At 39.1% G+C, this 132,836-nt stretch overlaps 11 protein-coding genes across 18 annotated transcripts in view; 10 read left to right on the top strand and 1 right to left on the bottom strand.

Annotated features, from left to right (window-relative positions):
* The window catches only part of tbc1d10ab (TBC1 domain family, member 10Ab), an 8,240-nt gene extending 3,758 nt beyond the window's left edge, over positions 1 to 4,482 (top strand). Inside the window, exons 6-9 of the mRNA XM_056404176.1 lie at positions 238 to 303; positions 772 to 961; positions 1,421 to 1,575; positions 1,795 to 4,482. Of these exons, the coding sequence (XP_056260151.1) occupies positions 238 to 303; positions 772 to 961; positions 1,421 to 1,575; positions 1,795 to 2,196 (813 nt within the window). The 3' untranslated portion in view covers positions 2,197 to 4,482. The remainder of the gene's footprint in view (positions 1 to 237; positions 304 to 771; positions 962 to 1,420; positions 1,576 to 1,794) is intronic.
* Positions 4,483 to 15,225: 10,743 nt separating this feature from the next.
* Positions 15,226 to 17,210, top strand: LOC130186489 (apelin receptor B-like). The gene has a single exon (XM_056403656.1). It carries the CDS (start codon positions 15,298 to 15,300, stop codon positions 16,366 to 16,368), a length of 1,071 nt encoding a protein of 356 aa, XP_056259631.1. The 5' UTR covers positions 15,226 to 15,297; the 3' UTR covers positions 16,369 to 17,210.
* A 6,508-nt stretch (positions 17,211 to 23,718) lies between these two features.
* nfkbil1 (nuclear factor of kappa light polypeptide gene enhancer in B-cells inhibitor-like 1) lies at positions 23,719 to 26,826 on the top strand. The gene is made up of 4 exons (XM_056403688.1): positions 23,719 to 24,128; positions 24,220 to 24,332; positions 25,654 to 25,765; positions 25,853 to 26,826. The coding sequence occupies exons 1-4, from the start codon at positions 23,765 to 23,767 to the stop codon at positions 26,440 to 26,442; spliced, it is 1,179 nt and encodes a 392-aa protein (XP_056259663.1). The 5' UTR covers positions 23,719 to 23,764; the 3' UTR covers positions 26,443 to 26,826.
* A 982-nt stretch (positions 26,827 to 27,808) lies between these two features.
* atp6v0a2a (ATPase H+ transporting V0 subunit a2a) lies at positions 27,809 to 39,071 on the top strand. Of its 2 annotated transcripts, none has more exons than XM_056404306.1 (20): positions 27,809 to 28,498; positions 29,099 to 29,177; positions 29,379 to 29,476; positions 31,032 to 31,169; positions 31,552 to 31,628; positions 31,720 to 31,846; positions 32,164 to 32,246; positions 32,339 to 32,432; positions 32,533 to 32,745; positions 33,061 to 33,211; positions 33,323 to 33,462; positions 33,550 to 33,707; positions 33,834 to 33,924; positions 34,016 to 34,134; positions 35,697 to 35,907; positions 36,003 to 36,122; positions 36,226 to 36,342; positions 37,069 to 37,186; positions 37,306 to 37,477; positions 38,028 to 39,071. In XM_056404306.1, the coding sequence occupies exons 1-20, from the start codon at positions 28,388 to 28,390 to the stop codon at positions 38,128 to 38,130; spliced, it is 2,520 nt and encodes an 839-aa protein (XP_056260281.1). In that variant the 5' UTR covers positions 27,809 to 28,387; the 3' UTR covers positions 38,131 to 39,071. The 2 variants fall into 2 exon arrangements, with proteins under 2 accessions (XP_056260281.1, XP_056260280.1); XM_056404305.1 differs by having other exon boundaries at positions 27,810 to 28,498; positions 31,531 to 31,628.
* A 1,793-nt stretch (positions 39,072 to 40,864) lies between these two features.
* LOC130186379 (oxysterol-binding protein 2-like) lies at positions 40,865 to 53,840 on the top strand. 3 transcript variants are annotated; one of them, XM_056403480.1, is made up of 15 exons: positions 40,865 to 41,390; positions 42,261 to 42,466; positions 46,309 to 46,559; positions 46,707 to 46,875; positions 47,770 to 47,890; positions 47,999 to 48,065; positions 48,223 to 48,360; positions 48,471 to 48,716; positions 48,869 to 48,989; positions 49,183 to 49,286; positions 49,632 to 49,727; positions 50,197 to 50,381; positions 50,543 to 50,763; positions 51,220 to 51,414; positions 51,899 to 53,840. In XM_056403480.1, exons 1-14 carry the CDS (start codon positions 41,230 to 41,232, stop codon positions 51,363 to 51,365), a joined length of 2,232 nt encoding a protein of 743 aa, XP_056259455.1. In that variant the 5' UTR covers positions 40,865 to 41,229; the 3' UTR covers positions 51,366 to 51,414; positions 51,899 to 53,840. The 3 variants fall into 3 exon arrangements, with proteins under 3 accessions (XP_056259455.1, XP_056259453.1, XP_056259456.1); XM_056403478.1 differs by having other exon boundaries at positions 51,220 to 53,840; XM_056403481.1 differs by having other exon boundaries at positions 40,866 to 41,390; positions 51,223 to 53,840.
* An 895-nt stretch (positions 53,841 to 54,735) lies between these two features.
* slc35e4 (solute carrier family 35 member E4) lies at positions 54,736 to 61,905 on the top strand. 2 transcript variants are annotated; one of them, XM_056403482.1, is made up of 3 exons: positions 54,736 to 54,869; positions 55,961 to 56,571; positions 58,728 to 61,905. In XM_056403482.1, the coding sequence occupies exons 1-3, from the start codon at positions 54,751 to 54,753 to the stop codon at positions 59,258 to 59,260; spliced, it is 1,263 nt and encodes a 420-aa protein (XP_056259457.1). In that variant the 5' UTR covers positions 54,736 to 54,750; the 3' UTR covers positions 59,261 to 61,905. The 2 variants fall into 2 exon arrangements, with proteins under 2 accessions (XP_056259457.1, XP_056259458.1); XM_056403483.1 differs by lacking the exon at positions 54,736 to 54,869 and adding an exon at positions 54,899 to 55,423.
* A 1,189-nt stretch (positions 61,906 to 63,094) lies between these two features.
* smtna (smoothelin a) lies at positions 63,095 to 67,105 on the top strand. The gene is made up of 8 exons (XM_056403729.1): positions 63,095 to 63,405; positions 63,995 to 64,123; positions 64,352 to 64,427; positions 64,530 to 64,655; positions 64,746 to 64,803; positions 65,345 to 65,459; positions 65,576 to 65,727; positions 65,895 to 67,105. The coding sequence occupies exons 2-8, from the start codon at positions 64,037 to 64,039 to the stop codon at positions 66,040 to 66,042; spliced, it is 762 nt and encodes a 253-aa protein (XP_056259704.1). The 5' UTR covers positions 63,095 to 63,405; positions 63,995 to 64,036; the 3' UTR covers positions 66,043 to 67,105.
* A 365-nt stretch (positions 67,106 to 67,470) lies between these two features.
* On the top strand, positions 67,471 to 76,445 carry LOC130187034 (inositol polyphosphate 5-phosphatase K). Of its 2 annotated transcripts, none has more exons than XM_056404456.1 (13): positions 67,471 to 67,956; positions 68,905 to 69,613; positions 71,111 to 71,218; positions 71,364 to 71,472; positions 71,579 to 71,695; positions 72,168 to 72,343; positions 72,601 to 72,712; positions 72,935 to 73,044; positions 73,176 to 73,386; positions 73,515 to 73,652; positions 73,796 to 73,861; positions 73,953 to 74,057; positions 75,122 to 76,445. In XM_056404456.1, exons 1-13 carry the CDS (start codon positions 67,950 to 67,952, stop codon positions 75,590 to 75,592), a joined length of 2,439 nt encoding a protein of 812 aa, XP_056260431.1. In that variant the 5' UTR covers positions 67,471 to 67,949; the 3' UTR covers positions 75,593 to 76,445. The 2 variants fall into 2 exon arrangements, with proteins under 2 accessions (XP_056260431.1, XP_056260434.1); XM_056404459.1 differs by having other exon boundaries at positions 67,472 to 67,956; positions 68,957 to 69,613.
* Positions 76,446 to 79,199: 2,754 nt separating this feature from the next.
* mat2aa (methionine adenosyltransferase II, alpha a) lies at positions 79,200 to 89,619 on the top strand. The gene is made up of 9 exons (XM_056403947.1): positions 79,200 to 79,526; positions 81,865 to 81,942; positions 83,157 to 83,279; positions 83,739 to 83,851; positions 83,989 to 84,132; positions 84,872 to 85,090; positions 85,372 to 85,554; positions 86,119 to 86,252; positions 86,367 to 89,619. Exons 1-9 carry the CDS (start codon positions 79,433 to 79,435, stop codon positions 86,467 to 86,469), a joined length of 1,191 nt encoding a protein of 396 aa, XP_056259922.1. The 5' UTR covers positions 79,200 to 79,432; the 3' UTR covers positions 86,470 to 89,619.
* On the bottom strand, positions 89,456 to 94,563 carry LOC130186687 (prosaposin). The gene is made up of 10 exons (XM_056403948.1): positions 94,406 to 94,563; positions 94,228 to 94,286; positions 93,506 to 93,580; positions 92,116 to 92,238; positions 91,887 to 92,000; positions 91,696 to 91,776; positions 90,739 to 90,922; positions 90,158 to 90,216; positions 90,003 to 90,068; positions 89,456 to 89,918 (listed from the first exon to the last, which is right to left on the bottom strand). The coding sequence occupies exons 1-9, from the start codon at positions 94,455 to 94,457 to the stop codon at positions 90,012 to 90,014; spliced, it is 804 nt and encodes a 267-aa protein (XP_056259923.1). The 5' UTR covers positions 94,458 to 94,563; the 3' UTR covers positions 89,456 to 89,918; positions 90,003 to 90,011.
* Positions 94,564 to 105,949: 11,386 nt separating this feature from the next.
* On the top strand, positions 105,950 to 114,083 carry mpx (myeloid-specific peroxidase). 3 transcript variants are annotated; one of them, XM_056403534.1, is made up of 16 exons: positions 105,950 to 106,043; positions 106,171 to 106,236; positions 106,319 to 106,406; positions 106,607 to 106,782; positions 106,996 to 107,128; positions 107,517 to 107,643; positions 107,735 to 107,941; positions 108,038 to 108,401; positions 109,068 to 109,228; positions 109,312 to 109,570; positions 109,655 to 109,825; positions 109,928 to 110,165; positions 110,564 to 110,781; positions 110,960 to 110,997; positions 111,619 to 111,678; positions 113,199 to 113,341. In XM_056403534.1, the coding sequence occupies exons 2-16, from the start codon at positions 106,173 to 106,175 to the stop codon at positions 113,205 to 113,207; spliced, it is 2,313 nt and encodes a 770-aa protein (XP_056259509.1). In that variant the 5' UTR covers positions 105,950 to 106,043; positions 106,171 to 106,172; the 3' UTR covers positions 113,208 to 113,341. The 3 variants fall into 3 exon arrangements, with proteins under 3 accessions (XP_056259509.1, XP_056259507.1, XP_056259508.1); XM_056403532.1 differs by lacking the exon at positions 110,960 to 110,997 and having other exon boundaries at positions 105,951 to 106,043; positions 113,199 to 114,083; XM_056403533.1 differs by lacking the exons at positions 110,960 to 110,997; positions 111,619 to 111,678 and having other exon boundaries at positions 105,951 to 106,043; positions 113,199 to 114,083.
* The last annotated feature ends 18,753 nt before the right edge of the window (positions 114,084 to 132,836 follow it).

Genomic DNA, 132,836 nt, shown 5'->3' with positions numbered 1-132,836 from the left:
TGTTTTTTTTTCTCTGGTATAGAATAAAATGAAGTTGATATTAGATACTAACTTCTCTAATGATAGGGTTAAGGGGAATAATAGGTAAGAAAAGTGATGTGATGATATAAGCTCACTGTGTAATGAGTAAATGTTGTTAACTAAATTATTGTTTTTCTCTATGTCATGATTTTTTTTTATCTTTAAGTACCATATTTTCTATAATAAATGCTGCTCTCATTCCTTTGTTTGTCCTAGGATGCATTCTGGGTTCTTGTCCAGATTTGTGAAAAATACCTTCCTGGATACTACAGTACAGGGCTGGTATGTCATGAGAACAGCTTGAGAACAACAGATTACAAGTTGACTTTAAAAAGATTACATATTCATAATGTGTTCAGCATGACTATTAGTATAGTATAAAATGTTGTCTATCGTTAGCGTAAATTTAAACTTCTGCCACATTATGAAATTCAATCTTTTTACTTTGTATATTTTCCAGAAATGACCCTTCCCAAGATTTATTACCAACATAGATTCTGCCTCAGTATTTAAACAGCAGTCTCATAAATAAAATTGCCAGCTAACCTCAGTTTATAGTCAGCACACATAATATGTTGCTAAATTCCTAAGGCCAATGTGTCTCTCACTTGACACTGATGCACTAACAACCAAATAACCGGAGGTGGTGACCAGGCTACAAGGACAAGATAATCACACAATCAGATTAAGCAAAGAGAGAGAGGAGTCTGTTCCCTCTTCCCTGACTGCTGTTCCACGTTGTCTCCACAGGAGGCGATCCAGCTGGACGGGGAGATCCTGTACGCTCTGCTGCGGCGGGTGTCCCCTGTGGCCCACCGACACCTGAAGAGGCACAAGCTGGAACCCATCCTATACATGACCGAGTGGTTCATGTGTGCCTTCTCTCGGACTCTGCCGTGGGCCTTGGTGCTGCGTGTCTGGGACATGTTCCTCTGTGATGGTGAGACGACATACCCCGACATTACTCACTGATCTATTAATATGTCAAATCAAGTGAGAAGTGATTATGTTGAAGCAATGTTTCAACAAGATAACCTCTAATAAATGAATACAGCCCCAGATGAAGCACATTTTACATGGTTAAATGCTCAATACACAATACCAGTATTTAATTTTCCTTCAGGCCCTGCTATGTGCAAGTTATCCTCCCTTTTAATTTTGCCTGTAAACACTAGAGCTTGATCACCTTTAAAGAAACAGGCAAGTGTTAAAGCCTCTCTCTTTTTGTTTGGAATAAGGAATAAAAGAATTGAGAAACACTATAGTTATCCATCTATATATCCACTTTTCACTGCTACGATATAGAAATGAATGGGTCTTCAGCAGTTATGTGCAGCTCCTAGGTGGTCCCTCTCTATTTAAATATAAGTGATACTGTCTGATGTGATGCTTTTCTCAGGAGTTAAGATCCTCTTCAGGGTGGGCCTGGTTCTCCTGAAATGCATGTTGGGATCCCAAGAGAAACTGAAGGCCTGCCAAGGTCTCTATGAGACGATGGAGCTGCTCCGAGCTATACAGCCACAGTACATGCAAGAAAGGTTCCTGGTGCACGAGGTACGGTTATACTGACTGTTGTAATCTGTGTTATCTGTTTTATTGTTCTGGCCCAGCACCTCCTGCACATTCAGCTGTCTCTCTTTGACTTTGCCCTCTTGTGGTTGTGGGAACAGCAATATAAAAAGACTTAAGCTGTAACGTGCTGGAATACTTTAACCAAAAAACCCAGACATTAACTCACACTTGATTCACACTCATTCTGTCCCCGTGTTTCAGATAATAGAGTTATCCGTGTCTGAGAGAGACATCGAGAAGGAACATCACACTCAGCTGCGGTCCTGGAAGGAGACTCGTGGAGATCTACACTGTAAGTCCCCTCCCAGGATGCATGGTGCCAAGGCCATCATGGCTGCCGAGCCACCAAGCCGGCAGGACCTGAGACAGAGGCCCACCATCATCGTAGAGTCTCCCCTGGCACCTAAGACAGATGGGGTGCAAGCAGAGGATGCAAAGGAAAGTAGAAATGCTAACATGGAAAAGCAGAAGAAAACAAACCTTCCACCACAGGAGAAAGTTAATCCTTATCCTCCCACTGACCCCTCACCGCTCCTCGAGCACATGACCCTACAAAAGTCTAAAGAGAGTCTGAGCAGTGCAGAGCATGACACTTACCTGTAGCAGGGTGAGTTTCACACCAGTTGACATACAAAAATCATTCCATAGAGCCTTTACTGACTTAGCAGTGACACTCTTCACAGTTTTCAGGCACAGTTGTCACATGTCACAGCTGTCAGTGACATGACAAACTTTTCCATTGCTTAGTGTGTCTGTAGCAGTCATGACTGAGACAGGTCTCAGTAAAATGACATTTTTTTACTGTCATGACACTCCAACAAAAGTTATGGAATTTGGAAGTCATTGTGAACAGTAAAAGTAATCGCATTTTCACATCTGGAAAAAATGCCATTGCTCAGACTATCAACGTATTTTCGGTGTTGTTTCATTTATACTGGTTGTTTTTAACTAAGTAGTACAGTCATGGAAATTTAGCATGACAGTATAGTACATTTTTAAACCCAGGGAGCAAAAGTAGATGGCTACTATGTGCACTTTGCACATGTCTGTGAGGTTCAAGTCTGTGGGAATATAGAGCAATCAGCATCATATAACCGAGCATGTCAGGACACACACTCACTGACTCACTGTTAAAAGCTACCGCTGCTATTTACCTCTTATAATAATGCTCTGATTCTCTCCTTTGCTATAAATGAAGTCTGAGTTATTTACTGGACTGGTCACATCTTTTCTAGCGCACTTTGCCTTTCTAGTCTTCCTCTTTGCCTACATTAGTCATTATGTTGCCAGTGCAGAGATTTGTATTTATCCTGCTTTGCTAGACCCAGTCATTCAAACTAATGTGCGGACACAGTATATCAGTGTCTGTTTGCATAGTCTGTTGACTGTTAATGCTGCATCTGTGCGTTGTCTCTGCTGTTGTTGAACACTTGAGGGCGCCCTGAGATTACCTCTCTGCCTCAGCAGTGACCAGCAGTCGTCTTATGAGTAGTAAAAGCTGACACAAGCTGTGTGACTCTGATATGAAGGAAAAAGTGTGCAGGGACATTTTATGACACTAAGCCAAAGATTTTTAATGAATATTTTTGAAATGTATGTTTTCCTAACAGTTAATTCAATCATATTGTCGTACAGTATTTAATTGTTGTCAGTTTGGGAGAGCAGAGGGTTTGTATTTATGTTATGAATGAGCAATGGTAAAATGCCATTTTGAAGGATGCTAATACAAAGCTGTTTTTGTACAATCATACTAAAAGGTTTGTGGATCCTTCGACTTAAAGATATCTTATGTTACTATAAAAGAAAAACATAGCATTGGGAGATTGTTTTTCTGCAACCTTATACTCTAAACTCCAGTTTAAATGCTCATTTTTAATCTATCTATCTATTATTTCCATCCTAAAACCAAGAAATCCAGACGTAGGTAGTGTTATCTTTGTTTCTCTGATTAAGCTCATTGAGTAAATATGAAGTTCAAATAATGTACAAACAATGCTGTTCTTTTCCAAAGGCTTTATTCAGCTAAAAGTCGTTTCACACCCTTGGTTACTCAGTTAAGTGAAACTCATGCCACATGGTTTTTCTTTACAATTTCATGCAAAGGACTTTTGTGTTTCACACTAAACTATTAAAAAAAACATTCTAAGTCTAGTTACTCAAGATATTAAAAGTCAAGGAAGCCATAAACCCCAGTCCCAGAAATTAACAATATCCTGTGAAACTATAAGTCGGATTATTTGCTGTCAAAGTTTTTATGAATAATGTAAAATGGTTGCGGGTATGTGTTGATTCTTAAACACTGTGGAGATATATATGCTACGGGTTTATTTTTTGTCTATTAGTAAGCACTGTTTACCTGCCACGTCCTCTGAAGCTTTTTATATCTAGATTTTAAACATCTTGTTCTGATCTGTAGCGAGAACACAGCACACATTTAACCAACCTGCCGTGCATCTGTTGAATGTTTACTCTGAGCTTTCTATATTGTCATGTATGTGGTGCCACTGAGCTTCATCCAGGGATTAGAAAAACTAGCTGTTCAATCATTCTAAAGGATGCAGGATATACAGGATGTGGTTTGCCATCCAAAAACTTTATGTTGATTTCTTTTGTAAGATTAATATTCATCAAAATAATATTTAAAAAAAAAAGATGTTAAATAGGTTAGTGGGATGTTATTTTTACTAATCATTGTAACAGTTCTATTAAAAGATAACACTGATTAAGCCTGGGGCTTGTAAATCTGCAACTGATCCTGCTGTTTCAATCAGTATATAGCTCTTGAATTTCTGATCTGTTTACTTACTTTATTTAAAATCAACATCTCACATGTACAAGCTGTTTTTGTACCGAATTACATTTAAATGAATAAAATTTGAAACTCCTGGATTTAGCACATATTTTCCCATTTATATACCGACAGCAAGTTTCCTCTGTTTTTGCCTGCATTTACTGTTAGACAAAATAAAATGAGAAATGAGACAGCCTGGACTGAACGAGCGGGATTTGAATACACCCTGTGTTATCGTTCAGCACCCTCACACCCACCCGCCCGCTTGCCCGCCCTCACCCACGCAGCACCACACTTCCTTGGACACCTGTTTCTCCGGCTCTTTCAGCTCTTTGAGGAATTTGCATCTGAAATAGGGTGAATTCCCACAGCGTCTCACCCAGCCATTTGCCTTTGGTCTCTGAATGGATTCTTCTGCGTGTATACAGGCCTTCTTCTTCTTCTTCTTCCTCGACAAGGTTCAGCTGCAGTCCAAGAACAAGACGGCCAAGAACGCTCTCCTCTACATTTTAATTTAACCGACCAGCGAAACCGCAACACATCACACACAGAGCAAGATGGATCCCTTCAGATATAATTGCATTAGTATTGTCAGTTGAATTCTTATGTCTCACGTCTCAATACTTCCACTCATTTTCCGTCTTTTGAGAGTCCCCTTGGTGACAAAGATGACAAAGATCAAAGATTGATTACACCCAACAATCAGATGACATGATCGACTTTTTTCACATCAATGTCACGCTCCTGAGATTCCCCTCGCCGCCACCACAGCTGCTTCTATTTCTGTGAAGCATTGTGTGTTTTGTCTGACGATGCCTGTCATTGGAACATTTTTGTATTTCTGGCTCCTCTCATCATTTCTTATGTGCCTTTCACTAGCCGTAAACAATGCTAGCTTGTCTGCCCATTTTCAACCCAACTCCACCCTTCGCCTCAATCCGACCCCCCCTCCCCACCACCACCACCACCAAACCTGTCTGTCACTCTCTGTGCTGGTGTTCGGGGGACATTCACTCAACCTGAGCCTAGACAAGGCAGGGTGTAATGGGAGACTGGCTTTATGGCTAATCTGCAGAGGAGGAGGAGACGTGACCCAGACGTGCCCCAATAACCACCCCTCAGAAGAGAGCTGAGCAGATTTTGTACAATAGCTTGTTGCTTCTTCAGTGTCCTATGCAAACACATGGTGGTACCCTCTCTCACAAGTCAGTTTCTGTGCCTACGGCCCAGGCTCCTGCTGAAGCCACGTTCAGACTGAAAATAGGACTGTTTAAAAAAAAAAAAAACACACAAGGGGTTATGTTGGTGTGGACGTGTCGCTACGAGCACTGGTGAGAAGATGAAATATGATCTGAGACGTCCAGTTTGAGAAATACAGTACATCCATGAGCTTTAAGACTCATCAGCCTCCGAAATACTACACAGCAGTTTATGGTACTGTGAGTCAGGAGGATTATACAACTCTGGAAAGTCATCACAGCGACCAATTTTATTCCCCGTCTTGACAATTGCAAGGTCCACATTACAAAGTAATCTCACGGGAAAGTGCTCTTGCAGACTTTTGATTGGCCACTGCAGACTGTTCCTGCATATCATTGCATTGTGTTGTAGCAAAAAAATGGGACCCTTTTCTTGACCTTGCACTATTATAAGGAAAAGATCCCTCACCAGCTTCCCACCAGTGACTACTACCAATAATGGCAGCAATCCAAATGATCACCCCTGGGTGCATCAGTTGAGGCTGTATTAGTACAAATTTGTACCTTTAAAGTCCAGAAGCTGTTGCTACCTTTGCTATAGCTCACGTCTGTGCATCGGCTCCTGTTACGCTTGTGATAAAATATCCTAAAGTCAAAAGTTCAAGTACTATCTTCGCACCTCTATTCTTGTTTATCCAAGCACATCTACAGTATGTGTAAAAAAAAATAAATATCCCACACGTGATATCTGTTTATACACTGTAGCTGTTTATGGGTGGTGGCTGAGTGCAGGGAAGTAGATGATCTCATGAGGCCATATGTGTGAAGCGTCTGGGAGATTATAGTCTGGTCTCATGAGCTGTAAAGCTCCTCTAAAGCTTTTTGGTAACAAGGACTGATGGTCTGCACCTTTATCCCTGGCCTGCCAGCAGCCCCCCATGCCCTCTGCCCAAAGGGGGGGATTAAAAGGGGCAGAGGTCAGGGGCACAAAACAAAAAACACAACTGCGACCTGTTTGAATAACAGTAGCTTGAACACTTAAATCGGTTTGCAGCTGTTTTCTGAACTCAAGACGTGATTCTCGTCTATCACTTTGGCTATAGACGATAAATTAAACTCTGTATAGCTTTATAATCTTCATTCTTTTATATTGAAGTATATTGCAAGGTGTTCCCGCTGCTATGTCCACACCCTGTTTATGTGAATGAATAATTGAATTAATGTCATTTATATTCGGGACTTTTCCGTGTTTTGCGAAAGGAGAGGCTTTGATGAAAAGTTTCAAGTAGCAGAGCTGCACGTGTGGGACAGGAAGCCGAGTCGGAGTGGAAGGTGTCAGGGGTCAGACAGATGCTTGTTCAATGGACAGTCGACAGGAAGAGTGTGTGTCCTTTTATGGTTCTCCTCAGGATAACGGTAGCTGGACATGCAGCCATAATGATCTCAGATCCATCAGCTTTTTCTGTCACTGGATAATGATTTGTTATAGGAAATGATAACACACACCTGATTGCAGCTGGGAAACCCCCTGATCTCCTTTATAGCAGCTGAACGTCTTTGTACATCACATCTTCAGGTCAGTGTCCAAGCTATTGTTCCCATCATAAGACGTTCATTAACAATTTAAGTGTTGACCAGTGCGTTAGTTAGGCAGTTTGCAGCTGAGCCACCATACAACGGATAAACTTCTGGCTGTAAAAGATCACACAGTCCTATTATTCTGGCTTCTTTCCACTAGATTTGAGTATGTTTGAAGTTGAGCAGGCTCCTGGTTACACATTATAAAACCTCCAAACCTATCAGGTTTTCTGTTTTGTGGACCTCGGTGCGACCTCTGAACTGTTGAACGGCCTTCCTCCTCTCCAACTGCACCCACTGTTGACTCTTTCCACCTCCTGATTACAACTTGATTTTATTTGGACGGTTTTTAGACCTCTTAGTTTGTCTTTGTGTTTCAGTATGCATGTTCCTCATATATGTTTTCTTTGTGCAGAGTCTTAATTTGCTTTGGCCTAAATTGAAATCACTTCAACAGATTAAACTTGCAGCCGGTTACAAATGCAGAAAAGTGGATCACTGCTGTACTAGCTGTACTAGATCATAAGGCTTGACATTTGTTGCTATATATTATCAATCTGCAGTCTTGAAATGCTGAGCAGCGTGTAACCGCTTTGGTTTTAACGTGATTACAGTGATGGAGAAGATAATAATTGTAATCCAGTGGTTTATTGGCCCTACAATGCATTTTTAATGTGTAACATGCAGTAATTCTTTTGTCAATCACAGAATATATGATAAGTCATGTGTGAGTACTTTGCAGCCGATATAATACTTGTAAATAATCTCAGACTGTATTCTCTCTGTGTAAGTGGTTTATTGTGAAAATGTTGTTGCTGTGTAACACGTGAGTAATGATGCTCACAGCATTTATTTGGCTGTTTGTGTTACGTGTTTATCTCTTCACCGGGGGTGTTTGTTAGCTGTGTTGGTGTGTTTTCCACTAATCTGTATTGATCTGAAGTCACTTCCTGCCATTGTTGTGTCACATCCCCACTGTCTCCTCTCTTCCCGTTCATCTAGTCCCCTCTTTCCCCAGCAAGGAAACCGGGGGCTCGGAGAGGATACGCAGGGAGGGAGGGAGGGGGTCTGTGCGGTGAGTGTGTATGTTAGTGTTTGTCCGTCCGTGTGTGTGTGTGTGTGTGTGTGTGTGTGTGTGTGTGTGTGTGAGGTCCAGAAAGAGACCTGCTCTGGCCCTGATAAACCTGGGCCAGACTTATGGGACAAGCAGATATTGATGGTGAGTGGGAGAAGCTTGAGCAGCCTGTGATAACACCAACAGAGACATCAGCCAGATCAAAAGTCCAACAAAGCAAAGAATTGGATGTTTTGCTTGTAAGACAGAAAATAAGTCGCCAGTTTAAGAAAACATTTAGCTCGGAATCAAATGGTTATCTTGTGCATTTCTTCAGGATGGTTACTTAGTTACTGAGCTTTAAAGCTGCCAGCATAAAAAATTAATTTAAGAGCAACTGGGCAATATGTTGAATGAATTCAATCATTCAACTTTTTGTTCATGCACGATCGGTGCCACACGCAACAACACTGGGTGTGGCAATATGAAGACAGAAGATCAGTCACTTACTGTGAGAGAAAATTAAGTCAAACATTAAAATTATGACTAAAACTTTCAGCTGTAAACACACACAAAATGACTTCCTGGTTGACCTTTGACCTACTATACTTGCTGTTGTGCATTTGTGAAATTAGGGATGATCAATAACATTTTGGTTTTACCTCCAAATCAAATGCTTTAGATAATCTGGCTAAACTGTTTGCTTACTTACAACCTGTCTGATCTTCAGACTTCATGTCTGTTGCTCTGTCTGACTCAATTGTAGCGATATCGCTGTGTTGCCAGATTTCATCAATTACTTTGCTGAGTACAGTGTTATCAATATCAATAGAAGTGATGGCCAAACTGTTTAACTAAGAACCAAAATGTAATAAACCAAAAATTCCTTTAAATTTAGCAGCTGCATTTTTGTTCTAGAAACGGATCAAAAAGAACAGATTAATATACATCAGAAAAAGTCACATAGAACCTTATTTTTGCATAAGTACATGCAGTCTGTGTGTCTGTATGTCTGTGTGTCTGTGTGTCTGTGTGTCTGTGTGTGTGTTAACACACATCAGCAAGTGACCTCATAGCCTGTTATAATTGAAACTAATGACAAAAGCATATGGGCGTCAAGACCTTCGGTTTGAGGTTACAATAGCTTATTGTATTGCTTCCAGTGTAGTCATGGGTGTTACATCGTGTGTGAACATGTAGGATTGTTAAGTGTTGTGTGTGTGTGTGTGCGTGTGTGTGCATCTCTCAACCTTGAAACCAAACTGGAGGCTTGTGTTTCAGAACTCTGTGAAGTTTGGACAGCCATAAAAATCTGTAAAATGGTTCATGTTACATGTGAGGGATAAAAGACTCAAACACTTTCTAAATCCTGCAGTGCATTTAGAGTCATTCACACAGTTTTTAGACTGCAGTGCGTCCTGTTCCTTGACCATCACTCTTTCACACGGTTTACAGAAGTGCAGCAGAAGAAGGTTTCTCGCCTGTTGGACTGGCAGGAAGAGGAAGACGTGGTAGCCGGCTTTATTGCAGCTTTCTTTGGTGTTTAGACAGCAGGGAGGCTGTAGACCTTATCTCTGTTCTTAAGCATATCTGGTAGTTCTGTTGAGTATGAGGCATTACTTTAAAATCATTACATACACAGTCCAGCAGTGCAATTGAAAATTTTGGGTAATTTGTATAAAATGTGTTTTGAGCTTTGTGGACTAGTGTTATTGAATTATGTTGATAACTAGTAATGTGTGGTATTTTGTCTTGTCCAAACAGTATATGGGGCAGAGGCATGAGCAGGTCCAACTGACCTCAACATTATCAATAAGTTTCATCAAGACTTCTTACAGCGTCACAGATGTAGGATTAAAGCCAGGTGTAACTTATGAAAAAAAAAGACACAACTAATTAACAATAGTTATATTGCACGGTCGCTCAATTCAGCACACTCAGGGGTTTTGCAGCTACAGCCCCTCTTGGTATGACCAGTAGCTTATGGTGGCTAATGCTGACACGGTCACAATGGAAATGCTATAGGATATTGATGTTTAGCAGGTTAATTGTTTTCCATGTTCTTAGTTTATTGTATGATCATAGTACCATTTACTGACTGCAGGAAAATCCACACCCTTTTTCTCGGGTGGTGCTGGCTTACAGGCAGATATCAGAAAAAGAGAATGGAAAGCCTCACGCTCATAATATAACACAGAATCCTGGTGCTGAAAAAGATAGCAAGACTTGACCGATTTTATAATTACAGCGAGCTCTATAAGACTAGAAGATGAGGGTGACACTCGTAATTTACAGTACTTCAGTATCTTTGTAAAGAAGGGCGCTGCTGGTTTCTGTACATCTGTCACTTTTATCTCTCTTCAAGCTTATGTCAAGCGTTTTATATGTAATCCTCGCTCACCTCGGTAGCTGCACCCCTCACCCGACAAATAAACCTCCTTACTTGTTATTATCCTGTGTCAGTCGGCACGTGAACACAGACATCAATACTAACTCTTTGTCAGTGTAATCAAACCACAGTTTTCATGACTTGCAGCTGCAGTGTTACCTCGCTGCTTCTTTAGATGATATATGAAGCTCTCCCTTTTGTTCTGTCTGATTCTAACTCTCCTCATCTGTCCATGTGTTAGAGACACGGAAGGCGCCCCCCGCCTCTCTCTAATGCTTATATTTTCACTGACGACCTTGAGTGCAAGTCTGAGCTATTTATACCTTTTCGTGAAAACTGTTTGGGATTTCCCTCTCCTGTCCTCACATTCGTATATGATAAATATTTCTGTCCAGCTACTCCTGGCTCAGAGGACAACAACATGTTGAAGGCCGGAAGATTTGTATCAACAGAGTCTCCCGGTCAACTGACCTACAAGCAGAAAACTGAAATTAGACATCCCTGACTCTGTAGTGGGGTATAGCTCCTCATTCAGAATAGCTGTTGCTACTCTGGTCTGAGGTCTGCAATCTCCCATACATGTGCTGAGAGGGATTAAGAAAGTGCACTGTTATCATGGAGGTACAAACTCAGCAAGAAGGCCGCACCATGGCTGCTTCCTGACTTATTAAAAAGTGGATGAGAGGGACGGTGGAGTAACACATAACTCTGCACAATGATAACATGTGAATCTATAATCAAAGAGGAGGAAAAGTAGCAGGTGATAGAATCTATGTTTCTAATTTCAGCACTCATAACTTGAATCGTGGTGTACCGGCTGTGCTGTCCCAGTGATTTTTGTGGTTTTAATGATTTAAAACGACAACGATTTCATACGACATTTGGCCGTATGATATATTTTTCTATTTGTCATCAGATGCAATGAAAAGACCAAAACCAACTTGTGTAGCCAGAACTATAAGAAGTAGATATACCTTGTTCCTCGATGCCGGTTTCTGGGCTGTGGACTGTGAATCAGTCGTGTTGGTCCAGTTTTATCACTCAGAATCAGATCAGTGTAGAAGTGCAACTTCCGTCCCATCATTCTTCACAAATCCGGTTTGAGTTCACCAACCCAGCATACCACATTTAACCTGCTGATGCTCCCAGTAAGTGAGGGCAGCTCAAGTTTGTCCACAGACACAATAATAAGTCATACTGTGTGTATTCTATACTCTCCTGCCTCTTTCTTGTCTGCTAGTGTCCTGTCTGGTCCTCTCCAACAGTTTCTTATCCTATTCCTTGCATCACCTTCAGGAGAAACATTTTTTTTCTCACAGTCTTACATGATAACTGGTCAACCGCAGATCATTCACATCTCTACCAAATGTGGAATAGAAACTGTTTTCAAGCATGCAGATAGCTGTGAAACTCGAGTTTACACATTAGTCTTTACCGGAACAGTGAGAAAAGGTGTAAACGTCTCCCATCCTTGTGGCCTTTGTGTCTAACAAGCTGGTGTCAATCACCTTGTCGTCCCTGCTGAAAAGAGTAAAGGGGGGATAATGGAGCGGAGCAGGCGGTAACAACAACCAAATGTTCAAGCTTTCCAGCTGTGCTCCGAGTGTTACTTTTGACAGCATTAAAAGTTCAGATCCGACTGTTGATGCGATTGGTAATATAACTGGCGCTGATGGCTGAGTGTTTGCCTGAGGGCACGTTCATCATCGTGGCTGTCGAGCTGCTATCAGGTGTTCGATTCAGACGTGTGAAATCATGAACTGTCAGCAGAAACTGGAAAAACTTTGACTCATAGTTGTTCCGATCGCAAATAAAGCCTTCAGGAACCAGCTGTCTCAGCCACAGAGGGGCCCGCGCATGTGGTCTTGCAACAGCTTAACACACACATCAAAACGACTGTCAAGACCCCCACCAACTCTCACACACACCTAAACAACAAAAACACACACCTCATGCTCTTTTGGCGCTGCGAGTATCACCAAAAACAGGCTCATAAACACACAAACACACAAGGTCATGATAAAAGATCAAAGGGGCGCTCTGCAGCCCTGCAGACACACTGTCACTGTAATGTGTGTTTTTGTGGGCTTCTACTTTTTGTGTATATTTGGAGAAGCAACTACTCATCCCCCAGATATGTTATCTGCTATCTGACACATGGCTGATGGATGACAGTCAAATGAAGGGCCTTGGTGTGGTTAGATAAGAGCGCAAAGCACGAGGAACCTCTTGGTGTCTATGTGGTGTGTGGTTTACAGCACAGGGCCACACATGAGAACAACAACAATTGATCCGAGACACAGGTGGGCAAAGAAGACGACAAACACGGGCTGACTGTTGTGGAAACAGGGTCTCTGGTATGCTGAGTGAAGAGATGGATGCTCTGCAAGGAGGTTCAAGCTCAGGCCAATTGGAACTTGTCACTCTGAAAGGCTTAAAATAGGATGAAATGTGAGAGATTGTGTGACATTATGATGAAAACTCTTGAGAAATGAAAGAAAGATGCCCAGTTTCCTGTATTTAAAAGGAAATTTCATGTTTCTCGCCACATCGCTCATGATGAGGGGATTTTGGGAAAAGTGAGTGGGAGGACTGATGTATTCATCAAGACCTGTTGTTTTATTTATCTGTATATTCACTTCCCTGTCAACGAACACAGCTAAAAACAGACCTCAGTCCCAGCAGAGTGCAGATAGGAAACTTGCTTTGATTCACTTCACTTGGCTTTTTTCCTGTTCTGCCCGACGTCCTGCAGCAGCGATCTTAGCCGGATGGACAAAGAGCTGGATGGACAATCAAGCGGAGCAGGAGAGGGCAGAGATTTCGGGTGGAGGCGCACAAACACAATCACAATCACATCAGTTTTGGTTATCAAGCTCCACAAGCTTGCATCACAGTATTTGGCAACAACAAACTGATCTCTGAGAGTAAATGACGTTGGTAAAAGGAGATGGGGATCAGTCCTCGTCTTCATAATCAGAGGAAGACGGAGATGAGTGGGGGGGCTGGAGAGGAGGAGGTTGGAGGAAGGGATCGGAGGAGGAAAAGATTGTTGAGTGATACAGAAGTTGTGTCTAAAGGTCGGTGCCCCGGCGCCACTGCTGCCACTCTGCTGAGAGACGGAGCAGGCTGGAGAGTGAGCCGTCCCACCTGGGCCAACAAATACACCCGAGAGACGGGAAAGAAGAGAAAGAAAGAGGAGCTGTGTGACTTATTAAACCATTTCACACAGACTTTCCCCCTTTTGTTTCTCCTTAAGTAGCTTTAAAGTTGGAAAAGTCATCATATGCCACACTGGCTGTCAGCAGCATTTATATTTTCTGTATCAGCTCATTAGGATGTTTATAATTACATATTCAAGCTCAAGACTCAATGTTATTTTATGTTTCCATCATTTAATCATTTAGAAATTAGCCGTTTGCTGCAAAGCATTCATCCTGATGTATTTGGTATCTTTAGAAACTTTGGCACCTCCACCACAATTTGAGACAAATGTTTGTGTTTTTGTGATTTGCCTTTGGTATGTGTGTGTTTGTATTGACTCTTGGACCTGTGAGTTAGTGAGGTCAGACAGGTCAATGCTTTATTCTTTTACACCACGCAAAACAGTTTATGATATTGATTTCCTATGGAAATCGACAACAAAAATAACATGCACAAACACAAATACAGATAATACTGATCTATCAATCCCTTAATCAACATCATTTTTTATATCAAATTTGCTGTATTTATTGTTGTTGCAATTTTGTTTGTTAGAAATGTTTAAACAGTTTTGAAAAGTAATATCTAAATTTATACTGATGATTATGATAATTGTATTTACATGATCACCTACATTTTTTAATATCAAATCTAGCAAGTTTTAACTCAAGTAGTTATGATAAATAAATAAATACTGAAATAGTTGAAATTGCATGGAAATAAAGTTCTGTATTTTAACTGATTTTGCAGATTTTCATTTAAAGGTCTGAGGTTAAAGTTTTGTTTGTCTACCCTCCAGAGCTAAAATCTAACTTTTATCTTTAATCTGTGGTTCTTCATGTTGGAGCATGTACAGACATGAAAACAACACACATACAAATGTAAATATTGTTGAAGCAGAGTGCTCCAGTCCCGTAACGATTCTCAATTGACATTGAAATTGACTACTACTGAAACTTGTCATGCCCAGACTTGACTCATGGTTTACTGTTCAAACATGTCTAATGAACTTTCATTCCCTGAAGTAAGAAATTCATTACAATTATATTTGTGGTAAGTTAGAAAAAAAAGATAAACAAAGATTCATGAGTTTCATTTAGCCTCTAGAGATGTATGAATTCTTGTAAGTGTAATATTTTGTGCAGGAAAAGTGAGGAAAAAGAAGACTTATCCTGAAAATAAAGTTCTAGCATTTCAACCCATATTACATGTATGAAAGGGACTCCACAATGCAGTAGATACTGAGGTACAAATAATATGAATGAAGAAGAAGGAGGGGTGGGCGTGTAGTCAGTGACAGGGCATGTTCCTCAGAGCCGAGAGGAGGAGGGCAGTGAGAGGGGAGGAGGGGACAAGTCTGGGGGGTGGGTATATAATGATCGGCAGATTTCACATGCAGCAACAGACCTCAGAGTCCTGTCAACCGCTGTGGATCTATCTGCAACAATCCTTTTCAAAAAGGACAGAGAGAAAGAGAGAGAGAGTGGAAATGGAGCCAACTGAAGCTACTTATGAGTATTATGACTACGAGGAGACGGAGAACTCCACCATGTGTGACTATTCTGAGTGGACGCCGTCATACTCTGTCATCCCTGTGCTGTACATGCTCATCTTCATCCTTGGTCTCTCTGGAAACGGGGTGGTCATCTTCACCGTGTGGAGAGCCCAGGGGAAGCGGCGAGCAGCTGACGTCTACATTGGCAACCTGGCCCTGGCTGACCTCACCTTTGTGGTCACTCTGCCTCTGTGGGCTGTTTACACAGCCATGGGCTACCACTGGCCCTTTGGAGTGGCTCTGTGTAAGATCAGCAGCTACGTGGTCCTGCTCAACATGTACGCCAGCGTCTTCTGCCTCACCTGCATGAGCTTCGACCGCTACCTGGCCATTGTCCACTCATTGTCCAGCACCCAGCTGCGCACTCGTGGCCACATGCGGGGCTCCCTGACAGCCATCTGGCTGCTGTCCGGTCTCCTGGCTGCCCCGACTCTGGTCTTCCGCACCACCAAGTACGATCTGACCAGCAACCGCACATCCTGCGCCATGGACTTCAGCCTGGTGGTGACAAGCAAGCAGCAAGAGAACCTGTGGATCGCTGGCCTCAGCATGTCCTCTTCAGCTCTGGGCTTTCTTCTGCCTTTTTTGGCAATGATGGTGTGCTACGGCTTCATCGGCTGCACTGTCACCCGCCACTTCAACACTCTGCGCAAAGAGGACCAGCGTAAGAGGAGGCTGCTGAAGATCATCACCACGCTGGTAGTCGTGTTCGCCGCCTGCTGGATGCCCTTCCACGTGGTGAAGAGTGCTGACGCCCTCTCATACCTGGACCTGTTTCCAGACACCTGTGCCTTCCTGCGCTTCCTGCTGCTGGCTCACCCGTACGCCACCTGCCTGGCCTACATCAACAGCTGCCTCAACCCCTTTCTTTACGCCTTCTTCGACCTGCGCTTCAGATCCCAGTGCCTGTGCCTACTCAACCTGAAGAAGTCCTTGCATGCAAGCCCTGCCAGCTCCCTGTCCTCTCAGAAGACAGAGGCACAGTCTCTGGCCACCAAGGTGTGACATCAGCTGAGGGCCCAGAGGCATGCTGGGGAAGAGGAGAGGTGAACAATGCACAGCAATGCAGGTAAATCAGAACTTTACAGTGCTGGGTGCTTCCTCACAGATCGTCTGTGGTCAGTTTCAGGGTGTCACCTTTGCTCCCCACTGACTCTGGACTACTGTAGGCATTTGTCTGCAGATGACGCTCAGGCTTGTGGATGTTGGGTCTGACCTCACTCCATTTCCAGCCTCACTGTCCGTAGCAGGGAAGCGACACTGAACTATAATACAAGGGGACCAAGCATAAAAAGTGGAATGTATTTTAAAAGGACAACACACTCATGTGTTTCTCTTGGTTCTCCTGTGGACTTAATGCAAAATATTGAGCTTTGTCTTCAAGTCCCGGTTAAGTGTGTTACTCATGCATTTGCCCCCACTGTTCTTGTTTTCATTCAAGCACTTGAGGTGTGATATCTACCAGACTACCCCGCTCTCCAGTTCAATCTGTAGTATCTGCACCACAGCCAGCAGTGTCAAACGTCTGTGTGTGTGTGTGCGTTTGTGTGAAGGAAGGGTGCGCCAGCTGATGAGAGGTGTTAAAGTCTGATAAGAGCGTTGTAAGGGAAGATGAAGAGATTGTGTGTGTTGGGAGGGGTGGGGGTGGGTGGGTGGGGGGTCTGGGAGGAAGTCCCAGACAGACAGACAGATGGCAGCTGACAAATGTTTTCAGGCTGGTGGAGGGCCCAATTAAAAGGTGACTGCTTTGACAGTCTGCTGGTGTGTGTGTGTGTGTGTGTGTGTGTGTGTGTGTGTGTGTGTGTGTGTGTGTGTGTGTGTGTGTGTGTGTGTGTGTGTGTGTGTGTGTGTGTGTGTAATTAAAAGGAATGAGTTTGTGTGTTTCTAATAAGTGTCAGAATGACAATGAATTTGTTCCTGAGAAATACATCTTGTGAATTCGCATTATTTTGAATTCATGTCTATGATTTTTAATAAAAAAAAAAGAAAAGAAATATTCTCTCTCTGGTGTCACTCTGTTACTTGTGATAGTTTGTGTGTGACTTGTGTAAAGTCTTACTGGAATGTATTTTCTCCTATCCAGTGAATGTGCTTCTTCCTGTTGGTGCATTGCTGAGGGGGGGGGGGGGGTCAGTCAAACAGCCATTGTTTTTTGCAGGGCCGAAATCAAAGCATGTGTCTTGCAGGAAATGCATGTTCGACTTGTATTTCCTTCTCCCAGCATGTCTGCTTCTTCTCCTCTTACAATCCGCTCGCACAAACAATCAGTGACTACAAAAGTTTCTAAATTGGATCAAGCACAGGACATTTGGCTTCGTCCCAGAGATGTTAAAGTCTTCCAAGTGTTGATTACCACAACTTCACGAGTCTTTTTCTGTCTCCCATATGCAGCTAAAACAGTCTTTCAGTCCCTGTATTATAGCCAATTAGTTTTTTTTTTATTAGTTTAGTCAAATGTATTGTTTTTAGCAAACAAACACTAAAACGGGTTGTTGAGCTTTAAATTGGAATTCAGTGATTAACCAATTCGAACTGTAATGAGCTTTTTACGGGATATAATAAGCAACAGCAGGGAGACAGAGGGATTGGACTAATCCTTGGTTACTGATTTTGTAGGAGTCGACTATCTGTGCCTGTGTAATACCTGTGATGGAGAGGGGCTTAGTCTATTAGTCAGTTACAATTACAGAACTCTACCGAGGGACATTTTGGGTAAATGTGACCAAAGTTGAGCTCATCATAAAAGGTAGCACTTCATCTCTGTCTTTAACCTCGGACAGGTGAAATCAGAAGATTTCCTCCTCACATGAAGAGAGAGAAATACAACAGCTGCAGCAACATTCACTCTGTCTCAGTCGTCACTGTCTCAGCTTTGTTTAATCTCATCTGAGTCAGGACACAAACACAGGCATGGACATGAAGTCTTTGTTAAGTAGATCTTTAATTGAGTCTAGAAAGTTTTTGTATGTAAAAGACTCGGTTGCCTTCTCTAACACGCTGAAATAAAACATTCAATATTGTGAAAGAGCTCCAACAGTGAGTTAAAGCCCTGTCCAACAATCCATGCTCTCAAGAGTCTGCACAACCACATGTTTTATCGGTGAAACAGCATACAGTACATTTTAAAATTCCACGCAGCGGCTATTTTTTACAAGATGACTTGCCACATTATCCTCCACCTGTCAGCATCAAAGTCAAAGCCCACTGTGAAAGATAATCTGGATAGATTATTTTCATGGGTTTTCATGTTTTATGAAGCTAATGTGATCATGTTACGAAGATTTCATGGCATGAACCAAAGTTGCAACGAGGGAAAGGAGATTTATGCCCTTTGGTCCTCTATAGGCTGGATAGCTGGATGTTTGTCTGAGACGACAATGTTCAGAAATGATTACACAAATGTTTTCATTCCTCTGTAATAACAGAGTGTGAACATTGACTGTGTCTACACTGGGAGAAAGGTTTGCCGCAGGGAATCCCGAGGGTATAAACACTCCTCGTTCTCCATTCCCAAGACATGACAAACTACGAGAAGAGCTCCGGGAAAAGAACAAAATCACAAGCATGAATGATCGTTTAACCGTTTCTTGTCTGAAAACATCCCTGAGAAAAAAAAAGAAATTAAAGCTCCACAAGAAAACAAACTCATACCACTAATTATATCCGTAATCGTGGAGACACCACAGTTTTATACTCCAGTCTGTTTTAATCACTTCAAACTGCATAAATCTGCTTTACTTTGAACTAAATCATACACTCAATGTCCCTATTATCCCCACTATGCCCAGTGGAAATAATGAAACTGTAAATGAATAATGAATAATAGAATAATAGAATAATGAAATTGTAAATGTAGATATACTACCTAATCTACTGTGCTTCAGTACAATTTTAAGATTCTTGTACTTTGCTTGAATACTTCCATTTCATGCTATTTTATACCTCTAGGGAAATACTGCACTTTTCATTCCACTACAGGTATCTGATGTCTGTCATGGCTACTTTGCAAATTACAGTAAGATTTTACATGAAAATATATGATCAACAGGATTTGTCCCAGATATGTTAAAGTCTGGGACCCTTCTATTATACAAACCACTCACAACTTTAGCATTAAGCTGTTCGGCCTTAGTTGACACATTTGTGAGGCAGGTCGCGGCTTGTCATAAAGAGCTGTCAGCTGATGACAGTTTCAAAGACGATAAATTCTCTGACTCTTCAAACCTTCAAACACAGCAACCAAGAGTTCCTCGATAAGCAACTGGCCGAGGATCTAAAATAAAGCGAACTGATGCCTACAAAGCAGGGGAGGATATAAAAAGATCTCAGAGCATTTCCAGCTTGACATTTCCACGCTCCGAAAATGTGATTCAGAAATGGCAGTGCAAGGGAACCGTGGAACTCAAGACAAGATCCGGAAGACCAAGAAAACTCTCAGAAAGAAAACTGCATGTCTGTGGGGCAGAAAAGCAAAACAAACCCCCCCCCCCCGTGCCTGCAAAGAAGCTGCAGGAAAGTGAAGCTGGTGGTGCACCGTTCCAAACAGGGTCTCTACATGCAAGAGTCAGAATGAAAGCTCACCTTCAACATCTGGAGTCTGCAAAGCAACATCTGGGTAAGCCAGAGTCGTTGGGGGGGGGGTTCTGCTTTGGGGCTGAGTGGCAGCTAGTGGGACAGGAAACATTGCACAGATAAGAGAAGAACAGATTCCACTACATATCATCATATTCTAGTTACAAATGTCCTGCAGTCAGTCAAGAAAGTGAAACTGAAAAGAGCCCGGCTTTTACAACAGGACAATGATTCAAAGCAGTCCACAAAATCGCTCAAAATCCACCATGAACTACTTCTAGACGTACACGCTGAAGCTTTTGGAACAGTCCGCTGACTTGAGCATCATTGAAAATCTGTGGGCAGATCTTAAACATGCTGTATATCTATCATGACATAAAAAGTAACCGTGCATTGACATTTGGCTCATTTTAATGTCTGGTTGCTGCAGGGGTTGTATTTACATCTTTCCACTTCAACCTTCAACAAAATGTGGAATTTGCCCGGGGGGGGTTCCCATATCTTTGCACACAACTGTATATAGTAATATAATACTCACAGGAGCCTTTTATACATGAGTATTAAAGCTGTGCAAACTGTTTTCACTGTTAGCAAAGCTTAAATGCACATACAAAGCAATACAACTGGGGTAAGTTATTAAATGTGTTTTGTTGTGTGTTTTGTTTTTTATTTCCTGAACTGATCCTTTAAACAAACCTAAACCTAAAAACCTCTCTGGATTGAATAATATCAAAAAATTCAACACTGAACGATACAAACTGTGAAAAAGGTTCAACCCTAACTCCTCACCAGACTGGAAGGTGTTTGTTTGCCAGGTAATGTACATGTAAATCAATAGAAACTAAAGGCAAATGTAAGAAGCCAGAGTTTCTATAGAGGTGCCCACCTTACATTGTCATATGAATGGGTGACAAATAGGCTGTGTCTCTGGGTTATTTTAAATCAGGCTTCCAGCCAGGCCTACTGCTTGTTAGAGGCACAAATCCAGCTATCATAAATCAGAACCCAATAAACCAGGTCAAGCAGAAAATAGACAGAGGAAGTGTGCACACATTTCTCCTCTGTCCTAACAATGGAGGCTGACCAGCACAGCCAGAAGACCGGACCTTGAGCCTGGTCTGACCATAACGCGGTAGGATGAGATGCTGATCTCTGGAGGGTCTTGGACAACCCTTGGCTTCCTGCCGCCTGGGCCTGCAGTGCTCCTCCCTGCCCCATCCCAGGAGGATTACAGACCTCACGGACAGGATAGGAGTCAGCAGGCCATGCAGGAAAGGAGGGGGGTGGGGGGCAAGGTAGAGGTTCCTGATCGGGGATATCCTGTCTTTAAGAAGCATCTCTCTGTCTTTAGGGCCCTCTGCAAGAGATGCTTTCTCCACCTGAGGTCTTGGAGGACAAGGGTACCCACTTCTTCTGCATTGGGGATGTGAGGAAACACCCAAACGGTGTGTTATCGTCCCCGAGAATGTGTGACAAAAAAAAAAAACATCTTCAAATAAGACAATAAAGGTCTTAAACATGTAGTAAGTGGCAGACATGTGACTCAAACACCTGAGGTGATAGATCAGATGTCTCTGTCTCTCTTTCCCTCCCTCACCCTCTGTTCTCACTCTTTCTCTATCACTCCTGAGATGGCCGAAATTTCAAAGGCGTTCACAGAAGACAGCCATCGTTAGTGGAGACACGTCGTTTCCGACAGCAAAAAAGAGCGGAAGTGGCCAAGCTTTGGGTGACTCCGGATCTCGGTATTTGTGAGGCTCGGAGTTGATCATCCTCTTCACAGTGCACAAAGCTCCCCTTCATTCCCTCCTCTATCCTCTCTGTTGTGCATCCTTCCCTCTCTCAGGCCTAAATGGATGCACTGTCATCTGCAGCAGGACCGAGCCAGTTCAGACGCTCAGCTGCACTGATGCAGGCATCACAGGTAAAGAGCGCATGTGCTAACAAGAAATGACTGTATGTAAGAACTTCACCTAGAGAAGCTGTGTGGTACAGTTTTCACTGACCTAGTAACCGGGATGCAGATAAGGTCCAAATTGTATCTCGCTGTATCCTGTACCAACTGTCCTCTGTTTTTGCAGCCACATATTGAAGGACTCTGTCACAACAAGCAGCTGCCACACACAGATTGTGTGTGTGTGTGGTAAACTGTGAGCAACTGTTCAAATCAAGACTGGAATTTTAAGTATTGTTTGCACTTAGGTTCTTCAAGAATCTGCATATGAGATGAAATAACTTTACTCTGATTCTGGACTGATCATTTTATATTGTTCAGCCCCTGCATGCTTTGTTATAAGCCAATTCATTTAATCATGTATGTATCATGTTGATGTGTTTGTGGCCCACATGAAAATGGTAACCTTAATTTCCTAAAGATCCCCTCCAAACATGTTTTAAGTCATATAAATGTGGTTTAAATAATAAATTGTATCTTTTTATATCACTGAAGTTGCAGGTTTCCACATCAGACTTGTGTCAGTTGCAAAATTGGACCATGATTAGACCCAAAATTCTTTTGCTGTCACCAAATCATACTCTTATGTCTACATCCTAAACTCAGGTTTAAGGCGAGCTCTGAGAAATGTTTCCTCTTCAGCAGATGAATGTGAAAAAAACGTTCTAATGCAAACCCTGGGCATACATCATCCTCAAACATCCAAGCACAGTAATAGTAAGCTTTGTGGAGGGAAATGTTCAATTCTGCAGCAAGTTTCAGGATCACTAAAAGTCAATCTGTGCATCTGCAATCATTTTTTTCAAAGTCACAACTGACTCGGGGTTTTAAGCATGCAGGTTTCATCAAAAAATCTAAATTTCTCATTTTCAATTGTGGAAGCTGAAAAAAAAAGTTACAAAATAGAAATAGAAGTCAGTGTAGGGAATTGTATAAATGCACTTGTTTCAAAATAGAAAATGGTTGACAATGGGGTATAGGTTTAATCAAAGTCAAATACATTGTCATAACACATAAAGTTCATAGAGAAACATTATGAATGAGAAAAAAAGAAAGTTATATTGGAAGAATTGGAAGTACAAAGATGACTTCTAATGACATCTGCCTAACCAGTGGCATGCTGAAAGGAGGCCGAGGCACAGAAACCCACAGAGAGCAGGAATGGCTTATAAATACTGAGCAATTAGCCATGTAGAAGGTGACAACACAGTCCTTCAAGTATGAAAAACATCACTGTAATGCCAAACTCTTGTAAGTCAGAGTGGTTTGTTTTCCTATCATTAAAAGAAGAATGGAGTTCCAGTTACATTTTATAGCAACCTGTTCAACAACAATGTGCTCTGAGTCAGTTACAGTGTCATGGAACACAGGTTTACTTTATCAATTAATGTCAGATTTATAAACAGGTCAATACTGACACCTAGTGATAATACCGTAAACACCCTGTCCCCGGTACATTTGTGTCCCAGCCGTTGCTAGCTTCCTTGTTCGATTTTTTTTTTTTTAAATATATTTTGTTTAATTTTAAAAGTGCAAAAAGACATTTTCAAGCAGATGTAAAAGTTGTTTAAGCTGCCACAGGCTGAGTCATAATAAATCATTAAGAAGTTCATAAACAAATGTTATGAAATAGAACTTCAAAATAAATATATGAGATATAAAATAACTTTGAGTAAATTTGAGACAGATGACCTCCGTGGATGGTCTTATAATACATCAATGATGACCTCTTGCTGTAAGGTGGCCTGTTGAATACTGACACCTAGTGACAGTAGCGGAACCATTCTGTCCCCGGAACTTTGGTGTTCGCGCCGTGCTAGCATCGGACTTATTAGAAGACGGTCCGAATTAGCTTATGCCAGAGCATTCTTGCTAATGCAAAGCTCGAAGGCCTTTCAAAGCTATTATAACCAGACAATAAACATAATTATAAAAAATAAACCGCCTGCTCAGTCTGTACTAAGCATGGTGTCTAACAAACAGAAGCGGGTGTGGAGGTACGTGGAGGACGGCAGTTTGTTGAAGCTGAAGTCGTACCTGAGGAAGCACCGGGACCTGGATGTGAACTTCTCCCAGGGCAAGAGGCAGAGGAGCCCGCTGCACCTGGCCTGCTGCCTGGGAGACGACGCCGTCCTGCGGCTGCTGCTGAAGCACGGAGCCGATGTTCTCCAGAGGGACCATAAAGGAGACACAGCGCTACACACAGCAGTCAACAGGGCTCTCAAACACGGGAAGACAGGTGAGAAGGACCGGAAAAGAAGCTGGTGTATTATTATTGTGTGTATTGCGTGTGTAATTATTAACCGGTATATGTTTTTGTTTTCTTTCAGCGTATGATGACCTGGTTGTGCCCCTGAAGAAGAGCTGTCCAGAGGCTATGAACGCTCCTAACAGTGCTGGAGTCACACCTGAGGACCTGCTGAAGTGGATGAAACATACAGAGGTAGTTTGAAGCTGTTACAATAAACTGTAGAGCTGCTAGTACAATCAACACATCCAGAAAAATTAAGAAAAAAGTAAAAATTCCCTTCACCACTCATCAAATAGGTTTTTTTTTTTTTATCTAAGTAGAACTCCAAAACCCAAAGGCATTCAGTTTTCAGTTTACAGTGATTTAAAACAGACAGAAGCAACACATTATCACACTGAAGAGGCTGAAACAAGCAAGTGTTTTTGCTGTTTTTTCAGCAGTATTAGACAGGATAACAACTTTATAGCAGTGAGTGAGCAAAGTCGACCAACAGAAAATTGATCAGCAACTATTTTTATAATATAGTAATCTTTTCTGACAAGCAGAAATGCCAAACATCCTTAAATTTCAGTTTCTTGATTTGAATGTGTGTATTTGCTGCTTTTCGTCATCATATGTGATAGTAAACTGAATATATTTGGGTTTTCAACTGTTGCTCATGTAAAACAAGGGAATTTGAAGATGGTGTAATGGTTGTTTATTTTTCATCGTACTTTTCAACATTTCATCGACAAAACAAATCTGCTGATCATTAGATTATCACAGATTCTGATAGCGGCATGTATTTAAGCCATGAAGTAAAGAGACTATGCAGAACAGAGATGCAAATGATGCTGCATGTTAAAGGTAATGCATCACACAATTTTTGTCCTGTACTCACAAGTTCATTTTTCAACTGGTAAACATCCTGCTCAGGACATATTTATATCACAGTTTTGTACTGGCCACCCTTATGGGTCCCATTTGTCTGATTCTTGGTGGTATAACTGATCAAACCTGTAACTTTATCAAAGCAGCATTTGAGACCATATCTCAAGAAAAACACACACACACACACACACACACACACACACACACACACACACACACAAACACATAAAGACACAGTGAGTGTAACCCAGACCAAGTTATATTTGATCATTCAAGTGATTTATAATGTATTGTTCTTTTTTTTAATTCTTATTACACGTACTTTACTTTAACTGCGTACCAGTAAGTATACCACAGTATTTTAAGACAGGACTGCAACTAATGATTATTTTCATTGCAGATTAATCTGCCAATTGTTTTGTTGTTGTTGTTGTTGTTGTTGACCAATTGATGAATTATTTGGTTAATAAAATGTAAGATAATTGTGTGACATGTCCATAACTGTTTCCCAGACTCCAAGGTAATATCTTCAAATGTCTTCTTTTTTTGTCCAAAAAAATCATATCAGTTTACATATAAAACAGAAATGCAGCAAATAATTAAATGAGAAATGCTGGGAATCCTTTACTTGTGTTCTTCACAGAGTGCAGAAAACATGAGTCGTCCACCTAAAACAGACCCTGAGAAGGAGTGGCTGGAGAAGCTGTTTGGTGAATGCGAGGATGAATTCTGTGAAACTTTTGGAGTATATGATGGTAAATTCTAAACTCATTCTTTGATGCTGAACTTTAATTTGATTTTCTCCACTTGATTATGACATTGCTGCTGTATTTGTTTCACAGCTGATGATTTTCTTCCTGTTGATGACGATGATGAAGATTTTGGGGACTGGGCTGATCGTATTAGGAAAGAATATTTCGACAAAAAGCACGCAGAAGCTCAAAGACTAGCAGCATCATCTTCTGGATGGAAAAGGAAGAAGAGTAAACAAGAAAGAGAGCAGGAAGAGCAAAGCCGCAAGGAGCTGCATGAAAAGCTTCAGAGGGAACATGAAGAGTATCTGGCTCGAGCAGCACGTAAAGAGGAAGAGACTCGGCAGGGTAAGAAGCGCAGGTACGATGAGAAGTGTGAAGCTACTTTCCGTGGTGGCTCTTCGGCTGGCAGCACAAAGCTGAGCTACAGTGACATCCCCTGGCCAGCTCCAAGGGGAACAGTGCAGGAGATGGTGGATGTGATGTTGCATGGTGTGGACCGAAAAGATGTGCCAGTGTTTCGTAAAATGCTCCGAAAGCAGCAAGCGCTGTGGCATCCTGACAAATTTGCTCAGAGATGTGAAGCTCGTTTAGAGGAGAAGGACAAGCAGAGGATCCTGGATACAGTCACAGCTCTGTCACAGGAGCTCAACAGACTGGCTCAGAGTCTCAGGACTTAAAATAACATTTTATTTAAACTTAATTTTACATGCTTTTCTGGAAATGTGTGTGTCTAAAACTGTACTATACTCACATTTATGCATTAATGTACCATGGATTTCATGCATTTTCCACAGCAATTTGTCTGCTACACTTGCCATAGCTTTAATAATTTATACATATTTTTTTGTCGCTGAGGTCATAGAGAGGATAAGCCAGTGGTCATAGTGGTTTGATACCCAGCTCCTCCTGTCCACATGTCAGTGTTCATCATCATTTGCAGAATTAAGACAGCATTAGATGGTACCCAGAGAGTTGTGTAGTTTTGATCTTGGATTGAAAAAGGACTATGAACATGGTTTTGTGTAATAGCTGATTTAAAAAAAATAAATTAATTAACATCATCCAGATTTCTCTAACCCTGAGTAATTTGTGTCGAGTCATGTGGGCCTACTACCAGTATTTTTACTCTTGCGTTTAACTGCGTGTAGTCCGTCTCATCAAATGGATACTCGTTCACGTGATCTGCGGCTTTATTCAAACACGCAGTAATTATTTTTTTCAAGAGAATTTTTTGTAAAACTACCAAAATTAACAACACCAACACAATAAAACACTTGAAATAGGGGATTGCTCGTACAAAGAAAGGCAGACGGCCGGTCTGCTTTCAGTGATGGAACAGAATAAGAAGATGCGTTGGTTGCCAGGTTTCTGAGACAACCCCCTTTTTTTTTTCTCTTTTTTTTTCTGTTGCAAAAGCAGTGTTGCCACTGTGGAGCATAATTTAAAGTGAGACAACGGACGTGTATTCAACCAAATTATATACTATTGCTAACTTTGTTCCATATTTAGAAAACTGAAAGCATGTCTATTTCATTAAGTTTACCACATAATATGAAAACAAAATAGTACCAGTAACTTTATTGACAAAATTATAATACAGACTGATGGTCTAGATTTCAGTTTTCTAGATAAATATACCTTATATATCTAAAGTATTTCACTTTGGATTATAAAAAGTCATTTACGTATTAATTTAATTCATTTTTTTATTGTTGATACTGTGACTACAGTGCCTTCATCTCAGAAAGCCTTTTGTTTGAGCTGCAGAAACATTTAACGCGCTTCATTGTGTTAAACAAATTTAGACTCAAATACATCAAATAACTGGTGTTGACATAGCAAGGAGTTGGAAAGCCGGTTACGAGTCGACACAGTGCAAAGTCAGTCAAACTACATTTATGGTGAGCTATTAGCTAACTATTATTTAGTTAGTCCCTGTCTGGCTGTTTGCCGTCAAACCAAACCTGTATCTCCTATACAGCAACACCTCTCCTCTTGTGGATCAAGGAAAAAACGATTATTTCAGAGGATGCGACAATATCTGGCAACCCGGAGACGCAATCTGTGTCAATTGCCGGCCGACGTAGCTCGAATAAAGGCCGTAGCCTATTTCTGACTGTGGCTTTTTTTAACGTGTGAGGCTGCCGTTAGCCCCTTTTGTCTACATGGCGGGTTGATGATTTATCCTTTAGTCCGCCTGTTGCTCGTTTGTGTCCGGCCAGCGTCGCGTCGTCGCCGTGTTTTCGCGCTGTAATGACAGGTGTTCAAGGTAAAGAGCCCACACGATGACGCCTGGCGCTGCGATCGCTCGATGCGAAAGGTGCATTAGGGAGGTTTCTGCCTTTGTTTTCATATTGTTTATTCAATAGACATCAGGCGGCTGTGGAGAGGTAGAAAAGACGCGGCGCGACGACCAGACACAGGATGGAGGATGTTCTCCCTTCTTCTGAAAATCGTCAATATTAATGGACAGTAATTAATCCTCGCGGGGAGGTTAATTGGTTAAGAGGTTTAAAGCGACGTAGCGACTCGTTGAATATTGTGATGTCCTATTTTGGTTTGTAGTGAACGGCTCGTCGTCCAGGTTCTGTAGGCTACAGGCAGATTACAAGGCAGATAAAGATGGTGTTTCGGAGTGAGGAGATGTGCTTGGCGCAATTGTTTCTGCAGTCCGGCTCTGAATATGACTGCATTAGTGAGCTCGGAGAGCTGGGGCTGGTCGAGTTCCGAGATGTAAGTAGAGAGGCTGATGATGCACACACTCATTTCTCTAAATGTGTCAACTCCACCACCAGGTTGAACGTCTTTGTTCTTCAATATTTGTATTCTCTTATCTGACAAAGACGGAATAAATTGTTTATACCCACCTCTCATTTTCTTTCTGATTATGCTAAGATGTTTGAGTATAGATAGGCCTAATTGATCTTGTGCACTCCAGTTCTTTCTATCTATCTATCTATCTATCTATCTATCTATCTATCTATCTGTCTATCTATCTATTTCTTTATCTATCTATCTATCTATCTATCTATCTATCTATCTATCTATCTATCTATCTATCAATCTATCTATCTATCTATGTATCTGAGTTTTCATATCAATTTTCTCCACAGTACTTTAAAAATATACACTGATAATATATCATGGTTTAATGTCAGAATACTCCTTATTGCACTTGTTAAAATGTTTAACAATATCTAAACTATAATAAACAACTTTTAACAATATTACAACCGGTGTCAGATTATTTAACAATGATGGATCCTGTTGTGTATGCGTTGACTGATGCAGTAACTTGCAGCCACCTGACCTGTGATGCTCCTCTGGTTTCAGCTTAATCCAAGTGTCAGCTCATTCCAGCGACGCTTCGTCAGCGAAATCAAGAGATGTGAGGAGATGGAGAGAATTCTGGGTAAGAGAGCAGTGCACCTGGGATGGTTCACATGGGAGTAGCCTGAACATACTCCTAGACAATTAATCATCAGGGTAGCGAACGGCTTGTGGCTGATTGTGTTTTGTAAAACGGTCCCTCAGAGGTGAAGATTTCACAGCTAGGTCTGACACTTAAGTGTTAATTACCATGAAACAAACCATCAGCATTTTTTGTTGATAGGCTTCCTTCTGAGGGAGATCCAAAAGGCTCATATAGCTGTTCCAGAGGAGGATGAGAGTCCACTTGCTCCTCCCCCAAGACAAGTCCTGGAGATCATGGTAAGTTTCATTTGAACCTGATTTTACTATCAAAGTGCCAACTTTTCATAGTGTATAATTGAGTTTATTTACATACACACTAGTGTCCTGGTCTTGATCATGTTTGGATATAGCATTAATCTGGAACATAGAAAAGCCTGGCTATTTATATCACTACCGGATTCTAATATTATACATTGTATGCCACAGTGCACGCATCTTTGACTCCTGTTCACTGCCAGTTTCCTTTCATTTTCTCTTCAAGTGGTTTTATGCTTGGAAAAATCATATTATTCCCCATTGTCTAACCATTTCATACATATACACTGTTCCAGTCCTTCAAATGGAAATATTCTAGATGTCTTATGTCATTTTATGCACAATTTACCCAAATTCAGCCGGACATATTTGGTAAATTTGGTAACTTAAGAAACCTTGTGATCTCCACTTGAATTCGATATAAAGTTCTGCGGGACTGAACAAACTTTGGCTACACAGCATAAGTTGGCACCACCTGTACCGCCGGCAGAACAGTGGGATTATGAGGTTGTATGTCTGTGATTTCTGTAGCGACTGAGTCACTTCAGCAGCTGAGAGCCCAGTTTAGTTTTTGGCTGCCTGACTCTGCTGCATTTACCACTCTGCTGGATTTAGCTTCTCCATGTAATCATCAGTAATGGAAGATGAAAGAGACAATAAAATTGATCCTCTGCACTACTGACGTCAGACTTTTACTTTCGTTTCAGTGCGTAGTCAGTCATTACATCACACCTACAGCATATAGGCAGGATGCTCCCAAAACCCAATCATAATGGGGATGTTAGCATGTTAATGCACTGATTGTGCTCTCCTTAGTGATTATCTTTCTATCTATCTATCTATCTATCTATCTATCTATCTATCTATCTATCTATCTATCTATCTACACTGTTGCTCATGAAGTTGGAATAAAATATTTTTGACTTCTTTCCATGAAATGGTTGTGACAATGTGATTTATTTCATTTCACCTGGGTAATTGGGACACATAATGTAATCATTGCACCTGGTCAAAAGTGATTACTGATGCATTTAAATAGGAATAAACAGAGGATTGTGTCTGAAAACAAAATTATTCCAACTTTATGGGCAACAGTGTATATAAATATATATATATAGATATATATATGTATATATCTATATATATATGATATTATAAAGCAAGACTGTACTTTGCAAATCAAAAGTTGAATTCATAAGCCATAAATTTCATAGCTGCTCAAATCCAGTACAGTTTTGCCACCACAGTTTTACTTGGTCTGGTATGACCAGTAGCTTTGGTTGCTAATTTTAGCAAATGCAAGCAAACCAAACTAAATATTAATGTATAGTGGATATTATTGAGTCATTTGGCTGATTTTATTACTGTTTCCCACTTGTGCTAATGTTATAACACCGTAGCCTTTCAGCTAAATGGTCAGCATTTTACATTATCCCATAATTGTCAGTTGTAGCCACAGTGGCCGCTGCTAACCAGAAGTTAGATAGTTTTGCTTTTAGTTATCTTAAGTTAAGTTATCTTATCCTGCGATGTTCAGGAGCAGCTCCAGAGGCTTGAGATGGAGCTCAGCGAGGTGGCGAGGAACAAAGAGAAGCTGCGGAGGAACCTCCTGGAGCTCACCGAGTACACACACATGCTGAAGATCACGCGGACCTTCATACACAGCCGCTCCAGAGTGAGTGTATTTCTACCCGGCTGCTCATTTATCGCACGCACCAACCCCGTGTCATGTACTGCTTTTTTGTCCCCGTCCTACTCTGTTTGCATCTCACCAACTACGTCTTGTTTTCTTGTTGCTGCCGTGTCTTGTTTCCCTGGGTGACAGAGGTGGAAGTAGTGCTGACTTTAATTAATGACACGGTCACACTGCAGCTGCTACAAGCAGCACCTGATTCATCCTTCCTGCCCTCTTATAAAAAAAGAAGAAGAAACATCTCATTTCAGTGTGTGAACATTGCATCGGCTTTGAGTAGAACCATGTGAAGAGCTGTTACTGTGCGCTGTCATGAATGAAACATGTTCCTTTTTATAATTAGCATGAGGCTCTTGGTCCCCAGTATGAAGAATTCCCTACTATGGAGACAGACTCGGTGACAGGATGCACCGGTATGCAAAGACTTGGAGCCAAGCTGGGGTGAGCTGCAGGATGTCATAATGTGTACAGTTCCATTATCATTAAGAAATGACCCCTAAACTTAATCTGATTTAATCTCTCCTGGTTGTAGGTTTGTTTCAGGTCTTATCCAGCGGGTGAAGGTCGAGGCCTTTGAGCGCATGTTGTGGAGAGTGTGTAAAGGTTACACCATCCTGAGCTACGCAGAAGTGGATGAGAACCTCGCTGATCTTGACACTGTGAGTTGAATTACATACTTTGCAACGGAGATGAGAAATAACGTAGCATTCCTCCTGCCTCAAAATCAAACAGGGACTATTTGTTTTTCCAAACTGCAATTGTGATTATTGCTTGAATATTTATGAATATTCAATGTTATAGAGAAAAAGAATTGAAACCAAGTTTTCAAGGGCTAAAAGTAAGTTTTGATGCATAATTTATGCATATCAAATTGGTACTTTATCAGCAAAAAATAAGTAATTTTCATTACTCTGTGACTTGTTGTAAGGCTGTAGAAATAACTTTCTACAGCAAATTCCCGTTTGTGTTGTTTCAGGGTGAGATAAGCAAAAGTGTTGTGTTCCTCATCTCTTTTTGGGGAGACCAGATTGGACAAAAAGTTCAAAAGATCTGTGACTGGTAAGAATGCCATCATCAGATGACTTTACTTGTCAATACCTGATGTATTCTCCTTCATTATTACCATACACATCTTTCTTTGTTCTCCTCAGTTACCACTGTCATCTTTATCCGCACCCTGAGAATGACGAGGAGCGGGCAGATGTGTTGGACAGCTTAAGGACGCGCATCCAAGACCTTAACAATGTAGGACTGACATACATTAGCATTAAGGCTTTTGATCCAAACAGGAATATGTAACGTGCAAACATATTCTTAGTGAGTTTAACACTGGTGTTTCCTGCAGGTGCTGCACCGCACTGAGGACTACTTGAGGCAGGTTCTGCAGAAGGCCTCAGAGTCAGCCTACACCTGGGTTGTGCAGGTCAAAAAGATGAAAGCTATCTATCATATCCTCAACCTCTGCAGCTTCGATGTCACCAACAAGTGTCTGATTGCTGAGGTCTGGTGTCCCGTCAGTGATCTGGCAAATCTGCGGGGGGCGCTGGAAGAAGGCTCAGTGAGTGAAAAATGTATAATTACAACTAAAATTGTGATTCATTTGTGACCACCACTGTTTATCATTGTTTATAATGTTTATCTGTTGTTGGGAATGAAATAATTTCAATGCACCTGCACATGAAAATCTACTTTTTCACATTAAATCAAGAACTTCTTAACCCTTACCCTAACCCTTACAGCGCGGTTACATTACACACTGCAAAAAGTCAGAATGGAGCTCCAAACCCACGTTTTCAATGTCACAGGGATTTCAAATGCACATTTGAGCCCCGAGATCAAATCCTTCATTTTCTTATATGTTTTTTATCATCAGAGAAAAGGTGATGCCACTGTTCCGTCCTTTGTGAACCGCATCCCCAGCACTGACACTCCTCCTACCCTTCTAAGAACCAACAAGTTCACATCAGGCTTTCAGAGCATTGTGGAGGCTTATGGGGTAGGGGACTATCGCGAGGTAAGCCCAGGTAAGTACTAATATTATATCTAGTAAAGAACAGTAATGTATCTCCAGCAGTAGCGTTTGCCTTGGAGAAGATCAGAGTATGTACACTGAGTATGTTTTCTCTTATTGGCAGCTCCCTACACCATCATCACATTCCCCTTTCTGTTTGCTGTGATGTTTGGTGACCTCGGGCACGGGATGGTAATGAGTCTCTTCGCCTTGTGGATGGTGCTGACAGAAAAAAAGCAGAAGAAGAAACGCTCCAGTAATGAGGTCGGAACGAGTCTCCCTCTTATCCATAATGCAGAGTCTGATTATTGTAAATTAGTTTTGGCTGATAACTGTGTTTGTTGCTCCCAGATATGGGTCACGTTTTTCAACGGGCGTTACATCATCCTAATGATGGGGCTTTTCTCTGTCTACACCGGGCTGATTTACAATGACTGTTTCTCTAAGTCTCTCAACTTATTTGGCTCTGGCTGGAGCGTGAAGGCTATGTTCACAAATCAGCAATGGACGTGAGTTGTCAATACAAATACACACATTCAGAACCACAGGTTTTGTGTTCTGCACGTGTCGTTTTAATTGGTGCTTCAGAGTTTTCTAATTGGTTTTCTTTTTCTTTTTTTTTTGTTACATTGCAGAAACAAAACACTCCAAACAAACGCCTTGCTCACGTTAGACCCTAATGTCAGTGGTGTTTTCAGTGGACCGTACCCGTTTGGCATTGATCCTGTGAGTACATGCACTCAAGACATTACAGGCAGAATATAACTGACTCATTCTCGTTTCATTTTCACTGAGTTGCTTTCTAATATTGCATCAGATATGGAACATGGCGGTGAACCGACTCTCATTCCTCAACTCCTACAAGATGAAGATGTCAGTGGTTATTGGGGTCATCCACATGAGCTTTGGAGTGGTGCTGAGTGTCTTCAATCACTTGTGAGTGACTGCAGAGTTACTGTCCATGTCAGTAACCTTACATCACTTTTGATCGGATAAAATTGAATTTGGGAGCGCTTGATGGATAGATAGATATATATCATCGCTCTGTGCATTGTGATTGGCTGAGAGGTATTTTCATCAGGGCCAGTGTCTGCTGATACAGCACTACAACTGCCCCAACTCTGCTTTTTGCACTTATATTGCAGCAGCCTTGTTAACCTGCCAGAAAGGCTACACACACTAACCGGGATTGATGGTTTTACTGGATGAAAATCACCTCTAATGACTTTGTTAAATGCATTGGCTTTGGAATATGTGAATGTCTTCAATGAACAGTAGATGGTGTAAGTGAAAAAGCAATGGTACAATGGTGCCTTTCACAGTTAAAGAATGAGTCTGGTGATATATTATATTCTTCATATGCTCAACAAATCCAATGAAAAGAACAAAACTAACTCTAAATGGATCTTACTAAGTGTTGTGTGTCGCCAAAGCCTGATATATATGATTCCTCTGTGCCATAGAGCTCCACACACGGTTGCACTGGGTGACATGTTCCTTCATTACCATGAATATGGGCACTGTAGTTTATTTTGACTCAATCCCACATGCACCAGCCTGCTGCCAGAAATACTCACAAGTGCACCAAATCCACAGCTGAAAATAGCCTCGTGCAAAAACTCTTATTTACTCCTGCTTGAGTAACATTTGTTAAAAAAAATTTAAAAAAAACTACAGTGCCCAGCTGTTTTAGGATATTATGTAAGCTTTTCAAAAAAATCAAACTTTATTCATGATCACTTATTTAAAGATTTAGGAATCAATGGGCTTGAGGTTGAGATGCACAGATATGGCGAAATATTGCGAGATGGACTAACACATTGTTGGTTGTGGTCTTTTAATGGGCTTTGTCGACAACAACAAAAATATAGAATACTGCCACCCTCGTCCTTTAAGCTGCAGTCCAACTTGCTTTACAAGGAAGTGAGCGACTACAGCGCAGAGTACTATCTCTATCTATCTATCTATCTATCTATCCATCTATCCATCTATCTATTTATCTATCTATCTATCTATCTATCTATCTATCTATCTATCTATCTATCTATCTATCTATCTATCTATCTTCATGTCTTCTTGGCTTCATGTGTACAGCTTCCAACAAATAAATATGTATTTTGTTGGATTTAAAGTGATCTTGGTCAGTCATTAATATTTGAGGAATCTGTGGAAATCAATGAATGGGTACTTAACTATGTGGACTATATTTTTTCATTACTAAATTACAAAGTTTTTCCATGAGACTTAATAGGAAATTAAAAAGAAATTAAAGGACCTGTAAAATGAAGAAATACTTTACTTTATATCATTAGTGTCTCAAAAGCTATTTTTAATGTCACTAATGAATGTTGTATACTAGCAGTTGTGCACTAATGATCATGCTATACAGTGCAATATTGGCATTGATGCTCTATGTCTTTGTTATATTGAGGAGTCCAGTCAATATAATCACCATCTCATCACTTTCTTTATTCCTATACTTTGTTCTCTCCCTTCAGGCACTTCCGACAGAAATTTAATGTCTATTTGCTGTTTCTTCCTGAGCTGCTCTTCCTGCTCTGTCTCTTTGGCTACCTGGTCTTCATGATTGTCTACAAGTGGTTGGCATTTGGTGCACGAGACTCCAGCCAGGCTCCCAGCATCCTCATCCACTTCATCAACATGTTCGTGATGCAGGGGAAGGATATCACTCCTCTTTACCCAGGACAGGTATGTGTTGACAAGATCGTCAGAAGTAACATCTGTTTATCTGCTCTTGATCCTTGTTAATCCATGTGTTTGTGTTTGTCATCTTGATTCCACAGACTGGGCTGCAAATTTTCTTAGTTGTGATAGCTATGCTTTCAGTTCCTGTGCTGCTGTTAGGGAAACCTCTTTACCTGTATTGGCTGTATCGTGGAGGCAAAGGCCTGCGCAGACGCAGGGTGAGTCTAGTCGAAGATGTTGCGGCATCATGAGTCTGTTTCCTACCTAAGCAGCTTTTGATTCATTCGTCATTATTTATAAAACACTATTGTCACACCTCAGGGTTATGAGAGGGTGAGGCGTGTAAGTGAGGATGATAATTCCACAGCACCATCTTATGAAGATGATGAAGAGGAAGGACTTGATGAAATCACCGGCAGAGAAGTTCTTCCCAAAGAGGTCAGAGATCCACCATTATCCTGTGCTTGTATATTTCAAGCAAGTATGCAACTCTCTATTGGGATGGTGCATGTAACATTTTGAGGTGTATGGAGGACCAGGGAAATCACAATAATAATACAAAATAAAAATAAACAAACAAACAAAAATAATACAGCATTTTTCTTTAATTTCATATTTTAAAAGGCATTAAAATAGGAATTGTAAAAATAATTTATGAATGAACTATCAATCCATTAATAAATACTTAAGATTTAAAAATGTATTTACAAAAACACTCATTAAATACACCATTTATAAATAAATGTATTAATTCATGAATTAATAAAAGAATTAGAAAAAATTGGAAAAATAGAATTTGTATTTGAAAATTTGAAAAGGCATTTTAAAAATGATAATACATACCTGGATTCCCTCTTCCATTCCTTTTTTCCAGCTGCTTTTCCTTTTCCTATTAGCTAATGGTTTTTCTTAGTCGTTTAGCTTCTCCTTTTAGCCTTTCTGTGACCCTCTGGGCCTGGTCCTCCATACATGAGTCCTATTTGCACAGCTAATGGTAAGATGTGCTGTGGTTGTTGGTTAGCGGTCACAGAAGAGAAAATTAGAGCAACAACAATAGTAGGAGGCAAAAGAAAAGAAACAGAAAATAATCAGTTGTGAAATTCCAATCACCAATCAGGATTAATTAAGTGATGTTTCTTACATCTTACTTTGATTGTTTTACAGTTTGACTTTGCAGATGTGCTCCTGCACCAGGCCATTCACACCATAGAGTACTGCCTGGGCTGCATTTCCAACACCGCGTCCTACCTGCGTCTCTGGGCTCTCAGCTTGGCTCATGCCCGTAAGTACAGTCACAAAAAGTAGCTTCTACGGACTTTTACTTTACCTTTCACATGAATTCATTTTTGTCTGTCTTTGTAAGCTGTGTGTCTTCATGGGCTCTGTTCTTATTGGTTGCAGAGCTGTCAGAGGTGTTGTGGTCCATGGTGATGCGCCTGGGTCTGAGGATCACCACAAGAGTTGGGATAGTGTTTTTGGTCCCTGTGTTCGGCCTCTTTGCCGTGCTCACCGTGTCCATCCTACTGGTCATGGAAGGCTTATCAGCGTTCCTCCATGCTCTCCGCCTCCACTGGTGAGTCTCAGTGGTACCAACTAACCTGGCTGTTCACTATCATTTTTCAGTTCAGCAATATAAAATAAAAAACTTGGGGCGCCCTGTTGGCTCACCTGGTAGAGCGCATACCATGACGGCTCAGTCCTAACCGAGTCTGATCCGCTGTCCTTTGCTGCATGTCATCCTCCCTCTCTCTCTCTCCCTGACTTTTCTGTCTCTCTCTCACTGTCGCTGTCAGAATAAATGAAAAAAAAGGCCTTCAAAAATAACTAAGTAAAAATAAAATAAAATAAAGTGATATGAGACAAGACATTGTCTTGGGACTGTAAGGCAGCATTGAAGTTAAATGATTCAATTTTGACTTATAAAGGGGAATTAAATAGAAAATATATAAAGTACCAAATATGAGCATAAATGATTCTTTATTGTAACACTACAGTATTAAGATTCACACTTTTTTTCAATATCACTCCTCTGCTTTATTGAGTTTCATATTTCCATTCATCCTCTTCATCATTTATTGTGCCTTCATTAAAGTGCTCTTGCTTGCTTCTACACTTGATTTCAGGGTGGAGTTTCAGAACAAATTCTACCATGGGGCCGGTGTCAAGTTCGTGCCCTTTGACTTCTCCCTTCTGCCCTCTGTTTTTGAGCAAGATGGCTTGCTTTAAAAAAAAAAATAAAAGGACTCTGAAGGGCTGGATATGAGTGGAAGCAGACTTTATAAATGGGAAGGATGCTGGAAGCTGAAACAATTCACACTGTGATAACAAACCTTCAAGACAGTGGATTGAAACTCACTCTTGTAGCAACGTTTTTCACCATGACGATTTTTAAAATGTTATCGGCTGTGCTGACTGCCTTACTACTGTACCCAGCAAACCTCTGGATATGCAGAGGTTCAAAATTCTTGTTCCGTTATTTGATTTTGTGGGTGAGACATCGCTCAACACTCGTCACACCAGTTGGGTGAATTTAAATATTTAATTTGCATTGTGCTGTGTAAACTGGTTTTGTATTATTTGCAACATGGTATTTAAAATGAACAGTTATACAGTGCAATGTAAAGTTTAAGTATGTAACAACAACAATATACTGAAGACCATACGAAGCATCCTGATGTAGTGCCATAGAGATCTGTTTCTGATGATGATATGAGGATGTCTTTGGGTTTTATAAAACTGATCCTCCGTGTGATGAAGGAAAAGCTGTGGGCATCAAAATCTAAAAAACATTACTCCCCTGTTTGTGAGGCATATTGTCACAAAGCACTTTGCAGAAATGATTGTACAATTTAAAGTTTTCACTACTGACTGTGATGATGCCAAATGAAAATAATCAACTGTTAGCTGTTTGCTTCTTTACTTATTAATGCATTTATTTAAACGTAACCTCCCCTGTAACCAATAGAAAAATATCAAATACTCCAGAAAAAGTCAAGAAGCCTTAGGTCTTTCTTTGATGATATTGCTTATTGCATTTGTTAATGATAATTAATCATGGTATTTATTTAAATTATTGTCTGTACAAGAGTCCAATATTTTACCATTTTTATGTGTTGAATAAAGGTTTTGAGAAATGCAAGCAAATAAAGCATTCATGTTCAATGCCATTTTATTAGCTCTTTCATTCATTTATTTTAGTAGTAAGCTGTTAAATGATAACAAGAAATTACCTTAATAATCATTGACCAGGGCTGCACGGTGGTGCAGTGTTTAGCGCTGTCGCCTCACAGCAAGAAGGTTCTGGGTTCGAGTCCCGGCTCGGCCATGGGATCTCTCTGTGTGGAGTTTGCATTTTCTCCCCGTGCAAGTGTGGGTTCTCTCCGGGTACTCCGGCTTCCTCCCACAGTCCAAAGACATGCAAAATGGGGACTAGGCTAATTGGATACTCTAAATTGACCATAGGTGTGGCTGTGAGTGTGAACGGTTGTCTGTCTCTATGTGTTTGCCCTGCGATGGACTGGCGACCTGTCCAGGGCGTACCCCGCCTCTAGCCCGAAAAGATGCTGGGATAGGCTCCAGCCCCCCTGCGACCCTACTAGAGGATAAGCGGTAGAAAATGGATGGATGGATGGATGATTGACCAATCACTCTTAACTTACATTCCATTATTTGTTAAAGATAAATAGTCTCTTTTCATGGAGAGATCAGGTTTTGGCAGCACTAATTTGCACTGACATGGCTAGATTGTATTCTTGTTTGGGTGCCTCTTAATGAGAAAATGGAAACTTTAACCTTATAAGATAAAAAAGTGACATATATTATTGTGTGTCACATATGTAACTGTCTTGTATATTAGCCTGCTGGTAATTTAATTAACGAAATGGTAGGCCTATTAATAATCACATTATAGTGATAGGAAATATTTTGATCTAACAGCAAGCACATGCACACTGAATTACATGTGAAGCTGTTAGAGTAAGTCAAGCAAAATCAAATTTGCAACATATTGTCAATTAAAACAATTTGATTCTGATTTCGTTCTAAAACGTATGACTTTAATCTGAAGAAACTGTCTTAAATATCAGATATTTGCATTAGCCAAACAATCGCTGGACAAAACAGAAAAGGTTCCATGAAATGTTCTGCATCTTTGCATGAAAAATGACTTGATTATCAAATTAGTTGCCAATTTATTTTCTGTCAACTGAATCAATTGATTGACTGATTGATTGATTCACCTCATTTGGGTAGTTTAATCTACACTCAGTTGTCAGTTTATTGGTACACTCACTTAAAACTAATGCAGTTCAATACATCAGTCCTACAATAACAACAACAACAACAACAATCTGCCCTTCATGAGGGTTATAATGTTAGGTTTGTGTTGAAACAGTTTGAGGAGGTATTGATTCAACTTCATGCTCTGTGTACAATGCAGTACAGTTCAACACAAACTAAACATAATCACAATGAAAGTAGGATTTATTGTTGTATTAGACTGCATTAGCTTTAGCCAGGTGTATTTCATAAGCTGCCAACTGATATCAAACTGTATATCAAAGCATCATGTATGTATTGCTTCTAAAAACTTAATTAAGTAACTATATCCGTCAAAAAAAATTGAGTAAAATGTACAATAATCTGAAAGGTAGTGAAGAAGAGGTTGAAAGTATGAAAAGAAAGTACTCAAGTACAAGTAAGCCTACTTGTACCACAGCACATTACTTGAGTAAATTTACACCCCACCACTGGTCACTATTATTGAAATTATTGAAATGAGTGTAATTCATTTTTTCGTGGTGGCAGTGTTCTTCCTCCATAAGACTCTTCTTCCAATGATGCAGAATATCGCAGTAAATGCCATATGTGAGCGCGTGCGCACATGCACACACACACACACACACACACACACACACACACACACACACACACACACACACACACACAGACCTGCACCCATATGCTACAATCCAGTAAGGACGTCATCATGATCCCCCCTCTCTCACATCCAGGCTTTTATTATTACACGCAGTCAACGTGCGGGCTCAGCCGCTGAATAGTTTCATGTATGTTGTTTGTTTTCTTATCCCATCTGGAACAGAAGCGATAGATATTTTTAAAACTATATCTCAGGGTAAAGGGGGACACTGGCAAAACCTCAGCTGCAAGCTAACGGGAGCTATAGCTCAGGATAGGCTACAGTGCAGCTGGCTTACTCTAGCTAGCTAACGGTACAGCTGTTGACAGGCAGGGGCAACTCCACTCAAACTGCACCGACTCCTGATCCATCCCCGCTGCAGTAACGTTAACGGCCGAGGGGAGCAAATGAACGAGCTGGTGAAGAGTTTACCCTCCCCGACTCTCCCGGGGCTCCACCTGCCGTGTTTGGATACCTGCAAAGGCTGGCTCTTTAAATGGACCAACTACTTGAAGGGCTACCAGCGGCGATGGTTCGTCCTCAGTAACGGCCTGCTGTCCTACTACAGGTAACGGTAACTAACGGGTACAGCGACCGTTAGTGCTCGCCCTGGCCCAATTTGCAGCTATTCATTCGCATAAAATCAAAATTTTATGAACAAATTAATTACATGCATGGTGACAGAGGTGGTCTGGTGAAAAATATGTATTTTTTAATGTTAAATTAAACTTTTTTTTCTGATCAGTCATCCGGCCCGAAGAGGGAGTGCCCTGAATGACGCAAGTTAAGCAACAACAAAAACCACTTGAGTCATAGAGATGAAAAATGACGAATTATAATTTCTATTAATAATAATACTTTACAGCTACATCCTGTGTCCTACAATATTTTTGACATATTTCGTAATGATTTCACAGAAGAATATAATAAGCTACATGATTAAATGTGGGGTAGCTAACAAGTTGAACTGGAGTTAGCTATGTATGTAACAAAACTCTATAACAATGAAAAAAGCCTGTTCCTCTACCTAAATTGTTAAAAAATAACTAGGTAAAGTTACAGATGGGTTAACATTATGACATGAAATACAAAATTATAACAAAATTAGAAAACGGGTAAAATTAAACAAAAATTTCTGAAATTTTTGTTCTGAAACATTTGTTCTGTACATAAGTACCCATTTTAAATGTGATAAAATGTGTCAGAAGCTACAAAGCTTGTCTCTGGAGAAAAGCTTTCTCATTGAGGCTTGATTGTCTGACAGACTTATTGGGATGCTATTTTAACTGTAAACTACTTTGAAATAATTCAGAAACAGAGCTGCCCCATTTCTTAAATGGAGCACATAACATGGACCTGAGCAGAGGGGCTGGAGTGTTCATCTTTTTCGTCTGCTGTCATAAACTGACATTAACAACTTTATGCTGTTTTCCCTCAGGACTCAGGCAGAGATGGCGCACACTTGCAGGGGCACCATTCCCTTAGCAACAGCACACATTGAGGTGGGTGACACCTGCCACTTGGTGTTAACCAGCGGCGGCCGAAGCTACCACCTGAAAGCCACCTCTGAGGGGGAGTGTCAGCGCTGGGTGTCAGCTCTGCAGCAAGCCAAGGCCAATGCCACTCTCCTGATGCATCACTCAGGTGAGATGGGCAGTTTATATTCAGTGTGACTCGTATGTTTCAACCAGTACGATATGTTTGTGTTCATACATTTAATCTTGGTTGATTTTTAGCCCCGCAAAGAAGAAATTCTTTTGGAGCAATGTATTCAAATTTGTTGTTCCCTTCAAGAAATGTCCCAGAATATCTACTTAAATGGAACAACATGTTTCACCTGAGAAAGATTGGGGTAGACAAACTAATTTTAGCTGCAACCTGAATGCAGGCTCCTGCAACCAAGACCCGCTTACCTAAATACATTATTATTGCTGTATAGCCTTTAGTGTTATGTCAATGACAGGCCACATGAGGGCAGTGTTTAATATGTTTTGATGGAAATGGTCTACGTGTGTTATTTAATGCAAAATCTACATTAAATCATGTCATATTAAATGACTTATTCGTTCAGCTTTCATTTTTACACTATTCATATTTTACCACTGGACCGTATAATATAATATAACATAACATAACATAACATAACATAATATAATATAATATAATATAATATAATATAATATAATATGTTTTGTCTTCTATGACTCTGGGAGACATTTTCTGTTTGCTGCTGTCTAGCCTCTTTGTGGACGTTTTAAAGAACCAGGAACAAAGATGCACAGTGAGGTTTTTCCTCTCTCTCTTTCTGTCCCTCTCTTTTGCACAAATGTGCACAAACACACATGCAGCTACCTCCACCCTCCTACTCTGTCTCCTTTCTCCCTCCCTGTCTCCTTCAGTATGACGACAGTGAGAGCTGAATGAAATGACCTTCCTGTAGACTCCTCCTTCCGTTCTGGTAGCAGGAGGGGTAAGAAAAAAAAGAAAGAGAGCAGGAGGGTGTGAGGATTTTCATTGAAAATATTTTTCACCATACACTCTGTGGACAATAGGGAGACATGAGTGCTGCCTTTTCTATGAGTGTCACCTTGTAAGTAACACGCTTGTTATTTTACTAACAACAAAATTAGATATTTGATAAAAGCTGTTCGTCTGCTTTCATGCTTGCTTGCATGTTTATTTGTTTGTAATTGTGTGCAGTGTGTGTATGTTTGTGGAGTTCTCTAAGTTTTGCAGTAAGCTAATACTGTATTCTGTGCAAATGTCTGTGTAAATACATTGATTGGATTTTCCTTGTACAGAATTTGCTGGAAAGTTAACAAAAATGGCACCATAAAGTCACTGCAGAACAGTAGAACAATAGTTAACAATCAGTCTCAGTCAAATGTGTCATGTTTCCTCGTATTTGTTTGCGACCGATTTAAATCCTACTCTACTCTCTGCTACAAGAATCATTTCTAAGATGCGTGTGCATGAAAGTTCCTTTTAATGATGAGTAAAAGGTTTGCACATGCAAGATGCAAATCATTGTTTTCTGTTCTTCTGGCTGTATTAGCGTATGGAGATCATGACTGATGTGTGAGGTGTTTATGCTGTGTATGCCATTGTATAGCAATGGACTGGTAGTGATTACTGCCAAAATACCAAACAGAATTTACAGAGCCGAGCCCATTTGGAAGATTTTATCCTCTTTCGGAGGTTTCCTACAGTTCAGAAATTGTGTTTACAATGCTGTCACTGTGTGTTTGGGCTATATTTTTTTGCCATTTATTATTGTAATCATAGATTTTAAATCTTACCAAGGCTGTGCATGTTAATATCCTACTAATCTAATGTCTTATTCTTGAAAAAAATATCGGTAATGCTGACTATTTCACACAATTTTAAACAGAATAACTAATGTGTTTTTATGCATGTGCAAGCACAGACATTAATCCTTTGGTGAGGTGTGTGTGTGTGTGTGTGTGTGTGTGTGTGTTGTGTGTGTGTGTGTGTGTGTGTGTGTGTGTGTGTGTGTGTGATGTGATTACAGATTATTATTGCATGAGCCTTTGATTATGGGTTTAGTGACAATAATAGCAGGTCAAATGAATTGGCTGAAAGTGGATTAGAACAGCAATAATTAAATAGATGTTGCAGAAGTCATCAGGCACCTATGCTGTAATAGGTATCATATGACCACTACATGCTTTCCATTTTCCAGAATAATGATATGCAAAAGGTACATTGTGATAAAATTCTAACCTCTCTAACAAACATTATCCAATGAAATGTTTACAAGGATGAGACAATAAACAGTACAGCAAGCTTTCAGCATGGTAATGTTAGTCTTTGATTGCTGCATCTGTGTTGCAAAAGCTTGCAGTGTATCCCCTGATTTTCAACTCCAAGTCTCTCTTCCTACACTGTGTCCATATTGGCGCTCCCTCTATCACCTGTAGGTGTGTTTTCATGATTCAACGATGAGTCACCAATTTGTCTCAGACGCTCTAGAGTCCTGTGTGAAAAAAAATAACTCAGTAGTACACAGACCTCACCAGTGTGCCTTCCTGCTACATGTAAATTATTATTCTGTGAAGATGTATTATGGCTGAAGGGAGAGTTGCACATCCATAAAACATGTTGGGTGGCAAATGGACCCACATCTCAAATTCATTATCTAGTGTCTTAACATCATTAGCACCGTTAGCAGTAAGTCAAGTGAGATCCTTTGTCTCTCTACTGCATATGGGTCATGAAACCATTACAGAAGCCAGAAGGATTTTTCACCCTCTTATTTTTAATCTTCTACTCTTGAGACATTGTTAATCCAGTTTGCCCTGATTGTTTTTATTCCTTTTCCCCTCTAATAGCATGTAGTAGTTGGTCTCCTTGCTTTTGTACTCACAGGCAATATAGACACTGGCCTAGATTCAGGAAACATGCTCAGGAGTTTGCAGAGTACAAACACAATCTGTTTCTTTTAGCAGAGAATAAAGGTTCTGACCTAGAAAAGTTCCATTACATATGGTGGAGGCAGTTATTTGCATTTTAAAGATGGATTATTTGTGTTTTACTAATGTAAATAAAGCTTTTTTAGGTGAATAAAAGACTTAGGTGACTTTTTTTCACTAAGGCTTTAATAGAGCGCAATTTGCTCTATTAACCTCTCTAGCCCTTTGGCAGGTCTATTATTGCAAATACATATTATGCAGACAAGCACTATTTTAAGCCTCACAATTGATTTAAAAGTCTGGTCAAGGTTTAGTACCAAAGCTGTGAGGCTGAGTTACAAGACAATGTGTATCGATGTATACACAAAATAGCTGCAGTTTCCATGTGATGCCAAGGTGAAAGCAATTTTTATTTCAAAATTTCACTTGTAGTGATTTAGCTTTAATCTTGCAGTGGAACAGGAACACAAAAAATGTTTTGTCTAACTTTGGCTTATAGTGTCAAAGTCCAACGGGGTGAAATTTAAGGGAAATATTAACTTTAGATTTTTTTTTTATTTACTAAACTAGATTTAATGTTCAAGATCTCTAAGAATCATTTTTATGTTATGGTGTCTGGTTAGAAACCCAGTTTCCCTGAGACTGATGGCTCAGCCCATGCCAATGAGGGGTAGAGAGAGAAAGAGAGGAGGAAAACGGTAGTGCGTCATCTTTTTTTTTTTGCGCCCTCTTCTGCTAAAAATAGCCTAGCCTCCTGATTGCACAGGACTACGTTTCCACGGCAACAGTGTTCATTCACAGCTTTCCAATCTTGTAGAGGAAGGGGTGTGCAGGATCTGGGAGTGAAGTGTTATTATCTTCCTCCATCCGTTCGCCACTAACACTCTCTGAACTCATCTCAATCTAAATTTACAGTATTTAAAATATCTTTCTCACTTTGTCTGATGAGCGATTCATTTCCTGTGTACTGCTCACTACAGTATATAACTTCACTACCATAAATGTCCAAATTATTCAAATATCATAATAACCTTTTCCTTTCTTTGTGTGAAGATGACTCAGGAGATGAAGGCCCTGTACCTCAGGAGGACCGTGCCCTAACCCAAGGGGTGCTCAAGACTCTGGCCAGCAAGCTAGATGACCTGAGCACCTGTAATGAGCTGATAGGAAAGCACGGCGCCGCTCTCCAGCGTTCCCTCAGCGAACTTGAGGAACTGCGTGGATCCGCTGACAGCACAGACAAAGTGAAAGCTGTTAATGAGCGAGCCACCCTGTTCCGCATCACCTCCAATGCTATGATCAATGTGAGTTCACACTGTGCAAGCCTCAGCCAGTATAAAGCCACTCTAAATTGGAGACTGATCAGTTGCAAAAGTCTATTTTAATGAGGGGATGCAGGATGAGGGCTCTGCTTGCAGCATCTTTTCATGTTTGTTGTGTTCACACCTCAGGCTTGTCGTGACTTTCTGGACGTAGCAGAATCTCACAGCCGAAAGTGGCAAAAGGCTCTGCAGTATGAGAGAGAGCAGCGTCACCATCTGGAGGAGACCATCGAACAGTTAGCCAAACAGCACAACAGCTTAGAGAGAGCCTGGCGGGAGAACCCCACCTCATATACAGGTGAGACACATCACACTCTGTCTCCTAGACGCTCCAGACATCCTCTTCTGTGTAGTGTTAAAGGCAAAGCATAGTCTCACAGAATAAGGATATGGCCCTCTTCTGGCCAGTAGTAGTGATGCATTTCTGTCACCGGAATGCATCTCTTTCAGTCTCATCGTATCACATCTCAATTTTTAGTGCATTTATCTACATGGGAAGGCAAAATAAATGAAACACCTTAGCTTAGATTAGTATTTTATTGAGATTGTCAGGTCAGCTAAATTAACACGCAACACACACTTTGAGGCTATAGTTTGTAGTGTGTGAAGAGAATGTCTTATTATGTGTCTTCAAATCAGTGTTGGTGAGGATCTTCTTGTGACCACTTTTGCTCTTTGTCAGCACAGTTTTTTTCTATTTGACATATATTCTCATAATTTTCTAGACTATACGTGCAACATTATATAATTTTGCAATATTTGCAACTTATACACTGAAGGCAGAAGGCTGAAGGCAGTTCTGTAAATTACCATAACAGACTAATACACAAGTGATCTGTATATTAAGTTGCCAGTGACATTCCATAGAAACATAAAGCTACTTACATAGTAAACACTACAGAGCTATAAATAGGCTAAATATTTACTGCTTGAACTGCTGTTCACATTCACATCCACATCACATTCAAACATTGAAGGAATGTTAATTAAGTTGAATCAAGTCTCAAAAAAATGTTGCAGGGTTATTCTGTCAGATTCTAAATTTTCTTAACCATTGTGTATTATGATAAGGTGCCTCTGTCATTTGGCCACCCCTTGTACAGAGGCACTACATTATGTATGATGCACATACTGTGTATTTATAGATGTATAAGAGCGAACTCGTCCCTTTGTCCCTTGTTTGCTGCTGTAGGTGTGGAGCGGTCTCAGGGGGGGGAGGCGAGTGATGAGAATGATGACGCAGAGTTCTTTGATGCCATGGAGGACTCCCCTGCATTCATAACTGTGACAGCTAGTGGCAACGTACAGCACAAGTGAGACATCATGTCTATGCATAATAATCTCAGGGTCGTGTTCTACAGTAGATCAATCTGCAGAAGTACTACTTTGAACTGTATTTCAAATATGCTGCTTTCTCTTAGGCGCTCAGGGAGTAATCTGAGTATGATGAGTGGTGGAATGCCCAATGACTGGACTCACAATGAGAATGTAGGTCCCAAGTATACTGATTTATAAAATAAGGGTAACTTTTTACCCAGTTGTCCTGTACACACAAAATTTTACTTCACTCTCGCCTTTCTGTCATTTTCTTTGTGTGTTTCAGTTAGTACATAAACTAAAGCTTTGTGTTTTGTCTTTTTTTCAGGATACCTCAGGCACAAACCACATGCAGCTACGAAGAACAAGACGCAGCCGTATTCCTGACAAACCAAATTACTCCCTTAATTTGTGGAGTATCATGAAGAACTGTATTGGCAAAGACCTGTCCAAGATACCCATGCCTGTAAATCCAAAACATAATAGCTTTTATTACATGTGGATTTGAGTAAATTCTACATGTGGAACTATCTGGACCACTTACAAGAAGCCTTTCGTGTCTGTGTGTGGTCTCAGGTAAACTTCAATGAGCCGTTGTCGATGCTGCAGCGTCTGACTGAGGATCTGGAGTACAGCGAGCTTCTGGACCGGGCAGCTCGCTGTGACTCGTCCCTGGAGCAGATGTGCCTTGTGGCTGCTTTTTCTGTCTCCTCGTATTCCACCACGGTCCATCGTACAGCCAAGCCCTTCAACCCTCTGCTGGGGGAGACTTACGAGCTGGACCGACTGGACGAGTATGGTTATCGCTCAATCTCTGAGCAGGTGAGACAAAAACATACATCATACTCACTGTATTCACATGCACATATCCTTACACACACATTTTGCACACTTAAGTGAAGAACAATAAATTTATACACTGTAGGACGCCTATATTGCCTCTGCTGACACCAGCCAATACCATTCACTCTCAGGTCAGTCATCACCCACCAGCTGCTGCCCACCATGTAACGTCACAGCGAGGATGGACCCTGTGGCAGCATATCACTATTGATAGCAAGTTTCGTGGGAAATATATTTCTGTTGTGCCATTAGGTAAGCACTGAAAACAATCAGATATTTTCCTTGATGTAGTTCATGTTGCAGTTCAGTATACAGTATATTATACAGTATACCACCACAGCTGGTATCTAAATACACACAGAATATGTGTTAGAATATGAATAATTAGTTATATTCAAGTAATTATAAAACTATAATGTCACATGCATTGTTTTCTTCCCTGTAGGAAACATTCACCTGCAGTTCCACTCGAGTGGAAACCACTATGTGTGGAGCAAAGTGACATCAACGGTACACAACATTATTGTAGGAAAACTTTGGATTGATCAGGTGCGTTCCTCTCAAGTGTTTCCCTCCTTTAATTGTCAAAAACACAAACAGTTTCTGACTTTGTTCGTGTGTTTGTGCATATTTTTAGACAAGTAAAACAGTGAAAATAACTTAAAATAGAGACCTTCTAAAAAACAGTTTACTCCAAAAGAAGCTGAGTTAGGTTGCAGAAAGGAAATTATTGTTCAGAGATGTAATATGCTTGTCATCAATGAGCAAGTGTGTGTGTGTGTGTGTGTGTGTGTGTGTGTGGATTGCGTTACAGAAGAACGTCATTTGGATCATAATACACTTTTAAGTCACATCTGGTTTTCATGCTGTCTTCCTGTCTGTTGCTGTTGGCAGTCTGGGGATATTGACATTGTAAACAACACCACCAAGGACACCTGCCGTCTCAAATTCTCCCCCTACAGCTATTTCTCCAGAGATGTCCCACGTAAGGTATGTGCGTTTTATTTTTTCATTCTCTAACAGACAGCTAGCTTCTTTGTTGGTTGTTCTCATTCAGATTTCACTGCATTTACAGTTTTACACTTGCCAGAAGGTGGATGTCTACAGCTACACAAGCCTGAGTCAAAACTCTACAAAACTGTTTTAGCAGATCAAGCATCTCTCTTGCCTAATATGTTTAACACATCATGTATCCTCTATCCTTAGTGCTTGCCACTGTAGATCACCTTCAAGAGGTATCTTATTACTGGAAAATGTTTGTGTCATAATATCAACATCTAGTCCAAAGTGCAAAATTGTTAAATGATTCAAACACACCCAAAATCTGAAAGAGTTGTCCAAATTAGAGATAAAAAAACTAAGAAAGGTAGTACCCAGCTGGGAATATGTCAGTACCTAGTGGTCAGAACATGCATGTAACTGATCTCTTCCTGCGTGTCATTTTCTCTGATGTCTCCAGGTGACAGGAGTGGTAGAGGACAGAGAGGGCACAGCCCATTACATCCTGTCAGGAACCTGGGATGACAGGATGGAGAGTGCCAAAATAGTGGACAGCAGCCAAGGATGTGGAGGTTCTGAAGGCAAACAAAAGACAGTTTATCAGACTCTTCAGCCAAAACTCTTGTGGAAGAAATATCCTCTCCCGTATGTTTACTTTATCTAAAACATTTCTACCACATCTTGATGATTGAAAGTGGCATTTCAACTTGCCCCTCCCCTTTGTGATCTGTCCTCTCCTGTTTCTCTCTTCCCTCTATCTGACCTTTTGTCTTAATGTGTTGCCTCTTCTATCTTTCACTCTCCAGAGATAATGCAGAGAACATGCACTTTTTCTCCTCCCTGGCTTTGACTCTGAATGAACCAGAAGAGGGTGTTGCGCCCACCGACAGTCGTCTGCGGCCAGACCAGCGGCTAATGGAGGCAGGTCTTTGGGATGAAGCAAACGGCCAGAAGCAGCGACTGGAGGAACGTCAGAGGCTGGAGAGGAAAAGGAAGGAGGCGCAAGCAAATCAGGCTTTGGAGGAGGGTGAGGACAAAGAAACCAACATGAACAAGAAAGATGATAGAACATAGCACATACATAGCTTTCACATTACTCTCACTAATAGTAATACAGATTATGGGTTCATGAATCTAGATACAGAATATTGTGGGTGGAGTTTGTGTGTCTGTCCATGGGCAACAGCAAAAACTACACTTCCAAATGTTACAAATGTTACAGTATAACATACTATTTGAATCAAAACCAGAGGCTGTCGTTCTCCGTGCTTCATTTTGTTCCTGTATTCTTGAAGTAAAAATCAAAAAGTGGAACACACACAATACATGAGGAATGTAACAGAACTCTGTCTGGAAAGAGTTCTGTTACATTCCTCATGAAGGGTGCAATATTTAGAGAGCATGGAGAAAGTATAACTTTGTGATATTCTGGAAAATAGTCCATATTCAAGCAGTTGTCTTAAGAAACGTGATTCTGTGCCAGTAGGTCAAGATATCGAGGGTTATCAGCCACTGTGGTTTGAGAAGAGGACAGATGATACAACAGGAGAAAGCACTTACGTCTACAGGGGCGGCTACTGGGAAGCCAAAGACAGACAGGACTGGAGCCAATCCCACGAGATCTTCTAAGACAAACTTTCCCCCGACATCATGGCATCAGGCAGTGGCTCCTCCTTATGTAAGGATACTCTGTGAGTTATGGACAGTTGTTTATTTGGGTTAGGGTTATGGTTATTAGGGTTGTTTATTTGAGTGTGTGTGTGTGTGTGTGTGTGTGTGTGTGTGTGTGTGTGTGTGTGGTGTGTGTGTGTGTGTGTGTGTGTGTGAATGGGAGTAGCCCTCACTTCCAGAATTTTAAGCACAAATCAAGCTCCTGCTTCCAGTTACTAATCTACTCACTTCTGTTCTATTATCGCTTGTGTTTTCAGAATGCATGGCCTCAGTCTGTGTGTATGCTTCAGCAGGGAACTAATTTATCAGAGAACATATAGTTCATATGTGTGTGTATGTGTGTGGGGGGCTAAATTATTGAGATATGCTTTACAGAGAAATCATTTCTGCAGCAAAAACTTCTTTCAGCAGGTGTGTGTGAGAATAACTTGGGGGCAAGGAGTGCCGCGAATGATTTGGTATAAGCACTCAATGTCTTGTTCTCCTCAAAGCTGGAACAACATGCTGCTCATGGCGGGCTCTGACAGAGACAACTGGCTTTGAAAGACCCATAGCAGGATAAAGCATTCCTCTGCGCTCAAAGGTTTTTTCACTGCTGAACTTCATATCCTCCCTGATTCCCGGGGATTTTGACCATTCTATTTCTTAAAATTACACAAACTGCATCTTGAAGGATTTATAGTTATTGTCCACTCTAACAGGTCTCTAAAGAGCAGCTATTCAGTCATGGAAACCAAAGTAGATGTCTTTCTCTTTGGATGGACAACTGTCTGAAAACACCATGCTGTTTTATAAGTCACTCCTGCACATGATCTTAAAATTGTGTTTTGTGGTTGCATTAAAGGGACACACATTAAAGCCAATTTACTAGTAATGAAGAGTTCCACACAGCCTATGAAAATAGTTGTATAATGTCTTTACTGGTCCTGGAGAATTTTGTTGAGTCTGAGAAAATCACAGTACCAAAGCGACATCACTTGAGTAATCTCAGCTTGGACATCATGTGTCACATACTAGGAGTGTGAAATTTGACATTTTACCAGGCCGGGTGGGTCAAGGTAAAGACACCTTTTGGGTTGCATTATGGGAAATGTAGGATCCAGAATTTTTGGAGCTTGATGCATATTAAGGACTAAAAGTTAGGATGTTTAAATTAGTCTTTATTGAGTCTCTAAACTTTATGGAAGTGCAACAATAAATCTACCACTTCAAACAGCTTGAGACTCAACCACTGAAGAATAAATCTGCCAAGCTTGGAGGATTTTCTTCAGCAAGAGATTACATTGGTGCTTGATGGTAATTTTAGCCTTAATTATGTAATGAAGTAGTAAGCCCCTAGTAACCACTGCATCCCAACTCTGAGATTCTGTACAGATTATAGCAATCTGTTAGAGTATTTTTTTTCTTTGGAGCACACTTACATGTATACTTCAGGGTATTTCAGTTTTATTGTATTTTACTCAGAAAGAATATCAGGGTTTAGCATCTTGGCAAGTAGCAACAAACTTGTCCCCCCTAGTTAAAACAAGTAGAACTGGTGACCGCTATGAATGGTTCCTATCTTTACAATTGTTTATTATTGAGACGTGTCAGCAATAACACAACTGCACAGTCACTTGAGAATAAAATAATTCAAGATCAGAAAGTTGTTTTATGCAGCAAAAAAAATATGTTTTGGCAACAGTATCCCATTAGCTGACTCATGGTCATATGAAGAAATCTGATTTATACACATCAGTCCAGAGCCAGAAAACAATCAAGGAAAAGCTTAGCAATACACATGCTAAGGTTTTTGTGTGCAAGTAAGCACGGATGTACATAAGTAGTAAATATACATTCTCTTAATAAACAATGATAAACTGCTTATTTATAGTTTTCAGCTTCCTGTGTATTTTAATAGAGCATGATGCACATGTACGACTGCCTGATTGGTTTTGGCCTGTATATAGCAAGAATATAATAGAAATAGAATCACCTCATTTACAATCACTGTAATGAAATATTGTTTCACATTACTTGAACATTCATATTCTGGTCACTACTTAAACTCTATTTGTGTATACATAATCTTAAATGGAGTCAAGATTGTATACCAGTTAATGTGATGTTGGGGAATTGAAATTATCAATACAAGTTTATAAGACACATTGTATAATATTAATGATGCAAATAAGGTGTTGTTCAAATAAAGCACAATGTTATGTTTACCTGCTGGTAATGATACATGCTACATAAACTCAAAGATTTACATGGCAACATATAGCTATGCATGGTTTTAGAGTGCTTAAGCACTTCTGTAGTGAGAAGCCTCTTCACCTAGCTAATTGTTTGTGGGCTCTTGCTGAAAAATGATGTGAACTCACCTTTTGTGCCCAATTGCCTCGGAAATTTTACATTTTTGAGCTCAAATAAAAACATAAAGCTGTCACTGTGCTGTTGTTTACTGTCAAATCAATGTTGTTCAAATCTTTCAACTCACAAGACACGACACAGAAGACATCCATAGAAACAGTGTCTGCCATGATGCCTTGAGGCCAACAATATATATCTGCAGTGAAGTTGTCAGAAGTGCAGAATAACAGACCAGTAGGCACCAGTAACTTCTCATCTTACAATATATTACAGGCTTGGTAACTCACTAGACTTTCCATCTAGACTTTCCATAAACTTTAAATCATGATTGTACTCCAGTTAGATGTACCATGTTCAACAGGGTTTTAGAATTTAATGCCAACTCATCCACTATATATTATAATTAGATTCTAAATAATATGTAGTTATTACATTACATTACAAGTGTACAGGTCCTCTCCTGATATTTCAAAGAAAGATCCAGTAGTTGTTTAATTAATGACTTTTCCTCAATGGTGAATTTAAGGAAAGAAAACGTAATACCTCTGTATTTCCTCATGTACTTGTGATCATACTCTCACGCTCACTGCCCTCCATACCTAAACCACATTAACTGTGTAGGCTATATTTTAATTAAGTTCACCTTTAAATAGCGTGATCAACAAACCACATCTCCTCTTTCTGCAAAAAGGGGAACTTGAGAATTGAGTTGAGTCTTGTTTACTGTTGCTTTATTGTAGTTACTTAAGTGGAACAAAGAGCCACCCATGTATCTTTTATAGGTTATCGTTTGCATTTTGCAAATTAAAGCCTGCCGTTGCTACGTTATATGAAGACAGGAAACCCAATTCACGATTGTCACAGGATGATGGCTCGTGCAGATGTTAAACTCCAGGCTCCAACACTTCAAATCCTGCACAGACGAGAGGTTGCATTCATTTTCAACATGTACTGAATAAGCCGCCCATAAATGAGTAGCACTGCCCTTTAAATGGATCAGCCAATGACACTGAAGTGCGTCTGCTCAGGCTTGGCTGACAGCTCGGTGACCGACCGAGGGAGATTTGGGGGATGCTGCCAGTGTTGTCAAGGTACTCGTCGAAGAACAAGGTAAAAATGATGAAGCTCAATTGATGATAAAACGTGATTGACCTGACCGCAGTCGTGGTGTCGGTAACGTCTACGCAACGAATGAAAGCTAACGCCGCGTCGAGCCGGGAGTAACGGCTGTTGCCTTGTTTTGTAGCTAACAACCTAACGCTAGCTAACAGGCGCTGCCTCCTCGCAGTTACAGAGTGCTCCTACCAGCTAACGTTAGCATGAAGCCGAGAGAGCAGAGAGACAGTCAGCCGCCTAGTGTCAAGTGACAGCTCAGTCTACAGCAGAGGTCGGCTAACTTAACCCACCTTACCTTTTATTTTGTCAAACAAAAGAACTGTCCTGCTCTTGTGTTAACAGTTACTGAACCGTCCGATTGTCAAAAAAGTGTCGTTAATTAATTCAAACGTTCTCAACACCATGAATGAACAGCTGTCTAACCAGCTAGCTATACGGTGTTTGGTGCAACAAGCGACTTCGTGTTTTCGAACAACACAGTGAGTTGTCAGGATTTCCTTCTGTCCCAGTGCAGGGAATGGAATCACAAGATCTCCTCTGGCAATTAGGTAAGCTGCTATTTAAAGATAGTGTGGAGGGGAAAAAATGTGAACTGCTTATGCGCTGTCTGGGATTTATAATATTTAGTTACAGGCACATGCAGTACCTGAGTTTCCCCATGGTGTTTACTACACTGCTGACTTTTTGGTGCATCACACGGAGTCGTCACCGTCAGTCCATTGCTGCATATCGGGATAATAACCAATCCCCTCAGTCCCCGTCGTGGAAAAGGCGCGTACTGTTTTCCAGCCCGCCCTGAACAGCTCTCCTCTCCTCTGTCGGTCTTCCTGGTCCTGGATATGTCATGTTTGCCTGCGCAGAGCACGTTACACAACCAGCCAGTCATGCAAAATAGAAACACGTGTCTATAGGCGGTGCTGAAAATTGCAGGTTTACTGAACAACAAAGACCGGCGAACACCACGGAGAAGAAAAACAGCTGTGTCGCATGTTACTCTCGCGATTTTCAGCCCAAAACTCGCCGGCTTTGTCATGAATTTCATTTGGAGGTGAGAGGTACGGATTCAACATGTGTTTTCCTTTCAGAGAGGACAATGATACGAACATGATCAACGCCGATGGCTTCTCAAAATGCGAGGCGACTCTCCAAGAGAGAGGCAGGAGGAGGCCACCCGCAGAGATGCTCCATCTGCTGTCAGCTGTCATTGTTTGGCTGGTGACGGGCACCACCATATCCAGCCTCAACAAATGGATATTTGCCGTTTACAACTTCAGGTACCCTCTGCTACTATCAGCATTGCACATGCTGACAGCTATAGTGGTGGACTATGGGCTGATCAAACTGCGGGTGATCCGCCACAGAGGGGCTGGAGAGCAGGACCTGACACCTAGCGCAAAATATAAGGTGTTCCTGTTGAGTCTGACATTTTGTGCCAGCATCGCCTTTGGGAACATGGGTCTGAACTATGTCCAGCTGTCATTTGCACAAATGATCTATACCACTACCCCACTCTTTACTCTGGCCATTTCCACGCTTATCCTGGGCAAGCAGCATCACATCCTCAAATACACAGCCATGATGCCCATCTGTCTGGGAGCCTCCTTCAGCATCATGGGAGAGGTCCAGTTCGATCAAACCGGCTGCTTCTTTGTGTTTGCTGCAACCATGTTGAGGGGTGTAAAGTCCATTCAGCAGAGTGAGTACTTGTTTCCTGCCCTGTTTGTCACCTCAGACTGTTGAAATTGTCTCTCGGTTTTGTTGTATTTTTGTTGTATCTATAGAAAGTAACCTCTGAGTTAATTACCCTTATTTTTAAACTGGAAATCTCCTCTCTTGCCACTGACATCAGAGGATATTTTAGTGTTTTTCCCTGGGACACCGCAGCAGTCTGTGGTCCTGGAACTTTTTAATGATTTGGTGCGTCACTCCTCAGTCCAGTAACACACCCACACATAAAGGTGGAATGTCACAGTGGCATATTTTTTGGTTTCCTAGGAAACACAATACAAACATCAATATGTGTGTATGAGTTAGAGCAGGCAGGGTTACTTTGCATTGTGAGGACATGCTGATCTGTTGTGTCTGAATGTTTATCTTGGCTTCTGATGGACTGAAAGCTTCAGAAAGGCAGAACCTTTTGGAAGTAACATATACAATTTTCCGCCATCCTCTTGTAAGCCAGTGGATTCAATTAAGTATTTTTAAAGTTTCTCTGAATTGCCGCCCATTTTTTCTGCAAACTGCATTCAAGAAACTCCAAAATAAATTGAGACGCCCAGAGATGCTGTTGAGTAGCGGGTCAGAGTGGCTACAAAGGTCAGAGGAAGTTTCCTCTAATGCAGCATGTCTAAAAAAAAAAAACATGATGCTCCCTAAAAACCTAACAGTTTAAATTTCAATGATTCATTTTTAGTCATTTAACAATTATTGTTTTTATTGTTCGTTTTATTAGATGTACCCAGGATTCCCTGAAGAGCAGTATTGTTACTGAGAAGTTTATCCCAATGAAATATAGTACACAAAAGACTCTAAATACCAAAAATCATTTTGAGATTGAACATATGGCTACAGTTTAAGTGAACATACCCTGGTAGGGAGACAGATTAATTTCTTGAACTGATGTTACATGGGCTGAGTAGTGCCTTCATTACATTTATCCAATGTACTTATTTATCCAATGTTCTTTGCTTTCAGGGAAGCTTTTGTTGCAGAAATAGCTTTAAAGTTGGTGTCTGTGTGCAGTGGATTACGCTCTCTAACGTCATTAGTCTCCATAACATTGTAGTTGTCAGAAGAAAAGGAAAGTCATGTGTTCATGAAATTTTTTTGAGGACCTGTCTTACATTTCTTACATAACACAAAAGCAGATATTCAGTTCTGCTCAGAGGAATGTAATGCTACATACTTTGTACCGAGGGCCCCCTCAGGGTTAAAGGGGCAAGCTTGTGACTAGAAGGTTATCATTTGTAATACTTATATAAACCACTATAGCTGCTAAGTATAAATAAGTTAAATAATTATACAGGTAGGAAAGGTTATGGTTATGGCCTGCTTTTGCAAATTTGAGCAGAGTTTGAAAACAAGGGCCAACAGAAGGAAATTGCTGTACATTACTTTTATTGCTAATCATGACTAAAAAATTATGTCCATCCCAAGGATCCAAACTAGCTGGACGATGTTGTCTCAAGTTTCAACAAGCTATTTTCATCCTCTCTCACCTGTTGTTGTTTTTGTTGTTGTTGTTGTTGTTGTAACAGTTTCCCTAATGAGTTTACTTTTCTCTGACACCCTTTGGCTGTGCATGTCTTTTTGTTTAAAGGCCCAAAGTCAAAGCCTCAGTCCTCACAGATTTGATACTGTATGCCAATGAAATGTTTAAAGTGTGCTTAGCTTTTACTAAAACAGTCATTAGTTTAATGGATGTTTTGCTTCCGACATGTCCAGGCATTAAGGCTTATTACAAAATCTTTCAAAGAGGTGTTTTGCATAATTCCCTCCAGTTTTCCTGCTATCAACCCACTTGAAGCTTACTGTCAACTTTTGAACAACAGTTAATGAGTGAGCAGAAGAGAGTTATTCCTGTTATTTTGACAAAAAAACAGAGGAACCTTCTGTTATGTCACCTAAACAGCCAACTAAAATACACCATGTTTCTTAAAATATTTCAGGTAAGAAATCTAGCTGCTGAGTCAGATTCATGATGTATTACGACAGTTTTTCGTGACAGATTTTTGCACTTAAGTAGTAAATGCTGTAGCTACAGGACAAATGAGGTTTGTTTAGGTCATCTCTCAAGTCTTTGCCAGTACAATCATGTTTGTAACTGCTATCTACATGTCTTTGTTTAATTAGGCATCTTACTTCAGGAGGAGAAAATCAACTCTGTGTTCCTGCTCTACCTGATGTCCATTCCTAGCTTCTGCATCTTGACTGTGGCAGCTTTGGCCTTAGAAAACTGGGCTTTGCTGGAGTCGCCGCTGCATTACGACCGCCACCTGTGGGTCTTCATCTTGCTCAGCTGTCTGGGGTCAGTCATGTACAACTTGGCCAGCTGCTGCGTCATCACGCTCACCTCGGCCGTTACTCTGCATATCCTCGGCAACCTGAGCGTGGTGGGAAACCTGCTTTTGTCTCAGCTGCTTTTCGGCAGTGAACTCTCCGCCCTCAGCTGTGCCGGTGCGGTGTTGACATTGTCTGGCATGCTCATCTATCAGAACTCAGAGTTCATTGTCAGCTTCCTGGACGCACGCAGGGCCAAAGCTAAAGGGTCTGGACAGGTGGATTTTCACACTCCATGTGGAGAGGATTCGGACAAAGCTTGTGCATCTGAATCACCATATCATCAGCAGAGAACAGATGGCAAACAGGAAGATAAGATAGACTGAAATGTAAGGATGAAGGAGAGAATAAAATGTAGTTGGGAAAAAATGCTAAAAATCTTGGCTGTAGTTTTGTCTGTGTGTCATTAAGGGGTCAAGAGCAGCAGAGGGGGAGTGACCTTATAAGATCATGGTCACTGAAGATGTGACAAATCTTTTTTTTGTTTGTTTTATTTTAATTTTTTTTTACTTCCTCACTGTGCCAATTTATTTCTCCTCTGGTCACACAGAACTGAGGACTTCAGAGAGGAAAAGGTTGCCTTTACTTATCATGGTGATGGTTAAATTCTCTCCTTCGTCTGTAAATTACTCATACATAGCCTATACCGTTATATGCATGCATGAGCACACTAAACTGTTCGATACCTCATGAGGTATTTACACTGTCACTCGTACTACTCCACTGTGAAAATGTTCTCATTTGTAGAGGGCTCTAATCGATGGTTGGGTGGCTGTCGTGGACTTTGTCGGCTGCAGAGGGGGCGCGAGGCTTGGAGAGCACTCTGCTTCAAATTTGAAAGAGCACTATTTGTATTAAAATTATATGGTACTGTTACCTGACATTCACCTGGCCCTGTCATGGAAAGGTACTGGGTTTTTGGCAGCTTTTTTTTTTCTTTGTTGGTATGTAAAGCAGGAAGCTTGTTAAGTAAAGACACTGCAGTTGTTGTTATTGTTATAGGGCTGAAACCTTTGTTAAGAGGCAAAAGTTACAATGATGGACAAAGCCAACATTTCTGTGCAATGAGACGCCTCTTTTCCTCTACTGAAGCACATTTTAATAAGAGGCCTGAGCTCTTTGTTTTCATCCTCCCCTATGAACCTCGATGTGGCTTCCCACTTAAGGCCTAGATTTTGTTCTCATACCAGCTTGAGAGGATGGTCTCTCTGTAGAATTAGTCCAATTATTTCCATCTTTTACAGCAGTACGCTCACTGCAGCGTACCTCGATAATTAGGTTCACAAGTTCTCTAAGGAGTGTCACTCAGCTTTAGCTGTCTTTTCCCAATGGAAGATGAGCAAAATGAAGACTGAGTTGTCCTTTAAGGTTACATCTTAAATCCCAACCAATGTGGGTTTCATTTTTCCCTTTTTGTGGGTGAGATTTTTATAAAGTTGGTTAAGCAGCACATCTTCAAAACGGACCTCTGCTGGACAGTGTTATGTTTTCTCTCAGTATTTGTCAGTATGCTTTTACTTTTTGACGAAACATATTTTATCCCCCTTTTAATATTTATGTGGAAGAGAATATTTATTTTTGAAAGGCAATAGCAATCATTGGCTTTGTAATGCTGTAGACTTTGGTCCTCAAGTGTCTTGCACATGCATACATGTAATATTCAACAGCACTAGTCTTTCCTGTACCTCTCTGTAGTGAAGAGTCAGGCATACTAAGCAGAGGACTGAATGTCACTGCTCCTTCTGAAAGCATCTTAAATGATTGGAGATGTCTGTTACACTTCCTACAGATGTTTACTTTGAAAGCTCTTTTAGTTACACCGTGTTGTAATACTGGTTCTGTCAGACCAGATATGATCAATGCCCACGTGCAGTTTGACCTCACACGACACAACAACAAAGCCATGCAACAAGATTTTTTTTCTTTTATAACACCTGTCATATCTTCTGCACATTTTGCCATAAGAATAACTGCAAGCAGAACTGTATATTTAAAGATTTTATTTGATATGTCACAGATGGGTGCCATTTAGAAAATTACATTGTCCTGAGCATCATTTGATATTGAGAATTAATATATGAACCTAAAACTTTTTTTAAATCCCCAGTTAGTTGAAACTAGTGCAAGAAAGATATGAAATAGTTTTATTTTGCTATTTGCTAATTTGCTTTGTTGGTTTAATATTTCAAACTGACCTCAGTTACATGTTTAAAGAATATGTACAGCAGATCATTTCACTGGTTTTTCATTATGGAATACCTCAACTGTTAAATAGAGCTTATAATGCCCCTGTGTTCGTTGATAATTAATTATTGGACTGAGATCAAGCAGCTTTTCAAAAACCACACTAAAACTGCTGCATGCGAATGACTGATTTTATCGTTTCAGTAGAGTAATCTGTAACAGATGTCAACATATTTTAGGATACAAATGTTATGGTCATAACGGCCTCAGCGGGTCATTTTTTAGTTTTATACTCGCTTAAACTCTCACAGTCTTGTGTCAGTTTGGCAGGTTGGGCTGCTTGTTCTCATGGATATCATGTTGAGTATATTATGGGTGTGGCAAAGCAACAGTTGCACTGACAAAGGTATGAAGACGCTGCCTTCAAGCCTACGGTTCCTGTGTACATACTGGTTTTGATTGTTTGCAAAGCTAGTTGGATGTAAATAGTTATTTTATTATATTTATGTATTTTATAGTCATATACGGCTGGTTTAAACTATACTGGTTTAAGAATGAAACATTTGCCTCATGCCTTATTGGGACACACTGTAGAAGCGAAAGAAGTGATTTGGTTTGTCATTTTTGTCAAATTGTTTGGTAATACTTTGAATGCCAACAGCAGCCATATAGGTGCTTCTGTTTAGAGGCAAAGGTATGAACAATTCATATATACATAATCTGCAATTGCTTAAAAAGAATTAAACTGACTGGTACAATAAAAAAAATAACAAAACCAACCACCTCAGTGCTGAGTCAGAGTTGTTGCCTACATCAAATTATATAACTCCACTGTCACACCTCCAGCATATTTGAGGTCGATTCAACATTGAAGCTAGTGTCCTATACAAAGTTTGGTTTAAGTTGTTTATGTTTTTTATTCAAGGTTTCACATTTGTAAATGCTCTATTTACATGTTCTGTTCACACATGAAACCCCTCACTAATCTCACTAAATTTACTATACACTGGGAAGGTGAAATTGAAATGAATTACAATAATTTTCATTTTCAATGAATTTGGCCACTATTTTCTCAATTAATTGATTAATTGTTTAGTCCATAAAATGTCTAAAAATAATGTGAAAGCACCTGAGGTAAAATCTTTAAAAAGCAGTTTCGTCGGACCAACAGTGCAAAGCTCCTCACTCGTCACATAGAAAAGATGGATCCGATAAATGTTTGGCATTTTTATCTCATAGCATTAAATAACAGGAACGGGGATAGGCCTTGTTTTCACATGTCGCAGCAGGAAAAGCTCAGGTGTAAATAATAAAATTAATAATGGCTTGATTTCATTTAACTGTTTCAGTGTCGGGGTCCTGGTGTTGTTCATGCTGGTTCACTGTGACACTGTCATGGCTTCATGGAACACCTGAGCACCTGTGTTTCTCTTACGATGACAAGTCAAAATATCTGCTGTGAAAAAAGGGTTTACCAAACCTCAGCATGTTGTAATACACTGAATTTAGCAGTTATGAGTGTTCACCACTAGGTGGAGTGATTTCTCTGCTTTCTGATTAATTAGAGCTTTCTCTAAATCTTCTTAAACTTAGAATTAAATACAAAATAATCAGTGCTGGAGCTGAAAGTTCATTGTGTGTTTTCTGCCACAGGTGTGTGTGTGTGTGTGTGTGTGTGTGTGTGTGTGTGTGTGTGTGTGTGTGTGTGTGTGAGAGAGAGTGTTTGTGTGTGACAGAGAGTGTGTTTGTGTGTGTGTGTGTGTGTGTGTGTGTGTGTGCTCTGTACTCCCTTTTAGAGATTCCTCTGCCTCTGTAATAAGGCTTTACTAGTCAGCAGTGCATTTTGCCTGAATAAGGCAGTGCTCCTCATTTTTTTGTCCTTGTTAACCCCTTCAGAGTTTAGCTGAGGAAAGGCCTCATAAAGTTCACATGACATCATCTATTCAAGATCCAGTAGTGACAAATGGAGGCGAGACTCTGCACTGGGAGACAAAGACTGATGGATGAGGACCTGATGGGTTTCTCCCTCCTTCTCCTCCTCCTCCTCCTCTTTTTCATCCTCCTCCTTCTTCCCATCTTGGGTGGTTCTTGTAAGCCACCTCCACTCGCTCTCCAAACGTGAATCCTTATGAAGCGCTGCGGTGAGAGGTGTGATGCCAGGCCTGAGCTCTCACAGCTCTGCAGACAAGTCTAAAGGGGGTGTTGAGGAGATCAGAGGAGAGCGCTGAAAACTTCTGAGAAGCCCAAAGACCGCCACCAAACACCCAAGATTACATCCCATAAACAGGTGAGTGACACTGCACCTCAACAGCCAAAAAAACCTGATCTGAATTTCTATTTTTCCCATGTTATTACTTTATTTTTCAGGTCTTGTGTCATGAAGCTTTACCTCAGCTCATTTTTCCATTTGTCTGAGCACATAGTTTCACGCTGTTATCAGATTCTTCTCGTAATGGTCTCGTTCCACTATATTACTATATTTGTACGTGCTTTTGCCCCTTCTGTGCCGCACTCAGCCAGTTGCTGAGATACACTGAGGGGTACTCCAGTAAGACAAACACATGGCTTTGCATGGCTCCTCAGTTTGTGGCTGTTAAGACTCACACAAATGTTTATATTTGAATTACTCAGCAGACTGTAAGTAGAACAGACGTGGTCTTTATGCTATGTGTGAGGTTTCCACTTCATACATTGTAAATAATAGGTCATTATCTGGTCTGCTTATAAAATTCAGACATATCCAGTCTTGATAAATATTTGATTATTGAATCCAAGTTGTTGCAAACCTGTCAGAAAGGTAAGGGTCGCTTTTTCAAAATATCCTCTCACTTCTCACAGCCTCATGTGTTTATGCATGTTTACTTTCTGTCTTTCAGAGCTGCGTTGTCACGCAACCCAACCAGATATACTCCTCAGACATGGAGTCAAAAACCGATGGTGGGGCAGCTTCGTTGACCAGCGAAAAACTGGCTGCTATTGAGGATGAAGAGGTTCTCAACAAAATGGTGAGCCAATGGCTGATTTCTCACCATCATAGAAGGGAAATTTGGTCGTCAGCTGACCAAAATATCATCATCATCTATAATGCAAACAGTGCACAAAGAGACTGGCTTCACTTCCCTTGTTTACATGTGAATGGGATGGGAATTTTTTTTTTTTTCTAAAATAATAAAATAATAATAATAAGAAATGCTATGCTGAGTTTCCATGTTTTTTAACCTGTTGGTTTTTAGCTGGACGATGCAACAGATTTCGAAGAGAGACGAACGATTCGTGTTGCATTGAGGGAACTGCTCAAGAAAAAGAGAGGTAAAAGCTGAAGAAACCATCTACTCTGATGCCATAAGTGATATCTGCATTACTCCTCTGATGCTTTGCTTGCTTTCTAAACTCTCCACCGTCCGTCATCAGATAAACGGGAGCAGGACCGAGGGGCGAGGCAGCAGGACTTGAAGCAGCAGGTTCTGAGCAAAGGAGGGACAACAGGCGCAGCTGTCAGCATAGGCAGAGCTTCCATGAACCAGCCATCAACAAACAGTGAGTCTGATTCACAGTGTAAAGCTCATGAATATATTCTACTCTGTAAACTTCTTTTTGATAACAGTTTAAATCTCTGCATCTTTTTAGGAACAACAGGCCAGACCTCTCCATCAGCCTCCACTCCCTTCAACAGGTCAGCAGGCAGGTGAGTCACATTTCAGCACAGTGGAACATTTCGTTTGGTCAATTTTTGCATGTTTGGCCACCAACAGATCTGAACAGATAAAGCATTCATTTAATACAAGGCACTCCCACAAACAAGCTTCCTTTTGTATAAAATTATGTTTGGCAATTTTTGAAATTTAAGTTGTGAAGGGGAGAAAAATGTTACATTTATTTATTTATTCATTCATTCATTCATTCATTCGTACTCATGGCATTTTTGTCCCCCATAAAGTTGTATCCACAGACACCAAATGTTTACCCAGTGTTTGTGGACTATGTTATTGTAGGAAATTCCATTTATATTAATGTACTGTGTCTACTCATGCGTGTAAGCATCAGTGCCTTCTAATGGGAGCCCGACTTCTGCAAAGTAAAAGTTTTTTGTTTATCCTCTCTAGTAATCTCACCCACCCAAGGGAAAAAAAAAAAACTTCTGTCGTGCGTAACACTTGCCAAGTTAAAGGATGATGTAAGCCATACTTTCTGAATATCCAGTGCGTATCTTTGTTTCCTCTCCTCAGCCAGGCCAGTCCCACTGCAGCCTCAGCCCAGGAATGTCCTGTTGCAGTACCCAACGCTAAAAATGTCAAACAAATGCTTCTGGATTGGTGCAGGGCCAAAACGGAGCCATATGAGGTAAACATGCCCTGACTGTCTGTGAATTATTGCCCTGTGGAGCTTTACATAGATCTGACCTATATGTCTCATTCTTTGCCACAATTTCTTCTAAACTGTCCTTTGGTATGAAACAGGGGGTGGACATCCGGAACTTCTCCTCAAGTTGGAAAGATGGCATAGCCTTCTGTGCCTTGGTGCATCGGTTCTTCCCTGATGCGTTCGAGTACTCCATCCTCAACCCCAACTCGCACAGGGAAAACTTCCAGCTGGCTTTCAGCACTGCAGAGTGAGCTCTCACTCCTTATATGACGAAGCACATGTATCTTGTCTGGAATAAGCTGTGGCAGTAAATTGCACATGAGAGCACAGCGACTTTACAATTTTGACCACATACTTTCTATGTCAGTACTTGTCTCAAGTGGTTTTTCAGTGACGCTGACTCTTTGTCTGCAGGAGGATGGCAGGCTGCCCCCCTCTGCTGGACGCTGATGATTTAGTCCGGATGAAAGAGCCCGACTGGAAGTGTGTGTACACATACATCCAGGAGTTCTACCGCTGCCTGGTGGAGAAAGGCCTGGTCAAAACCAAAAAGCGGCTGTAGACTTTTGAGAAGTCAGACAGTACCTTACGTGTGATTTCAATTTGTACAATCAAAACACACATTAACATAAGATGACACAATAATATGCACCTTTTTTTTTCTCGACTAAATATTTACATTTTCTCTGTTAACCTACATTTGCCATGAGGGAAAAGGTTAAGTATTTGATCTGTCCAGCTGATGCATTATGTGAATGCGAATGTGAATGTGAATGCACAGTGTCTAATGTGTAGTATTTGTACTGGTTTACGTGTTAGCTGGGACTTATGGGTGTCTATGTGCTCTCAGTGGACAGCTGGCGCTTAGGATCAGTGCATTCCACTGAGATTACACATCTGCATTAATCCCAGTCAGAGCCGTAGAGAATCTAGGAACAAAATGTATGATGATGCTGTTGAGGGCCCGACTGTGTGAGTATTAAAGTCACATTTAAATAATAATAATAATAATAAATATCCATTCTTATGTCATGCTCTGACTATAATTGATGGTTTAATTTAATGTTAAAGTAGATATAAAAACATTTTATGTTTATGGTTAAATCAGGAAGAGACCATGGAGGTTACAAATGGCATTGTATCATATTCAGCAACTTCTCATGTTTTATTTGAAACTATTTTACCAAGACTTTGTTATGAAAATCTAGATTTGTGCTGACTGCATGTGGGATGTATAAAGTTAAAGGGGCACTGCACTGATTTTACATTAAGTTTACTCGTTTTGAGGAATAGTACCTATCCTGTGAAAAAGGTCAGATGCATTTTTGTTATTCCAGTTGCACACACTGAATAATGTTTTCTGTTTCTCTGTGGGTACTTTTCTTAAGTGTTGGAAAGTGACCCTGGTGATGTCATCAGCGGGTTACAGAAAGCTTGTGTTGCAACCCTTCTTTTGCTGGAGTGCTCCTGTAATACTAAGGCTTCATGAAATGACTGTAACTGCACCAGCTTCTCTAATAGAGACATATAGACACAATGTAACACAATACACTGAATAATTTATGTACCTTAAAAGGTAGTGTCAGAATGAAAGCTACTTTTCATAATAAATAATCACAAGTGGTACCAAAAAAAAACCTGTTGTGTGTATTTAGTATGACCAAAACTAACTGAGCACCGAATCAACTTATGTTTAACACAGTCTCCACTCAAATGTAACTTAATAATTACAATCCAGCCCAGCTGCTGTAAAGATATCACAGAGGGAACACATAGGTAGCCTTGCCAAAGTGAAATTTAATTATTGGCATGCTGATCAATTCTCCTTATCAGTGACGCACTAATGCCAGATTAATGCGTCACTGATGGGACAGATTTCTGGCCGGCTGCTCTCTGGTAGCAGATTTTTGTTTAGCCTCTCCTGCTCTACCCGCCCCCCCTCCCAGGTGCTCACATGTTTTACCCAGAGTGCACAGAGAAAGAGAGAGAAACAGAGAGAGAGAGAGAGCAAGAGCTGCACCGTGGGCGCGCGTGATGGGTCGGTGTGCTGGAGGTGCAGGCGGTTCGCTGACCGAGAAGTGCAAATTTACTCCGTCCAACTGTGCTGCGCTATAGACAGAGATAATAAGTATGATAAGGTAGCCTATAGCACAAACATCAACATGCAAGAGTCTGCACGCACCAAGCGCGACCGCCTCCTGCCCTGACAGCCCGGCGGAGCGGCGGTCTGCACCGCAACGGAGACGTCCACTTGTCCACGGGTACCGACGAGTCGCAACTGTCCTGCAGGCTGGCTGGGTCGGTCTGTATCCGGACCGCAAATCGATCCTGCTCTCGCCTGTGTGTGATCGTCCTGTCGCGTTGATTGGTGTACGAGACGTATAGGAGACTGATGCTTTTCCCCTCTGTGAATTTGTGAGATCACCTTTGCGGTTCACCTTGGAAATAGAAATTTAAAAAAAAAAACGCATGAAAGGTAAGACATGTTTTCACGAGATCTGTGAGACACTGCAGTCAATGCAGCTATGTGTTTCTGTTGATTCTGAATGTAAAATGATGCTTTGTGGTGTTGCTCATGAGTCCAGGCTTGTACCTCTGTAGATAACGGGGCTGTCATTCAGATTTGCAGGCTGATGGACTATGAAATGTGGAAAAGGCCTGTTTTTCTTAAGGTATTTAAGCTCTGAAAGTTGCATTTTCACTTTTAAAGTGGATATAATACAAACTTGAATGATCACCATTACACTCTGATACGCTCTGTTTTGCAGATTACTACTATGGTCACATGAATTTCTCAGATACAAAGAGACCCCAATTTGCATGTCATGAATACTTAAAAGAGGTGTTCAATTTCTGTGTGGGAGGGAACATAAACAAAATGGTGGGTGGCTCCTGTCCTCCTACCATGTCAGGCACCCTCCACCTTGTGGCCTTCTGTATCTGTTGATATTGTGTGATCTGTTTCATTATCTGCAGCATCCAATGCATCCCTGCAGGCTGACCTGAGTTTGCTGTTTTTTTAAGTGAGAGAATCAGATCAAATGGCTTTGTAACAGGGTCAGGGGGTAATTAACATTGCTGAGCAACAAGGGTGTAATCCAGGACGCATGTCCAAAGTTAGTTCCTCATCCCAGTTGCCGGCTCATGATAACATCATCAGTGATGCCTGCGGAGCATGATGTGGACAGGTGCTCAATATAATGTGATGCATTCTCTCAGCTTCCACTCACTGCAGGCACATCCTGTGCTCTTGTGTACCTGTGTACCACACAGCCACTATTAAATGTAGAGGTTTTGTGATCTAAGTGCAGACAGGTTGGAGACATGGTTATAAGCAAAGAATGCAAAAGTCACTTATGTCATTAATACACTCGCTGCAAGCTTCACTATCTTGTTTTTTTTGTTTTTTTTTTATCTCACACAGACAAGAATCAGGTCATGTTGTTTTATGATCAACCACATGATGCACATTGCAGGTTGATGGATCGCATGCAGCAGAAACAAATCAGCCCTGACCCTTGTGGGCCCAAAGTGCAGCCTGGACCCAAAGTGCAGCCTGGACCCTGCGCGTTGATTGGAAACAGTCAACGTTTACCTCCACAGCTTGCAATACAGGAGTCACCTCTCATCAGCCCGTCAGAGGTGCTCAAGAAACAGTCTGGATTGAGCCCCATCCAGGCTGCAGTCATACCTGTGAAAGTGACAGAGCAAATGCAGTCAGGGCACGCAAAATCTCCAGCAGCACTGACAAGCATAAGCCGGCCAAGACCGACTGCTCTTGGAACTAAAGCTGCTCCAAAGCCGACCAGAATCTCAGTGGACCCCTCCAAGGAAATAGATTTGATCCCAGTCTGCATCCCAGGACCTCAGAGTGCCAACATCCTTTCGCATTCCCCGACAGAGTCCTCCTTCCCTCTTCACAGTCCTCAGAGTCCCCACAGCCCTCAGTCTTACACCAGCCAGCCTTACCTGAGTCCCACTCCCAGCCTGCCCCAGCACAACCCCAACCTACCCATCAGCCTCAGCCCCAAACCAAGCCTCAGTCCTCAGTCACAGAGGACCCCCTCAACTGGGAGCTCAACACAGAGTCGAGTGCAGTCCGAGAAGCAAGGGGGAGAGAATAATGACTTCAGGTGAGGCAAATAATTACACCTTTATTAAAACATTCTCACGTAGTCTACCTTTTTGTCACTTCCAGCTTTTGCCAGCTTTAAATGATTCTGTTCTTTACCACTGTGACTGTTGTTCCCTGTTATGTCTAATACAGCTGCAGTAGCTGTCCTGCAGTCAGTGGCTGTAAGAAAGCTGATGTGTGCCAGACCATGTCACATGAATCAAAGCTGCAAATTTCACTAAGAGCTTTATGAACCTGACAGAGTGACACAGCCATATTTTGTTGGCAGCCTTCCCAGAGGCATGCCGTACTTCTGTTGTGTTCTTCCCCCATAAACAATGGCTGCTCGTAAATATACTTTAAATTCATAGAACTGTGTTTATATGAAGGATGAAATATGCCGAAAGGTCTTCAGATGGCAGCAACCCCCGGCTGTCCTACTGTTACACTTACCAGACATATTTCCTATCACCTAGATTAGGGGTTAACTATAGTGATGATTTTTCTCGTTTTAGCCCATTAACAACAAATCCCATGTACTTTACATCCAAAGTCATAAGCATATAAACTCCGCCATTAGTTTTCTTTTATAACAGCATCAAATGCTTGTGTTAAAAACATAGTCCATCACTGTAACGTAAGAATTTGGAAACCTATCTTAGTATCTACAGCATATCTACTGATAAAACAGTTTTCTTGTAATAGCAGAAATCACAAATCCAGATAGCAACCAGCTAAAATGGGTCAGTGCAATTCAGAGTGCTTTATAAATGACGACAAGCTGATCATAAGACAATACAACATGTCCACAATAAAACAATTTGAGACTAATGCACACAAGAAATAAAAATGATGAAAATATAACAATGATAAATTATTAAAACAAATAGGGAGGAGAATAGCAAAGAAGAGAATAACAAATAAAGCAATTACAAATACAATAAAATAATCTAAGATATTTGTAAAATAAGTTCATTTGATTTTTCAAGCAAAAATGCCCAAAATTTGCTGGTTCCAGTTTCTTTGCTTTTCTTTATTTGACATGTTGAGTTTTAGGATGGAAATTGTGATGGACATTTTTCCATATTTTCTTACTTTTTATAGACAAACAGTTAAACAATTAATGGAGCAGATGACAAGATTAATCACTACTAAAATAAATAAATAAATGAGTACAAAAAAGCTGCAGCCTTAATGAGTTGTTTCTCTGATGAAGTAGTGTGTGTGTGTGGCTGGTAGTTAATTTTGAAGGACAATTAGATCCATCTTTTTTCTCTCCTTATACTCACCCAAGCACACACACACACACACACACACACACACACACACACACAATACTGAGTCATCATCGAGGTACAAAGAGGTGCTTAATTGTGCTTATCTTTTTTCTATATACAGAAACACTGATGAAAGCTATTTCCCTGAGGATTACAGCACAGATTACGTCCTCTTTCACGCTGCAGTATATGGTACTTAAATCGAATGCAGCATTTCCACTGTTTCCATTCTTTTGCAGGGTGTATATTGTCACATGGAACGTGGGATCAGCTGTCCCCCCCGATGACATCACTTCTCTGTTTGGACCAAATGTGTCAGATGGGAGCGTTGACATGTTCATCATCGGGTAAGCAAGTATGTCGTCAGCGGTGCAAGGGAGACAGCTGGAGCGCCCACTCACTCATCTGTGTTCATTTTCATCCATCCCCTCCTGTTACCCCTCACTGTGCTCTTTATTAATGTCTCATTTCCAATGTTTCTCTACTTTCCAGACTCCAGGAGGTCAACTCCATGATAAACAAGAGGCTGAAGGATGTTCTTTTTTCAGACCAGTGGAGTGAGCTTTGCATGGACACACTTAGCCCTTTTGGATATGTTTTGGTCAGTAGGACGTTAAACATGTTGTTTTACTCTCATCCTTTCTGTGTCATAAAAGATACAGTTCAGCTTATCAATTTATTATTTTTCATCCATCCCATCTGTTTAGGTGGCGTCCCAGCGCATGCAAGGAGTGCTGCTGCTGGTTTTCTCTAAATTCTGCCACCTTCCATTCCTCAGAGGCGTGCAGACAGAGAGCACACGCACAGGACTTGGGGGATATTGGGTACGTGCTACGCATTGAAGGGAGATGCTCTGAATCCTGCTCAGAGATTTATCACGTTGGAAGAACGGTGTTGGTGGGTTTGTGTCGGTGGGCTTTAGGAGGGATGGGCTGTGGTGTTGAAAGGTGGCGTGTGGGCTCCCTCCCGCCAGCAGGCGTGTGCATGCGTGGGTGCATATGTCAGTGTGTGTGTGACCTTCCCGTGCGTGTTGATGTCAGCATCACCCCTGGCTGCTGCTGGTGCAGTCTCCTTCTCTTTGAGGTCAGTGCAGCAGCAGGCTGTCTGGCTTTCTGGTTCTGTGACTCAGTAGCGGGAAAAAAAAAAAAAAAAAAAAACACGACCTTGTCCCTGAACACAGATCTGGTTGTTGATACATGCCTGTGTTTTTTTTTTATTAATTCATTTTAAAGACGCTATGCATAAGGGATCTGTTTCTCACTGTGTCCTCTCTTCGCCCTTTCCTCTCGCTCTAAGGGGAATAAAGGGGGTGTCAGTGCGAGGATGACAGTGTTTGGCCACCCGGTGTGCTTTCTCAACTGTCACTTGCCAGCTCACATGAGGAACCTGGAGCAGCGGATGGAGGACTTTGAGAGCATCCTGCAGCAGCAGCAGTTTGAAGGCGGGACTGCCACTGGTGTACTGGACCACGAGTGAGTGACATCATTATTACATCATTTGGACCACCCATAAAAAGGTGCACACCATCATTCAGCTTTATTAACAGATAAATGTCCCACATATTAGTTCATAAAAGTGCTCAGTTTCAGACATTCACCGATAATGAACAAATCTTAAGAGGTGATATAACATGATAAAGCTTAAAAGTCCCGTATATGCGTTGTGAATTTTGTGAGTAAATTAAAATGTCACAACAGTATATTTTGGGGTATTTTTTTCCTGTCCACAGTGTTGTGTTTTGGTTTGGAGATTTAAACTTCCGTATTGAAGACTATGACATCCACGTGGTGAAATGTGCCATCGACAGCAACAAGCTGCCTCTTCTGTGGGAGCGGGATCAGGTGAGGCACCTTCAGCATTTCAAAACATTCACGTGTTAACAGAGACATATGGAGTTTTCTGGAAGGCTTTACACCACCTGTTTGTCTCGCAAAACCTCGACCAACAGAGGGCACTGTAGCACAAAATGAACAAACATCAGCTTCTGTCAGGCTGGATCAAAAATCATCCTGGCATGTGGCCTGCTCTGTTTTTTTTCTCCCTGTCATCTGTTTTCTCTGCAGCTCAACATGGCCAAAAACACAGAGTCCATCCTGGAGGGCTTCATGGAGGGACAACTCAAATTTCCACCTACTTATAAGTTCGATGTGGGCACTCATACGTACGACACCAGGTTTGTTCAGTCGCCTCCATCACAAACTTATTGTTATAGATTTAATACATCGACAGAAGTCAGGCTTGAACCTGTGAAACTTGCTGCCCGCCGCTATCACCATCTGTCTCTTTTGGCTTCTCTTGTGTCAGCGCTAAGAAAAGGAAACCTGCCTGGACCGATCGCATCCTCTGGCGCCTTCGACGTACCGGCTCCCCAGTTCCTACCCACAATGCAGCACTGCAGCGGGGTCTGACCTCATGGTTGGGTGGGGCAACTAAAGTGACGCAGCACACATACAGAAGTCACATGGGCTACACCATCAGTGACCACAAGCCTGTTTCTGCCCTGTTTTCCCTTCATGTGAGACAATATTTTACAAATTTTCCCCAATCTTAGCGCCATGTCTTTGTTACATTTCTCTTTGTATAGTTTTATTACTTTTTACGATTTTTTGTTATATTAATGTACCACATGCTCTTTTCTTCTAGTTCCCATTCAAGGTGGAAATGCCCCTGGTGGAGCTGCAGGTAAACAAGGAGTGGTGTAAAGTCTCAGATGCTACGGTCAGATTCACTGTTGTATCCACTTATCAGCGCAGCTCATGGGACTGGGTAGCAATATACAAGGTAATTATTGATTAATTATCGTCCTGATTCACACCCACAAGGAACTTTGTTATAAAATCTCTCAACAAGCTTAAGATAAATTCTTACAATTTGACTCCTTGTGACAAAATGTACAGTTGTGGCCATAATTTCTTTCTGCACAGGTTGGATTCAGACACCACAAAGATTACCAGGCGTATGTGTGGGCCAAGGGAGAGCACGCAACACAGGTGTGTCAGACACTGAAATTCACGGATGTATTTTTTGTGCCACAGCTGAACTAACAGTTGAACCGTTTTTTTTCTCCTCCTCTCTCTCCAGGTGACATTTTCAGATGAAGATTTGCCAAGAGACGACTGTGAATACATCCTGGGTTACTACAGCAATAATATGAACAGTATTGTTGGATTGTCAACACCCATTCAGGTAACAAAAGTCAGAGGGGAAAGAAGTTGCAGCCTTACGCCTTTATCTTTATGAATGGATACACTACTTGGCCAAAACTATGTGGACACCCAAACTTAAGTCCCACATCTGACTGTTGAACATCTCACTCTAAAAGTAGGTATTCATATTATGTTTAAACAGCCTTGGTTTTTCTGTAAAGGTTATACTCAAAATTATGGCACCTGGCTGCAGGGACACAGCACTGAAGTCACTGATGTTGAGAGATAAGGTCAGCGTTCCCTGCAGGCCAGTCGAATTCTTGTACCCCAAACTGCAAAAACCAGTTCTTTATGGACCTGGCTTCCTGCATCATATTGAAATATAAAAGGGGCCTTCCCCAAACTGTCACACTGTTCAATTATCTAATTAATCAGTGGTTCATTTACTTAAATACATAGAGACATTGTACCCAGATCTGAAATGATTTTGTCAATTAATCGATTAGTTAATTGACAGAAAATGAATCGGCAAATATTTTGATAATTGTTTAATTGTTCTCAATCGTTTAAAAAGCAAAGATTCTCCGACTGCAGCTTTTAAAATGTGAATATCATTTGTCTTCCATGAAAATAAACTGATATCTGAATCATAACTGAAGTTTTGGGCTTTGGGGAATTGTGAGTGGAAGGTGTTTATGATTTCCTCATATTTTATGGGCTAAACGATTAATCAAAAAAAATAATGGTCAGATTATTATTATTTTATGGTATAATATACTTCTACTCCACCACATTTCAGAGGGAAACATTGTACTTTTTATTTGTCCTGCATGTCTTTGAGATTATACATATGATCAGTTTACAAAATATCATGCCAATAACTCAATTACATAATATATAATAATATAACACTGACAGTGGACATTCTGCTGCACAGTGAGCACTTTTGATATTTCAAGTACATTTTGCTGATAATAGGTTTGTACTTTTACTTTTACTTCAGTAATATTTTGAATGCTGGACTTTGGCTTGTAATGGAGTGTGCCCACGTACGATTGGTCATACAGTTTCCTTTTAGCACGCTTGCTCCTCCATCCTCAACAGATCAAGATACCAGCCCACAGCCCCACCATGCAACGCTCTGACAGCTCTGATGTCAGCTCAGAAGATGACAGCACTCTTGTCCTGCTGGCTCCAAACTCCCGCAGCCCGAGCCCTAAAACTGGCAAACACCACCATCGCCTCCGGCGCAGCCGCAGCCCTGCTGTTCCCGCTCTTTCCTCCAACCCCCTCCCCTCCCTACAGGGCCTCAGCCTCTGTCCTCGCTCAAAAGAAAGCCAGACACGAAGCCACTCACCCTGCTCTGCTGCTAAGAAGGAACGGCTGGTCTCCCCCGACCCTGTGCCGTCCCCCTCCATCAGCCCGCTCAGTCCTCGCAGCCCTGTGTCTCCAGGTAGTGGGGTGACTGCACCGGAGGCTCTGATCGCTGCCATCTTAGGGGAACACAGACCAGCTCAGGTTAGCCCCACAGGGGTCAAACAGATAGGGAAGGCAGGGGAAACAGACACTGCATAGAATAAACATCAATAGTTAAAAGCAGGTACTGTACAAGGAGAACGATGGCAATACCCATGCATTCAGACTCTGATCTGACCCCACACTGTCACTGTGCTCGTAGAAGCAGCACATTTAATGACTCCTAATGTAGTTTGCAAACATTCCACATTGTAGCCCTGCAGTTCTCTGTTTCTGAATCTACCATCATCTCATACACTATGTGTATATTTGAGTCAAAATGTGTCCAGACTCCTGATGACAAGTGCTTTTATAGACTCATAAGCTATATCATACGTAAACAAACATATTGAATGTGAAACCAAAGTTAGAGTAAACCTGTGATGGATGTGACCAGCTAGTACTGACAGCAATATGGATCCATGTAAACAGTCTCCTATCAAAGTAAGGACACTGGACCAGAAGTATTGACGGTATCATAGTTCACAGTGGAGAGAGAATGTGTGTTTGTGTGTTTGTACATTCGTGTGTGTGTGTATGTGTGTGTGTGCGTGTTGGTTTGTGCAGGCCTATGTGTTAAAACATACATGTGTGAAATGTGCATTTTGGACCAGAAGATGATTTAAATTTTTAACTCTATAGCTCGGTCTGTATTCATAAAATGAATCTAATGTATCCAAGAATAGAGGTAGAGCATTTCACCACCTCAGTCAATCTGAAATGTACATGTGACTTGAACAGTAATCCTAGATCCATGCTCTTATTCTTAGCAGCTTTGTGAATACAGCCCCTGTTCTATAGAGCTCAGTGAGCGGATGTTTAGACTAATGTGGTCGTTTTGCTTCAAGGAAAACACTGTTATTTATCTGTGTGAGTGTGCAAATAAAAAAAACAGAACAAGCGGAAAACTAAACTGAGTCAATACTGTTTATTGGCTAAACGAAAAGAAGTATCTATTTGTGCGTGCATCCTGTATGTGCCAAGGTGTGGACTCAAGTCACATATAACACCTTGAGTGGAGCGCCTGGAGCGACGAATCGGATGACTTTAGACTGGATGTGACAAAATGAAAAAAGACTTGTAGTTCCTCTTTCACACCAGAAGCTCGTGACTCCACTTAGACCTTTAACCTTTAGCCTTGAAATGACCCGGTATCCTCCCCTCTGGTCGAAAGATAAAGAGTTTTCTTTTTAAAAAGAGTGTACCAAATCAACTTTAACTCAAGTCCCTGACAACAGATCTGACGTCTAACAGTTACATTTTTAATGGGCTTGACTCAGGACTTCATAGCCAAAATTTGAGACTTATTTGTGACTTGAGATGAAACTCACTGCCTTTGTCTCATCTCTGCGTGTGTGTATAATCTTCATGTCGCACTGCAGGGGTTACAAGCATTGTTTCAAAGGAAGGGAAAAGTCTGCAAGTTAGAACTTGATACAGAACGACAGAAGATGGAAAACAGCATGAGATCATTCACATACCGATGATGCATGGCACTGATAAAAAAGAATCCAGCAATTTTCAAAGAGATAAAAGAACGCAAATGTCCGTCACATCCAGACAATTAGTTTAGCCGAAGGAGATCTTGAGGTTTCTATGGAGACATGGATAAGTGTGCACAGCTTATGGTTTGCCCTTATGTTTGTAATCAAGATAATCACTTTTGGATTAGCAAGAGGATCTAAAACCAAAGATAGTCTCACCAGGGAGGAGAGGTGAAACAAGCTACACGGTCAAAGAAGAGTCACCCCCTGAGTATTGAGTTTTATCGGATGGGCAGCCAAAAATAAGGGCATCTGACGCCAGTGGTAGGAGTACTGATGCATCATGTCCCTTATGTAGCAAAGCTTGAACTCACCATTTCAGACACTTTCATTTTTCGAAAGTTAAGTGGTCAACTCTAAATTATCACATCCACTGTAACAACTGTAACAACAAGGTTTTTTTTCCCCCTTCACACACTGAACAGAAAAAATACTTAATTCCTATGAAGTTTGGCAGTGAAGACAGAAGATTATATTCCTTGGTATGATTTTAAAATAAGATTTTCTTCAAGAAATACAGTGGCAAGAAAAAGTATGTGAACTCTTTGGACTCTCTGTTTTCTGAATTAGTCATAAAATGTCTGGTCTTCAATGCACTTAAGCTAATGTTACACAATTTTATAATCTTTCGTGTCTTTATTGAACACACCCAATAAACATTCCACAGTGCTGGTGGAAAAAAGTAAGTTAGCCCATGGATTTGGTAACTGGTCGAACCTGCTTCAACACCTTCCAGTAACTGCTGATCAGACCTGTACAATGTTGAACTGCTTCAGCTTAGATATATTCTTAGGATGTCTGGAGTTAGCGGCTCTCTTCAGTTCACGCCACAGCGTCTCTACTGGACTTAGGTCTGGGTTCTGACTGGGCCTGTCCTACAGGTGGATTCGCTTTGTTTAAAGTTATTCTGTATTATTTACCCTGACGTTTAGGGTCTTTGTTCTGCTGCATCACCCAACTTCTACTCAGCTTAGCCCCCCCCCCGACATTATCATGTAAGATACAGTCCCTTGATAAAATTCATTTTCCACTTGGTGATGTCGAGCTGTCAAGGACCAGAGGTAGCAAAGCCCCCAAATCATGATGCTCCCTCCACTGTTCTTCACCTTTGGGATGATGTTTTCATGTTGCACATGACACATGACACATTACATAGTGCTGCGTGTTCTTCCAAAACAGTTCAACCTTATTTTCATCTGTCCATAAAAAATTTTGCCAGTAGAGTTGTGGAGTGTCAAGTTGCTCTTTGGCAAACTTCAGGCACACAGTGACATTTTTATTGGAGAGCAGCGGCTTCCTTTTTGGTATTCATGGTAGGTACCATGCCTCATGCGACCATGCACAGTGATTTGCATAAGGTAGACTTGTGAACAAAGATGTTAACCAGCTTTGACGTTTCCTTCAAGCTTTTGTGGTCCTTCGTTAACGTTACTGATCATTCTGTGTTTAGCTTTTGGAGCCATCTTAGCTGGAAGCCCACATCTAGGGAGACAAGCCACAGATCTAAATCTTCTCCATTTATAGACAGTTTGTCTGATGTGGAATATTTAAACTCTTTGAGATGATCTTTCCGCTTTATGCAGATCAAGTCATGGTTCACATCTGCAGATATTTCTTGTGAATAGCAGATTTAAAATATTTCATTGATTTTTTTAGCCCACAGGTATCCAGGTTTGATAACTCTTTTTTTTGTTGATGCCTTTAGCCGAGGGGTTCACATACTTTTTCACTTATTTCTTCTTGTCACTGTAGGTAAAATACTGGATACAATCTCCTCCTCTGGCCTATAAAGAGCCTTAAAATAACAGAAAAATATGTAATTTGACTTCTTCTGGCCTCTAAAAATCCCTGTCAGATAAAATACTGGATCCCTTCACCTATTCAAGTCTTATGGAAATTAATAAAATAAGTAAAATACTGATCTCCTCTTAGGCCTGTAATAGTTCTCCAGGACTTTAAAAATACATCAAATAAGTGAAATAATCAAAGCAAATACACTTCATAGCAGCCGTTAAGGTGCTTCTCACCTCAGGGGCATTTTTTTAGTTTGCCTTCACTAGAGCACGCCCCCTCGCACCACATGGTCTGTGCTCAACAACAACATTGGCTGCAGAGAAATGACTGGAAGGGTCTGAAGAAGTTCTCCAGGAGAATAAGTAGAGCTGCCCGACCCGCACTTTTTTCATCCGGGAAGCAGGAGCTTAAAGCGGTGTGGTAGCCCTGTGTGTGATTGTGTGAGTGACAGCAGGATACCTGTGTAAAGACTGCAAAACTCTGTCCGCCTTCTGAACTGTAAGAGCAGGTCTCGCTGTCTGAGCGGCTAGCTGGTTAGCTAACAGTGTGTCTATAGACTAAAATGAACTCCCATCTGAACGGCTTCCACAACGACTCCTTCATTGATGAAGACTGCTTCCTCTTCACTTCTGAATCGGTCGGAGAAGGACACCCCGGTAAGTTTGCCTGTCTCCGAGGTCGCTGACCACCATAATTAGCCTGATAGCATCCTGTTAGCCTCTCAAACAAGGTCATGTGGCACGTTACCATTAGCTGTTACCGTGTTGTTGTCTGTCAGCTGTTCACTAAGTAGCCGGTTCATCCTCCCTGTATCTCTGTCAACACACTTTAAAACTGGCTCTACGTACAGTGTAAAAGTAGCCCACATGTAATTCACACAGTAAATGACAACAGTCCTGTCATAGGATGGGGAAAATACAGGCTTTGGAGTTAATTTGGAAAGTCGCGGCTGCATGCTAACAACACGGCAGCTAGCTGTTAAAGCTAACCTCATGTCAGTAACTGTTGGTGCCTGTCATGTGGCGCCACAAGGTTTTCTTATATGATTTCAAAATGTGTCTACGCTTAACAGGAGCGGTGTCTGTAGCTGGTAATAATTATAAGTTAAGGTGTGTATTTTGTTGTTACTGCTAAGTCAGGAAAGACAGTTATTGCATCATGACAGTGGCTCCAGTAGCACTGGACTAGATGTGACATGTATACAGAAGCAGCAGGTTTGTTACTGTCTAAGCAGTAATCTCATACAAAGATTACAAAGAGATTACTTTAATATTAGATTTATTAAACTGTGCGGTGGTTACTCTCCAAAATTGAAAATTATCCTTTTAGTTTTTTAAGTCTTAAAGCCTGTTTATAAATGAATGAATATGAATCTTTGTTTGGTAATGGACAATAGAAAAATCTCTTTCTTTCCCATCTTAAGTCCAGAGTTATAGAATAGCTAACAAATTTTGAGCTTCAAAATTGCACCATGACATAGAAAGTTCCAGACATTTGTAATATACACTCAGTTGGCAGTTCATCAGGTACACCTCACTCAAAACACCTCAAAACTAATACAGTCCAATAGGACAGCCCTGCTATAAATCTATGTTGCAGCTTCAGCTTTATTTTGGAAGCTGTAGTTTGCATCAGCAAGGGTAGATTATCCAAAGTCTCCAAAGTGACCATGAACAGATTAAACAAAAACTGAACATTATAACCCTCATTAAGGTTGGATTTATTGCAGGGCTGTTGTATTAGGTTGTTAGTGTTAGCTGGTTGTCCATCTGTTCCATACAACATTTAAATTGCAGATCTATTCAGCAGCTAGTCATACAATACAGCACAGTTTTCAGTCTTACACTGGGGCAGTGGGGGCAGCTCTATTGAAACGGATAATAGGCTTACCAGTACTCCTAAATATAGGTACTGCAGGGGCTGCCGCTCAACTGTGGGTGTAAAGTAGTCAAATCCACACACTTTATAGTTGGAGTACAGTAGAAGTACCCACAGAGATCTCCAATAATGATATGCTTCAAGGAGTTCCTTTACACTTGGCATTTACAGTGGGTGAAGAAAATATTTGGAACACATCCGAACAGCTTCAGCCATCCTAGGAATGCTGTCACTCCTGTCTTGAGTTGTGTTTTGGAATAATTACAGAATATTTCAGGGCGGAAGACCCTGCAGGACTTGAGGAATGGAGGAGGTAGAAACAACAGTGAGATCACAATAAACTTGGAGAAGATGTTAGAAGTTATCACAAATATTCATCACTGCATACACATCAGTAGTCATCAGAGGTATAGACCAACGCACAGGGACAAGAGAGAGCCTGTCTTGGTTGTGTGCTTCATGTTCATGCAAACTGCAACAGGGGCCAGAAAATAAATGTGTTTTAAAGATTGTCCAATAGTAGATAGACCATATTCTGTCAGGATCACCAGTGACTATGTTGTAAATAATAAGTTCTTGAAGTGATTCATTATTGATATTATCATTTTGGAAAGTTTTTCCTGATGTTTCCTGTTCTGTTTCCTGTTTTTTTTGGACCTTTTGTTCTTGTACTTTGAATGGATTTAGATTATGTTAAACCAGTTCTGATAAATAGCTGCATTAGGAAACAGGTGCAAGTGCACAAAACCGTGATTTTAGCACTAAAACTTTGTGTTTAAAAACACTGCATTGATTAGTAATCATGAGCATGCTCTACATATATACATATATAAATAAATATGCCATTGTTGCTTGAGTGGAATAAAATAAATGTGTTTCTGTATATAGGCAGGTTGTAGTTTAGTGAATTCAACACCTCAGTAACCAAGAATGTGAACTAATTTTAAATGTTTATATATATATATATATATATATATCATAGTGGTGGGAACTTGTAAGTGTAACTACATGTAACAAGTCTTCTACTGTGTGTGTGTGCATATTTATCTTTAAGCAGAGCATAGGTGAAAATCTTGTGTGTCAACAGGTTAAAAATGTTCACGTGTTACTCCACAGATAAAATTTGTGACCAGATCAGTGATGCTGTGTTGGACGCACACCTCAGACAAGACCCTGATGCCAAAGTAGCATGTGGTAAGTCTTTACACAGCAAAGCAAGATGACCACAGAGGCTATTGTTCACTGAGTATTTGTTGTCAAAATGTGGACATGCGAGATGAGGCGTTTAGCAAAGCAGGTCCCCTCATTTACACACGTTGCTTCTTTTGTTTCCTCTGTTGAGAAATATTTTCTACTGTATCATGTTAATTCTCTGAAACACACAGTGAAGGAGCTCTTGGAACCAAACTCAGGAGCAAAACAAGGAGCTAAAATTCCCCATTGCACGTTTTTATAATGTTCTCTGTTTCCATGAAATGACCATATTGTGCGTATACGAATACAGAGATGCAGGTGATGAAGGCGTGACATTGCAATCTTCCAAGGATGGGATGTTTAATTTCAGAATTGGGTACATTTGGTCTTTGTTTGTTGGCTTTACCTAAGACTCAGGATATTTAACAAGTGCCAGGGCATGAAGTTGAGCAACTAAGTGAGAGGGGGTACTGGCAGGCAAACTTTCCGGTTGGCTGTGAGAACCAGTCTAACCAGTGATAGCTGTTGATCCATCCCACTTTAACACTAAGATTTCAAAGCCTTTAAAGTTTTTATGCTGTGTTGGACATCATGCAACCACTCACAACTCACAACCTGTGCTTTTAGAGGTTGATTATTTGCATTATGTTTTACTGCTTGAAGGTTGACGAGGTAAAAAATATTGTATCACACACTTTGGAAATTTGAATCTGCTGGATAAAAGGCCATCTGCCAGAGATTCATTGGACATATCATCCAAAAGTGGGGGGGGGGGGGGGGGGGGCTAGACCAATGGTTTACATCCTGCATCAAGATTTAAAGTTTTATATGGTAGATTTAGATGTTGATGATAAAACTGCAACAATTCGTAGAGGCTAAATATTTTAAATATACTGAAATACTGTGTTATATATACTGTGTTGTGGTGGATATTTTTCACTGTTTTCTGATGTTTTATAGACCAAACAAAAAATCTATTAATATATAAAATAACTGTCACATTAATTAACAGTGAAATAATCATTAGGTGCAGCCCTTGCACATTTTTTCATAATATTATATATGGTCTGCATGTCTTCAAATGTAAAATTATCTAAACACAAATTTAAACCTGCTTCAGTATGCCAGCCAACGTGCTCTGTTTCCCTTCACCTCCTTGTTCCTTCCACCTTCCTTGTTTTCATCCCTCACACTGCATGTCCCTGTGTCCACAGAGACTGTTGCTAAGACAGGGATGATCCTGCTGGCCGGGGAGATCACCTCCAGGGCCAACGTTGACTACCAGAAGATCGTCAGAGACGCAATCAAGCACATCGGCTATGACGACTCCTCCAAAGGTGCGGTTATGAAAGTTGGTTGTCGCGGTTTAGTTAGGGTTGAGATTCATGTAGTTAAAGCCTCTCTCTTACGCACAAACGAACCGTGAAGAAAAAGGTTTGTCTGTTGGGTGTGAGTAATGACCTAAAACCAAGTAGGCTACCTGTTCAGGAGGCACCGAAAGCTATGCACCTCTCGTAGGTGATGTCCTGTCCCTCAGGCTGAACATGAAGGGTTCCTGGAAAGATGCAGATATACAGAGTCTTACGTGTCAGCTTTAATGAAGCCACCTTGACTGAATGGAAAATCACCTTACATTACACTATTGTGAATGAGACGAATCCAGACAGACCTGTTCCATACTGTTTGTTCATACATGATGAGTCATATTTAGTTGTAAATCATAGTGTATGTGAGGATCAGTGGTGCAGATTGACATGTGAAGTAGTTTACTGAGGCTCACTTGTCTTGTTCTACAGGCTTTGACTACAAGACCTGCAATGTGTTGGTGGCTTTGGAGCAACAGTCCCCTGACATTGCTCAGGGTGTTCATCTGGATCGGAAAGAGGAAGATGTAGGAGCTGGCGACCAGGTCGGAGGGTCTTACATTTATGTTTGTGTTTGGGCCACAGTTGGGTAACTGGAGTCAGAAAATGTGGTGGTGATGGAGTTTGTCATATTATTTTTCCCCTCTATTCATGCTATTATTTGCAACTGCACCCCTGACAGGGCCTGATGTTTGGATATGCAACTGATGAGACTGAGGAGTGTATGCCCCTCACTATTGTCCTGGCCCACAAGCTCAATGCCAAGATGGCCGAATTACGCCGAAATGGAACACTGCCGTGGCTCCGACCCGATTCCAAAACTCAGGTTAGACAAGGGAACTTACTTCGACATAATCCATCTGCATTGCTTAGAAAGTAAAGCGCGGAAAACACTGCATTGCAGGGTTTTTTTTAAAGCTTCCATAATACTTGGTTTAAATGTTTCTTTACAAATATATATTTGAAAGGTGCTCAGAGAAATATTCTACTGCTATAAATAAGAGCTGCTATTTCAATCATTGATTGATGTGTTGACATTTTCTAAGATAATTGCATACGTTATAAAATGTTGGGAAATTTAAAAAGAAATCCAGTAGCAAGTTGTCAGAGCCCAAGGTGATGTCTCAACTCCAAAAACTGAAGTTGTTCAATTTACAATGATATGAAATAGAAAAGCAGCTAATCCTACATATGAGACGCTAAAACCAGTGAATGTTTGGCATTTTTTGGCTGATAAATGAAATTCTTGCCAGTTCATTTTCAGTCAGTCGGTCAACGATTAATTGACTAATTGTTTCACTATACGTAATGCGCAGCAGTTTTTCCCATCTTTCGTATCTCAGAGCATATTGCCAGTACTAACACACTCTCTGAATCCAAGAGTAATTTAAGTTAACATTAGGAAGATAATGACGTCCACATCAAATGTGATTCTAGGGTTAGGGGGTATATCAGTCACTGTTAGGAGAATGTACACATTATTTATTTACATTGCGTAAGGGAAGGGTGTGTGTCTATGAGCTTTAGAATATTTATTCATTGTTTGTTTTTTTTCCCCCCTTCAGGTGACCGTTCAGTACCGTCAAGACCGGGGCGCCATGGTGCCCTTGCGTGTCCACACCGTTGTGGTGTCTGTGCAGCATGATGAGGGTGTATGTTTGGATGAGATGCGTCACTGTCTGAAGGAGCATGTGGTGAAAGCCGTGGTTCCCAGTGGCTATCTCGATGATGACACCGTATACCACCTGCAGCCCAGTGGCCGCTTTGTCATTGGAGGACCACAGGTGAGACAAGAGCTTCTTTAAACTCTGTGCCTCTTTAGTTCCTCGTCACACTAAAGACAATTAAAATGTTAATTTGTTACCAGATCCATGCAATTGATTTGAATCGAAGTTTCAGTGAAAACATGTTGTTATGGGCCCAAATCTTTTTAATTTAATTATGATATATTTACAGAAAAAAAAAGTAAAAAGTAGCTGTTCTAAAATGCTTCTGTCAAATGTATTTGTGTCAAATGTTCATAAACTCAAAGTCCTGTAGGTAACGAGACTGTTCTTTCCCAAAGGGTGATGCCGGTCTGACTGGGCGTAAGATCATTGTTGATACTTACGGGGGTTGGGGGGCTCATGGAGGTGGAGCCTTTTCCGGGAAGGACTACACAAAGGTAGATCGCTCTGCTGCCTATGCTGCCCGCTGGGTGGCCAAATCTCTGGTAAAAGCTGGGCTCTGCAAGCGTGTGTTGGTCCAGGTGAGTGTGCAGTATAACAAACCGTTGAGGGGTTACTACAGTATGTATTAGTAAGGCCTGAAGGTGAGACTGTTTTTAGCAAACAAATTAGCTTTAATTGTGTTTGCTTTATGTGTCCTCTGTTCATCGAGTGTCACTACAGACAGACTGATGCTGGGTTTTGGAGTTTGATATTGATATTTCACCATACAAACAGGTTCTCAGGTGGACAAACTATGACACAGTGTCTAAATAACCTTTCTGTACTGACATTCGTGATAAGCTAGTATGTCTATATATTGACCAGGCCGACTTATCCATCTAGTTCTAGTTGCCACTGTAGTAAAGGAAAAGCTTACAAACAATATTTTTCACATTTCTTTTACCACAGAGTTCATGTTAGTACTTGTTTTTTAAGAGACCCAGGTACAAATTCAAAAACTTTACCTTTCCCCAAACATTTTCAAAACTGAATTCTGAAATACTGAAAAAGATAGGTAGACTATGCTGAATGCTTTCTGGTTTTTAAAATGTCTCTCCTGTCTTAGCTAAAGTTCTGTACATAATTGTTGATAACTGTTTTAGGTATCCTATGCTATTGGAGTCGCCCATCCGCTCTCAATCTCCATCTTCCACTATGGGACATCCCAGAAGAGCGAGAAGGAGCTGCTGGACATCGTGAAGAAGAACTTTGACCTCCGTCCAGGAGTTATCGTGAGGTATGGTGCGGTGTCCAATTTTAGAGTTTTGCTAACAAACAATTAAAATCCCCATTATACACATTTTACACATATTTCAGGTTTTTATAAATCATCATTTAATTTCTGTCTCAGGGATCTTGACCTGAAGAAACCCATCTACCAGCGCACAGCAGCTTACGGTCACTTTGGTCGTGACGTTTTTTCATGGGAGGTGCCCAAGAAGATGAAGTACTGAACCTCCTCCTCTAATCTCCCAGCGGGCCTTAGGTGTATTACAGATAAACCTATGTGTTTGTCTACCTCCCTCCTTCCTCCTCCTCTTTCTCCTCCTCCCTCTCCTTCCTTCTCGCACAAACAGCCACATCACCACAGCCTCTACTACATGAAAAGATACCCTTTCCCCACCTATTGGTGTTGTACACATCCTTGAACAGAATACAATAGTATTTCAGTTGCCAAGATATTCACCTGAACAGACATGAAAAGAGTGTGCGTATAGATTTGAGCAGTGCTGCCAGCTTTTATTCATCTTAGATGTGGTGGCTCACCTCATTTTTTTTTATTTTTTTTTTTTAGTTTCCTGACACTGATAGGTATTATTGACAGTTTATCTGGACCATGCAAATATTTACCAGTCGTGAAAACATTTCTGGTATTCCTCAGCTTTTAAAATCCAAATCTCATTGCAGTTTAGTTGTAGAAGAGATCAGTGATTGCCATCCGCTCTAATGGCAACACGTCATTTTCCATTTCACCTAACATTGTTGGGTTAATAGCCATTTTGTGTTGCATCACCTCAGTTCCCCCTCACGGCCCACACCCTCCCTGCTTTTGCAATTTTTATGGCACAAATGGGGTCAAACACTTTCTATAAAACCTGCTAATTTTTGTATTTGTGCTGTCCCTTCAGGCCATGTTTTTCTGACGTTTTACAGAGAAGTCAGAAGCTGCTAATGACCCTGTGGTTATGTTGGGCTGCACCATGAAATCACTCCATTTTTGTAATTTATTTTGTTAGTTTTAAATGTCATGTGAATGTTTCAGATGATGTTGAATGTGTCAATGTTCTACTGACCAAGATAAAGATGTGATACAGTACTCACCCTTCCTGAGACTGACTCTGGGAGTAGCTACAGAGAAACCCAGGCTCAGTAGCATCTGGACAGGGTCTGCCGTTATCCAATGGCAACACTGTACTTGAAAGATTTATATAGTGGCATTTGACTATTGTGGGACCTAATAGTTTGACTTGCGAGGAAGGACAACTGAAAAATCTAAGACACAAGTTACATTATCTAAACTGTTTTCGACTCAGTTGCACACGTTTCAGGCCCTGACATCTTTAGTCACTCCTGCCTACAGTATAAAAAGTGCACTGGTATGGATAAAGAACAGTGCTACAGCCAGACCAAGACAAAGAGATAAGAGGCAGTGCACAATCAGCTTAGTGAATGTAAGACATTACTGCTCTCGTCTTCTCAGCAGAGTTAAGTTTCGTACAAATGAGAACATGGGATCAGATATGTAACTTTATGCTTGTGGATTTTGAATCTTCCACTGGAACGGCACAGCACATTATTTCTTGAAGTTACCCAAAAATGCAAAGGCTTCTGTTTTCAATGTTACACGCACAGTAGTTCCCAAATGAATGTCGCGCTTGCAGCTGAAACTTTTCTTTTTATTTATTTATTTATTTGTTTTTTTAAAAAAAACAAAAAAAAACGTATTCATTCTCTGCACCATCACACTGTGTGTCATGGATGGCACAAGTCACAAGTTTTCCTATCTTCCTTTTTACTTTGTAAGAAATGTAGATAAGGTGAGGGAGGAAATGTTCCGGAGACCTTGGCCAGGTTTGAACCCAAGTTGTTGTGAATACACAGTATATGCCTTTTGAATGCTTCCTTAGTCACCCTGTTCCTTGACTTTACTCCTGGATGTGTATCCACACAGTATAGATGCATAGTTGATGCTAAGCCAGCTGTAAGCCGGAGTGAAATTAGTAATCACTGTTAGAATCACCACAGTTGGTCCCTGGTCTGAGCTGTGTGCACAGTTATTGTCTCTTCATCGTGTAGCTAAATGGCACTGTGTCCCCATAAACAATACTCAATTGAAGATTTTTTTTTCTACTGTAATAACACTGATATGTCGTCTTTAGTTTGACTCCTCTGGCATCACCTTGTGGTTCCTTGAGTGTATTACAGAGAAACCTCATACAGGAGCCACAGAGTGGTGCTGTGGAAGCAGTTTAAATTGATCTATCTGTGATCATCTGGTGAAATGACTTAACCTCTCAAAGATTTTTTTTTTTTTTTTAATAATATGTTTGCGTCTTCTAGCTCATCCACAGACAAGGCAAATGATTGGTTGGTGTTGTACAGAGAAACCAGCCTGTTTACATGGTCTCCTGTGGGTGGAAGAGTTTGAGGATATTTTTTCTTTCTCTGTAAAATAATTTTTTAAAAGATCGGAAGTGAGTGTGTCAGTGTGGTCGCTGAATGTGTGTTAAAGTGCCTTTTCTAATTTTCAGCAATGCCCCTTTCCCATGCCCCCAAATATCTGACTCCTTGCCTATTGACCCTGCCCCCACCCAGTTTTTACCCCGAGGCTGCGAAGTTGCCCTCTTCAATAATTCACACTGAGGAGTCTGACTTGTTGTTGAGTTTCTCTTTTAAACCCTTCAAATAAACTGCACGCTTGCTTGTGCTTAAAGGATGTGCTTTTGGCTATTTATTTTCTATCATACAGCAGGTTTATGTTAAGGTAATGCTGTAGATTATGTCCAACCTTAGTTTATATGGTATGAGCCTAAATAATTAGTTCAAATGATCATTTGCATGTGGAGGTTGTTGCAACAGCCAGTGACAAAATGCTGTAGATGGAAAATTAAAATAGTGAAAAGCAGCTGTAGGTGCCAGTATTTAAAAAGAATAGAAGTTCATTGACACAAAATAATTAGATTATTTTCTATTGTGGCTCTTTCTACTCTCCGTCGCATAAAAACACATTCCCCTCACTTCACTTTGAAATCTGAAATGCTAAAGTTCAAGATCAGGAAGCATTACCACTGAAGTTGGATCGCAATTCTCATAAGGCTCCGGATTTAGATCCGAGTGCTGTTGAAAAATTATATTGTAATACCAGTCTATGAAAAACTCGCATAGATAAATTAGTGAAGTGCTTCTTTAATGGCAAAAGAGTAGGTAAGTCAGTTCTAGTGATGTTTCACACCTCAAAATTTATTCAGGTCATTCTCCTGAAATCATCTGTATTTGAAAGGTTACAGAAAGACACTTCATTAAAGCTGGTGAAGCCATGACATGTTATCTATAGAAAAGAGGTTAGTACAAAAATGTCAAGAAAAATCTTAATTAAAAATAGAGTGAGTAATAGAGAGTATAATTATGAAACTTTAAGCTTTTAACCTTCTGATCCCTTCAGATAATCCTTTCCTCCGTAATAGGTTTTCAGCCTAAGTTCCTGTTTTCTTCTCAATGCAGAGAGTATACAAAGCAAAATCATAAAATGCAGTAAGATATCAAATGCAGCAATCACATCTGAAAAAAATTATAGAGAGACTGCCTCAGCTGTGGTGCAGGTAGATAAATATTTGCAGTTTGATGTTGAAAGAGCTGAGTCATCCATGGGGGCACCGGTGTTGACTCTTTTTTTCATCCCACCCTGAAAAGAGCAGTTACCGGATATTATTTTACCGTATATTTTCTTATTTAATATGTCACAAAACTCTCATGAAGTCCCACCTACCTCAACATGTTAGATCGTGTTGTAGTCGAGAGGCTTCCAGGCGAATCTCTGACAGTAGAACACAGTCTGTTTGGAGCAGAGCGGTCGCAGGTAAAAATTTGATCAGAGGATTAATTAATCTAATCAGCTTCACAACCTGATGGCTGTTTACTTACTCCACATCTGAGGGCAGTCTTCATGTCTCTGCACCTGTACGTTATCAAAGTGCACGGATCTGGGTGAAAAAAGAAACATTTGATTTTTTAATAGAAGATGAGGAAGAGAATTGATTTGATTGTTGATTAATAATCCTTTTTTTAAATTTTTTTTGGATAAACATTTGCTGGTTCTAGCCTCTAGAAAATGTGACCAAATATGTTTGTTTTTGTATCATTTAATTGAAAACGTCTGTCACAGTGGCTATTTCAATTCGTCCAGTGTAACTGCAAAATGAAGTGCATGCTACTTGACTTGGTTTGATATGGGGATACATAAATGTAACAGGGCCATCATTATTATAATTCTTCATTATTATATCAACATTATTATTAGCTAAACTTGTACTTTCCCTGCTATAGCAAGTTCAAATCTGCTGTATAAATAGTCTATATACCTTTGGATTTCAGAGTGAAGCAGTGAAGTTTTTTTTTTACAGCCTGAGCATTGAATCAAGTTAATTACAAAAATCCATAATGAAAAAAAAGCCTTAGCCTCAGCCTTGGCTGCAGCCCTGCACACATCACTGAAGTGGACTGACCTACAACAGCAGCCTCCTGCCCTTTACACAGGTGGATGAGAGCGCAGATGGCCTGGGGCGTAGCGTAGCTCATGATTGCTTCCAGCACCGACTTGCTGAACTTGTCAATGACGGCCTCACACTGGGCGCGGTAGGAGGAGGGCAAAATATGACAAATCTCCTCCAGCAGCTTGATCACAGCAGCCTGTGCAATAGACAGTAAAATCAGCGTGAGTCTGGGTGTCCACAGTGTCAGCAGCACTGTGTGGTGGCACGGCACTGAACTGTGAGTGCAGAACATCATCTGTGTGTGAAGGATTATTAAAACACACCTCACTACAGCTGATGAAGCCATGAAACTTTATAGAATAGAGGTTGATTATTTCTGAAATAATCTAAAGCAAACTCTTCGTTAACAATAGAAAAGTTTAACCTTTTGATGCCGTTAAGATGTCATATCTTTGCAACATTCCTTACAACTGAAGTTCAGATAATCCTTTTGTCCGTAAGAGTTTATCAGCCTAATTCCTGGTTTTTCTTCTTTCAATGCGGACCGGATATACAGTACAATGTAAAATCATAAAATGCAGTCAGATACCAAATCAGTATCTGAAAGAAGTACTATCAGGTGTGGAGCAGGTAGAGAAATATTTGCAGTTTGATGTTGAAAGATCTGGGTCATCCCCGGGGGCACCGAAGCTGACTCGTATTTTAAGTCCCACCCTGAAAGGAGCAGTTTGGGGATATTTTTATGGAGGAGGGCAAAAGTTTGGAAATCCCCTGCAGCTTGACTGCGGCACCAGTGTGTAGAGGAGGATGTAGAGTAACAGTAGCATGATAACACGAGCAGGCCTCTGTGGGTCTGCACTGTCAGCGTTGTTGTCTGGTGGCATTCGAATGTCTGTGTGCAGGACAAAAAGATACTGTGTTTGTTCATGTGCACATTTGTTCCCTCACTGTGTCGTGTGTGTGACTCACCTCCGACCTGTCTTTAGGCAGCAGGTCCTCCAGAGTCTTGACAAGGAAAATACAGAAGGAGCATTGTGTTGTGGGCACCACCTGATAGACAGACACAAACAGCAGAGGGAGTCAAGCACAAGAAAAAGAAATTTCACAAAATATTATATTATTCTTTTCGAATGTGTCCCTGTGTGTTGTACTGAACTGACATCTTCACTTGCCACAGCGGCCTGGAGGGCCTCCTTCACAAAATAGCTGAGCATCTTGTCCTGTTTGTCACAGGAGCCACAGAGCCCGAGGATTTTGCAGACCTCCTCCGGTTTCTACAGAGAAAGAGGTGTGTTGAGAATAGACCTCACAGAGACACAGACGGTAAAGCCTAGCAGTCACACCGTTGTTATTTTAGTGCTGATATTATTCTGGTAAACTGACACTTACTGCCACAGCAGTAATGAAGTTGATGGCCAGAGGAAGCATCTTCTCCACCTCTTCTTTGCAGAGTTTGGCAGTCGGCCCAGGCATGTGGTTGCACACGCTTTCAATGCCATCGATGATCTTTTTCTAAAGTGAAGGGGTGGCAATTGTTTTTCATTTTAGGAAGGTGCAGCATTGTCCCTTCTGCCAACCCTTAATTAAGGGTCAGAAAACTGAAGCAATGTTTCATAAAGATATTTTTTTTCCATAATTAATTGCTCTTTTTCTTTGGAGCTTTAAAGGCACAGAAAATATAGAGGCTGAAAAACCAAAAAAAATACAATAGTGGGCAGATGATGTCATCTGGTAACTCCATGTCATCTGTGAGTAACAGGTGCAATGAAAGCCAGATGACTTATGGTCAAAGGAAGAGATTAAAACAACCAGATATAAATACATATTAATTATTATTAATAATAATAATAATAATAATAGTAGAATTTTATTGTATTTAATTTATTATTAAATTTAATGTCACTTTCAATGACAGTGAAGCTATCATGAGTTCAAGCCCCCACGTCTTTTAGCCAATCACAGACCTTTTATCAACGGGCTCATTAACTGACAGTTAATCTAGCCAGCTCCCGAGAAACCAGAGAGAAAAACTCACGTTATGGTTTCCACAGTCATGTCTCACCCTAAAGAAAAATCATCAGATTCACAAATCTGATGAGGTAACTGAATTTAGCTTTTTACTTTTTATTTACTAGGTAGAAGATTTTATTTCATAAACTTTTGGTTGTTGCATCTTTAAACCATGGCGCACTGTGTGTGTCTAATTGATAAATTTCACAAATCAAATACTTACATGGAATCATCACAGAACTGAGGGAGCTTTTACTTTTTCGTTCACAGCTAACAATCCCAACCCAGTGTGTTCACTAAAATATAGGCTTAGATAAGTGGTAAACTGTATTTCTTTTATGTTGTGGGATATAGAGAGTAACCAATTTATGTTTTGTCTCTTTGAATTCAGATCAGACTCCCCAGCTCCCCGCTGGCCAGACCCTGCTCAGAGAAAAGAGGATCTTTGCGGTAAAGTTAAAAAACAGAAACTCTCTGTGAAATGTCATTTCAATTTTCTTCAGGCATAGAAAATAGGAAGTGGAAGTTTGCATCTCTGAGTGTGAAGAATGTGCTTTAGCAGATAAAAGAACAGGTGGACAATGATTTGAGGAATTTCAATTTTTTTTTTGTTAATGAAAACTATTCAACCAGAGATCTTAGCAAACACTTGAGATAGCAGAGTGTGCATTTTAATCTTGACTTATGAATATGGACATACTTATATTATCAGTGAGCAAATATTGATCCTCTGGTATGTGTTTGCTGTTTAGTCAACTATTGCACTCACCTGGAGGTCTGCATTGGAAAGCAGGTCAGCAAGGAGTTCAAATATTTTGGTGCAGTCCTGGCAGACGTCCCCATTCTGAGTATAAAACAAGTCACATAATGACAATAAATTAATACCTTAAACTGGTTTACTCACTTACAAATGCCAATTGCCAAATTCTAAGTTGCATGTGTTATAGATACAGCTGATCAATTCATTCGTGGCTGTATTAGTTCCATCAGATTCAAAACTGAAATATTAGAAAAACATAAAAGTTTTGTTGTTTGAATCTTCCAGATTGAAAGTTTACCGAGACACTTCCTGACTTTGAGGAAATGAAAATCTCGGTTCCCTCTGAAAGAGATTAAAACTGTTTTCTTTCACATGTCATTTTGTTTCTAAATTCATTCGTGTTGTTTCAATTATTGCATGCTTGTTTTTAGAAATGGAACAGTGATTATGATATATATAAATGCATCATAACATACAATTTTAGTGCACAATATTTTCATAAATAAATATGTAGGAATCATTTTCTAGATCCCTGGATATTTTTTGAATTATTTTCATTTTTTTTATGGAAATAATATTTGTGGTTCAGTAATGTTCTTAATGAGTAGGATATAAAGTATTACAAACATCGCACTGTAATAAAAATCAGCCTTTATTTTTTCTAAAATTTGTGTTTAATTTATGTTTGAAAAACATACTTTAGTTACAAGAAATGAAGGATCGTCACTTACTGCTCTCATGGCCTCTGGAACACTTTGCAAACCATCTGCATTTAAAGTTGAAGGCAGAGCTGTGGGGATGAATATTCATCGTCACTGTGATTTAGCTAATGGTTTCACTTTTTTGATTTTACACTTCAGGAATTAATTCATCATCTTATAACAACTGATAAAATTTGCGCTATCTTACCATTGCCTTGGAGACCAATGAGGAGAAACAACACGAACGTGAGCAACGCCATCTTCAGTGAAGTTCAGGGTTGTAGTTGGATGTCTTCCCTCCTTAGATCTGTGCAGGGAACTGCAAGTGCAGTTTGTATTTGACATGGCCCACCTGCCCCCGATAATCCCAACCAACCAGAATTTGAGAGAAAAAAAAAAACTCATGCATTTTTTTTTAGCATAGCGGAACAGTTTTTTTTCTTTGATTCTCAATCTGCTAATATTAGTCAAGTTTCATACTCAGTTCCTCAAATCAAGGTGTGAAAACTTGACACTGTGTATTTGAAGTATTCAAATGTGTTAACAGATGTACTGTCGATATATTTAAAACATGTAATGACTGCAGTGCATCAAACTACCCTATAGTTTGGTTGATCCTCATGATGAAGACTGAGATATATGTTGGTGTTTTATATGAAGGGCATTGTACATAACCAGTTCACTTCCAGGACCCACTGAGTTGTATCTCAGGACAAGGACTGTTGATGTGAAAGTGAAGCTCTCTTTCTCTTCTCCCTCTCTTTAAAACTATAATGTAGCCTACTGTATGTGCACTACCGTCTGCTCACACTGAAGCTATTAATTGTTTCACAACACCGCAGACTGATTTCTAATCTCACGTCTCCTCTGAGAAACAGTAATGGAAAAACATTTTTTAGGGACGGCAGTGTCAGCAGTTGAAGGTTGGCCCATGATTTTGGGCCACACTGAAATATCTCTGTGGACCAAAATTTCTCTGGATCTCAACTACATGCAATTCATGGTCCCAGGAGGATGAGTCTTACATGCTCTGGTGAGGCCCTGACTTTTTTCTCTAGCAACACCATCAGGTCACGGTTTTCAGTTACCCAGTAAAATCTCTCAACATCTACTAAATGAACTGGCACAAACATTTTGTACAGACATTCATAGTTCCCAGATGATACATATCCTAAAGACTTCGGTGATTGGCTTCTGTAAATCTGTGATCTTGACAGTTACATTTGTCGTCTTGACTTGACTTGATTGTGGCTCTTGGCTGTTTTAGAAGTTCACTTCTGCCTCTGTAGATCTGCCATGTCACAGCTCAGATGGTAAAGTGTCTCTCGCTGACTTCGTATTTAAACCTCTTTTCTTGTGACTTGAACTACTTCATTTTTTGTACCTGTTCAGCTGCCTCTAGACATGTCTTTGTTCCACATGAGGCTTCCTGTTTGTGGTAAACAAACATTACTTAGTTCCGTGTAGATTATCCTCTGTCATGAGACAGGCACCTGATTTACCTGTTATGTAATAGACCACTAATGAAATGCCAGCACAAATGCTGTTTGTCTTTTGTGGGATTTTTATCTCAGTTAAATCCTTTTCATTGTGGGAGTCAGTTTTAACAGTGAAACTGCAAAGTTGCACTGATCAATAATTTATACTGAGACATTTGCTTTGTTGTTGAACTTTTCTTTAAACCCCTGAAACACACAAGTTGCAAAGTCCTCACATAATGACGGCTCAACAAGTCAGCGACGTTGACTCACAGTTTTAGTCCCTTCGTGAAAAGAGGATTTGTAGATATTGGGAAACAACTGGATGAAACATAATTACACAGGACATGTAGGATCCTACTCGGGCTGATTATTCATATCCTATTGAAGAAAATGACACAATAACTGTTTTGATAATTATATTTAATAACTGAAATTAATAACTGAAAATTTCAGTTTCTCAAATGTGCTGCTTCTTTCTGTTTCACATCATCGTACTGTACATTTGCATGTTGATCAGACAATTTTGAAGAACAAAACAATCAATTAGTCAAATGCTGTTTGAGATATCATGACATCAATGGAGATCTTTAATGGGACTAATCATTAGTTGCCACCCTGCACGTATGACTGACCTGCAAAAGTTGCTTCCTGCTGCTCTCACATGTGGATAAGAGTGCATGTGGGTCTCATCCACCAGTTACTTGATATGCTTTACAATTATGTTCTCGCACTTTGCACAATGGTGGGGAAAAAACAATGACAAACCTTCTCCAGCGCATTAATCACTGAACTCTGCAGAGGATTAAAACATAGATTAAAGTGAGCTTGCATGTCCTCCACACCTCTATGGCTGTACTGTCTGTCTCTGTGTGCAGGACAAAGAGATACTGTTTTTGTTTGTGTGTACGTGTAATCCTTCCCTGCACGAGTGTGACTCACTCAGTCCTCCACAGCAATGATAATCAGTTGGCAGACGGTGCATGAAACAGCAGAGGGAGTCAAGCACAAGGAAATCGAACTGGGGTTTTTTCATGGGTTCTATTGTTCTTTTCAAATGTTTCCATCCAAGTTGTTTCTTCAATGGCATTTTCACTTGTCAAGTCAGCCTCAGTCATGTTGGGAAATTCTTCTCCTGGGACTGGGAGTTATCTTTTCATTCAGTATTTGGATACAAACTCACATCATGGTGCCATATCAGCACACTCCCAGCTCCTGGCCAGGTCCACTCCAAACGTGCTGGACCGCATCTGATCCAAACTCATTTATTTTGGTTTCATCTGACCAACATTCATCAAGCTTCTTTTCGTGTTCCTTTGGCAAAGTTTAATCAGTTTTGCGCTGCTTCATGAGAAATGGTTTTCGTACTGGGCACGGTCTTGTTGACTTCATGCGACGAGATAATCCTTGTGCCAAGTCAGAAACATTGTTTGATGACAGCCACTGTGGTACTTTGGCTCTTTCTATACTTCCTAACCACTGCTGCAGCTGTGGTAGCCTTCTGATGCTCTTATAACCTCTCCCATCTTTATGAAATCTTACAATACGGTTTCTCACATGTTCAGGCAGTTCCTTACGATGTGGAGCCATGTTGCGTTAGACACACACACACACGCACACAACCCAGACCAAAATTGAGGAAGCTCTGGTGCTCAGAGGATTTCTCAGGCTTTTGTTATGTTGAGGTTGTGCCTTTATTTTCAATGCATCTATCTAACCTGTTTGTCTTGAATTATACATAAGATCAAATACCCTACACTTCAACTTAAAAAAAGAGCTTTTGAGTCTTTTTATATTAAGTGATGTTTCACTCAGTTCTACTCCCTATTACTGATAACAAAGGGCCATCATCTGAGACCAAATGTTTCCTAAGTATCTATAGTCTTTTTTTTTTGAATCAGTGCTCTCTTTCTCCCTTATCGGGTTGAGACTTGGGGATATGTCATCTCCATGTCATCTTTGACAAAGGATTTAGGTGCCTAGAAACAGATACAGAATAGATACAAAATATTCCTGTTTTATCCTGTTCCAGAAACTTGAAATGTTACGGGGTCACTTTACCTCAAGTTTTTACACATATCCCAGCTGGTTCATAGCCAAAAGCTGATAGCTGTGGTTTTATATGTCAACAAATTGAGGCCTCCCTCTCTGTTATTTCTGCTGCCACTCCCACCCACTGCTCGTGAATTGAATTTTGTCTGTGTTGTGAACAAAGTAGTCACAGCAAGATATGATTATCCTGAATAACTGAGACTTTTTTCTATTTGATGTGATTTTTCATACTTTTCAGCTGATTTGAACTGTTTACCTACATTATTATAACATCCTAAATTGATATCATGTTTCGTGTTATGTCATATACTTTTTGTTTTGAAGCTTTTTGAAGCAGTTTGTTATCAAAACTTTGACTCACGTGTTAAAACCAAAGACTATCCAATCACAACCCACAGTTTTCCCCAAAATAAAGGTCAAATGCAAAGTTATTAATATTAGATTTCCTTTTTCTGTATGTTCTTGGGCAGATTCACAGACCAGTGGAAAGAGGATCTTTGAGGTCAGATGAGCAACAGAAAACTTCCTGTGAAATTTAATTTCAGTCTTTGTATAGTCTCTTAGCACCAACAGAGGAAGAGACCACACCATCACTGTGAGGTGTCTCATTCGAAGGCTTTGCGTGCATCAGATACATTTTTGAGTGGCATTTCTTGGTGACTGCTGCAGTGAAAAATCATTCATTCAATTCATTCAATGGGTATTTTTGTTAGAATAAACTCTCCTTTGTGGCTGCATCAGTGCCGCTAAAATCGAAAGAGAAACATTGGAAACAAAACCAAACGGCAGGTTATTCCACACCACATGTGAGTCACTATAAATGTCAGTGATGAAAAGTAACTTACATTTACTCAGTTCCTGCACTTAAGAACCATTTGAGACTCTTGTACTTTACTTTATTTATTATTTATGCTCTTTTATTGCTAGAGCAATCTCTGAAACCATCAGTGTTGATTTGAAGATTTGAAAAAATGAAAAAAAATACTCACAGTGGTTTAACTGATAGTTCTTCTGCTAACACTAATAAGCAGTATATTACATTACCCTAAAGGATAAACACGATTTAAATTGTTCTTTACAAAGTGTGTTTAACCACACTGAACGTACCACGCACACACAGCACACGCAGCAGCTGTAGGATACTGCAGCGGTAAAGTTTTCCCTTCCCTTTTTTGTATCAAAGGCTCCACTTGATTTTTCATGGATCTACTTTACATAACAATGTAAAAACAAGGCTCATGTGAATCCCAATAAACACCTAATCGGAGGCGATGTGTAGATGAGATCTTTCTACAACAACAGTACTGAATCATGTCACTGATTATCATGTGTAGCTACATATGTCATGTCTCATTGTGCAACACAGAGCAGAGATCAGTGTAAATAAGATATTTATTTATTTATTTATTTGATAAATGAACATAAACTGCTGTAAATTTTAGTCCCAATTCCCAAATGGGGAAAAAAAACATATTAATAAATCAGTTTTAATATTAATATAAATAAAATACTGAAAAATAAAATACCCTTACTAACAAAGATGTCAACTTACAGGCCTGTGTATCCTCAGTACCCCCAGTTGGCCCCTAGTGAACAACCCTGAAAAAACTGGCCCATGGTTGAATGTAATCATGCTGACCCCTGCTGCACCGAACCTGCAAATGTAACAGTAGAACCACTTTCATCATGAAGCTATTCTTTTCTCACACTCCTCATCACATCATGTTGAACATTTAGCACCTTTGATGCTGTGGAAAACCATTTTTTAATTTTGTGCTTGCCTGTGACGCTTTTGACTGAGTGCACATGTAATAATTTCATATTTCCACGGTTCAGTTCCTTTAAAGCGGCCTTGTTCAGATGTTTCCCTCCCTCGGTAACAAAATCTAGGCACCGCGCCACAAACCTTCAAATCTATTACATTCTTCATGTAAAACTTCATTCCTTGTGCTCGTGCAGCCCCAACTGCATTTTACTGCCTCTTTCCTGTTCGTGATGTCCTTGTTTCACCTGTTGATTCCTTTTTCCAAGTCACCCAGTCAGCTGTCATCAACAGCACCACCTTCACCACAACCATGCTGCACGCTGCTGCCCTCAAGAAACTGGTCTGCCTATTTCATGCACCTGCCATGGCTTCATTAGTGGCTTCACTATGATTTCTAAACATATATAATCTGATAACTTCTTGTTTTTGTGTTGGGTTTCTAGTTTTTATTGGATGAGGTTTTCCAATTTGTTGTAGCTTGAATCCAGAAAGGTTTCTTTTTCAGGCATCGTTAACATTAAGAACACTGAGGTCATCTCCTCTGTATTTTAGGAAATGTGGAATTTCTTTTAACCTGGTACTATGACTGATAAGTTCTGGATGTGGATCTTGGATGTAGAAAGGATATTGATCACTTGAATCGTAGGCTTCAGCTTTAGTAGGTGTCTTTGGTTGAAAGAAAATATTGATTAATAAAATAAGAATGTACTTTTCCCGTTAACCTTGTTGGGGCCTGCTTGCTCTGCTTTTGTGCACACAGTCTTGTGACATTCACATTTGAATATGAGCTCTTTAGTCACAGTAACAGTAAACGTATTGGTAAGTCTCATAACTGGTTAAACTCAGCAATTCAGATAGTTCTGGTGCAGTTTCCCCGGTTGGATAATAAAGTGTGGAGGACTTTTATAATTTTGAAAAAACAATTCTTCCTGTTTTTCCATGAAAAAAAGCTTTACATGTTGTTGTAAGTCAACTTACAGAAAAAGACTACTTTTAAATTGGCATATAAGCTAGCAGCCCTTACTGCTAGTGTCAAGGTACCATCTTCCAAGCTCTGTCATGCCTTTGCCCAGTTTTACACTGTCCTGAATCAGGCTGGTCTGCCATCTGCATTTTCCAGGTGTTAAAACCTGGTACTCAGCTTCATCCATTGATCCAGCTCAGTATCTCATTTGTCATGCAGCTGCCATCATGTTGTACCAGCTGTATTCTTCCTGTTCATGTACTATACTCACTGTGTGATCATTGATTTCTTGCCAGTAATCGTGATAAAACCTGACAGAAAACCAAACAAATGTCATTGTTGCCACATTCTTCTCAAGCTTTTTATTCTCTCTCATGTGTCCCTGCTGCTCGGTGAGTGTATTCACACTCAGTCCTGCCTGTTTCTACAGTATTGGTTCATAAACTTTAAAGCTAACAAATCTGATTATTGAACTGTCTTATTACATCTTTAATTCAGTAGATTGAAGATTAAATCATCTTTACATTCAGTTGTTGTTTTCAGTATATTTAACATATTAAGCTAACTGTAGGTCTGTACAATGCTATGTTTAGCATGTTAGCGTTCCACTGCACTAGGTTGATGACAGAGCTGAGTCTGACAAGTTGAGTCTGAGTTGTCTTAAAAGGGCCATTGTCTACAGTAACAGAGGGGTCCAAAAGTCTGAAACCCATTTCCCACTCAAGTGAACAGGAAAGTGGTCTTCCCGTTATAATGTTGTTGACGTATTGTATTGTTTCCCAAAAATGACTCTTTAATCTTTATGACCAGTAATTTATGGCAGAGTAAGTGTGTCATTCCAGTAATGCCATATGCCTTTTCCAGGTGTTAAAATCCAAGTTGAATGTGAGTCTTTGCTCTGTAAAATCCAAGTTGAATGTGAACCTAAGTACAACTGAGGAGGACAGATTTCATTTTAAGGCTGATGAAAGCTGCAATAAGTTGAAAATAGAGCTGAGTTGAGTCTGAGTTGTCCTTAAAATGGCTATTGTATTGTATAATGGCTATTGACCTATTTCCCATTCAAGTGATCTTACTCTTACTGTTTATTGTATTGATTCCCAAATGTGACACTTGACTTATCTTAATGACCAGTAATTTATGGCAGAGTAAGTGTGTCATTCCAATAATTCAAAACGGCAGCAGGTCTCAGATGAACATGCCAACCTGGAATTGTGTGTTGTACACTGACACTGTACACTTATTACAAAATAAGACTGCACTTCCTGTTGTGTATATTGTGAGGTGAGCAGCCTATAGCACACTATAAGGGAAGTACAAACAGACAAACAGACTAAAGAGGTGCTGACTGACAGCAATATAATGCAAATCATTAGCACTGTGTCCACATGCTGTTGAGAGATCCCTGGCGTCACAAAAGCCCTGAGGGAATAATAATAGAACAGATTCCATGACACATTATGACATTTTTTTACACCCTCAGTTTCTTCCTGCTCATTTTTCAAGGTGGTGCATTTTTTTCTTTCCATTAGTTTATCTTGTGAAATCACCTTGGCATTCAGCACATAGCCGCTTCCTCCTTCCTCAGAGTTTTCAACACAATCTGCAAGTTTAAGAACAAGCTCAATTGGGGTTTTTCTTTGCCAAATGTAATTCACCTGTAACAAGGAGAAGCTGAAGCCCTATTTGTCTGTGCAGAGTTAGACTGAGCTGAGGACCAATAATCATCACAAAATAGAAACCAGGTGTGAACAGTGAAAGCTGCCAAAGAATCACTATCTAGTCCAATCTATTCGTCATGTTTATCCGACAAAAATTCTTGAGATTCAACCAAGCCTGTGCTCACTGTGTCTGTTAGGTGTGACTGCATGTTGGAAAGCGAAAATCCAGCTGTTAAAAAGGCCAATGCTAAAGTGTAACCTCACTGAATCTATTGGCAAATAGCGTTCAGATTGACCTGTAGAGCATCGTGGCGTGCTCACTGTAGTGTTTGCTTAGTCACTGAGAGTAATACTGGTTGTATACCATTAGTGATGAAGTATTTTCCACGATTCTAGGTAAAAATGTATTTGTGAAAAGGCTTAGATAATAAGATTCCCTGTTATTTTGTAGAAATAACAAAAAAATAACAAAAAAATAAATATGCAAGTAGTAAAGCAAGCAAAAATTGCTGATGTGACAAACCAATGATGCACAGCTGCAAACTGACTTACAAACATCTGTTGTATGTCCAGTAATACTATCTGTACATGCTCTGCTTCTCCACAGATGCCATTAAATTATTATATAATAAATATCAAATATGTCAAATATGTACATAAATACTGAAGCTATATTTAAAATTCATGACGACATTCAATGGACCTTTCAGCAGATTTATAGAGTAAATAAATCTGTATCAGTATAAATCAGCATAGATAGAGTAACCAGTCTTGAATGTTTAAATAGTGTTTACAGTAATTGCTCATTCATCAGTAAACAAAAGTACAACAAAAACCCTTTGTGTCACTCTGCTGGTCAAGGATGAAATCTCCCCAGAAGTTTCCCAGAGGTGAGGTGGGGCTGGGAGAGGTTGAGATGTGTTCTTCTTTGTTATTGCACTTTAGTAATTTATTGAAAAATTGTAATTTAATGAGTGTAAATGCTGTCCATACAGTACATCTCCATATTAGGCTTCTTCTTTAAAATTCATTTTGAAACCCTCATGTTCCTCAAAACAGCCTTTAGTTAAGCAAGACAAAACTAAAATAAGTCTGTTGCTCACCTTAGACACAGAGTCAGGTTCCGAAACATGACATGCTTTTTACTTTAACACAATGTTTATTAATACTTCTGTGATAGCATCACGTCAGTCACGATGATAAACAGTTTGAAAGAGTTGCAATTTTTAGGAAGAATTATTATGTGTTATCAAAGTGAAACTGAAATACTTCTGACCTGTTTGTGCCAACTCGATTTTTTTTCTGCCCTTTTTATTTTTTACTGTCTAGTTCCTTTTATCCACGGACGTTTGCTGCAGAGATGATGATACTTAGTGACAGTTCGTATTCATTAATTTTGTGCAAATGGCATCTTCGTTCATAAAGCCGTGTTTTATACATGGATGGACACAACTGTCTTCCTGACATACATTCAAAAAACCTAAAACATAAAATTGCATGACACTTTGAGGTAATAGGATAAGATTTCCTTGACGTTGTAAACTTCTGTTATCATTATGAGTCTTGGGGAAGCTGCCTTAAATTTTCAGTACCAAATGCATTACTTCCTTATTATGTTCATAGTACAGTCTGGATTACTCAACTTTATATACAAAGTTGTTGTTATCATACGTGGACTAAATGACTCACTGACCCATTGTCCAAAGCAGCTTTGCTTCCTGGATCATCAGCAGTATTAGGCAATAATGACTCTCTAAACAATCCAGGAAAAAAGACCCTCAAAACCTGCTGTTTTTTTTTTTCTTCAATTTCATCTCATTTCAATTGTGACATGTTTCTGCTTCAGACTGTGCAGAATCGTTACTTGATTGTAAAAGCTGAATTTCCCAACAGCGTGCTCTCCCCAAATACACACACACACACACACACACACACACACACACACACACAACTAACCAACTTAATGGTGAAATGTGACTTCTTGCTAAAACCATGAGGTTGACTAACAACTTTCTTCAAAGAGGAAACTGGCCAGGACTAATGCAACTCTCCTGTTGTTGCAAACACAATGAACTGCTGACAGAAAAATGACCTTTTACTTTGACAAAGAGCAGACAAACTGAACGCTCATTCAAAGTGACAAGTTATTCAAAATAGTCTATTCTTTTGCATGAAATCTATTATTCATTTAAAAGTTTAATTTTAGAGTTTGTTGTCTCACACACCTGTCAGTTTGACTTAATCCTCTGCTATTATTGTTTAAAAATACGGATGCATCATTTAAGGCAAGTACATCAAAATATACAGTATATATATATGTGGTATGTGCAACCTAATCCTTAAATATTTTATTGTGTCTGCTTTTGAGAATGAGGCTGCACTATTCAACAACAAATTAAAATAATTCTAAAGCAGAAAAGAAAGGTAGTGCATAGTGTGGATATCTAACTATAGTTAGGTTCAGGTGCAGGACAAAACAGAATACAAATAAAAGTAAGATTTATTTTCAACAGGACAACTTTTCCTTTTTCCTTAAATAATTTTCAGACCTCTTTAAATAGTTTAAATAGTACACTGATAAAATACTCTCTCAAACATTTTATCAGGGCCAGTTGGTTAATTATTATAACTCCGGTTTTTCACAGGCCAGTGGACTTCCCCACAACCTCTGTTCCTTGTCTTGTTATCATTAACAATTTTATGTGACAGCTATGAGGTTGTCTTTGTGTATACTGCAGCCACAGGGCTCCGCACCCAAACACACACAGCCCCACACAAGCACACCCAAACACACACAAGAACACACATACAGTTTCGAGGCAAACTTATATTTGACTGTGTATTTGTCTTTGTTTTTTTTCCTCATTGCATGGCCATGTCTCACACATACAACCTGCCATTCATTGACATACAGCATTCTGATCGGTGGCGACAAACACCTTAAGTTAATTTTAAGAAATGTTATTATTGATTTTTTGTTCATTCAGCAGTTAAAGGTCAATAAACTATTTCAAGAAAAAAAAAATTATGATTGCTTCCTCTTTTCAAAGACTTTCACAAGTTTATCTGTGTTGTAACGCAGCAGGTCTTCATCCACAACATGACAACACCAGCAAACTAGTAAAACAAAGCACACGCAAACTGTCCAAATCCTCTTTATAAAAATTAAATTACATCCCTCCAAAGACTATATCTCCTTGAGGAAAGTATAGAATGTGAACCAGTTATTTCAAATGTTATGACAAGAAATGTCAATGAACACAGTCCAAACCTTGTTGATAAAAACAAAAATAAAAGTGCAAAAATCAAGGGGATCCCTGGTGGTCGATGGGTCAACATGTACCACAATGTCACCTGCCCCCCCCCCCCCCCAATTGTTTTACTTTAATCTCTAAAGACTAGACCAGATCTATTTATGTCACATTATGTCACGAAAAAGGAAAGTATGATTAACAGAAAATTAAGGTTTAAATGATAAAAAAAAAGGAGACCAAATCATTTGCGAAATTTGTCTGAAATGCTGCTTAAACACTGAAATAATTATAAAGCCTAAGAAAAATGTTTATTCAAATAGATTCCCCAACTGTGATAATGCAAATACAATATAAGGCCTGTCACTGTATTCCGTGATGATTGCTGTCACCGTTGTCACAAGTAATACTTGTTTTGCTGCTTCTTCTATAGATTTGTTATAAGATCATCAGTTGTATCAGTTGGCCATAAAGACTGACTGATAAGAATAAAAGGTTCCTTCTGCACAGAGAAGGAAGAAGGAACTGCTTTTTACTGACAGTAGCTTCACCTGGACAACCCAGGGGCGAGTCCACGCTGCATATAAGGTGGTGACAGCGCTCGACACAGCATCACTCACAGCTCCACATCTCCAAGAGCGTCTGCAATCTTCACAGGTATCTTCACAGACACAGGTAGTGAGAGTCTTCTCTTTTTTGCTGAGGGATACTTATATTTTTTATGCTGCACTGTGCTAATGAAAATGTTTTTACTTTTGACTTATTAAATTAATTTTATTTTCCTTCTGATTATTCGTTTCAGAGATGCTTCTCTCTGTCCTTCTTGTGCTGGGCATCTGCCTGGTACCTGCTCACTCCAGAGCAACAGGTAGGTAGTTCACACTGTAAATGTTGTAAAATACTGTATAAAATTTGAAATCCTTTTAATAAAAGTGTTGTTTTCTTTGCAGGAGACTTTCTTGGCAGTCCTTTCCTTCAACAATGTTTTCAGGAGGCAAAGACAATCGTGGATGATGCCTACAAATACTCCAGAGAAGAGTGAGTTCATCTGATATCTTGTTTCATTAGTATTCAGTAGATATCTTTCAAATGGATACAGCATAAATGTCAACTGATGAACTATTTCTTTGGCATGCAAGCCATTCATTACAGTGTCTCAATAGTTGTTAGAAAAAGTTGCAAAATAAAGACCACAGTTTGGACTTTATTGTTCAACTATGTGACTTTTTCTCCTCCAGGAGTCTGAGGCGAGTCCGCAGGGAGGTGGTGAGTCCTCATGATGCTCTTCGTCTCCTGAAGCAGCCTCGAGGTGACACACGCACAGCTGTGAGATCTGCAGACTACTTGGATCAAACACTTCGTCTGGTGCACAACAGGGTGCATCACGTGCACAAACGCTCCCTCAATGCAACAGGTCAGACATGCGGCAATCACACAAAGACAACACACATAGTGCTCACACTGTTTTTGTAAAATCTTTTCCTGGTTTTGGTTAGAGTCTAGGTCTGAGTTTTATTGTCTCATAATGTGGGCACAGTGGAGCACTTCAAAGCTGCAATTAAGGACTAGACAGTTGTATATGTACACACACTGTGAGTGCATGAAATGTGTCTTTCACATTTTTCAGATTTGCTCACTGAAGAAGACCTGAACGACCTTGTCCGTATAACTGGATGTGCAGCTCGAACCAGATTTCCACAGTGCAGCACCACACAAAATATTAACAAGTATCGCACAGCCACCAGCGTCTGCAATAACCTGTGAGTCACTTCTGTATTTGGACTTCTGTAACACCACCTTTTTCAGGACATGTAAAACATAGATAAACTTTTACATCCATTTTTTTTTTATGCTACGTAACCTTGAGTTTAAGTCATTTTCCAGTTTTGACTTCTTGACTTCTTCATATGTAGGAAAAAAAAACAACTATGTGGTTTCTCTCCAAAAAGCAATTTGTGTTGAATTAATGAGGAACCAGATGATTTTGTGACAGGGTTTATGAGTTTATGAGTGGTGCTTACATTCAGAAGACATGCTTTGTGAAATGCACCTAAACATCTTAGGCCATACACCACAGGAGATGTGTACACTTCCTCTGGATTTCTCAAGTCGTGTGTCTAAACATTGACGTTTGGTGTTTGCCTTTAGAAAAACACCTCGCCTGGGAGCCTCCAACACCCCCTTCTCCCGCTGGCTGCCTGCCGAATATGACGACGGCATCTCCCAACCAAAAGGCGGGGCAAACCGATCACTCAACAACTTCTTGCTCCCACTGGTACGACCCTGAAATCCCAGACTCTCACCTTGATCCATATGGATAAACTAAATCAATTCTTAAATACCGAAAATTTCTCTTCACTCTGCAGGTGCGTCAGGTGTCCAACAACATCCTAAGAACAACAGATGCAGGTGTGGTCAGCGACAGAGAGTTCAGTCACATGGTGACCCTGTTTGGCCAGTGGAACGACCACGACCTCACCTTCACGCCCTTCTCCCCCAGCATCCGCTCCTTCAGCAACGGCGTGAACTGTGAGGAGAGCTGTGAGAGAACTGAGCCATGCATCCCCATCCCGGTTGGTGTCAAAGCTCAAACTCAAACACTGACATGTTGTTTTTACCTCTGAAAAGATTTGCTTGATAACCTTTGACCTCCCTCTGCTGCAAAACAGATCCCCCCCGGCGACCCTCGCCTGCCCTCCCGCCCTGACAGCTGCATCCCTTCGTTCAGATCCGCCCCTGCCTGCGGAACCGGATTCTCAGCGTACAATTTCGGTGGAGAACCCAACAAGAGAGAGCAGATCAACGCCCTGACCGCCTTCCTGGACCTCGGTCAGGTGTATGGCTCCGAGGAGAAGCTCGCCAGAGACCTTCGTGACCTCACTAACAATAACGGCCTGCTGCGCGTGAACACAGAGTTCAGGGACAATGGGCGGGAGCTGCTGCCCTTCCATCCAATGCAGGTGCAGATGTGTGCCACCCGCAGAAGAATCACCAACGACACCAACGCCAGGGAGGTGCCCTGTTTCATTGCAGGTTCGTCATCTCGCAAAAACTATTAGCTTTATAAATAGTTAAATAATGACTAATTAACCGGTTAATCAGTAACAAGCCATCAGAGAAGTAATTAGAAGTTTGGGTTGCCAGGTTGTGTGTTTTCTAGTTGCTGTCTGTCTAAATTATCTGGTGACACTTTATTTAACCCCCCCCGGTCATTCATAAGCAATATACACACACTTAATGCATGGTTAATATCGGACCATAATGTAGTTGTTGTTGACATTTTGTATGTGTCATTTAGGTATTTGTCAACTACCATTGTCCTATTAAGCATCCATAACTGGATACTGGTGTATAGACAGATGATGAATGGCAATATAAAATACTAGTAACATAAATTAAAATCTTCATAGCATAAATAATAGTTGTTGAGAAATAATGATAAATATAAAAACATCCATGCAGCCTGACCTCTGCCCACATAGTAGATTGTGTTGTAACTTCTCACTTTGCTTTACTGCTACAATAAAATTAGAGCAAAGGTCATTTTGAAAGACATACTAGAGTAAATTTGGCAACTCAAATTTTGTCCTTCAAGCATTAATACATGTAGTCTCATAAACTCCTATTAGGAAGTGGTACCAAACATGAATCTGAAGAGGAAATGAACACCTTTATATCTGCTGCATTTCTGTCTTGAAGGTGATGTCCGTGTGGACGAGAACATCGCTCTGACATCCATTCACACACTGTTTATGCGTGAGCACAACCGCCTGGCTCGCGCGCTGAAAAGACTGAACCCACACTGGGACAGTGAGACACTCTACCAAGAGGCCCGCAAGATCATGGGCGCTTACACACAGGTATTCCATAAGCATTCACATTTATATATTCCCATCTCATGTGTCATTCCCTCAAAATAAACCTCTCTGTCTGTGTCTCTCAGCGGTTTGTGTTCAGGGACTATCTGCCACACATTGTGGGTGACGAGGCGATGCGCAGACAGCTTGGCCGTTACCCTGGCTACAATCCCAACGTGGACCCCAGCATCTCCAACGTCTTTGCAACAGCAGCTTACCGCTTCGCCCACTTGGCCATCCAGCCAGCCTTGTCCCGTCTGGATGCAAACTACAGGGAGCATCCTCAGTTTCCCAGTGTGCCCTTGTTCAAGGCCTTCTTCACCCCCTGGAGAGTCGTCTTTGAGGGTGAGCTGTACAGAGAAAACTGTAGCAATTGTTTTGATATTCTGTCTTAAACCATCACCCTAATTTTTATTTTCATCTCTTCAGGTGGTATTGACCCTCTGCTGCGTGGTTTGGTCGGCCGTCCCGCCAAACTGAACACTCAGGATCATATGATGGTGGATGCTCTGAGGGAGAGGCTGTTCCAGTTTGTGCAGCATCTGGCTTTGGACCTTGCCGCTCTCAACATGCAGAGGGGACGTGACCATGGCTTGCCTGGTACATCTCTCACTCTGATGTTTCAACATATGAAATCTTCTTTCTAATGTTTTATCTTTTTCTCAATTGCACTCTTTGTTTACTTGCTATTTACTCCTCTAGGCTACAATGCCTGGCGCAGGTTCTGTGGCCTGTCTCAGCCCAGGAACCAGCAAGAGCTTGGTCGGGTTCTGAACAACACGAATCTGGCCCGAAGGCTGCTGCAGCTCTACGGTACACCCGACAACATCGATGTGTGGCTGGGAGGTGTGGCAGAACCGTTCGTCAGGGGCGGACGTGTGGGGCCTCTGTTCGCCTGCCTCATCGCAAACCAGTTCCAGAAGATCCGCCAGGGTGACAGGTCAGTATGTGTGTGGATACATGCAGTGCTGTAGATTTGAAATTTCCACTGTGTTGTATCACTTACTGTAGTGATTATTACACGTGATAACATCCTGCACCAAATATCTAAATGTTTGCTGCAAGCAGTACCAACTCTGGTGCTCCACAAATACACTGAAACACTTTCTTTTCTTTTTATAACCTCAGTAGCCAGAGATTTTCAGACTAGCATTGGTTTACACCTGTAGCATTTGACCACAGCTGGTTGCTGCCTTCCAGTAATGACAAATTTTAGATTATAATTTATATTAAATGTCAGCTGCAGACTGATGACCCTATCACAAAACTAAATGTATTTTAAATACAGTCTCTGCTAACACTAACGCTTTCTTCTCACCTCTCCTTTGAAATGCTCAGGTTGTGGTACGAGAATCCAGGTGTCTTCACCCCGAGACAGAGATCTGCTCTGTCATCTGTCAGGTTGTCCAAGATCATCTGCGACAACACTGGCATCACGTCTGTCCCCCTTGACGCCTTCAGTGTTATCACAAACAGGAACCGTCTGGTCAGGTGCAACGCCATCCGAAGCCTGGACCTGTCGGCCTGGAGGGAGAGACCCTGCTCCGAGAACTCAGGTGAAACAACACTCGATCAAACTTTCTGAGAGCGGGAAAGACTCTCAGTACTAAATTAACATCATTTAACATTAAGTGCTTACTGTGTTTTTCATTCTGAGGTTAACCTGGTGTCTTTATTTCTTCACTAATAACTTAAGTGAAAATCACTCTTCATATGTGGTGTTTGATGTTGCAGGCCCGGGTGATAGCTGTTATGAAGTCCTTGAAAGAGAGGTCGGTGTTAAGCACTAACAAATGGCAGTCACATTTTAACCCTTGTGCATCCCTTGTAAAAAATTACACTGTGTTCCTTAGAGGACAAATATGTTTGAATCAAAAACTTCCATAAATATATATTAATATTACTTTCAGTGAATCATTTTTTTAACCAACATCAGTCCTGATCATACCTACCAAATATTATTATATTATATCATTTTCAGGATTTAAACTCTTTAGAACACAGTTTGTTTATATAATGTCACTGTAGTTTTTCCATAAAATACTTTATTATGATTATCATGAAAAATAATGCCTTGAGAACCACTTGTTATCAACTTATATGGACATGCAGTCACATACACTGTCATGCAGTCACCCAAGTACATCCTACGAAGATTCAAATCTAAAATGAAAGGGACAAGAATGTCCTTAAGGCTGCACAAGGGTTAAGGCTTGAAGCTTAAAAAGTGCATATTCATATCACACAACACTTTTTAACATTTGGTCAAGTTGGTGAAGGCCTTCCTCACTCAAAAGAAACAGTTCATAGTTTACTGACTCAAGCACATTTTGAAAAAATTCCTCTAGTTATTAGGCTGAGTATGTTGATCTCTACATCTTCTTGATATACAGAATGTGAAATGGCCTGGCACCGAGGCCCGCCAGGACCACCAGGGCCTCCTGGACAACGAGGTAATCTATTCAGTTATCTTACATCTACACTATGTATAGCAGTGGCGTGCAGGAACTTTTACAGATAGGCAGGCAGAGCTAAGCAAAATATTTACCTTTACCTGAGAATGCAGAATCCTGCATTTTCCTGCCTCAGTGATGCTAACCTTTCCTGGCTCATATTGTCAGGACTGTAGTTAGGAAGCACAGGAGAGACGCAGGAACTTGGTTCTTGAGGAGTTGTAGTATTTATTTACTGACAGCCTGGAGTGCACATACATTTACTGCTACGTCCACAGCTGCATTGCTAACTGCTAACTAAGTAGCTAACTCTCTGCTCCTGTCACTAGCCTCTTTGCTTTAGCTCTCTCTCTCTCTCGCCCGCTACGTACACAACCTACATACTAAGCCATTCCTGTAAGAAGCTGTTATTTGTGTAACAATATTCTGTCTCAATCTTCTGAAATTTACAGCAGATCTTGCACAGAGATGATAAATCAGTGTCATTTGCTTGTTTACATGTTACTGTTGCCTCTTAACGCTTAATGCCAACACTGCTGCGCATGTGTATAATGCGAACAATATCAAAACTGACCTCAGAAGAGTGGAAGCACACATTGGCCATAGCTAGTCACTCATCAAAGATTCCAGGATTATCTTCAATGCGCAAGCGCAAACCTCCAAAATAAAGGCTGCTGTCCTCGCTGCTTGATAAGCCCCAGTCTTTGTCAATGGGACACAGTCACGTCCACAAAAATGGCAGAAATGATATGTACAACAGCTGGAGGTCAAACTAGCGTGCACGGACAATAACCTGCCACAAGTGGGCAGTAAATTGCAAACAGGCATGAGATCCTTTGTAGGATGCATTATTTAAAAGCAATTTTCACTAAGCACAAGAGCAGCAAGATTTTGTAAGCCTCCTTATTTTATTTTTTTCTTTACAAATGTATTTAAATAGAATAATGGAGCGAAACATCAATGAAGGGTGGCTCCCGGCTGATGACCTTGCAGCTGCCCCACAGGCACCGTCGGAGGTGCGTCAGGCAGAAACGCCCTGCAGGCAGCCATCACCTGTGCTTGCATTTAAAAAAACACAAACAACAAAGACCTCATCAGTGTTTTTCTGTTTAGATTCAGCAGGATAGGATTCTGAGTCAGTGCAAAACTGATCCTAAAATATATGAAACACCAACAGCATAATGTATTTGCATAGCACGTTTCAACAAGGTAATTCAAAGTGCTTAAAAATGCATTAAGGCAAGATATAACAGATGGCACTAAGAAAGACACTTAAATAGGATATTAAAAGAATAAAATATAAATCAAGTCTTAGTATTTACCCCGAGGACACTAAGAAAACTTCACAGACAGTCTGAAAGGTCAGGATGGTTCAAATCAACAGCAGATCAGAAAACTTTTTGAAAAAAAACTTTCATTTATGAAAGTAGATTCAAAGCTGAAAATGTGGACAGTTACACATCTATGATATTCTGTACACTTTGACAGAATTTTGTAAGTAATCTTTTGTTTGTCTGCAGGTCCAGTAGGACCTCCAGGACCTCAAGGACCACCAGAAGCCGATGTCAATGCAACACAGTCTGCCTTCTCCGTCATCCTGGGCAAATACAGATCATCCTCAAAGAAAATCATTCATTTCCATCAGGTCATCTACAACAAACAGAACCACTACAGCACGCAGACGGGCTTGTTTACATGCGTTATCCCTGGTGTCTATCAGTTCAGCTTTGTCTGTACGACCGTCAATGGTGGAGGAAGTGTGGACCTGTGGCATAACAACAAGCTAGCGATGTACAGTGTCAAGGTTTATCAAAGAGGTCAGCGCACATCTTCAGGGGACACAATGCTCCGGCTGGAGAAAGGAGACCAAGTGTATTTGAGGGCAAGCAAAGGGACCTACGGCCTGAGCACCAAAAGCTTCTTCTTTGGACACCTGCTCTTCAGCGTGTGACACAAGCACGTCTGCTTTGGGATCTGTTTTCAATACTTTCCAATAATCAGTTCATTCTACTTTAGGACTTATTAGGACTGTACTGTTTTTTTTCTTCTCTGCCAAAGGACCAGACCTGGGAACACCATACGACTGTACATGTTTTACATTTTACTGAAAAATGAACAAATTAGTTAGATTTAGAGAATAGTTTAATGAATTTGAAATGTGATTGCACCAAATCTGTTAAATTCTGTTACAGCACACTCTATTGTGTATTACATACAAAAAAATCATCAACAGCAAATTTTTGAGTGGGTTTTACCAGTATTATTATGACTATTTTATGCACTGATGAAATGTAAGTGTGACTTCAAAAAGTTGTGTGCTTGTGCTTTGTCTGCACGTTTTACTGTCTTTCTTATCTGTTGTACTTTGCATTCAATAAAGACTAATGACGCTAAGCTGCAGCAAATATTGTCCTCAAGTGTTTTTTTATTTATGACACATCAGGAATTATTTCATGGGTGTACTATTTGAATCACAAACAGAGATAGAAGTATCCAAAAAGGAATTTACTGTTGGACTTATATAGTATCTGAATGTGTCTGTATGAAAGTACAGGACAAAAGTAGAGAGCATTATGGCCTAAGCTCCACTGAAACTGAAAAACTGTACAAAAAGGAAATATTTAGAAATATAAAAATTGTATGTTAGTTTGCTTCAACTGCTTCAACTGTTTAGTCCTTACAAGTAAGAAGCAGTTTATTCACTTTGTACAAAAACTATAGATAGTAAATAAAGCTTTGAAACTTTCCATGTATTATTTTTTCTTTGAAGCACTTACATTGAACTACAGCTCCTCTTAATAAAACAGCTATGTTAGTTTCATTTTAACACTTGGTTTCAGTAATCTAAATGGAACAATAAAGATCAAAGTCTGATCTTTAATAATCACTATAATGTCTTGTATGTCTCCTGTAGATGGAGCCATTGTTCAAATAAATATATGAAAGATGAAGTGGCATAACTGGTTCATTTTGACCACTAGGCTTTGAAAGCACTGCATCTGAAAAGTTTCCTCACTGACAAACATTCACTGCTTAATTTCTTGTCTTATTGTCTTCATCATTGTAATCATGTTAAAGTTACTAGGTGGCTGGAACCTACCCACCATGAACTGGATGTGGGTGGGAAGGTTAGACACACTGACATTTACACCTGTGGTTAACTTGTCTCTTCTCCAGCCCACCTGGGCTGCACGTGTGCGCATTGCAGAAGAAAAATGGCGTCTATGTTCCAGATCAAACAGAGGTGAGCATGGGAAGAAACATGCAAACTATATACAAGGAAGGAACGGTGAGGAAGGGTGATCAAAATCAGTTCTTTCTTGCATACAGGTGACAGTGTTTACCACCTAACCTGCATCTTTAAAGTTCTACCGTACATTAAGTGGAGATTTGACAAGTGTAAGTGATTTCTTATTTATCTGAAACTTTAGCTTTAACGCTTTATTTCAGATAAATTATGAGGCAGCCTGCACACCTTTTAAGGTTGTTTAAAACCCTCCAAAGCTCAATAAGTCTGTCCATGAATCCAAATTATTATTGTCATTCAGATATGCAGAGACTCGACGCTGAATTCAAGAACGTTGTCCAGAAAAACAGATTGAGGTGTGATAGGACACAGATGTACATCTGGCAGGCTGAATATGAATTTAAAGCACTTGGAAAGTTCACACTTCAAAAGAGCTCTCTCAAAGTTCAGTTCACACAAACTAAAATGAACTAATTCCTGTAAGTAGTTCACAGTTTTGAATTTTGAATAAGTTCACAGTCCCAAGAAATGAAGATGTTCACATTCATTTCTGTTTGTGTTTTTTTCTTTGTAAGAGATCCTCTGAGATACTTTTTTTCAATAAGAACCTCCCCCTACTCGTCCATCCCCAGTCCCCAGTCAATGCCACTTCCCAAAATCAATGAAGTACTGTATGCTACTATAGAGTCACAGAATGGGGATTAGGCTACTTTTGAAAGCCAAGAAAAGTGAGTATATGTTTTTAGAACTTAAACAATGTGCCATGAAGCAGGAAAACTCAAAAAAGATCAGTTTATAAATGTAAATCAGCTCTATATAAAATTTGTTTTATTATGGAGTAAGTGAAAAAAATGTTGAGTGAAGGTATACTGGAGATGCAATATAAATTCTCTATAGCCATAGTAAAATAAGTATAAAAACGTCATAGTATATTCAGGCATAAAAACATCATAGTATAGTAAGTCATGAGGCATAATGGTAAGGCATGAAAAGGTTATAGGAAGGCATTAGGGTTGCCAATAAACCTAATATGCATGTCTATCAACTGCAGGAAGAAGCCTAAGTACTCAAAGACATCCCACACAGGCACAAGGAGAATATGCAAACTACACACAGAAAGGGGGCATGAACAGAATTCAAACCCAAAACCCTCTGATTGTAAGGCAAATTTTCTGAATACTACTTCAATGTGCCACCCCATTAAATAATCGTTGTATGTTAAGGCATAAAAATGTCATAGTATACGCATAAAATGGCATATTGTATTAAGGCATGAAACATCATAGAAATGTCATGGTAAGGGATAAGGCATGAAAAAAAATAATAGTATAGTAAGCGGGAAAATGTCATAAAAATGTCATAGTATAATAAGGCATAAAAACAGCAGAATATAGTCAGTGATAAAAATGACATTGAAAATTTCATAGTATAGTAAAGCATAAAAGCATCATAGTATAGTATGGCATATACACGTCATACTATATTAAGACATAAAAATAGTCACAGTATATTGAGGCATGAAAAAGTAATAGTATAATAAGGCATAAAAATGGCAAAGTATAATCAGGGATAAAAATGGCATAAAAATGGCATCGTATATAAAGTCATGTAAACATCATACTATAGTAAGGTATAAAAACGTCATACTATAGTAAGGCATAAAGACATCATATAATAGTAAAGCATAAAAATGTCAGTATAGCAAGGCATGAAAATGTGAAAAAAGATCATAGTATAATAACGCATAAAAATGTCATCGTAAAGTAAGGCATAAAATTGTGAAAAAACGTCATATTATAAAACAGAAACGTCATAGTATGGTAAAGCATAAAAATTAAGGCATAAAAATCTGAGAAAACATCATAGTATATTAAGGAATAAAAATCTGAGAAAACATCATAGTATATTAAGGCATAAAAATTTGAAAAAACGTCATAGCATATTAAGGCATAAAAGATCATCAAAACGTCATAGTATATTAAGGCAAAAAAGATCATCAAAACTTCATAGTATATTAATGCAAAAAAGATCATCAAAACTTCATAGTATGGTCAGGCATCAAGCGATATACTATAGTAAGGCACAAAGATGCCAAAAAACATCTAAGTTTAGTATGGCAGAAAAAAATGTCATAGAACATCAAAAATACATTATAGTATATTGAGGCATAAAAGGTAATAAAAACATCATAGTATGGTCAGGCATGAGTGGAAATAATATAATTACGCATAAAAATTCGAAAAAACGTCATAGTATAGTATGGCAGGAAAATGCAAAAAAACGTCATAGTATAGTATGGCATAAAACATCAAAAATACATCATAGTATATTAAGGCATAAAAGGTCATAAAAACATCATAGTATGGTCAGGCATCAAATGAGATAGTATAGTAAGGCACAAAAATGCCAATAAACATCTAAGTTTAGTATGGCAGAAAAACGCCAAGAAACGTCATAGTATATTAAGGCATAAAAGGTCATAAAAACATCATAGTATGGTAAGGCATGAGTGGAAATAATATAATTACGCATAAAAATGCCAAAAAACGTCATAGTATAGTATGGCAGGAAAATGCAAAAAAAGGTCATAGTATAGTATGGCATAAAACATCAAAAATACATTATAGTATATTAAGGCATAAAAGGTCATATAAACATCATAGTATGGTCAGGCATGAGTGGAAATAATATAATTACGCATAAAAATGCAAAAAAACGTCATAGTATAGTATGGCAGGAAAATGCGAAAAAACGTCATAGTATAGTATGGCATAAAATATCAAAAATACATTATAGTATATTAAGGCATAAAAGGTCATAAAAACATCATTGTATGGTCAAGTATCAAACGAGATAGTATAGTAAGGCACAAAAATGCCAAAAAACATCTAAGTTTAGTTTGAAAGAAAAACACCAAAAAACGTCATAGTATAGTATGGCATAAAACATCAAAAATACATCATAGTATATTAAGGCATAAAATGTCATAAAAACGTCATAGTATGGTAAGGCATGAGTGGAAATAATATAATTACGCATAAAAATGCAAAAAAACGTCATAGTATAGTATGGCAGGAAAATGCAAAAAAACGTCATAGTATAGTATGGCATAAAATATCAAAAATACATTATAGTATATTAAGGCATAAAAGGTCATAAAAACATCATTGTATGGTCAGGTATCAAACGAGATAGTATAGTAAGGCACAAAAATGCCAAAAAACATCTAAGTTTAGTTTGGCAGAAAAACACCAAAAAACGTCATAGTATAGTATGGCATAAAATGTCAAAAATACATTATAGTATATTAAGGCATAAAAGGTCATATAAACATCATAGTATGATCAGGCATGAGTGGAAATAACATAATTACACATAAAAATGCCATAAAACGTCATAGTATAGTATGGCAGGAAAATGCAAAAAATAGTCGTAGTATAGTATGGCATAAAACATCAAAAATACATTATAGTATATTAAGGCATAAAAGGTCATAAAAACATCTCAGTATGGTCAGGTATCAAACGAGATAGTATAGTAAGGCATAAAAATGCCAAAAAACATCTAAGTTTAGTATGGCAGAAAAATGCCATAAAACGTCATTGTATAGTATGGCAGGAAAATGCAAAAAATAGTCATAGTATAGTATGGCATAAAACATCAAAAATACATTATAGTATATTAAGGCATAAAAGGTCATAAAAACATCATAGTATGGTCAGGTATCAAACGAGATAGTATAGTAAGGCATAAAAATGCCAAAAAACATTTAAGTTTATTTTGAAAGAAAAACACCAAAAAACGTCATAGTATAGTATGGCATAAAACATCAAAAATACATCATAGTATATTAAGGCATAAAATGTCATAAAAACGTCATAGTATGGTCAGGCATGAGTGGAAATAATATAATTACGCATAAAAATGCAAAAAAACGTCATAGTATAGTATGGCAGGAAAATGCGAAAAAACGTCATAGTATAGTATGGCATAAAATATCAAAAATACATTATAGTATATTAAGGCATAAAAGGTCATAAAAACATCATTGTATGGTCAGTATCAAACGAGATAGTATAGTAAGGCATAAAAATGCCAAAAAACATTTAAGTTTATTTTGAAAGAAAAACACCAAAAAACGTCACAGTATAGTATGGCATAAAACATCAAAAATACATCATAGTATATTAAGGCATAAAATGTCATAAAAACGTCATAGTATGGTCAGGCATGAGTGGAAATAATATAATTACGCATAAAAATGCGAAAAAACGTCATAGTATAGTATGGCAGGAAAATGCGAAAAAACGTCATAGTATAGTATGGCATAAAATATCAAAAATACATTATAGTATATTAAGGCATAAAAGGTCATAAAAACATCATTGTATGGTCAGGTATCAAACGAGATAGTATAGTAAGGCACAAAAATGCCAAAAAACATCTAAGTTTAGTTTGGCAGAAAAACACCAAAAAACGTCATAGTATAGTATGGCATAAAACATCAAAAATACATCATAGTATATTAAGGCATAAAATGTCATAAAAACATCATAGTATGGTAAGGCATGAGTGGAAATAATATAATTACGCATAAAAATGCCAAAAAACGTCATAGTATAGTATGGCAGGAAAATGCAAAAAAAGTCATAGTATAGTATGGCATAAAATATCAAAAATACATTATAGTATATTAAGGCATAAAAGGTCATAAAAACATCATTGTATGGTCAGGTATCAAACAAGATAGTATAGTAAGGCACAAAAATGCCAAAAAACATCTAAGTTTAGTTTGGCAGAAAAAAACCAAAAAACGTCATAGTATAGTATGGCATAAAACATCAAAAATACATTATAGTATATTAAGGCATAAAATGTCATAAAAACGTCATAGTATGGTCAGGCATGAGTGGAAATAATATAATTACGCATAAAAATGCGAAAAAACGTCATAGTATAGTATGGCAGGAAAATGCGAAAAAACGTCATAGTATAGTATGGCATAAAATATCAAAAATACATTATAGTATATTAAGGCATAAAAGGTCATAAAAACATCATAGTATGGTCAGGTATCAAACGAGATAGTATAGTAAGGCATAAAAATGCCAAAAAACATTTAAGTTTATTTTGAAAGAAAAACACCAAAAAACGTCATAGTATAGTATGGCATAAAACATCAAAAATACATCATAGTATATTAAGGCATAAAATGTCATAAAAACATCATAGTATGGTAAGGCATGAGTGGAAATAATATAATTACGCATAAAAATGCCAAAAAACGTCATAGTATAGTATGGCAGGAAAATGCAAAAAAAGGTCATAGTATAGTATGGCATAAAATATCAAAAATACATTATAGTATATTAAGGCATAAAAGGTCATAAAAACATCATTGTATGGTCAGGTATCAAACAAGATAGTATAGTAAGGCACAAAAATGCAAAAAAACATCTAAGTTTAGTTTGGCAGAAAAACACCAAAAAACGTCATAGTATAGTATGGCATAAAACATCAAAAATACATTATAGTATATTAAGGCATAAAATGTCATAAAAACGTCATAGTATGGTCAGGCATGAGTGGAAATAATATAATTACGCATAAAAATGCGAAAAAACGTCATAGTATAGTATGGCAGGAAAATGCGAAAAAACGTCATAGTATAGTATGGCATAAAATATCAAAAATACATTATAGTATATTAAGGCATAAAAGGTCATAAAAACATCATTGTATGGTCAGGTATCAAACGAGATAGTATAGTAAGGCACAAAAATGCCAAAAAACATCTAAGTTTAGTTTGGCAGAAAAACACCAAAAAACGTCATAGTATAGTATGGCATAAAACATCAAAAATACATTATAGTATATTAAGGCATAAAAGGTCATAAAAACATCATAGTATGGTCAGGTATCCAACGAGATAGTATAGTAAGGCACAAAAATGCCAAAAAACATCTGGCAGAAAAACACCAAAAAATGTCATAGTATAGTATGCCATAAAACGTCAAAAACGCGTCATACTGGTGCGTCATGTAGCGTAGTGGTCTAAGCAGGTGCCCCATGTGTAGAGGCTACACTCCTCGTTGAAGTTGGCCCCGGTTCAAGTCCCGCATCGGACGGCCCTTACTGCATGTCATTCCTGCTTTCTGCCTCCCCATTTACTGTCTCTCTACTGTCCTGTCAAATAAAGGCATAAAAAAAAAACCCAAAAATATACTTTAAAAAATGCGTCATAGTATATTAAGGCATAAAAGGTCATAAAAACATCATAGTATTGTCATGTATCAAACGAGATAGTATAGTAAGGCACAAAAATGCCAAAAAACATCTAAGTTTAATTTGAAAGAAAAACACCAAAAAACGTCATAGTATAGTATGGCATAAAACATCAAAAATGCGTCATAGTATATTAAGGCATAAAAGGTCATAAAAACATCATAGTATGGTCAGGCATTAGTGGATATAATATAATTACAGATAAAAATTCCAAAAAACGTCATAGTATAGTATGGCAGGAAAATGCAAAAAAAGGTCATAGTATAGTATGGTATAAAACATCAAAAATACATCATAGTATATTAAGGCATAAAAGGTCATAAAAACATCATAGTATGGTAAGGCATGAGTGGAAATATTATAATTACGCAGAAAAACACCAAAAAACGTCATAGTATAGTATGGCATAAAACATCAAAAATACATTATAGTATATTAAGGCATAAAAGGTCATAAAAACATCATTGTATGGTCAGGTATCAAACGAGATAGTATAGTAAGGCACAAAAATGCCAAAAAACATCTAAGTTTAGTTTGGCAGAAAAACACCAAAAAACGTCATAGTATAGTATGGCATAAAACATCAAAAATACATCATAGTATATTAAGGCATAAAAGGTCATATAAACATCATAGTATGGTCAGGCATGAGTGGAAATAATATAATTACGCATAAAAATGCCATAAAACGTCATAGTATAGTATGGCAGGAAAATGCGAAAAAACGTCATAGTATAGTATGGCATAAAATATCAAAAATACATTATAGTATATTAAGGCATAAAAGGTCATAAAAACATCATAGTATGGTCAGGTATCAAACGAGATAGTATAGTAAGGCATAAAAATGCCAAAAAACATTTAAGTTTATTTTGAAAGAAAAACACCAAAAAACGTCATAGTATAGTATGGCATAAAACATCAAAAATACATCATAGTATATTAAGGCATAAAATGTCATAAAAACGTCATAGTATGGTCAGGCATGAGTGGAAATAATATAATTACGCATAAAAATGCGAAAAAACGTCATAGTATAGTATGGCAGGAAAATGCGAAAAAACGTCATAGTATAGTATGGCATAAAATATCAAAAATACATTATAGTATATTAAGGCATAAAAGGTCATAAAAACATCATTGTATGGTCAGGTATCAAACGAGATAGTATAGTAAGGCATAAAAATGCCAAAAAACATTTAAGTTTATTTTGAAAGAAAAACACCAAAAAACGTCATAGTATAGTATGGCATAAAACATCAAAAATACATCATAGTATATTAAGGCATAAAATGTCATAAAAACGTCATAGTATGGTCAGGCATGAGTGGAAATAATATAATTACGCATAAAAATGCCAAAAAACGTCATAGTATAGTATGGCAGGAAAATGCGAAAAAACGTCATAGTATAGTATGGCATAAAATATCAAAAATACATTATAGTATATTAAGGCATAAAAGGTCATAAAAACATCATTGTATGGTCAGGTATCAAACGAGATAGTATAGTAAGGCACAAAAATGCCAAAAAACATCTAAGTTTAGTTTGGCAGAAAAACACCAAAAAACGTCATAGTATAGTATGGCATAAAACATCAAAAATACATTATAGTATATTAAGGCATAAAAGGTCATAAAAACATCATAGTATGGTCAGGTATCAAACGAGATAGTATAGTAAGGCACAAAAATGCCAAAAAACATCTGGCAGAAAAACACCAAAAAACGTCATAGTATAGTATGCCATAAAACGTCAAAAATGCGTCATACTGGTGCGTCATGTAGCGTAGTGGTCTAAGCAGGTGCCCCATGTGTAGAGGCTACACTCCTCGTTGAAGTTGGCCCCGGTTCAAGTCCCGCATCGGACGGCCCTTACTGCATGTCATTCCTGCTTTCTGCCTCCCCATTTACTGTCTCTCTACTGTCCTGTCAAATAAAGGCATAAAAAAAAAACCCAAAAATATACTTTAAAAAATGCGTCATAGTATATTAAGGCATAAAAGTCATAAAAACATCATAGTATTGTCAGGTATCAAACGAGATAGTATAGTAAGGCACAAAAATGCCAAAAAACATCTAAGTTTAATTTGAAAGAAAAACACCAAAAAACGTCATAGTATAGTATGGCATAAAACATCAAAAATGCGTCATAGTATATTAAGGCATAAAAGGTCATAAAAACATCATAGTATGGTCAGGTATCAAACGAGATAGTATAGTAAGGCACAAAAATGCCAAAAATACATTATAGTATATTAAGGCATAAAAGGTCATAAAAACGTCATAGTATGGTCAGGCATTAGTGGATATAATATAATTACAGATAAAAATTCCAAAATACGTCATAGTATAGTATGGCAGGAAAATGCAAAAAAAGGTCATAGTATAGTATGGTATAAAACATCAAAAATACATCATAGTATATTAAGGCATAAAATGTCATAAAAACATCATAGTATGGTAAGGCATGAGTGGAAATATTATAATTACGCAGAAAAACACCAAAAAACGTCATAGTATAGTATGGCATAAAACATCAAAAATACATTATAGTATATTAAGGCATAAAAGGTCATAAAAACATCATAGTATGGTCAGGTATCAAACGAGATAGTATAGTAAGGCACAAAAATGCCAAAAAACATCTAAGTTTAGTTTGGCAGAAAAAAACCAAAAAACGTCATAGTATAGTATGGCATAAAACATCAAAAATACATTATAGTATATTAAGGCATAAAAGGTCATATAAACATCATAGTATGGTCAGGCATGAGTGGAAATAATATAATTACGCATAAAAATGCCATAAAACGTCATAGTATAGTATTGCAGGAAAATGCGAAAAAACGTCATAGTATAGTATGGCATAAAATATCAAAAATACATTATAGTATATTAAGGCATAAAAGGTCATAAAAACATCATAGTATGGTCAGGTATCAAACGAGATAGTATAGTAAGGCATAAAAATGCCAAAAAACATTTAAGTTTATTTTGAAAGAAAAACACCAAAAAACGTCATAGTATAGTATGGCATAAAACATCAAAAATACATCATAGTATATTAAGGCATAAAATGTCATAAAAACGTCATAGTATGGTCAGGCATGAGTGGAAATAATATAATTACGCATAAAAATGCGAAAAAACGTCATAGTATAGTATGGCAGGAAAATGCGAAAAAACGTCATAGTATAGTATGGCATAAAATATCAAAAATACATTATAGTATATTAAGGCATAAAAGGTCATAAAAACATCATTGTATGGTCAGGTATCAAACGAGATAGTATAGTAAGGCACAAAAATGCCAAAAATACATTATAGTATATTAAGGCATAAAAGGTCATAAAAACGTCATAGTATGGTCAGGCATTAGTGGATATAATGTAATTACAGATAAAAATTCCAAAATACGTCATAGTATAGTATGGCAGGAAAATGCAAAAAAAGGTCATAGTATAGTATGGTATAAAACATCAAAAATACATCATAGTATATTAAGGCATAAAATGTCATAAAAACATCATAGTATGGTAAGGCATGAGTGGAAATATTATAATTACGCAGAAAAACACCAAAAAACGTCATAGTATAGTATGGCATAAAACATCAAAAATACATTATAGTATATTAAGGCATAAAAGGTCATAAAAACATCATAGTATGGTCAGGTATCAAACGAGATAGTATAGTAAGGCACAAAAATGCCAAAAAACATCTAAGTTTAGTTTGGCAGAAAAAAACCAAAAAACGTCATAGTATAGTATGGCATAAAACATCAAAAATACATTATAGTATATTAAGGCATAAAAGGTCATATAAACATCATAGTATGGTCAGGCATGAGTGGAAATAATATAATTACGCATAAAAATGCCATAAAACGTCATAGTATAGTATGGCAGGAAAATGCGAAAAAACGTCATAGTATAGTATGGCATAAAATATCAAAAATACATTATAGTATATTAAGGCATAAAAGGTCATAAAAACATCATAGTATGGCCAGGTATCAAACGAGATAGTATAGTAAGGCATAAAAATGCCAAAAAACATTTAAGTTTATTTTGAAAGAAAAACACCAAAAAACGTCATAGTATAGTATGGCATAAAACATCAAAAATACATCATAGTATATTAAGGCATAAAATGTCATAAAAACGTCATAGTATGGTCAGGCATGAGTGGAAATAATATAATTACGCATAAAAATGCGAAAAAACGTCATAGTATAGTATGGCAGGAAAATGCGAAAAAACGTCATAGTATAGTATGGCATAAAATATCAAAAATACATTATAGTATATTAAGGCATAAAAGGTCATAAAAACATCATTGTATGGTCAGGTATCAAACGAGATAGTATAGTAAGGCACAAAAATGCCAAAAAACATCTAAGTTTAGTTTGGCAGAAAAACACCAAAAAACGTCATAGTATAGTATGGCATAAAACATCAAAAATACATCATAGTATATTAAGGCATAAAATGTCATAAAAACATCATAGTATGGTAAGGCATGAGTGGAAATAATATAATTACGCATAAAAATGCCAAAAAACGTCATAGTATAGTATGGCAGGAAAATGCGAAAAAAGGTCATAGTACAGTATGGCATAAAATATCAAAAATACATTATAGTATATTAAGGCATAAAATGTCATAAAAACGTCATAGTATGGTCAGGCATGAGTGGAAATAATATAATTACGCATAAAAATGCAAAAAAACGTCATAGTATAGTATGGCAGGAAAATGCGAAAAAACGTCATAGTATAGTATGGCATAAAATATCAAAAATACATTATAGTATATTAAGGCATAAAAGGTCATAAAAACATCATAGTATGGTCAGGTATCAAACGAGATAGTATAGTAAGGCATAAAAATGCCAAAAAACATTTAAGTTTATTTTGAAAGAAAAACACCAAAAAACGTCATAGTATAGTATGGCATAAAACATCAAAAATACATCATAGTATATTAAGGCATAAAATGTCATAAAAACGTCATAGTATGGTCAGGCATGAGTGGAAATAATATAATTACGCATAAAAATGCGAAAAAACGTCATAGTATAGTATGGCAGGAAAATGCGAAAAAACGTCATAGTATAGTATGGCATAAAATATCAAAAATACATTATAGTATATTAAGGCATAAAAGGTCATAAAAACATCATTGTATGGTCAGGTATCAAACGAGATAGTATAGTAAGGCACAAAAATGCCAAAAAACATCTAAGTTTAGTTTGGCAGAAAAACACCAAAAAACGTCATAGTATAGTATGGCATAAAACATCAAAAATACATCATAGTATATTAAGGCATAAAATGTCATAAAAACATCATAGTATGGTAAGGCATGAGTGGAAATAATATAATTACGCATAAAAATGCCAAAAAACGTCATAGTATAGTATGGCAGGAAAATGCAAAAAAAGGTCATAGTATAGTATGGCATAAAATATCAAAAATACATTATAGTATATTAAGGCATAAAAGGTCATAAAAACATCATTGTATGGTCAGGTATCAAACAAGATAGTATAGTAAGGCACAAAAATGCCAAAAAACATCTAAGTTTAGTTTGGCAGAAAAACACCAAAAAACGTCATAGTATAGTATGGCATAAAACATCAAAAATACATTATAGTATATTAAGGCATAAAATGTCATAAAAACGTCATAGTATGGTCAGGCATGAGTGGAAATAATATAATTACGCATAAAAATGCGAAAAAACGTCATAGTATAGTATGGCAGGAAAATGCGAAAAAACGTCATAGTATAGTATGGCATAAAATATCAAAAATACATTATAGTATATTAAGGCATAAAAGGTCATAAAAACATCATTGTATGGTCAGGTATCAAACGAGATAGTATAGTAAGGCACAAAAATGCCAAAAAACATCTAAGTTTAGTTTGGCAGAAAAACACCAAAAAACGTCATAGTATAGTATGGCATAAAATATCAAAAATACATTATAGTATATTAAGGCATAAAAGGTCATAAAAACATCATAGTATGGTCAGGTATCAAACGAGATAGTATAGTAAGGCACAAAAATGCCAAAAAACATTTAAGTTTATTTTGAAAGAAAAACACCAAAAAACGTCATAGTATAGTATGGCATAAAACATCAAAAATACATCATAGTATATTAAGGCATAAAATGTCATAAAAACGTCATAGTATGGTCAGGCATGAGTGGAAATAATATAATTACGCATAAAAATGCAAAAAAACGTCATAGTATAGTATGGCAGGAAAATGCGAAAAAACGTCATAGTATAGTATGGCATAAAATATCAAAAATACATTATAGTATATTAAGGCATAAAAGGTCATAAAAACATCATAGTATGGTCAGGTATCAAACGAGATAGTATAGTAAGGCATAAAAATGCCAAAAAACATTTAAGTTTATTTTGAAAGAAAAACACCAAAAAACGTCATAGTATAGTATGGCATAAAACATCAAAAATACATCATAGTATATTAAGGCATAAAATGTCATAAAAACGTCATAGTATGGTCAGGCATGAGTGGAAATAATATAATTACGCATAAAAATGCGAAAAAACGTCATAGTATAGTATGGCAGGAAAATGCGAAAAAACGTCATAGTATAGTATGGCATAAAATATCAAAAATACATTATAGTATATTAAGGCATAAAAGGTCATAAAAACATCATTGTATGGTCAGGTATCAAACGAGATAGTATAGTAAGGCACAAAAATGCCAAAAAACATCTAAGTTTAGTTTGGCAGAAAAACACCAAAAAACGTCATAGTATAGTATGGCATAAAACATCAAAAATACATCATAGTATATTAAGGCATAAAATGTCATAAAAACATCATAGTATGGTAAGGCATGAGTGGAAATAATATAATTACGCATAAAAATGCCAAAAAACGTCATAGTATAGTATGGCAGGAAAATGCAAAAAAAGGTCATAGTATAGTATGGCATAAAATATCAAAAATACATTATAGTATATTAAGGCATAAAAGGTCATAAAAACATCATTGTATGGTCAGGTATCAAACAAGATAGTATAGTAAGGCACAAAAATGCCAAAAAACATCTAAGTTTAGTTTGGCAGAAAAACACCAAAAAACGTCATAGTATAGTATGGCATAAAACATCAAAAATACATTATAGTATATTAAGGCATAAAAGGTCATAAAAACATCTCAGTATGGTCAGGTATCAAACGAGATAGTATAGTAAGGCACAAAAATGCCAAAAAACATCTAAGTTTAGTTTGAAAGAAAAACACCAAAAAACGTCATAGTATAGTATGGCATAAAACATCAAAAATACATCATAGTATATTAAGGCATAAAAGGTCATAAAAACATCATAGTATGGTAAGGCATGAGTGGAAACAATATAATTACGCAGAAAAACACCAAAAAACGTCATAGTATAGTATGGCATAAAACATCAAAAATACATTATAGTATATTAAGGCATAAAAGGTCATAAAAACATCATAGTATGGTCAGGTATCAAACGAGATAGTATAGTAAGGCACAAAAATGCCAAAAAACATCTGGCAGAAAAAAACCAAAAAACGTCATAGTATAGTATGGCATAAAACATCAAAAATACATTATAGTATATTAAGGCATAAAAGGTCATATAAACATCATAGTATGGTCAGGCATGAGTGGAAATAATATAATTACGCATAAAAATGCCATAAAACGTCATAGTATAGTATGGCAGGAAAATGCGAAAAAACGTCATAGTATAGTATGGCATAAAATATCAAAAATACATTATAGTATATTAAGGCATAAAAGGTCATAAAAACATCATTGTATGGTCAAGTATCAAACGAGATAGTATAGTAAGGCACAAAAATGCCAAAAAACATCTAAGTTTAGTTTGAAAGAAAAACACCAAAAAACGTCATAGTATAGTATGGCATAAAACATCAAAAATACATCATAGTATATTAAGGCATAAAATGTCATATAGACATCATAGTATGATCAGGCATGAGTGGAAATAACATAATTACACATAAAAATGCCATAAAACGTCATAGTATAGTATGGCAGGAAAATGCAAAAAATAGTCGTAGTATAGTATGGCATAAAACATCAAAAATACATTATAGTATATTAAGGCATAAAAGGTCATAAAAACATCTCAGTATGGTCAGGTATCAAACGAGATAGTATAGTAAGGCATAAAAATGCCAAAAGACATCTAAGTTTAGTATGGCAGAAAAATGCCATAAAACGTCATTGTATAGTATGGCAGGAAAATGCAAAAAATAGTCATAGTATAGTATGGCATAAAACATCAAAAATACATTATAGTATATTAAGGCATAAAAGGTCATAAAAACATCATAGTATGGTCAGGTATCAAACGAGATAGTATAGTAAGGCATAAAAATGCCAAAAAACATTTAAGTTTATTTTGAAAGAAAAACACCAAAAAACGTCACAGTATAGTATGGCATAAAACATCAAAAATACATCATAGTATATTAAGGCATAAAATGTCATAAAAACGTCATAGTATGGTCAGGCATGAGTGGAAATAATATAATTACGCATAAAAATGCAAAAAAACGTCATAGTATAGTATGGCAGGAAAATGCGAAAAAACGTCATAGTATAGTATGGCATAAAATATCAAAAATACATTATAGTATATTAAGGCATAAAAGGTCATAAAAACATCATAGTATGGTCAGGTATCAAACGAGATAGTATAGTAAGGCATAAAAATGCCAAAAAACATTTAAGTTTATTTTGAAAGAAAAACACCAAAAAACGTCATAGTATAGTATGGCATAAAACATCAAAAATACATCATAGTATATTAAGGCATAAAATGTCATAAAAACGTCATAGTATGGTCAGGCATGAGTGGAAATAATATAATTACGCATAAAAATGCGAAAAAACGTCATAGTATAGTATGGCAGGAAAATGCGAAAAAACGTCATAGTATAGTATGGCATAAAATATCAAAAATACATTATAGTATATTAAGGCATAAAAGGTCATAAAAACATCATTGTATGGTCAGGTATCAAACAAGATAGTATAGTAAGGCACAAAAATGCCAAAAAACATCTAAGTTTAGTTTGGCAGAAAAACACCAAAAAACGTCATAGTATAGTATGGCATAAAACATCAAAAATACATTATAGTATATTAAGGCATAAAATGTCATAAAAACGTCATAGTATGGTCAGGCATGAGTGGAAATAATATAATTACGCATAAAAATGCGAAAAAACGTCATAGTATAGTATGGCAGGAAAATGCGAAAAAACGTCATAGTATAGTATGGCATAAAATATCAAAAATACATTATAGTATATTAAGGCATAAAAGGTCATAAAAACATCATTGTATGGTCAGGTATCAAACGAGATAGTATAGTAAGGCACAAAAATGCCAAAAAACATCTGGCAGAAAAACACCAAAAAACGTCATAGTATAGTATGCCATAAAACGTCAAAAATGCGTCATACTGGTGCGTCATGTAGCGTAGTGGTCTAAGCAGGTGCCCCATGTGTAGAGGCTACACTCCTCGTTGAAGGTGGCCCCGGTTCAAGTCCTGCATCGGACGGCCCTTACTGCATGTCATTCCTGCTTTCTGCCTCCCCATTTACTGTCTCTCTACTGTCCTGTCAAATAAAGGCATAAAAAAAAAAAACCAAAAATATACTTTAAAAAATGCGTCATAGTATATTAAGGCATAAAAGGTCATAAAAACATCATAGTATGGTCAGGTATCAAACGAGATAGTATAGTAAGGCACAAAAATGCCAAAAAACATCTAAGTTTAGTTTGGCAGAAAAACGCCAAGAAACGTCATAGTATAGTATGGCATAAAACGTAAAAAATACATCATAGTATATTAAGGCATAAAAGGTCATAAAAACATCATAGTATGGTCAGGTATCAAACGAGATAGTATAGTAAGGCACAAAAATGCCAAAAATACATTATAGTATATTAAGGCATAAAAGGTCATAAAAACGTCATAGTATGGTCAGGCATGAGTGGAAATAATATAATTACGCATAAAAATGCCAAAAAACGTCATAGTATAGTATGGCAGGAAAATGCAAAAAAAGGTCATAGTATAGTATGGCATGAAACATCAAAAATACATTATAGTATATTAAGGCATAAAATGTCATAAAAACATCATAGTATGGTAAGGCATGAGTGGAAATAATATAATTATGCAGAAAAACACCAAAAAACGTCATAGTATAGTATGGCATAAAACATCAAAAATACATTATAGTATATTAAGGCATAAAAGGTCATAAAAACATCATAGTATGGTCAGGTATCAAACGAGATAGTATAGTAAGGCACAAAAATGCCAAAAAACATCTAAGTTTAGTATGGCAGAAAAATGCCAAGAAACGTCATAGTATAGTATGACATAAAACGCAAAAAATGCATCATACTGGTGCGTTGTGTAGCGTAGTGGTCTAAGCAGGTGCCCCATGTGTAGAGGCTACAGTCCTCGGTGCAGTCGCCCGGTTCGAGTCCTGCATCGGACGGCCCTTACTGCATGTCATTCCTGCTTTCTGCCTCCCCATTTACTGTCTCTCTACTTTCCTGTCAAATAAAGGCATAAAAAAAACCCCCAAAAATATACTTTAAAAAATGCGTCATAGTATATTAAGGCATAAAAGGTCATAAAAACATCATAGTATGGTCAGGTATCAAACGAGATAGTATAGTAAGGCATAAAAATGCCAAAAAACGTCATAGTATAGTATGGCAGGAAAATGCATAAAAAGGTCATAGTATAGTATGGCATAAAACATCAAAAATACATCATAGTATATTAAGGCATAAAAGGTCATAAAAACATCATAGTATGGTCAGGCATCAAATGAGATAGTATAGTAAGGCACAAAAATGCCAATAAACATCTAAGTTTAGTATGGCAGAAAAACGCCAAGAAACGTCATAGTATATTAAGGCATAAAAGGTCATAAAAACATCATAGTATGGTAAGGCATGAGTGGAAATAATATAATTACGCATAAAAATGCCAAAAAACGTCATAGTATAGTATGGCAGGAAAATGCAAAAAAAGGTCATAGTATAGTATGGCATAAAACGTAAAAAATACATCATAGTATATTAAGGCATAAAAGGTCATAAAAACGTCATAGTATGGTCAGGCATGAGTAGAAATAATATAATTACGCATAAAAATGCCAAAAAACGTCATAGTATAGTATGGCAGGAAAATGCATAAAAAGGTCATAGTATAGTATGGCATAAAACATCAAAAATACATTATAGTATATTAAGGCATAAAAGGTCATAAAAACATCATAGTATGGTCAGGTATCAAACGAGATAGTATAGTATGGCACAAAAATGCCAAAAAACATCTAAGTTTAGTTTGGCAGAAAAACACCAAAAAACGTCATCGTATAGTATGGCATAAAACATCAAAAATACATTATAGTATATTAAGGCATAAAAGGTCATAAAAACATCATAGTATGGTAAGGCATGAGTGGAAACAATATAATTACGCATAATAATGCCAAAAAACATATTTTACACACATAAACACATACATAAACTCATA

The sequence above is a fragment of the Seriola aureovittata genome, chromosome 18 (assembly GCF_021018895.1).
Source record: "Seriola aureovittata isolate HTS-2021-v1 ecotype China chromosome 18, ASM2101889v1, whole genome shotgun sequence".
Classification (NCBI taxonomy): Eukaryota; Metazoa; Chordata; class Actinopteri; order Carangiformes; family Carangidae; genus Seriola; species Seriola aureovittata.
The sequence above is the reverse complement of the archived record's forward strand: the minus strand, read 5'-3'. Positions and strand labels throughout refer to the sequence as shown.

What these genes read in the sequence shown, in the direction of transcription:
- nfkbil1 (XM_056403688.1), top strand. Translation starts at nt 23,765, where the DNA reads ATGCAAAGCTCGAAGGCCTTTCAAAGCTATTATAACCAGACAATAAAC. An exon ending in AGTGGATGAAACATACAGAG is followed by an intron (nt 24,333 to 25,653) that starts GTAGTTTGAAGC and finishes TGTTCTTCACAG; the next exon opens with AGTGCAGAAAACATGAGTCG. An exon ending in AACTTTTGGAGTATATGATG is followed by an intron (nt 25,766 to 25,852) that starts GTAAATTCTAAA and finishes TTTGTTTCACAG; the next exon opens with CTGATGATTTTCTTCCTGTT.
- slc35e4 (XM_056403482.1), top strand. Translation starts at nt 54,751, where the DNA reads ATGGATCAGCCAATGACACTGAAGTGCGTCTGCTCAGGCTTGGCTGAC. An exon ending in GGTACTCGTCGAAGAACAAG is followed by an intron (nt 54,870 to 55,960) that starts GTAAAAATGATG and finishes TTTTCCTTTCAG; the next exon opens with AGAGGACAATGATACGAACA. An exon ending in TGTAAAGTCCATTCAGCAGA is followed by an intron (nt 56,572 to 58,727) that starts GTGAGTACTTGT and finishes TTGTTTAATTAG; the next exon opens with GCATCTTACTTCAGGAGGAG.
- LOC130187034 (XM_056404456.1), top strand. An exon ending in GTTGACATGTTCATCATCGG is followed by an intron (nt 71,219 to 71,363) that starts GTAAGCAAGTAT and finishes TCTACTTTCCAG; the next exon opens with ACTCCAGGAGGTCAACTCCA. An exon ending in ACTGGGTAGCAATATACAAG is followed by an intron (nt 73,653 to 73,795) that starts GTAATTATTGAT and finishes CTTTCTGCACAG; the next exon opens with GTTGGATTCAGACACCACAA.
- LOC130186379 (XM_056403480.1), top strand. Translation starts at nt 41,230, where the DNA reads ATGAACGAGCTGGTGAAGAGTTTACCCTCCCCGACTCTCCCGGGGCTC. An exon ending in GGCCTGCTGTCCTACTACAG is followed by an intron (nt 41,391 to 42,260) that starts GTAACGGTAACT and finishes GTTTTCCCTCAG; the next exon opens with GACTCAGGCAGAGATGGCGC. An exon ending in TGGAAGAAATATCCTCTCCC is followed by an intron (nt 50,382 to 50,542) that starts GTATGTTTACTT and finishes TTCACTCTCCAG; the next exon opens with AGATAATGCAGAGAACATGC.
- LOC130186489 (XM_056403656.1), top strand. Translation starts at nt 15,298, where the DNA reads ATGGAGCCAACTGAAGCTACTTATGAGTATTATGACTACGAGGAGACG.
- LOC130186687 (XM_056403948.1), bottom strand. Translation starts at nt 94,457, where the DNA reads ATGGCGTTGCTCACGTTCGTGTTGTTTCTCCTCATTGGTCTCCAAGGC. An exon ending in TTCCAGAGGCCATGAGAGCA is followed by an intron (nt 93,581 to 94,227) that starts GTAAGTGACGAT and finishes TTTTATACTCAG; the next exon opens with AATGGGGACGTCTGCCAGGA. An exon ending in TGCCTAAAGACAGGTCGGAG is followed by an intron (nt 90,923 to 91,695) that starts GTGAGTCACACA and finishes TCTATTGCACAG; the next exon opens with GCTGCTGTGATCAAGCTGCT.
- mat2aa (XM_056403947.1), top strand. Translation starts at nt 79,433, where the DNA reads ATGAACTCCCATCTGAACGGCTTCCACAACGACTCCTTCATTGATGAA. An exon ending in TTGTCATTGGAGGACCACAG is followed by an intron (nt 85,091 to 85,371) that starts GTGAGACAAGAG and finishes TCTTTCCCAAAG; the next exon opens with GGTGATGCCGGTCTGACTGG. An exon ending in GCAAGCGTGTGTTGGTCCAG is followed by an intron (nt 85,555 to 86,118) that starts GTGAGTGTGCAG and finishes TAACTGTTTTAG; the next exon opens with GTATCCTATGCTATTGGAGT.
- smtna (XM_056403729.1), top strand. Translation starts at nt 64,037, where the DNA reads ATGGAGTCAAAAACCGATGGTGGGGCAGCTTCGTTGACCAGCGAAAAA. An exon ending in ACTGCTCAAGAAAAAGAGAG is followed by an intron (nt 64,428 to 64,529) that starts GTAAAAGCTGAA and finishes GTCCGTCATCAG; the next exon opens with ATAAACGGGAGCAGGACCGA. An exon ending in CCAAAACGGAGCCATATGAG is followed by an intron (nt 65,460 to 65,575) that starts GTAAACATGCCC and finishes GGTATGAAACAG; the next exon opens with GGGGTGGACATCCGGAACTT.
- mpx (XM_056403532.1), top strand. Translation starts at nt 106,173, where the DNA reads ATGCTTCTCTCTGTCCTTCTTGTGCTGGGCATCTGCCTGGTACCTGCT. An exon ending in ACCAGCGTCTGCAATAACCT is followed by an intron (nt 107,129 to 107,516) that starts GTGAGTCACTTC and finishes GTTTGCCTTTAG; the next exon opens with AAAAACACCTCGCCTGGGAG. An exon ending in AGGGCCTCCTGGACAACGAG is followed by an intron (nt 111,679 to 113,198) that starts GTAATCTATTCA and finishes GTTTGTCTGCAG; the next exon opens with GTCCAGTAGGACCTCCAGGA.
- atp6v0a2a (XM_056404305.1), top strand. Translation starts at nt 28,388, where the DNA reads ATGGTGTTTCGGAGTGAGGAGATGTGCTTGGCGCAATTGTTTCTGCAG. An exon ending in TTCACAAATCAGCAATGGAC is followed by an intron (nt 33,708 to 33,833) that starts GTGAGTTGTCAA and finishes GTTACATTGCAG; the next exon opens with AAACAAAACACTCCAAACAA. An exon ending in TCTCAGCTTGGCTCATGCCC is followed by an intron (nt 37,187 to 37,305) that starts GTAAGTACAGTC and finishes TATTGGTTGCAG; the next exon opens with AGCTGTCAGAGGTGTTGTGG.